Source organism: Hyla sarda, chromosome 5 (assembly GCF_029499605.1).
Source record: "Hyla sarda isolate aHylSar1 chromosome 5, aHylSar1.hap1, whole genome shotgun sequence".
NCBI lineage: Eukaryota > Metazoa > Chordata > Amphibia > Anura > Hylidae > Hyla > Hyla sarda.
The window spans coordinates 323,625,126-323,747,021 of NC_079193.1; the positions used below are offsets into that span (position 1 = coordinate 323,625,126).

Consider the following 121,896-nt stretch of genomic DNA (forward strand, 5'->3'; position numbering starts at 1 on the left):
TAGGGTCACACACAGCCCATCCCCAACGTATTTCATATGTACTGTAAATTTGCTCAACACTTCCCAGTTACCCAGCTGTTGGTTGAGCCTCAAAAATGGCTGAAAAAAGGATCAAAATGATCGATCAGAGTCCATGAAATGTAATTGATCAAAGCTTCTCTTCAAGTGCCAGTCTACAAGCTCCACCCCATTGACTCTGATCTAGCCAAACCTTTAAAGGGGTACTCCTCTGGAAAACATTAACTTTCTGGCACCAGTTGATCTAATAAGTAAACAGCTTTGTAAATTACTTTTATTTAAAAATCTTAATCTTCCAGTACTTATCAGCTGCTATATGTTGCACAGGAAGTTCTTCTATGGGGATTTACTCCTGCTCTAGACAGTTCCTAAAGTGGACAGAGGTGTCAGCAGAGAGCACTTGTAGTCAGACAGAAAGGAAATTCAAATAGAAAAGAACTTCCTGTGCTACATACAGAAGCTGAGAAGTACTGGAAGGATTAAGATTTTTTTAATAGAAGTCATTTACAAATCTGTTTAACTTTCTGGCACCAGTTGATTAAAAAAAAAAAAAAAAAAAAAAAAAAAAAAAATGATTTTTTTTTTTTTATAAAATATATATTGTGTTATAATATAAATTTTTTTTTTCTTTTTTTTCCCCCAGAGGAGTACTCCTTTAAGACTTGATAACACTAAGGCTGGGTTCACAGCAAAAACCAGTAATGGGTCCGAAACGCTGAATAATTAGCAAATCCTTCGATATGTTTTTATGTGTCCGTTTCACTCCTGGTTTTGAGTTGGGGGGGGGGGGGGGGGAATAAAAAAAATAAATAAAAACTACATTTGCGTCCAGCCTCGGTTTGACCATTTGAGAAAATTTAAAAAAACGAAGCATGTGAGAACTGGTTTTTGTGCGTAAAATGTTCCCGACTTTTCCCAATAGTAAATAGAGAGGAATCCCGCAAGTCTAAAACAACTTTTCCCACTAGTAAAGACCCAACACTCTTAGTAACTGAGGCCCAGTGTGTAGTGCTCCTCATACCAGGCATACTCCGCGTGTGACCCTGACCTCTGGTGTTGTTCTCCGCAGAGAAGAGCTTCTTTGTAGCTGAGGAGTACAATGTGGAATGCCATAGTCACTTGGCAGGAGGGTTAACCCTCTCATGTATGCTGTTGTCTGAACAAAGTAAAACATCTGGGGGTGGACGGTCTCAAGCTGTTGCAAAACTACAACTCCCAGCATGCCCGGACAGCCTTTGGCTGTCCGGGCATGCTAGGAGTCGTAGTTTTGCAACAGCTGGAGTCACGCTGATGGAAAGTATTCCTTTCTAACGTATATATCATGTTTATATTGTGTTGCGTTTTTTTTAATTTTTTTTTTTTATATATAATTTTATATTATAATTATATGTATATATTAGGGATCGACCGATTATAGGTATGGCCGATAATCACGATTTTGGGCATTATCGGTATCGGCAATTACCTTGCCGATAAGCCGATAATGCCCCGCGGCCGCCAACCCGCCGCACCGCACCCCCGACCCACCACACCGCGTCGCACCCCCCACCGTGATGCTGGGCGGTATACCGGTATGGATTTTTGCCCATACCGCTATACTGGTCGGGCCCCTCCCCCACCCTCCGAGTCAATAAAAAAATTAAACTTACCCGTAATGGGGGTGGTCCTGGCCATCCATTCTTCCTTCCTGTAGTGTCTGGGGGCGTTCTGGGTAAAGAGTGAACCGGTCCGGGCTGTCCTTCTCCGGCGGCCGGCCTAGTACGCTGCATAGTCGCCGCTACGCCGTGACATCAGATGCGTCGCTGCGCACGGGCGTCACTGCGCAGCAGCGTCTATGCAGCGTACTAGGCCGGAGCCTGCCCGGAGTGGAGAAGATAACCGCCGGAGAAGGACAGCCCGGACTGGTTCACTCTTCACCCGGAACACTACAGGAAGGAAGGATGGATGGCCCGGACCACCCTGAGAGGAAGGGGGAGAGAAGCGGATGGCGGCGGCGGCCTATGGCTCCGCAAAAGCCAGTGCAGATCATTGATTTAAAGCGCCCGCTTTAAATCAATTTAAATCAATGATCTGCAGCGGTGTCGCAGGGGGTTAAATAGCCGATAACTTATACCGGAATATCGGTATAAGTTATCGGCTATCGGCCCTAACCTGCACCGATTATCGGTATCGGCCCTAAAATCGGTCGATCCCTAGTGTGTGTGTGTGTGTATAATATAATATTGTTTTTTATTTTTATTTTTTTATTCATTTTCATCTTAAATTTTTTTTTTTTTTTTTTTCTCTCCAGCAGCAGCCTTGACGGCAGACGATTGACTTGGCGTTTCGGCACCACAGCAATAATATTCCGCCCTGTAGTGATGCCTTTAGCGGAAGAAAACCCCCTTTCCAGAGACCCTCCTCTCATTCTTCCAGTGGTTATCGTAGGTATGTGCATAAATGTGAAATCAGACTTTAGTTGAACATAAGACAATAATAATATTCATATTACTGATGTGCAGCTTGGGCAACCATGGAATTCTGTAGAACTGCAGGAGATCCCGGTCTTGCATAGCGCCATTGTTGCAAAATGCCTGTATTATGGCCTTGCTGTGCATCCATTATAAAGCAGATGCACGTTGCTTACGTCTCTATTTAATAGCTGTGAGGCCTGAGGAAGCCATGCATGCGTGGTGAAACGCGTTGCATTAACAAAATAAATCCCTCTTAGAAGGTATACTACCTGTCTGGTGTCCTTGTCCCGGTCATCGCCGTTCAATTCCTGGATTAGAAGCCCTCTCTATCCACGACTGTTTATACCAGGAAGGCTGCAGACCTCGGCTCCATTCACGCGATCTCCATTGTTGTGTATGGGCTACACAACTATGTTGGGTGAGCAGTGATTTCTCCTTCTATCCCTTCTACCATTGAAGTGAATTTACTCCACAAGGAGCGCCTCTGCCTCTTTTCTTTTTCTACATATTTAATAGCTGTGTACATCTTCTGACAAGGTTGGAAAGCATTAATGGTAGAGAAGCTCTACAGCGCTTGGGCACCCTTGTGCTCGGTCTACTCTGCCGTTGTTTCCTTTATACCTGAATCCATGACAACAGTGCCATATATTATTTATATTTATTTATTTTTTTTTTATCAACTGGTGCGATAAAGTTAAACAGATTTGTAAAAAATGTTTTCTATTTAAAAATCTTAATGCTTCCAGTACTTAGCTGCTGTATACTACAGAGGAAGTTCTTTTCTTTCTTTATTTCCTTTCTGTCTGACCACAGTGCTCTCTGCTGACACCTCTGTCCATATCAGGAACTTTCCAGAGCAGGAGAGGTTTGCTATGGAGATTTGCGTCTGCTCTGGACAGTTCCTGACATGGACAGAGGTGTCAGCAGAGAGCATTGTGGTCAGACAGAAAGGAAATTCAAAAAAGAAAAGAACTTCCTCTGTAGTATACAGCAGCTAAGTACTGGAAGGATGATTTTTAAATAGAAGTAATTTACAAATGTGTTTCTTTCTGGCACCAGTTGACTTAAAAAAATGTTTTCCTGTGAAGTACTCCTTTCACTTGGTCCCTAGAGACTATAGCCAGTATGCCTCCCACAACAATGGCGCAGCAATATGTGAGCTATTCCATAACTGCTTTTTAACCTCTCAGCTCCATTTACTTTTATGAAATCCTTAAAGCAGGTACTGTCAATTCAGGTGACTTTTCAGGATAGCAACACTATTTCTGGCCATTATTTAACGCGTATATGGTATTTTTCAGCAGATTTCTACTCTGCAGACTTCATCTATAATTTGCAGTTCTCCCAGAGCTGATGGGTGGACCCCTCCCTCCCTCCATAGACTTGTATTGGTTGACTTGCAGACACAGGACAAAACAGAGCTGATTTTCAGACTGGAATACAGTCTTTTAAGAAGGGGGAGGAGAGGAAAGAAGCATTTTTGCCAAATACTTTATATTGCAGTGTTTCTTTATATTTGCTTGTACTATTGATCAATGCAACGTTTGTTCAAATGACCTTAACTATTTAAGATTAGCATTTTACTATACTATACTATTTACATGCAAATGCTCCAGTCCTTCTGCGAACAGTCCATGGGGGAGATTTATCAAAACCTGTCCAGAGGAAAAGTTGCTGAGTTGCCCATAGCAACCAATCAGATCGCTTCTTTCAGAGGCCCTTTAAAAATTGAAAGCAGCGATCTGATTGGTTGCTATGGGCAACTCAAGGACAGGTTTTGATAAATCCCCCCCCCCCCCATGTGTTTCACGACAGTCATTCTTCAGACACCTGCCCTACATGCTGTCTGGTGCCAACTTAGTAGTGCCCTAAGCTAGACATAACCCCAGTAGGCCATGATGAGACTCTGTGCAGCTCCTGCCTGCACCATGCACCCCACTAGTCCCCACAGGACTGCTTGGAAAATCTGTCAGCGGTTTCATCTAAACATTGAACAGCTGGTGCATTGTCAACTGGAAAATCTATACGTCCTGTACTAATGTAAATGATGCATTTTCCATTTCAGGAAATGGGCCATCTGGAATCTGCCTGTCATACATGTTGTCTGGATACAGACCGTATCTCTCTCCAGAAGCCTTGCATCCCAATCCTATCCTACACAGCAAGTTAGAGGAAGCGAGGCACCTTTCTATTCTAGAGCAGGTAGATCCGCTTATCATCATTTATACTAGATGTCTACAGGCTGTGAATATAAAGGGGTACTCCCATCTCGTGAAGTTATTCCCTATCCACAGGAGAAGGGGATACCTAGCTGATCAGTGTGGGGTACGACTGCCGGTACCCCCACCGATCCTGGGGACAGGGACAAAATAGGGTAGGGGATAAGATGCCTGATTGCTGGGGACCCCCGTGATCTTGCACGCCGCACCCCATTTAAAATCAGTCCCCGGAGCGTGTTCGCTACGGGTCTGATTACTGTCGATCACGCTTCGTGTGACGTCACGCCTCCGCCCCATCCTCAATGCAAGCCTATGGGAGGGGGCGCGACAGCTGTCTAAGCGCCGGAGTACCCCTTTAAGGCTGGGTTCACACAGCGTATTTAAAAAAAATAAAAAATTTTATATAATAAAATTAGTATCTGTTCTGTAATTTAAGCGCAGATTGTCCCACAAAATGATGGACGAAATTAGAGATTACAGCTGCAATTTCGGTGAAAATCTGCGCCAAATTTTACGCAATTTGATCTCAGCCCGACTTTGGTGGTCTCCAAACTGTGGACCTCCAGCATTGCGAAACTACAACTCCCAGCATGCCCGGACAGCCTTCGGCTGTCTGAGCATGCTGGGAGTTGCAGTTTTGCAATGGTTTGAGGTCCACAGTTTAAGGACCACTGTCATAGAGATTGAACGGAGCACTGTGGGTAACATTCATTCCAGGGAGAATTAAGTCCCTGTTCTTTAGATTGGTGGAGGTCCCAGTGGTCAGACCCCCACAGACTTTTTTTTTTTTTATTTTTTTTAAGAATTTACTTTATTATAGTAATATAGAACCATGCATTCCCTACATCCCCCCCCCCCCCCCCCCCCCAATTGCCTTCTGTACTTGTGCACGTCGTGCCTTACCCTGTGTTGTCTATTCCATTGCAGGATTTGGAATACTTGTCAGAAGGTTTGGAGGGTCGCTCGTCTAACCCTGTAGCCGTATTATTTGACACCCTCCTGCATCCGAATGCTGACTTTGGGTACAATTACCCATCTGTTCTGCAATGGAAACTGGAGCAAGAACACTACATTCCTCATGTTGTATTAGGGAAGGGGCCCCCGGGTGGTGCCTGGCATGTGAGTAAAAGTGTGTGTGTGTTATGTATTGTACCAGGGGCAGAGAGCTTGGTTAGGAGTATAATTTATTTTTAAAATGAAATGTGTTGCCTCTCTTAGGATTGGCCAACAATACTGGATTGGTGCCCTGACTGATCATCTGTATGAGGAGGCTGCGGCGCTCCGAGCACTGTGCCCCCTTCATTGTTAACCAGGCACTGCTCCATGCTCTTCGCAATGGCTGTGCTTGGTAGTAAACTTTGGTCTAATTCACTTTAATGGGATGAAGCTGTAGTGAGCTTAAAAAAAGAAAAAAAATACAAACAAACAAACATACCAGCTACTCAAAAAGTATCAAGCTGTGTCTGGTAAAGTAAAAAAAAATATTTTGTAGCCCCATGGCTACATCAGTCAATGGGCAATGGTCTAGTCTGACCCTTACGTAAGTTAAAGTGGTCCTCCAGTTTTACAATGTCTAACATGCTGATGGGGAGGGGGGGGGGGGGAACATGCCACACTCCTCTCCAGCTCCCATCTGCTCCATCCAGTCCTTCTCTCGTCTTCCTGGTTCCAAGACAAGCGACTTGCTGCATGACCTGCCGGCTCAGCCAATCACTGGAAGAAAGACGAGAGACGACCGGACTGAGCCAAACGGGAGCTGCGCTGAAGTGTTATTAAAGGGGTATTCCAGGAATTTTTTTATTTGACTATGCTACAGGGGCTGTAATGTTAGTGTAGTTCATAATATAGTGTCTGTACCTGTGTGTGACGGTTTTCTCACAATTCTTCTGTGATTTTCACTCCAATATTTATTTTTATCAGCATACAAAATTACTGTTGTCTCAGATTTTTCCCAGGTTGCAATGTGGCCGAGACCTGACTCACTAGTCAGCTGATGACAGGGAAGCCTGTCTGCTTCAATGGGTGGAGCGATCGCTTGGTGGGAGAGAGATCAATCTGTAACTAATACAACAGCTGTAGGCACCCTGATTGAAAACCACAGGTCTTTTGAATGGATGCAGCTCATTTATGTTCCAAAGGGTGTGGTGGCAGATGTGTGGGAGGGAGGAAAATGGGATTTGTAGACAAAGAAGGAAACTCAAACAGGGAATACCAGGTCACAACAAGCAAGCCACAGTGTTATGGTAATCTCACAACATAGCCATTTAGCCCCAAGACAAGCGCACATCCTTCCTAAGAATGTCCATTACTGTCTGCCATGTGCGTACTAAAATCACCTAATGGTGGATAACCCCTTTAAGGGACATCTGCAGGGATATAACTCCTATCCCATATGCACAAGATAGGGGATAAGTGTTTGGGGGGGGGGGGGGGGGGGGGGTCAGAACACTGGGGCCCCCAGTGATAACCCGTGCAGGAGGCATGTCGGCCACAGCATGACGCCGCAGCCAACATGCCTCCTCCATGTAGTTCTATGGGAGAGGCCTCCCTGCCTCTCCCATAGAGCTCTATGGGGAAGGGGTGTACGGTCTACCTCACTGAGGTTGACACTGCGCGCATTAGCCGCATTCCCCATCCCCGCAGCATATTAGATTGATTGGGCAGCCCATCAATACGAGAAGTCTCAGATACTTTTCATATTTTATGTATTCCCGAAAAAAGAAAAAATTGTTAACCGTTCTCTTCTGCTAAATACAAAGCCAAAAGAACAGTCTCCTAGTTCTGTAGAGATCAAACACACTCATGAGGTCCTAAAATGTTATTTGTCGTGATATCCTATACCATGTCTGTCTCTATGAGCATGTCCACGAGGGCCGGTATAAGAGTTATTGTAAGGACATGACGGCTGCGGCACATTGTGCAGTTATCCACTCTCTATTTCTAGATGTCTATTTCGCTCTTTTAGGATATGGAAGGATCCATTTTGACTCTCAGCCTTAATGACTGGATGGAGTTACCGGGATTAAAGTTTAAAGACTGGGCCATGGGTAAGAGAAGGTGAGTACCTGCTCCTGCATGAAATCTTGACAAATTCAAACCGCTTCACTATTACGTTGTTGTTACTTGGGGTAAAAATGTCACCTCTGATACCGTCACTCCATAATATTAAATGGCGCAGCTTACAGCCTCCTCTATTATAGATAAAATGATGATTAGTGCTCGTAGTATTTAGGAACCATTTCCTTAGGTTAGTGTTTCCCAACCAGAGTGCCCCCAGCTGTTGCAAACCTACAACTCCCAGCATGCCCGGACAGCCAACGGCTGTCCGGGCATGCTGGGAGTTGTATGTTTGCAACAGCTGGAGGCACCCTGGTTGGGAAACACTGCCTTTAGGCGTTCATATTCCATGAAATCCCTATTAGGCTGGGTTCACATTTTTTTTGCAATACAGTTCCCGTATACGTTTTCAATTAGAAAATTGTACGGAACCGTACTGAAAACCATATGCATTGATTTCTCCTTTGAAAACCGTATGCCAAACTATGCATCCGTTTTGTGTCTTGTCCATTTTTTTTTCCCCGTACCCAAAACCTTAGCCTACCACGGTTTTTGGTCCGGGTGAAAATAGTATTAAAGGGGTACTCCACTGGAAATCCTTTTTATTTTTTATTTTTTTTTTAAATCAACTGGTGTCAGAAGGTTAAACCGATTTTGTAAATTACTCCTATTAAAAAATCTTAATCCTTCCAGTACTTATCAGCGGCTGAATGCTCCAGAGGAAGTTCTTTTCTTTTTTTTGAATTTCCTTTCTGTCTGACCACAGTGCTCTCTGCTGACACCTCTGTCCATTTCAGGAACTGTCCAGAACAGGAGAGGTTTGCTATGGGGATTTTCTCCTAATCTGGACAGTTCCTGACATAGACAGAGGTGTCAGCATAGAGCACTGTGGTGAGACAGAAAGGAAATTCAAAAAGAAAAGAACTTCATGTGGAGCAAACAGCAGCTGATAAGTACTGGAAGGGCTAAGATTTTTTAATGGAAGTAATTTACAAATCTTACAAGGATGGAGAGGCTCCTGTGGGAAGGTTCACCAAATGACCTGGGCTACTCAATCTGGCACCTGTACCTAAGGTGTCTGCAAAAAGGCTACTGAATAGTAAGAAATATTGGGGCTCAAGGTCTGTAGATAATGCACACACACTTGTTTATTATTAAATGATAAATAATAAATGTCAAACTGAAAATTCGGGATCACAGTCAGAGTGATGAAATTAAAAATTGTTATAAAAGATAATCCATAAAACATATAATATAATAAGACCTCTGTAAATATAATAAATAATATGTAATATATAATGGATCAACAGCTTCTCCTGGATGACACTCTATATTTCAATTAATGTATCGTGACGCTGTCATTAAACGTCCATTAAAGTGCTGTGGCAGTCAAAGTAAATCAGTTCCTCACAATTGTTACAATTTCCTTGCAATGCAACAGTTCAAAGGATTGCAGAGTTAACAGTTTATCTAAATGTAGCGATCAAGGTAATAGCTGGATACTGTTGTTTATCAGTCCAATACCGCTGGTTATAATAGTTAGTGCTGGCAATTTGTTCTAACTATGCGCATAGTATAAAAATGGAAATCTCTCACCAGTCTGGATGCCGATAATTATACTCACCACTTTGTGATCGCTGGTAGAGTCTGTTCAGCAGCCGTCCGTGCCTGCTCTCCGGCCGGAGAGCGCACCGCTGGAGTCTCGGCCGACTCCTATTGATGCGGGGCTTCAGGATGGTGGGCAGAGTTCTCGGGGGCTGCAACGCTTACACAGGTGTATAAGTGGTGGCAGCGAGCGCTCCTGGTCTCGGACCGCGCGTTCAGAGGATGATTGACAAGTCTTAGCAGATATGGCGAGTAGTGAATTCTATTGACTGCAAATTGTAGTTAGCATATGAGTGGTCTTACAAGTCTCTTAAGGGGGGTCGCTGGACACGTTTCAGCACCCACTAGGTGCTTTCTTCAGCAGCTTAAATCATCAAGATTTAAGCTGCTGAAGAAAGCACCTAGTGGGTGCTGAAACGCCTCCAGTGACCCCCTTAAGAGACTTGTGAGACCACTCATATGCGTAACTACAATCTGCAGTCAATAGAATTCACTACTCACCATATCTAAGACTTGTCAATCATCCTCTGAATGCGCGGTCCGAGACCAGGAGCGCGCGCTGCCACCACTTAGAATTACCTGCCTATGTAAGCGTTGCAGCCCCCGAGAACTCGGCCCACCATCCTGAAGCCCCGCATCAATAGGAGTCGGCAGAGACTCCAGCGGTGCGCTCTCCGGCCGGAGAGCGGGCACGGACGGCTGCTGAACAGACTCTACCAGCGATCACAAAGTGGTGAATATAATTATCGGCATCCAGACTGGTGAGAGATTTCCATTTTTATACTATGCGCATAGTTAGAACAAATTGCCGGCACTGACTATTATAACCAGCGGTATTGGACTGATAAACAACAGTATCCAGCAATTACCTTGATCGCTACATTTAGATAAACTGTTAACTCTGCAATCCTTTGAACTGTTGCATTGCAAGGGAATTGTAACAATTGTGAGGAACTGATTTACTTTGACTGCCACAGCACTTTAATGGACGTTTAATGACAGCGTCACGATACATTAATTGAAATATAGAGTGTCATCCAGGAGAAGCTGTTGATCCATTATATATTATTTATTTATTATGTTTTATGGATTATCTTTTATAACAATTTTAAATTTTATCACTCTGACTCTGTGGATACACAAGGGCCCTGTGATCCCGGATTTTCAGTTTGACATTTATTATTTATCATTTATTAATGAACAAGTGTGTGTGCATTATCTACAGACCTTGAGCCCCAATATTTCTTACTAATTTAAAAATCTGTTTAACTTTCTGACACCAGTTGATTTAAAAGAAAATGTTTTCCAGTGGAGTACCCCTTTAAACCGTAGACTTTTTTTTATTTTTTTATACATGGGAGTACGGTTCCATCCGGTTTTTGACTTTGCACAGGTTTTTTTTTTTTATCTTGAAATGAAAATGGAATGAAAAAATTTAAAATGTATGAACGAGAAACATAAGTTTTTTTTTCTTATAAAACGGATGCAACCGGACATCATTTTTCAAACAGTTTATGGTTTTCGAAAAAAAAACACTAATACTTATCTTTTATTATACTATACTAAAATAGGGAAATCTCCCCTATTTTAGTATAGTATAATAAAAGTTAAGTATCAGTGTTTTTTTTCGGTGACCCCTACTTTTGTACACTAATAGCAATTGAGAATTCGGTGAATTTTTTTCGTTTACGGTTTTCAGCCGTATACGGGTTAAAATTTGTACACACGCATTGATACAGTTTAGTCCGGTTTTGAGGAATCCGTATTGCAATAACGTGGTGTGAACCCAGCCTTATCCCGCTTGTAATTGTTTATTGTATATTTGTTTTTTTCTGTGTAGAAACATAAAGAGTGACCGGGCGACACCAGCAGAAGTGGCTTCATATTACAAACATTATGTGAAAATTATGGGAATTCAAAGAAACTTTATAGACAACACCTACATCACTTCTGTAGTCAGACCATACCGGGATCCAGACGACTCTGTAAACCAGGATCCTGAAGAGGTTTCATGTGAAGAATCTCACATCGATAAAGAAAATGAGGCTGATCCCAAAAAGAACTGGGAGGTTCATGGTTATCGCAGGGCGGCGGACGGGTCTCATAAGCCTTTCTGTGTCTTTGCAGAAAGTCTTGTTCTTGCCACAGGAACATTTGATGCCCGAGCTCGGTTGGACGTCCTTGGAGAGAACCTTCCTTATGTTTCGCATTCGGTTGCCGAATTTGAAGAAGCGGTAGGGAAAGGTAGTCTGAGCGGAGCGGTGGATCCGGTCTTGATTGTGGGGGCTGGGCTGACTGCAGCGGATGCTGTCTTGTGTGCCCACAACAATAACATTCCAGTAATACATGCTTTTAGAAGAAGACTCAATGATCCAAGTCTCATTTTTAAACAATTGCCCAAAAAACTGTATCCAGAGTACCACAAGGTGTATCATATGATGTGCACACAAGTCTCTTCAGCTGCTTCCACCTCCTATCCCTCTTACACCAGTTATCCTGAGCACTTTGTACTCTCTTTTAAGCCAGACATGAAGTGTGTCCTTCAGAATAATGGTGGACTGAAGAAGGTTGTAAAGATATCCATGGCTTTAGTCTTGATAGGGTCTCATCCGAACCTCTTTTTCTTAAAAGAACAAGGTCGGAGTTTAGGGCACCACCAGAATCAGCCGATCACTTGTAAAGGTAATCCGGTGGAAGTTGATCCCTACACATATGAATCCTGTAAAGAACCCAGTCTGTTTGCCCTTGGACCTCTAGTTGGTGACAACTTCATAAGGTTTCTGAAAGGCGGCGCACTTGCCATTACTCGATGTCTAGGACTGAGGCAGAAGAAGAGACATGGGAATGTGGAAAGTGGCAGCGATGACGGGGTGTCCTAAAGTGCTTCGTTCAGTTTTCGGCTTCTTTTAACTCTTCCCGAATCCCCTTCCATGATCTGCAAGCCTTGCAGGTTCCATCAGTATGTGTTTTTGCACAGTGCAATGTATTTCATATCCTATGGCAAGACTGAAATAAAAGTGCTGCTTTGGTAGAAGATCCGCTCTACCGTAGAGGACTAACCAGATTGTACAATGTCCTACCTGTCTATAGCTCTTGTGCAGCTGGCTATAGTGACACCGGGGACTCTTTTTGTATGTCGGCCTCTGTTTTCATTCCTTGGTATGTTGTACATTTTTATCTGTCACAGTTCAGTGTTATTGGGCTGTAGATAAATCGCAACAGGGACGTTGGTGCTTCCCCCCCCTGTGTTGTGAATTGTCCAGAAATATTAAAGGGGTTATCTTGGATTAAAGGGGTATTCCGGCTTTACACATCTTATTCCCTATCCAAAAGGATAGCGGATAAGATGTATGATCGCAGGGGTCCCGGTGCTGGGGACCCCAACGATATCTGTGCAGCCCCCAGCATTCTGTGCTGGGCGCTGCCTCCAAGACTGAGACATGACAATCACTGCCCCCTAGTGACGTCACACCATGGCTCCTCCATTCATGTCTATGAATGGAGGTGGCATAACGTCACTAGGGGCCCTGACGTCACGTCCCCTTCTCAGAGGCACCCTAGGCACAGAATGCCGGGGCTGCACCAAGATCACGGGGGTCACCAGCGCCAGGACCCCTGCGATCATACATCTTATCCGCTATCCTTTAGGATAGGGAATAAGATGTGTAAAGCCGGAATACCCCTTTTAATAAAAAAGAGCTAATTTCTTCCAGAAGCACCACACCTGTCCTTATGTTGTATTGCAGCCAAGTTCCATTGAAGTAAATGGAGGCGATTTGTAATTCCACACACAATGGGGGAGATTTATCAAAACCTGTAGTTGCTAAGTTGCCCATAGCAACCAATCAGATCACTTCTTTCATTTTTCAGAGGTCATTTCCGAAATGAAAGAAGCAATCTGGTTGCTATGGGCAACTCAGCCGCTTTTCCTCTAGACTGGTTTTGATAACTCTTCCCCATTCTGAGGTGTGGTTCTGTTTTTGTAAGTAATAAGCTCTTTTTTTTTATTTATTTTTTCCTAAACCTTGATCACCCCCTATAACTGTTCTATAGTTGAGGAAATGTGAACTAATCCCTGTTACATTTTTACTGTTATTGACCTAGGATACATTGAATACATTAATGTGTAAAATTGGAGGGGGTGCTGAAGGGATCTTGTCAAAATGGATCTGCTAAGCGAATGGTGACACTACTGGAGTCAAGGACTGGTCCAGATACGTCTCTTCATAGAGTTTAAGTCTTGTTACACTTTGTATTCCCTTGAACATCATAAATTTACTACCTATGGACCCGATGAGTAGAATGGGGAAGAAAAGTCACATTCCTCAAAATGGACTATTTTTTTTTTTTTTTTTTAGAGTTGGGGGGGTGTTGGGGTTAGTAGTTTTTTTTTTTTTTTTATATTTATTAAAAATTAATTGACCTTACACCAACAATTAAGATTACTGTCCACACTGTCAGTGTTTTCCAACCAGAATGCCTCCAGTTGTTGCAAAACTACAACTCTCAGCATGCCCAGACAGCCTTCGGCTGTCTGGGCATGCTGGGAGTTGTAGTTTTGCAACAGCTGGAGGCACCCTGGTTGGAAAACACTAATGGAAGTACAAAGGAACCCTTAATACTTTACATATTCCTGTGTTGAATATTTTTGATGACTGTATAGAATGTGGTTAAAGGGATTCTCTATGTACAGTCCCTACTTGTCTTAAAGGGGTGCTCCGATGGGAATTATTTTTTTTCTTCAAATCAACTGGTGCCAGAAAGTTACAGATTTGTAAATTACTTTTATTAAATAAAATCTTAACCCTTCCAGTGCTTATCAGCTGCTGTATCCTCCGGAGGAAGTTGTGTAGTTCTTTCCAGTCGGACCACAGTGCTCTTTGCTGACACCTCTGTCCATGTCGGGAACTGTCCCCATAGCAAACCTTGCTCTGGGACCGTTCCTGACATGGACAGAGGTGGCAGCAGCCGAGAGCACTGTGGTCTGACTCCAAAGAACTACTCTACTTCCTCTGGAGAATACAGTAGCTGATAAGTACTGGAAGGGTTAAGACTCTTTTAATAGAAGTAACTTACATTTCTGGCACTAGTTGATTTAAAAAAAATACCCCTTTAAGAGTCTATATGAATGTTGTTCCCAGTGCCTCCTGTCCTATGACCCTAATGGATCAGCTGTAATGGGTAGGAAAACCTGGCAGTAAGTGTTTAGTTTCCCTGCAGCGCTATCCTAGGAGAGATAAAGCCTTACACTGTGTCCTTTACAGCAATGGGTTTTCTGTATATAGCTGAACAGGACTAGTCCTCCATAGTAAGAGATGCTCTATGTAACTATCTAGATGCCAAAGAGAAGACCCTTTCTATTTACTCAGAATATTCTCTTGGGATGGATGGAAATGGGATTTCTAAACTGGACAGTCCTTTTTTGGATGATTGGTGGGGAGGAACTCCTTTCCCTTTTTAGTTTACGTACTTCGTGAATGGATAAATGGGGACCCATTAAATGGTAGACCATATGGTCTAATGTTAACGCAGGTATGAATGCAATGGTTCTGCAAAACAAACGTTACTCATAATATGGTGATTCTATTTAGGGGTAATAACGGAACCCCATGGGGTGTATCGTGTGCACTGGTGTAACCTGAAGCTGTAGGGCCTCTTCCCCCCACCCACTGCAGCTATTCCTCTAACCCTGTGCCATGTCCATAATAACAGGGAATAGAATCCTCAGTGTAAGGCTGCTTTCACACTGTAAAATACGCCCGTTATAAAATCCCAGGAGATCGGCAGTTATAAAATCCCATTATAGTCTATGGGATTTTTCTAGTAGCTGTTTTAACCCATTATTAAAGGCCGTTATTGATAACGGGTTAAAACGGCGATTAGAAAATCCCATTATAGTCCATGGGATTTTTCTAACGGGCGTTTAACTGCCGATCTCCTGGGATTTTATAACGGGAGTTATTTTACAGTGTGAAAGCAGCCTTACATACAGAAATATAGAAAGAACTCCAGCTCAGGTGCAGATCAAATAAGTGTAGCTTTATTACACATCACGCCAGAAGCAACAGGTCAGAAGTGACGCGTTTCGGACATGTGCTGGCCTTAGTCATACACTCTACACAGCCTTACATACACATTCTGGAGCTCCACTGCAACAGCTGATAACTGGGCTGGGCTGGAGGTTGTGACTGCAGGCATCAATGGAAACTGACGGGTCACATTCCCTTTGAAGGCAGGCCATCAGGGTTCTGTTACATGCACGTTATTTTACATGATTTTAGTGGAGAGAAAAAAAAAAAACCTGACATGCTAAAGTCTGGTCAAATGGAATGACCGAATAGAGCTCCGAACACTGAACCCGGCCATAGCAGGTTAGGATGCACTAACAAATGGTAGCGATGTCCTCTGTTACAGTATAACTGTATCATAAAAAATGGTGGCCTATGGCATTATCAATAAATCTATTTTTACTAGCCCTTAACTTGGTCTGAAGCACTTTACCCATAGTAAGGCTGCTGGTAATGGGTAGACTAAATATTAGACTAGTCTATGGACCGGTAATGGCTATCCTTTAGTTACTTTGTAAGATGTGATGACCTGTGAAATGGTTTTGCATGTTGGAACGTAATGTTCTGTATAAGTGGTTGAAAATTTGGCTTTAGCCATATGAATTTTTTTAAATATTTTTTTTTTCTTAAGTTTTTTTGTTTTTCTTGAGATAAGTGACATTGAAGATACCTGGAGGCACTTATCTCCATCTCCCTATTGGAGAAAACTTGTTTGGCTAAGCTGCTCAGCATATCTGTGGTGGTAGGTAGTCTTAAAGAAGATCTCTGGAGAAAATTGACTTATCCCCTATCCACAGGATAGGAGATAAGAAGCTGATCGCAGGGGTCCGACTGCTGCTCCCCCCGGAACCCAGCCCTCAGCGAGAAGCACTTACTGCAGCCCACACACGCTCTATTCATTTCTATGATATTACCAGCGCACAGCTCTCGGGCATCATAGACTCCCCCCTAGAAATTAATGGAGCACGTGGCATCTACCGGTAGACATGCGCTCCTCACTGAGAACAATGGGTTCCCGTCCCAGTGATTGCAGGGGGCCGCAATTGTCAGACCCTGCACGATCAGCTACCGGCTCTGGATAGGGGATAAGTAAATTTTTGATGGAGTACTCCTTTTTAAGTGTTTTCCAAACAGTGTGTCTCCGGGCATGCTGGAAATGACAGTTTTGCATCAGATGGGGCCACAGGGTTTGGAAAACACTGGTCTAAAATGGCTAATAAACGGCATTGAAGATACCTGGAGGCACTTACCTACATGGAAAAAGCTTATTTGGCCAATCTGCTCTGCATATGAATGGCAGTAGTGGGGGTAAGTAGAGTGTAAAACAGTAGTTTCCCAAACAGCGTGTCTTCAACTGTTGCAAAACTACAACTCCCAGCGCGACCGGACAGCCGGAGGCTGGGAGTGCTGGGAGTTGTAGTTTTGCAACAGCTGAAGAAACAGTTTGGGAAAACGATGGTCTAAAAGATGGCTGTTTGGCCTACTTCTGTCTTAGTTATGGGGGCCTCTTTCCTAGGGATTCTGTTACGCCCGTTTCAGTCTGTTGTATGTAATGGGGGTTGCATAGGAATAGAAAATTGGGAGCACCTCTTATGTCTGGTAATGTAGATAATCTCCATTCAAGTGAGCTGTAATACCAGACCTAGCCTACTGGCAAGAGTGGTGCTCTTTGGGGTTGCGCGGCCGTTGGGGCAAGCTACTCCCTTTTTTCTAATCTCTGACCACCCACTTTAAAATTGCTTGTGCCTGGTTAACGTCGGAGTTGTATGTAACTTCTGTCCCTAAACAGTCAGACGTTTCTGCAGTTACTTAAGTCGCATGTCGTACTTTTTGCCCATAGGGAATAGTAAGTGGCATGTGTAGGCCTGGCCTACTGAATGTTTTACCCCGCTGCAGTGTTCGGTAGAGTGAGCCTTATGTCCTCGGAGTACAGACCTCCCATAGTTGAAGTTTGGTTTGGAACCATTCTCCTATGACTGTTTGCCGCGCCGTTGCATACTAGCACTTATAACATTCCTCTTCTGTTTGTATATGTAATGTTCAGACGGATGAACCTTTCGAAGGCCCAAAGTGTATCTGTACGTCCGTCACCACCATTATGGTTTCTCTGTGAAACATCCGTACACTACTCACACATAATGCTGTGTAAAGTTGAAAAATAAATAAATAAAATCTATTCAGATGCTGTATGTAACAATTTGCTGTGCAAAATATGGTTGTTGAAATGCAACTTTATATTATGCAATATAAAAATATATGAAAAAAACAACTCGTCTCTAGTGTCTGCTTCCTCATTACGGCAATCCTAAGAGAGCCTGTAAAACCTGCCCGTATTGGTTTTAAGGGTACTATTCACAAAGGTTGGACCCGCAGCATATTACAGCACATATAACAGTAAATAAAATAAAAATAATGCTTATGTGTTACTCACAAGGTCATGCAGATGCTTTACACTTCTATTTTATGTGTCTAGCTTCTATATTGGCTGACAAATCCCTCGCTTTTGCTGCTCAATTATTCTGACAGCCACAGCTTGGGAAGGGTTGTGTCGGAGGCAAGCACTGAGCCTGCCCTCACTCACAATGCATTCACTTCCTCCTTGAGTCTGCTGTGCTGTGCTGGGTCTCTCATCCAATCACTGCAGGCTGCTCTGTAACCCCCCTCCTCTCTGTCTTCATGCTGCAGTCTGTGTGGGTACAGAGAAGTGCTAGTGTCCACCCCCCAACCCCAAAACACCTCACCTCACTTACTGGACTTTGTCCAAGCTGAAGCATAGACTGGGACAAAGATGATACTGCAACCGGACAGGATTATGTTCTGGTGTAGCCCCTTAGCGGTCTTATTTATAAGCCATGATTTCTATAAAAAGATCAACTTTTTAAAAAATATTTTATGAAGTATATTAGAAAGGTTAAAGGGGTACTCCGCCCCTAGACATCTTATCCCCTATCCAAAGGATAGGGGATAAGATGTCATTAGATCGCCGGGGTCCCACTGCGGCGAGACCGCTCTGCACGTAATGACGGGTGATACAGAGGCCGGAGCATGGTTACGTCATGGCTCCGCCCCCCCGTGGCGTCACGGCCCGCCCCGACAATACAAGTCTATGGGAGGGGGTGTGGCGGTAGTCACGCCCCCTGCCATAGACTTGCATTAAGGGGACGGGCCGTGATGTCATGAGGGGTGGAGCCATGATGTCACGCTGCTCCGGCCCCTGTATCGCCCGTCATTACGCACAGAGCAAACTCGCTCTGTGCAGTAATGATGGCGGGGTGCCACAGTGGCGATCCCCGGGGTCCCCAGCAGCGGGACCGCGGCGATCTAACATCTTATCCCCTATTCTTTGGATAGGGGATAAGATGCCAGGGGCGGAGTACCCCTTTAACACGTACTGGTCATCACACCATATTTTCTAAACTAACTCATTATATTCCCTAACTTCTAACACCCCTCCTGCCCATTAAGAAATTACACATTGTGTGAGCTCCCGGCAGGAGAGATTGGGCATTCCCCCAGCAGGGGCAACGTCACTAAAGCCTGCAAGAGCTGTGCTCTCTATGCCCCGCACGCATTTCCAGAGTTTGGTCTTCTGCCAGGCCGGTAGGAGACCAAACTGTTTGACTTGCGGCAGGGAACAGAACAGAGTTACCTAGTGGCTGTTATTCAATCACATTAAAATCTTAATTACATAAGGAACAATATATTAAGTTTAGTTTGGTGACAGGTACTCTTTAATGTTTTGCCAATATGTACAACATATAAAAGGTTCTTCATTCAGACAGTGCTCATTTAAGAAGGATAAAAAAAATCATGAAGAAATTAACATGCTGTGCACATCTCTAATACACAGATATTCCAGTCCTCTAAATAAAAAAATAAAATAAAAATATACTGCTGAGGTGGTAAGGCAATACTGTAGAAAACAAAACCATACTTACTTAGTCCCAGTCCCCAGTCCAGCTCAGTCTTGCCCCCCGATCTGTATTCTTCCTGCCTCCAAGATGGGCGCTTTACGCAGGACCTGCCTTCTAAGCCAATATCTGGCTGCAGTGTTGTATTATCTTAGCCAGTGTATGGCTGAGCAGGCAGGTACATCTCTGTATGCTTGTCTCTAGAGATGAGCAAACTTACAGTAAATTCGATTCCTCACAAACTTCTCAGCTCGGCAGTTGATGACTTATCCTGCATCGAGCCGAGAAGTTTTTGACAAATCAAATTTACTTTGTTCGCTCATCTCTACTTGTCTTGTAAGAGAGATTGCAGGACTGGAGGAAGTCATACTGGAGCTGTCGGGGACCGAGGCTTAGTAAGTATGCCAGGGCAGGAGGGAAGTAGAAAAAAAAAGCCAATGTGTGCGTTTATATATAAATCTTAAGGCTGAAATACATATATAGCAAATGAAGAGGGAGAGCAGCACACCGGAGTAATCAAACTACAGATAGTGGGTGCAGGCAATCGCAGGGACCCCAGGTCCAATGAAGTAGATACAAGAAGGTTGACTGCAGCACACCAGTGTATGCAGCTGAAGATGTAGCTTTATTCCATAAATGCAGCGACTTCGTTTCTGTGGTCTCACCACCATTATCAGGTCATTATCAAATACACATCATCATGTGACTATTTCATTTGCATACATTATATACGGTAATAGGTAATAAGAAAACTAACAAGGTATAGAATATAAAATTGTGCATGTTAAAATATAGATGAGGGACATCATATACATGTCCAGCAGTGCCATAGTACATATAGAGTGACGCATAGTGTTAATAAGTGCAATATAAGGTTAAAATGACATTAAATATCAGACAGGGGCGTTACGACTCATAGCCAAACACATTAGTAACCAATCATGTTCAGGATGGGGCGGTGGCATAACGAACTTATCTCATAGAGAATATAAACACAAGGACCATGGAGATGTGAGTCCGCTTGCGCCAAAGTAGTGCTTCCGCATGTAAAGTACTGAGCCAATGATCTAGCAAGTATAGGATACACGTAAAGGTCATCTGACACGCTGTTGCCGCATTCCACTAGCGCGTGCGCAGCAGGAGTGGGAGCTCTGTGTGGCCATTGTGTTATAGGGCATGATATCTATGTATGTGTGTATATAATATATTTTATACATTTTTTATTTCATTATTTGGGGTAGATTTCCAACAACTTGCAGCAAAGCTGTCTGTGAAAGTCCCTAAATATGTTAAAAGTCCAGTTCTAAGCTAAAGTTACATTAATGAACAAGAATACCATATTGTTCATTAATGTAACATTAGCTAAATGTACAACTTGGCTCTATTTCTTTAATGGAACGGAGGTGCAATACCGCACAATCTGAGCACAAAATAAAAAAGCCTTGGAATCAGGACCATACTGGAAATATCCAAAGCAGTCGCCAAGCTTTATAGGACGCTGAAGAGGTGTCCTTATTACTGGCTATAGACTTTGCCAACAATATTGGTAAATTGTGGTGAGGATGGACATGACACTGCTGTGAAGTTTCTCCAGAGTAGCAAAGTAAACTGATCCTATACATCTTGCACATTTATGAATAGTTCTAAGTGACGTCTGTAACCCTGTCTCATGATAAATGTCTCTAAGGAAGCAGTGTTTCTAGGAGAAATGCCTTAATAAGGAATTTGATTTTTATTTATTTACTAGCCGAGTACCCGGTGTTGCCCGGTTTTTACTTCCTAATCCTTGTTGTGGAGGAAAATCAACAGAGGAGGAAGCTTTTGACTTCATATCCCAACCCCATATCTCATCCTCATATCTCGACCTCCTATCCCTTCCTCCTATCTCGACTTCCTAACCCGTCCTTCTAGCTCGACCTCCTATCCCGTCCTTCTAGCTCGACCTCCTATCCCGTCCTATCTCGCTCTCCTATCCCTACCTCCTATCCCGTCCTATCTCGCTCTCCTATCCCTACCTCCTATCCCGTCCTATCTCGATCTCCTATCCCTACCTCCTATCCCGTCCTCCTATCCCAATCTCCTATCCCGTCCTATCTCGATCTCCTATCCCTACCTCCTATCCCGTCCTATCTCGATCTCCTATCCCTACCTCCTATCCCGTCCTATCCCGTCCTCCTATCCCTACCTCCTATCCTGGTCCTCCTATCTCAACCTCCTATCCCCACCCGTAATTTGTGTACCAGGTATTGAAATATCTCCAGCTGTACAGATGTTATGCTAGAACATACATTTCCCATTGATTTGCATGGGACTTTAAACAAAAACCCTGACCCTCACAAATGGGGGTAGTTAAGGGTTAAATTAACTATCCTATATTTTAAGTGGACAAATAAGTAACATGTGACCAAGTATTATCGAAATATCTCAAGCCGTTTGGAAGTTATGCTGTAACATATATTTCCCATAGACTTGTATGGGACTTTAAACATAAACCCTGCCCCTGGCAAATGGGGGTGAGTAAGGGTTAAATCACCTATCCTATGTTTGTTGTTGACATATACGTAACGTGTGTGCCAAGTTTCATGTTAATATCTTTAGCCATTTGGACGTGATGCTGGAACATACACACCTTGGGGGAGGTTTATCAAAACCTGTCCAGAGGAAAATGTGCCCAGTTGCCCATAGCAACCAATCAGATTGCTTCTTTCATTTTCAACAAGGCCTCTGCAAAATGAAAGAGGCAATCTGATTGGTTGCTATGGGCAACTGGGCAATTTTTCCTCTGCACAGGTTTTAATAAATCTCCCCCATTGAGTTATATATATATATATATATATATATTAATATATATATATATTACCATGCTGAAATCATAGTACCATATGATGATCCGAATAATGTTGCAAAACTACAGCTCCCAGCATGCCCGGACAGCCAACGGCTGTCCGGGCATGCTGGGAGTTGTAGTTTTGCAACAACTGGAGGTCCGCAAGTTGGAGACCACTGCTGTAGACTGTTCTCATACCAAACATCTGCAATACAGTATAAGCTATTGAATAGGGTAAAAAGAAAATGGAGGAAAACATCAGCTCAGACTTTCAGATCTGCTTCATATCTACATCACGCTTTTGTTTTGCAATGCAAATGGGTGAAATGTAAGCAGACAGGCATACGGATGTTACAGTACATGTGGCATAACTATTGCAGCGAACAAACATCCTTCGTGCGGCTTTAACCCCTTAAGGACAACGGGTTTTTCCTTTTTCCACTTTTATTTTTTCCTCATCACCTTCTAAAAATCATAAAAACGCTTTAAATTTTTGCACCTACAGACCCATATGAGGGTTTATTTTTTGCACCACCAATTGTACTTTGTAATGAAATCAATTATTTCAGCACAAAATTTAGAGCGAACCCAGAAAAAAAATATTTGTGGGGCAAAAAAAAACCCAAAAAAACACCATTCTGTAACTTTTGGGGGCTTCCGATTCTACGCAGTACACTTTTCAGTAAAAATAACACCTTATATTTATTCTGTAGGTCCATACGGTTACAATGATACCTAACTAAAATACGGTAGGTTTTCTTTATTTTACTACTTTAAATCATAACTACATGCACCAAAATGAATATGTTTAAAATTGTCATCTTCTGACCCCTATAACTTTTTTATTTTTCGGTATACAGGATGTATGAGGGCTCATTTTTTGCGCCGCGATTTGAAGTTTTTATCGGTACCATGATTCTTTTGATTGGGATTTTTTATCACTTTTTATGCATTTTTTTTTTTTAAGTTACACAAAAAGTGACCAAAAATACGCAATTTTAGACTTTGGAATTTTTTTTACGTGTACGCCATTGACCATGCGGTTTAATTAACCTTATATTTTTAGAGTTCGGACATTTACGCATGCGACAAAACCATATGTTTATTTTTATTATGTTCATATATTTTTTATATGGAATTGGGAAAAATGGGGGGGGGGGATATTTGAACTTTTAATAAAGAAGGGGTTAATGTGTGTGTTTTAAAAACTAATTTTTTTTTTTTTTTTTTTTTTTTTTTTACACTTTTAGTCCCCTTAGGAGGAACCATTAGATTCCTCATACAGATCAATGTGGTTCCATAGAACCACATTGATCTGTGTGCTCTGCACTTGATTGATAAAGCCTGGTCCTGCCAGGCTATATCATTGTCAGAGCCGCAGCAGCACAGGATGTTAGGTAAGCCCTCCGGCTGCGATTGTGGGGTGGGGGGTGTGGGGTAGTCGTTAAGGACACTGCCAATTTTGGCGTTGAGGAAACAGCCAATTTTCATTTTCACCATAGATCTTATTTTGCCATCCACAGAACCAAACAAGGGCTTGTTTTGTGTGCAACCAAATACTTTGTAACTACGCTCTAGTTTCATTTTACCATAAAATGTACATCGCAACTGGGCATGCTGGGAGTGGTAGTTTTGCAACAGCTGGAGGCACACTGGTTGGGAAACACTAATCTAGGAGGAAGCCTTGGGTAACACAATTCTTTAACCACAGCTCCCTTTACCTAAGGCGGTGTTTCCCAACCAGGGTGCCTCCAGCTGTTGCAAAACTACAACTCCCAGCATGCCTACTGGGAGTTGTAGTTTTGCAACAGCTGGAGGCACTCTGGTTGGGAAACACTGACCTAAGGCTTCTACAGTGTCTAAGGTTAGTAATAACCAGAATGAAATAGACAAACAGTTTTTTTTCCAAATCTTTATTACAGGAACTTACAGAAAGATTGTCAAAAATGTTTCCATTTCTAGGCTTAGAATTTAGGTTTACATTTCTCTACGGAAAGAAAATGTGCCCAGTTGCCCATAGCAACCAATCAGATTGCTTCTTTCATTTTCAACAAGGCCTCTGCAAAATGAAAGAGGCAATCTGATTGGTTGCTATGGGCAACTGGGCAATTTTTCCTCTGCACAGGTTTTAATAAATCTCCCCCATTGAGTTATATATATATATATATATATATATTAATATATATATATATTACCATGCTGAAATCATAGTACCATATGATGATCCGAATAATGTTGCAAAACTACAGCTCCCAGCATGCCCGGACAGCCAACGGCTGTCCGGGCATGCTGGGAGTTGTAGTTTTGCAACAACTGGAGGTCCGCAAGTTGGAGACCACTGCTGTAGACTGTTCTCATACCAAACATCTGCAATACAGTATAAGCTATTGAATAGGGTAAAAAGAAAATGGAGGAAAACATCAGCTCAGACTTTCAGATCTGCTTCATATCTACATCACGCTTTTGTTTTGCAATGCAAATGGGTGAAATGTAAGCAGACAGGCATACGGATGTTACAGTACATGTGGCATAACTATTGCAGCGAACAAACATCCTTCGTGCGGCTTTAACCCCTTAAGGACAACGGGTTTTTCCTTTTTCCACTTTTATTTTTTCCTCATCACCTTCTAAAAATCATAAAAACGCTTTAAATTTTTGCACCTACAGACCCATATGAGGGTTTATTTTTTGCACCACCAATTGTACTTTGTAATGAAATCAATTATTTCAGCACAAAATTTAGAGCGAACCCAGAAAAAAAATATTTGTGGGGCAAAAAAAAACCCAAAAAAACACCATTCTGTAACTTTTGGGGGCTTCCGATTCTACGCAGTACACTTTTCAGTAAAAATAACACCTTATATTTATTCTGTAGGTCCATACGGTTACAATGATACCTAACTAAAATACGGTAGGTTTTCTTTATTTTACTACTTTAAATCATAACTACATGCACCAAAATGAATATGTTTAAAATTGTCATCTTCTGACCCCTATAACTTTTTTATTTTTCGGTATACAGGATGTATGAGGGCTCATTTTTTGCGCCGCGATTTGAAGTTTTTATCGGTACCATGATTCTTTTGATTGGGATTTTTTATCACTTTTTATGCATTTTTTTTTTTTAAGTTACACAAAAAGTGACCAAAAATACGCAATTTTAGACTTTGGAATTTTTTTTACGTGTACGCCATTGACCATGCGGTTTAATTAACCTTATATTTTTAGAGTTCGGACATTTACGCATGCGACAAAACCATATGTTTATTTTTATTATGTTCATATATTTTTTATATGGAATTGGGAAAAATGGGGGGGGGGGATATTTGAACTTTTAATAAAGAAGGGGTTAATGTGTGTGTTTTAAAAACTAATTTTTTTTTTTTTTTTTTTTTTTTTTTTTACACTTTTAGTCCCCTTAGGAGGAACCATTAGATTCCTCATACAGATCAATGTGGTTCCATAGAACCACATTGATCTGTGTGCTCTGCACTTGATTGATAAAGCCTGGTCCTGCCAGGCTATATCATTGTCAGAGCCGCAGCAGCACAGGATGTTAGGTAAGCCCTCCGGCTGCGATTGTGGGGTGGGGGGTGTGGGGTAGTCGTTAAGGACACTGCCAATTTTGGCGTTGAGGAAACAGCCAATTTTCATTTTCACCATAGATCTTATTTTGCCATCCACAGAACCAAACAAGGGCTTGTTTTGTGTGCAACCAAATACTTTGTAACTACGCTCTAGTTTCATTTTACCATAAAATGTACATCGCAACTGGGCATGCTGGGAGTGGTAGTTTTGCAACAGCTGGAGGCACACTGGTTGGGAAACACTAATCTAGGAGGAAGCCTTGGGTAACACAATTCTTTAACCACAGCTCCCTTTACCTAAGGCGGTGTTTCCCAACCAGGGTGCCTCCAGCTGTTGCAAAACTACAACTCCCAGCATGCCTACTGGGAGTTGTAGTTTTGCAACAGCTGGAGGCACTCTGGTTGGGAAACACTGACCTAAGGCTTCTACAGTGTCTAAGGTTAGTAATAACCAGAATGAAATAGACAAACAGTTTTTTTTCCAAATCTTTATTACAGGAACTTACAGAAAGATTGTCAAAAATGTTTCCATTTCTAGGCTTAGAATTTAGGTTTACATTTCTCTACGGAAAGAAATAATTAAAGCGGCCCTTTCATCAGGAAAACAGGGGTGTAAATAAGCCAAAGGATAGTTAGGACAAGTTGTCAGAATTCCAGGCATAGCTTTTTTATTTTAATAACCCTCTTCAATAATGAGATTAACTTTTTTTTTTTTTTTTATATGCAAATTAGGCTCAAGTGCCCAGGGGGTGTTCCCCAGCAAGTCCAACCCATGTCCTCTTTATCACCATCACATGGACCACTTCTGCCTACTTTTTGAGGATATGGGCTAGATTTACCTGGGCTCTTCATGTGTTGCGGAATGCCCATGTGCATTTTAAAGGGGTACTCCCGTGAAAACCTTTATTTATTTATTTATTTATTTTAAATCAACTGGTGCCAGAAAGTTAAACAGATTTGTAAATCACTTCTATTAAAAAATCTTAATACTTCCAGTACTTTTTAGCTGCTGAATACTAAAGAGAAATCCAAAAAAGAAATGCATTTCCTCTGATGTCATGACCACAGTGCTCTCTGCTGTCCATTTTAGGAACTGTCCAGAGCTGGAGAAAATCCCCATAGCAAAGATATGCTGCTCTGGACAGTTCCTAAAATGGACAGCAGAGGTCAGCAGAGAGCACTGTGGTCATGACATCAGAGGAAATGCATTTCTTATTTGGATTTCTCTTTAGTGTACAGCCCCTAAAAAGTACTGGAAGGATTTAGAAGTAATTTACAAATCTGTTTAACTTTCTTGCACCAGTTGATTTAAAAAAAAAGTTTTCCACGGGAGTACCCCTTTAAGAAAAAGGCTTATATCTCGACTATAAATATAATAAAGGTATGCATAAAATCCTGATAACTAGCACTATTTTGCCATGTGCTTATTTACACCTGTATTTTTCTGCTGACAGCTGCGCTTTAAAGGGTACGGTCCAAGTTAGTGTATACACAGCATATTTTGCTGCATATTTTCTGCAGCTGATTTTGCTTCCCATTGATCTTAATGGGTAGGAAAATACACAGCAGAAAAATATGCTACATGGGACTGTCCCCTAAAACAAGATATCTGAAGACCCCTACAATCCCACCCGCCGCCTTCATGCTTTGTTCATAGTGTAATCATACAGTAGTAAAAATGGAAGACTAATACTAAACTGAAGAGGCATCGACCTATACAAAGGGGCAAACTGGGCCAATAGCCACTGTATATGGATGGAAGCCTCATGGACCCATTATATACGTCTTCAGGTAAGGTGCAAGTAATCGCTTCCTATACATCCAATGACACAATTGATCCCTTCGCCGATGTACATACTAAACATTAGAATCATCCTCTTCTGCAGTCTCCTTATCGCCTTCTTTTGACATTTTTAGGGTTATACCTGTAAAAAAAAAAAAAAAAAAAAAAACAGACCAAAATTTGATTTACAATGAAAATAGACATTTTAATAAGCCAAGAAATAAAACACAGAGGACCCCTCTCTCTGGAGGAGCAGAAAAGCCTTGATTTGGTAGAACAAAATGGATATTGTTGCATTAGGGCTTGTTCATATAGGTTAAAACTGTGGAAATCTGCATAGTTTAAAGGGGTACGCCGGTGGAAAACATTTTTTTTTTTTTTTTTTATCAACTGGTGGCAGAAAGTTAAACAGATTTGCAAATTACTTCTATTAAAAAATCTTAATCCTTCCAGTACTACTTAGCTGCTGAATACTACAGAGGAAATTCTTTTCTTTTTGGAATACATAGCTCTCTGCTGACACCTCTGTCCATTTTAAGAACTGTCCAGAGTAGGAGAAAATCCCCATAGCAAACATATGCTGCTCTGGACAGTTCCTAAAATGGACAGAGATGTCAGCAGAGAGCACTGTGGTCATGATGTCAGCAGAAAGCTCTGTGTACCAAAAAACAAATAATTTCCTCTGTAGTATTCAGCAGCTAATAAGTACTGGATGTAGGGATCGACCGATTATCGGTATGGCCGATATTATCGTCCGATAATCACGATTTTGGGCATTATCGGTAATTACCATGCCGATAAGCCGATAATGCCCCGCCCCCCGCACTGCGACCGCCCCCCCCCCGACCCACCGCACCGGCGACCGCCCCCCCCCCCCCCCCCCCCCCCCTACCCACCGCACCGCGTCGCACCCCCCACCGTAGTGCTGGGCGGTATACCGGTATGGATTTTTGCCCATACCGCTATACCGGTCGGGCCCCTCCCCCACCCTCCGAGTCAATAAACAAAAAATTAAACTTACCCATAATGGGGGTGGTCCGGGCCATCCATCCTTCCTGTAGTGTCCGGTGGCATTCCGGGTGGAGGGTGAACCGATCCAGGCTGTCCTTCTCCGGGGGTCATCTTCTCCACTCCGGGCAGGCTCCGGCCTAGTACGCTGCATAGACGCCGCTACGCCGTGACGTCAGGTGCGTCGCTGCGCACGGGCGTCACTGCGCAGCAGCGTCTATGCAGCGTACTAGGCCGGAGCCTGCCCGGAGTGGAGAAGATGACCCCCGGAGAAGAAGGACAGCCCGGATCGGTATACCATCCACCCGGAATGCCACCGGACACTACAGGAAGGAAGGATGGATGGCCCGGACCACCCTGACAGGTAGGGGGAGAGAAGCAGGTGGCAGCGGCGGCCTATGGCACCGCAAAAGCCACTGCAGTACATTGATTTAAAGCGCCCGCTTTAAATCAATGTTCTGTAGCGGTGTCGAGGGGGGATAAATAGCCGATAACTTATACCGGCATATAGGTATAAGTTATCGGCTATCGGCCCTAACCTCCACCGATTATCGGTATCGGCCCTAAAAAAACGATATCGGTCGATCCCTAACTGGAAGGACTAAGATTTTTTAATAGAAATAATTTACAAATCTGTTTAACTTTCTGGCACCAGTTGATTTAAAATAAATAAATAAATAAAAAATATGTTTTCCACCGGAGTACCCCTTTAAAGGTGGAAAGGTGCTTTACCATGGATTTTTTTTCGGATTTTCCCACACGGTTCTGCTGAAATCAGTGGGAGCCTTAGTAAAAAAAACAGGCTGAAATGTCACTTGCAAATCAGAACCAAAAGCCTTACGGCTAAATCCATGATAAATCTGAGCTGGTGTTTTCTCTTTGCTCTTTGCCCGTGAACATAATCTTCGAGTATTACCATTTTCTTTATCTTAAAGGGGTTCTCCGATGCTTAGACATCTTATCCCCTATCCAAAGGATAGGGGATAAGATGCCAGATCGGGGGAGTCCCGCTGCTGGGGACCCCCGTGATCTTGCACGCGGCACCCCGTTTGTAATCAGTCCCCGGAGCGTGTTCGCTCCGGGACTGATTACCGGCGGGCGGCGTGTGACGTCACGCCTCCGCCCCTCAATGCAAGCCTACGGGAGGGGGCGTTATAGCTGTCACGCCCCCTTCCGTAGGCTTGCCATGAGGGGCGGAGCGTGACATCATATGGGGGCGGGGGCGTCACATGCCGCCCACCCTGTGGTCGCCGGTAATCAGACCCGGAGCGAACACGCTCCGGGGACTGATTACAAACGGGGTGCCGCATGCAAGATCACGGGGGTCCCCAGCGGCGTGGACTTTGGATAGGGGATAAGATGTCTAAGCACCGGAGTACCCCTTTAACGTCTCTTCCTTGTACTTAGGTTTTGTTAGAATACACTTGACAGCATTACCAAACCTCAGCCCAGAGTAAAGGAAGTGGTGACATTCTTCATATATTTAATGCAATCAGTTTGGATGGTTGCTAGACGATACATAAACGCATCACTAGAAAGGTGCAGGCTTTCCACGTACTAAGTTTTAGTGCCCCTCTTTGTTATACACATGAATACATCACAGAAAATAGGGCTTTAGAGAAGAGACTGCTAATGATTGGACAGTACAGGGGTGAAGGTGAGGAGATAAGTAAGGGAACGAAAGTTCCCTACAGTGAAGTGCTGGCAAGCGTCATTCTTGCACTCGAGTAAACACCAATAAGGGTTGCAAGGCAAGAGGAAACCACAGAGCTGCCTAAAACAAGAAAAGTAACACAAAAACAAGTTAACATGAATGCCATATGCTTATTTATAATATTGGGCCCTTTTTTTTGTTACATGATAGGTACCCTTCATAGAGCTCTATGGGCTATGCATATGTCGGGAAGGTGCCACTACGCCATACAATACAGAGCTATGCTTCTGATAAAAATAAAATGAAAAAATAATACCAGAATTGTTTTGTTGTCCGTTCCAAAAAAAAAAACAGAATAAAAAAGGTACAGAAAATGGTATTGAATATGCCAGGTTTAGTTGTTTTTTGTTAATGCAAATTTGAGGACTATTATGTACTGAACTGTAGAATAAAGTTTATTCCTTCACACTGCATTGTAACTGCGCTGCGTCCCCCCCCCCCCCCCCAAAAAAAAAACAAAAAACAAAAAAACCAAGTTGGGTTGGCAAAAAAAAACAAAAAACGCTGTGTTCTCAGGGGCTTAAGACCACTGAATTATTCACTTTAATGGTTTATTCACCGAGATTTTTTTTCAGTAAGTTGCATAAAATTGCTATAAAAATAATAAAAAATAACACGTTATTTAACACCTTAATTAAATAATAATACAGTCTGCGGTGGAGACAACATTAACTGGTGCAGGAAATAAAACGGCCTAATAGAAACCACAGTCCTCAAGGGCTAAATTTAGGAAAGTACAGGAAGAGGTTTTTTTTTTTTCCCTGTGCCTACTGTACAGCTTTATCGGTTTACAGATAGTATGACAACATAGTCTAGTACACCGTTTTTCAACCAGGGCGCCTTCAGCTGCTGCAAAACTACAACTCCCAGCATTCTGCAAAACCTTTACTAGGACCCTCTGAGCCCTACACAGTGTCCTCTCTAGGGCATCAGGGCCTGGGTGTAAATATAATTTCCCCCATTGTTCAGTCATGCTGGGAGTTGTAGTTTTGCAACAGCTGAAGGCACCCTGGTTGGGAAACACTGGTCTAGTTTTATGATCAGCCGTATAAAGGAGCCCGCAGGGGTGCAAGGTGCTGCATGACTGTCTTATTCATGAGACAACACTGATACCTTGCACTGTTGCTACTAAAAGTATGGTGACACAGCAAGGAGCAGCCGAAAGCACTGAAGAGGCTGCGGTGCTGGCACAAGGTGACCAGCGGGGGGATTCAAGAGGTGGACCCCACACCAATCTAATACTGATGAGCCATTTTTTAACACCACTTTTTTTAACCTCACAAAAAGGGTTTTTCACATCTGACAAAGTTCTCCCCTATTCACAGGATAGGGGAAAACTAGCTGATCGCAGGGGGGTCCAACCACCGTGGCCCCCCTGCAATCTCGATAATGGGGACCCCAGTCTCCCATTAGAATGTGCGCAGACCCTCTTTTTTTTTTTCTATGTTAGCTAGAAACAAGCAAACACTGTATTTGGCTGTTTCTGACAGCTTCTGTAGAGATTGAATGGAGACCCGCCGCTCCATCGGGTCCCCGTACTCAAAATCAATAACTAGCAAATCACAGGGCTCCCCCCTCCAATCATCTAGCTATCCCCTACCCTGTGGATTGGTATAACTACGGGAATACCCCTTTAAATGCCTGCAAATATTTGTTTTTGCCGTATTCTTTTTAATCCTTGGCTTCTAAAGGCGCAGAGGCTGCGGTTACACCTGGGCCCAAAAAGGTCCATCTAACCCCTATGAGAAGACTATTACTACCAATGAAGATTGATAGTTGGGGTCCCCCAGTTCCACATTTTCTACTGAGGGGCAGGAGCTTAAAGGGGTACTCCTCTGGGGGGAAAAAATACATTTGGAATCAACTGGTGACAGAATGTTAAACAGATTTGTAAATGACTTCTATTAAAAAATCTTTATCCTTCCAGTACTTTTTAGTAGCTGTATGCTACAGAGGAAGTGCTTTCTTTTTGAATTTCTTTTTTGTCTTATCCACAGTGCTCTCTGCTGACACCTGATGCCCGTATCAGGAACTGTCCAGAGCAGGAGAGACTCCCCATTGTAAACCTATGCTGCTCTGGACAGTTACTGCCACGGACAGAGGTGTCAGCAGAGAGCTCTGTGGACAAGACAAAAAAAAAAAGAAAATAATTTCCTCTGTAGCATACAGCTGCTAATAAGTACTGGAAGGGTAAAGATTTTTTTGAATACAAGTAATTTACAAATCTGTTTAACTTTCTGCCACCAGTTCATAAAAAAATTAATTATATATTATATATATATTTATATAAATAAATAATAAAAAAAAATTCCACCGGAGTACCCCTTTAATGTTGAATGTCTTAAGATTATCCAGTAACAGCAACTATTTTTAATAAAATAAATCAATCAATAAATAAATAAATATATATATATTTTTTTTTTAAATAGACATGGATCTCTCATATTGGCAAGTTCTGCAAAACCTTTACTAGGGCCCTCTGAGCCCTACACAGTATCCTCTCTAGGGCATACTGGACCCTCTTGGGCATCAGGGCCTGGGTGTAAATATAATTTCCCCCATTGTTCAGTCATGCTTGGAGTTGTAGTTTTGCAACAGCTGGAGGCACCCTGGTTGGGAAACACTTGCCCTACAGTTACAATATCGGTTCTAGCGGTTTTACTTATACCCAGGCTGTGTATACACCATTTGGGCATCGGCAGTATTTTCTAACTAGTGTGCCTCCAGCTGTTGCAAAACTACATCTCCCAGCATGCCCGGACAGCCGTTGGCTGTCCGGGCATGCTGGGAGTTGTAGTTTTGCAACAGCTGGAGGCACACTGGTTAGAAAACACTTGCCCTATAGTTACAATATTGGTTCTAGCTGTTTTACCTATACCCCCGCCATGTGTACACCATTTATAAATGACAATATGGCCCAGGACCAGGCTTTCTGTATGACCAGTCAGCAACGCTTTCCATACGATAAAATGAATGAGCATTTTCACCCTCCTCCGATCCCATTTACTTAGCTCGATTTGCTTAGACAGAGAAACGCTGCAGCCAAATTGCATCATCACGTAACCAGGAATATAATTGTAGCCGGCTGTCGTCTCCAAGCAACTCCAGCTTATCCTTCATACACGACAGGAAGGAAAAGAGCAAACAAACCTCTGAAAATAACCTGCCCGGCTCTGACAGCCTGTCCTGGGTACACACAACAATAAGAGCTTCATTACTTCTCTAATAGAACTGCCATTTACTAGGATGGGGACACGTCACCTGGGTCCGGCTTTACAGATCACGCCGGGTCCACACTGCCTTTTTCGGATTGCATTTAATGTATATGCTATGAAAAAAAAATGTCCGACATATTCCACACAGGTTGTGAGGGATGTTTAGTGTTTTCGTGAGGTGTTCATATACACTGCTCAAAAAAATAAAGGGAACACTAAGATAACACATCCTAGATCTGAATGAATGAACTAATCGTATGAAATACTTTCGTCTTTACATAGATGAATGTGCTGACAACAAAATCACACAAAAATTATCCATGGAAATCACATTTATCAACCCATGGAGGTCTGGATATGGAGTCACACTCAAAATCTAAGTGGAAAACCACACTACAGGCTGATCCAACTTAAAACAAGTCAAAATGGGGCTCAGTAGTGTGTGTGGCCTCCACGTGCCCGTATGACCTCCCTACAATGCCTGGGCATGCTCCTGATGAGGTGGCGGATTGTCTCCTGAGGGATGTCCTCCCAGACCTGGACTAAAGCATTCGCCAACTCCCTGACAGTCTGTGGTGCAACGTGGCGTTGGTGGATGGAGCGAGACGATGTCCCAGATGTGCTCATTCGGATTCAGGTCTGGGGAACGGGCGGCCAGTCCATAGCCTCAATGCCTTCCTCTTGCAGGGACTGCTGACACACTCCAGCTACATGAGGTCTAGCATTTTCTTGCATTAGGAGGAACCCAGGGCCAACCGCACCAGCATATGGTCTCACAAGGGGTCTGAGGATCTCATCTCGGTACCTAATGGCAGTCAGGCTACCTCTGGCAAGCACATGGAGGGGTGTGTGACCCCCAAAGAAATGCCACCCCAAACCATTACTGACCCACCGCCAGTCATGCTGGAGGATGTTGTGGGCAGCAGAACGTTCTCCACGGCGTCTCCAGACTCTGTCACGTCTGTCACATGTGCTCAGTGTGAACCTGCTGTCATCTGTGAAGAGCACATGGCACCAGTGGTGAATTTGCCAACCTTGGTGTTCTCTGGCAAATGCCAAAAGTCCTGCAGTGTTGGGCTGTAAGCACAACCCCTACCTGTGGACATCGGGTCCTCATACCACCCTCATGGAGTCTATTTCTGACCGTTTGTGTGAACACGTGCACATTTGTGGCCTGCTGGAGGTCATTTTGCAGGGCTCTGGCAGTGCTCCTCCTTGCACAAAGGCGGAGGTAGCGGTCCTGCTGCGGGGTTGTTGCCCTCCTAAGGCCTCCTCCACGTCTCCTGATGTACTGGCCTGTCTCCTGGTAGCGCCTCATGCTCTGGACACTACGCTAAAAGACACAGCAAACTTTCTTGCCACAGCTCGCATTGATGTGCCATCCTGGATGAGCTGCACTACCTGAGCCACTTGTGTGGGTTGTAGACTCAGTCTCATGCTATCACTAGAGTGTAAGCACTGCCAGCATTCAAAAGTGACCAAAACATCAGCCAGGAAGCATAGGAACTGAGAAGTGGTCTGTGGCCACCACCTGCAGAACCACTCCTTTATTGGGGGTGTCTTGCAAATTGCCTATAATTTCCACCTGTTGTCTGTTCCATTTGCACAACAGCATGTGAAATTGATTGTCAATCAGTGTTGCTTCCTGAGTGGACAGTGTGATTTCACAGAAGTGTCATTGACTTGGAGTTACATTGTGTTGTTTAAGTGTAAGTGATGTCATTACAAACTTGGTGAAATTGGACACCCCCGCTAAAAAAATTTTTTTTTTGCTATTTTTGGGGGATTTTTGTTTCTACACAGTTAATTTTACAGTTTTTGTTTCATAGGATATACATCTCTCTCCAAAACAAAACTGTAGCACTGCTTCGTTTTACTGCAATATGCAGCCCTGACGCTCCTGCTCTAGGGCACATTCACACGCGATACTTGCAGATTGCTGGCGGACCTATTGAAGTAAATGGTAGCGAAACTTGCAGTGGCTAGCGATCTCCAGGCCGGCAGTGGAAGCTTGGAGCTTCCATGTTCGTGACACCACGCCCCCCCCCCCATTGATGTCTATAGCAGGGGGCATGACTGTTAGTAAGTAGCCGTCACGCCTCCTCCCATAGACATGAATAGAGGGGGTTGTGACATCATGAACATGGAAACTTGCCAGTCATCCGGCACGGAGCGGAGTTCGCTCCGTGCACCAGATGACTGTGGCGCTACGCAGTGGAGATCGCGGGGGTCCCCAGCGACGAGACCCCGGCAATTAGACATCTTATCTCCTATCCTTCGGATAGGGAATAAGATGGTTTCTCGCAGAGTACCCCTTTAATAGGCAGTTTGTTTCCCAACTCGTCTTACCTATAGTCTTATATACAGTTAGAAATAAGAAAAAGATTTATGGTTCAGCTCACCACCCAATACACTGGATAACAGGACTGCGGCTGTAGTGCGGCACTGCAGGAGTATTTGGAGCGCGGACAATGCGGGCCATAACCCGTATAGAATGGATAGAACAAAAATGGTGGGGTCCAGCTCACAAAGATATCAATTAAAACATAACTTTTACTGAGTGGTATTAAAACATGATTATCATTATGGTCCCTATGAGCAAACTGAACGTGCTCTCATTTCTTGTACAGGTCTATTGGTATTATCAGTGTACTGGCCTCACATCAGTCCACATCAACAGGACTATACCCATTAGTTCCCTGAGAAACCCCGAAATGGGCGGGAAACGCGTCGGAACGGGAACATATGTAATGTTTTTATATATTATTCACAATTTTTTGCACAAGAGGTGATATGATTTGAGGTGTACACCTGTAAAACTAGTGGTGAGTTACAAGCTCCTGTTATATATATAACTATATCTAAAGGTTGTATACATAGGAATTGGCAGAGCAATTTGAATTGCTTGCTCTGTCCCAGTACCAGGAGAGAGTGCATATTACGGATGTGCGTCGGCCCGTCCATCCTGGGGGACCGACGTATTGCTCCGTACTTACCACTTATAATATCTATATAAAGCCCATTAGTCTGGATTGGCTTTAGACTAGCATGGTTATTTACAGGTGTTGTGATATTTTGGTTTATTAATATAGGTCACACAATTATATAGTCACAATTTGGATAAGTTATTAATTTTAAGCCATACCAATAAAATTTAATACTTTTAAGTACCGTATTTTTCGCCCTATAGGACGCACCGGCATATAAGACGCACCCAATTTTAAAAGGTCCAAAATCTAGAAAAAAAAAAAAGATTCTGAACCCAACAGTGATCTTCAACCTGTGGACCTCCAGATGTTGCAAAACTACAACTCCCAGCATGCCCGGACAGCCAACGGCTGTCCGGGCATGCTGGGAGTTGTAGTTTTGCAACATCTGGAGGTTCGCAGGTTGAAGACCACTGGTATAGGAGGTAATACTCACGTGTCTCCGCCGCTCCGGACCCGTCACCGCTGCCCTGGATGTCGCTCCATCGCTGTCGCCGAGTCCCCGTCGCTCCGGACGTCTTCTTCCCCGGGATCCACGCTCTCTGTCATCACGCCGCTACGCACGCCGCTCCTATTGGATGACGGGAGGGCGTGCGCGACGACGTGATGACGATGAAGGAGAGCGCCGGCCATGCAGAGGATCCCGGCACGGAGCAGACACCGAGGAGGCAGGTAAGGTCCCTCCCGGTGTCCTGTAAGCTGTTCGGGACGCCGCGATTTCACCACGGTGGTCCCGAACAGCCCGACTGAACAGCCGGGTTAGTGTCATTTTCGCTTCAGACGCGGCGGTCAGCTTTGATCGCCGCGTCTGAAGGGTTAATACAGGGCATCACCGCGATCGGTGATGTCCTGTATTAGCCGCGGGTCCCGGCCTCAGGGACCGCCGCGATAGGTGTGTATTCGCCGTATAAGACGCACCAACTTCCCCCCCCCCCCCAGATTTGGGGAAGAAAAAGTGCGTCTTATACGGCGAAAAATACGGTATATCTATTACTGGGGTCCTAAAGGGCTGTGATATAATATGGTATTAAAACATGAAAAAAAGCAACTAAAACCTAAAGGGGAATTAAAAACAAAACGTAGTTTTGTTTTTTATTCACCTTTAGGTTTTTGTTGCTTTTGTTCATGTTTTAATACCACTCAGTAAAATGTATGTATTAATTTCTATCTTCTATACCGGTGGTCTTCAACCTGCAGACCTCCAGATGTTGCAAAACTACAACTCCCAGCATGCCCGGACAGCCGTTGGCTGTCCGGGCATGCTGGGAGTTGTAGTTTTACAACATCTGGAGGTCCGCAGGTTGAAGACCACTGTTCTATACTGTGTTCTGGTCTGTGAGTCATTGCCCTGATGATTTACTATCTGTATCTGGCCTACACTGTATCCTTCTGGGTTACCATGTGCTGTACTCTACGTATATAACAAATTCTATATTGGGTTAGAATAATGATTACAGTAACAGCTGCCACAGAAAGGAAATCTCTTCGGCGGCCTGTTTTCTCCATCCTCTATTGTACATTCGTATAAATGTATTAATCATAATGACATCTACATAACAGGAAAGGACATTACAGACCCCCTGTTGCTTACAATGAAATAAGAGATTTTAAAGTAAAGCGATTTTACACACATACAAAAAAATAAAAAAAATAAAAAAATCAACAAATGTCTGATGCCAATTGCCCCATCACAAAGGAAAAATTCCTTCCCGACCCCAAAATGACATCAGAATAAATGCCTGGATCGACATTCTATCCACATGAATCTAGTATACAGAACCTCTTATGTTATACTTGAACTTGTTTATTGAGTCAGACATCACGTGGCAGAGAGTTCCATAGTCTCACTGCTCTTACAGTAAAGAATCTCTGTCTGTGATGATGGTGAAACCTTCTTTCCTGCCCCCTTGTCATGGTTACCGGCCTAGGTATAAAAAGATCACTAGAAACATCTCTGTACTGTCCCATTCATATATTAATATAAGAAAACAGATTGCAGGACGTTACTGTAACCTGAAAAGGAGACTGGGTCATGTGCGAAAAATGACGATGACACTGTTCACCATTGAGCAAGCCAGTGTTTCCCAACCAGGGTGCCTCCAGCTATTGCAAAACTACAAATCCCAGCATGCCCGGACAGCCATTGGCTGTCCGGGCATGCTGGGAGTTGTAGTTTTGCAACAGCTGGAGGCACCCCGGTTGGGAAACACTGGAGTAAGCATATGTTCTAAATGGCTGACACGTTTAAAGGGGTAATCCATTGGAAAAATGTTTTCTTTATTTTTATTTTTTTAAACAGATTTGTAAATTACTTCTATTAAAAAATCGTCATCCTTACAGCACTTATCAGCTGCTCTTATGATCCACAGGAAGTTCGTTTCTGTTTGAATTTCCTTTCTGTCTGACCACAGTGCTCTCTGCTGACACCTCTGTCCATTTTAGGAACTTTCCAGAGTAGGAGCAAATCCCCATAGCAAACCTAAAACCTATCCTGCCCTGGACAGTTCCTAAAAGGGACAGAGGTGTCAGCAGAGAACACTGTGGTCAGGCAGAAAGGAAATTCAAAAAGAAAATTACTTCCTGTGGATCATAAGTACTGGAAGGATTAAGATTTTTTAATAGAAGTAATTTACAAATCTGTTTAACTTTCTGGCACCAGTTGAAATATATATATATATATATGTTTTCCAGTGGAGTACCCCTATAAAATGAGTAAGCAGAGAAATGAATCTACATCAGTTTATGTGTTAAGCTTAAACATTTCTCCTCGGAAACTATTTGGATAATTCAGAAGGCTTTCAGGAACGAAGTAATGAGTGCAGTGTTTTTTGTCAAAACATCAAATCACCCAGGTGACTCAGCCGCCCGAACCCCCGCCCCGCCGGCTCACTACGACTCAGATTGGGTTCCTTGTGACTTCTGGCATTTCCAAAAACTAAAATCATCTTTGAAAGGGAAGAGATTTCAGACGATGAGGTTCAGTAAAGTATGACAAGACGGCTGATTCCAACAAAGGATTCTGCAGTGTTTCGGACTGTGTTTGGGAGAACTGTGTGAAATCCAAAAGGTGCCTACTTTAAAGGGGTACTCTGCTGCTCAGCGTTTGGAACAAACTGTACCGTAAGCTGGAGCCGGGAGCTCGTGAAGCTATAACCCCGCCCCCTCATGACGTCACGCCCCTTAAATACAAGCATATGGGAGGGGCATGACAGCCTTCACGCCCCCTCCCAAAGACTTGCATTGAGGGGCGGAGCTATGACGTCACAAGCACCCGGCGCCGGCTCCAGTGTTTGGAACAGTTGGTTCCAAACGCTGAGCAGCGGAGTACCCCTTTAAACAGGACTGAGGCGTCATTGTCCTATGCCCAATAATTATTGTATCTTCGTTAATAAATATCATCATTAATAAGAATATATTTTGAATGACATGGCTGGATACTTTCTGGACAAAGTCTGTGCAAGAGATGGGGGGAAATGTGCTCTGGACAAGTAGGGAGACACCTAGTGGCAGCTTTTTTTTAAACACAAAACATAGAAAACTTAATTTTTCTTTAAACAAAGTACATTAGAAAGATTATTTTATTTACCATAAGGAGAGCAACAGCAAAAAAATGTTTTATTGACAGTGCCCATTTAACGCTTTGCTGTAGTTGTAGGAAACAGTTCAGGATAAGATGTTGTGTGTGTGTGTGAGAACACAAGGAGTGGCACAATTTCCCATTATATAACTTGTCTATAGGATATGTCATCAGTTTTCCCCTCTGGAGGCTGCATCACTGATTTATTGTTGTTCCTGAGTTGGTGGAGATTAGCTGCTACAATGTCTCCAAACACTGCACACAGCACGGCTGCACATATATTGGAGTGCCCAGACATCACTGCAGAGGTGGTCAGGCTACCATGTTTTTTGTTTGCTTTTTTAACATACTCTATAAAGCAGTTTTAAAAAATATTTTAGATTACTGTAAAACTGATGGAAATTTGTAACCAATAGATAGGAAAACCCTTTAAAGTCCTGTTAAAGGAAATCTGTCATCGGTATCACCCGCACTAACCCGTCATACAGGCCTGTGGTGCAGGTGATACTGATCAAAATGATACTCACCGCATCCCGAACAGTCGCTTCACTCCGCCATAATTCATCTTTTTCGGTACATGCAAATTAGTTGCTTGTGGCATGGGCGGAGCTACGAAATCTACTCCGGGCACGGTGATGTCATCTTTGCCAGGTGGGTTGCGCCCAGCTCCTCCATAGTCCTAATCCCCCTCCCTGCTCGCTCGGCCTGTTACTGTACTGCACATGCGCCGCTTCCTGGGTACACCCGAAAGCGGCATTCAGCTGAGTTTCATTCCCGCAGCCACCTTGGGCCTGTAAGGAGCCTCCATGCGCCCTCCTCCTGTCATCTCCTGGCAAAGATGATGTCACAGTGCCCTGAGCTAGGTCCGTAGCTCAGCCCATGCCCCAAGCAACTAATTTGCATATACCAAAAAAGATGAATTACGGCGGAACAGAGACGCGGTAAGTATCATTTTGATCAGTATCACCCGCACTACAAGGTTAGTGCAGGTGATGCGGATGACAGATTTCCTCTAAATATTTTTACTTGTCAGGGTCCCCCGCAGATTACAGCCGACCACTTACAGCCTCAGTAATCTTTGGGAGGTCTTTTTTTTTTTTTTTCCTAAACAAAAAAAGTGATTTGTAAAAAAAATAAATAAAAATTAAAAAAAATTTACATAAGAGCTGCGAAAATAATTCACACAGTAATTCCCAGATCTGAAGTAATGATCATAGGAGCTGGAATTTTTACGGATTTAGTTCCAGTAAACCCAATGAAGAGCCCTATAATCGGCCCCTGCCCAAGCGCACGTCAGAAAATCAGTACAAGATGTGAAAATATGAAGATGAATATCAAACATCAAATGTTCCAGGGCGGATACTTCGTTTCCAGTAAAAGAATTTAGAGGGTCAGCCAGAAGCTGCTTGGAACTAGAGTCATTTTTATTGGAGCCAATACGATAAAGGTAACAATGCAATGTTGAGGGGGTGAGGATCAAGATTCAAGGGGGTTTACATCCCCAGGTAACAGTGGACAATGGTTTATAATCAGGGCTCGAGTCCTGAAGGAACGGCGTTCCTTTGCTTTTTCCACAGGAGGAACGCCGTCCCTGTTACACTAGTCCTGCAGGACCGACCTCTCTGTTCTTACCCTCCCTCCTCTCCTCCCTGGCCCGGACTGCTAGATGCTGGAGATGTCGGACCTGTGATGATGTCACCATCACATGTTGGGGGCGGAGCTTAGCTGTGGAGGAGAGGGAAGATCGTGGTTGAAGGACCTGTGTGATGCTGTGGAGGAGGCGGGGCTGAGTTGGAGGAGAGGTCACATGTCAATCCAGTAAAGTAATTACATGGAAGGAGGTTTGTTACAATGTGTCACCACAGTGGTAAGGAGATTACAATAGGAGTAGGTTTGTTACAGTGTGTCACCCCAGTAGTAAGGAGATTACATGAGGAGGAGGTTTGTTACTGTGTGTCACCCCAGTAGTAAGGAGATTACATGAGGAGGAGGTTTGTTACAGTGTGTCACCTCCGTAGTAGGGTGATTACATGAGGAGGCGGTTTGTTACAGTGTGTCACCCCAGTAGTAAAGAGATTATATGAGGAGGAGGTTTGTTACATTGTGTCACCTCCGTAGTAAGGTGATTACATGAGGAGGAGGTTTGTTACAGTGTGTCACTCTTATACTCCGTAGGCAGATGTATGCCTGTAGTTTTTTTACGCAAACTGGGCGGTGTATTAGAAATCTTGGGTGAGTTCCCACACTTTTTTTTTCCAGGACTTGACGCCTGTTAATAATATCAAAATCCCCTGCCACCCCAATGCCGATGCTTCCCTGATCCCCTGACAGTCTTTCCTGACAGGGCCCCAGTGATGACATAGCGTTGGATGAGGATGCATGTGTTCTGAATGAGAAGTAAGCCAACGTCAAACATCTCTGGCAACAGTTTATTCCTCCAAAATAAAAGATCAGGAAGTGGAAATCCAACATGCCTGATCCTTCTCCTTCCGTGGGGTAGTAGTCAGTCGGCGCTCCCACACACTTTTGCCGGCCCCACTAAAATTGGTGGCCTTAGCCAACATGTATCTAATGTGTATGACCAGCTTTACTTCTTTTATTACTTTATACCAGTGGTCTCCAAACTGTGGACCTCCAGCTGTTGCAAAAATACAACTCCCAGCATGCTGGGAGTTGTAGTTTTGCAACAGCTGGAGGTCCACAGTTTGGAGACCTAGGCTTTATCCAATTGTCAGCTGTTTGTAAAAGATTTCACGGAGTTTGTATTTCGCTGAAATACCACAGGGTGTGTGTGTGCGTGCAAGAGGAAAGACATTGACAGGACTCACCTGAAAAGATCGTCAGCGAGTGACTGTTCTCTGGCTTGCTGAGTTTGCTCCTGAGAAAAAAAATGTAACTTTATGTAAATTTATATTTATGCTTCGGCAACTATGATGCTTCTTTTGGGGGGGGTCCACATTTTTTTTTTTTTTCTGGTTGCAGCACTACACAGATGACACTCACACTCACATTTACTGCAAATGGACTAGTGATGTCATGTTGCCATTACTTATGAATCTATTTATAGAAGTTTTTAATTTATTTTATTTTTTATAAATATAAATGTATTTTTTCTTCTATAGCAGTATTTTCCAACCAGTGTGCCTCCAGCTGTTGCAAAACTACAACTCCCAGCATGCCCGGACAGCCTTTGGCTGTCCGGGCATGCTGGGAGTTGTAGTTTTGCAACAGCTGGAGTTGCACTGGTAGAAAAAATACTGCTATAGAAGAAAAAATACTGCTATAGAGAACAACAAGAAAGACTTCTGTTTGCCGCAATAGCGTATCTTCAAGATCAGCACATAGTCATGGCTGGTACGGCAGTATGTGAATCCAGCACTATCAGTTTAATCTTGTTTTGTTGTGCAAGCAAAGAAAACTAGATTTTACTGCTCCACTAAAGGGCCATAAATAAGCGTGCATAACAGCTAAGTATACTCTTCTGCTTTTGTATTTCCCCTTTCAGGTTCCTTACCTCCATTTCCTGGCGTAACCACTGTTCTAGCTCGGAGTTCTTCTTTCTGTCGTGAGCTATAAGATCGGAGCCTCCGATGATGTGAGGAAAGCTCCCAGCCCCGGGATATGCAATCTGTTAACACAGAGAATAATACCATATGAAGTATCAAGCGTCAGCAGTGTAACTCCAGTAATATATACGCAATCCCGGGTCCAATGTGTAAAATAGGAAGTTTGAGCCACCATTTAAAAAGGTTTTACTATGGAGACAACTTATTTTTATCAGTAGGATCCTCCTAGTAAAAAATAAATAAAAAAAAATAAAAGATAAGCATCGCTGCGAAAACCTGGCAACAGGTGTGCATTTCCCCTGAAGCGCCACCACAGGCTGAAGTAAGTATTACACAATGCTCTTTAAAAGGGGTGCTCAGGTGGAAAACGATATATTATATTTATTTTTTTCAAATCAACTGGTGTCAGAAAGTTAAACAGATTTGTAATTTACTTCTATTCAAAAAAATCCAAATCCTTCCAGTTCTTATCAGCTGCTACAGAGGAAGTTGTGTTGTTCTTTCCAGTCTGACCACAGTGCTCTCTGCTGCCACCTCTGTCCATGTCAGGAACTGTCCGAGGCAGGAGAGGTTTTCTATGGAGATTTTCTCCTACTCTGGACAGTTCCTGACATGGACAGAGGTGTCAGCAGAGAGCACTGTGGTCAGACAGAAAAGAACTATACAACTTCCTCTGTAGTCTACAGCAGCTGATAAGTATTGGAAGTAGAGATGAGCGAACTTACAGTAAATTCGATTCGTCACAAACTTCTCGGCTCGGCAGTTGATGACTTATCCTGCGTAAATTAGTTCAGCCTTCAGGTGCTCCGGTGGGCTGGAAAAGGTGGATAAATTCCTAGGAAAGAGTCTCCTATGACTGTATCCACCTTTTCCAGCCCACCGGAGCACCTGAAGGCTGAACTAATTTATGCAGGCTAAAGTCAGCAACTGCCGAGCTGAGAAGTTCGTGACGAATCGAATTTACTCTAAGTTCGCTCATCTCTCATTGGAAGGATTAAGAATTATTTTTTTTATTATTAAGTAAGTAATTTACAAATCTGTTTAACTTTCTGGAGCCAGTTGATATGAAATTTTTTTTTACACCGGAGTACTCCTTTAACCCCTTAAGGACGCAGGACGTAAATGTACGTCCTGGTGAGGTGGTACTTAACGCACCAGGACGTACATTTACGTCCTAAGCATAACCGCGGGCATCGGAGCGATGCCCGTGTCATGCGCGGCTGATCCCGGCTGCTGATCGCAGCCAGGGACCCGCCGGCAATGGCCGACGCCCGCGATCTCGCGGGCGTCCGCCATTAACCCCTCAGGTGCCGGGATCAATACAGATCCCGGCATCTGCGGCAGTGCGCGATTTGAATGAATGATCGGATCGCCCGCAGCGCTGCTGCGGGGATCCGATCATTCATAACGCCGCACGGAGGTCCCCTCACCTTCCTCCTTCCGGCTCCCGGCGTCTTCTGCTCTGGTCTGAGATCGAGCAAACCAGAGCAGAAGATGACCGATAATACTGATCTGTTCTATGTCCTATACATAGAACAGATCAGTATTAGCAATCATGGTATTGCTATGAATAGTCCCCTATGGGGACTATTCAAGTGTAAAAAAAAAATGTTAAAAAATGTAAAAGTAAAAGTAAAAGTAAAAGTAAAAAAAAAAAAGTGAAAAATCCCCTCCCCCAATAAAAAAGTAAAACGTCCGTTTTTTCCTATTTTACCCCCAAAAAGCGTAAAAAATTTTTTGATAGACATATTTGGTATCGCCGCGTGTGTAAATGTCAGAACTATTAAAATAAAATGTTAATGATCCCGTACGGTTAACGGCGTGAACGAAAAAAAAAAGTTCAAAATTCCTACTTTTTTAATACATTTTATTAAATAAAAAATTATAAAAAATGTATTAAAAGTTTTTTATATGCAAATGTGGTATCAAAAAAAAGTACAGATCATGGCGCAAAAAATGAGCCCCCATACCGCCTCTTATACGGAAAAATAAAAAAGTTAAGGGTTCATCGAAATAAATTGATTATAAACGTACTAATTTGGTTAAAAAGTTTGTGATTTTTTTTAAGCGCAACAATAATATAAAAGTATGTAATAATGGGTATCATTTTAATCGTATTGACCCTCAGAATAAAGAACACACGTCATTTTTACCATAAATTGTACGGCGTGAAAACAAAACCTTCCAAAATTAGCAAAATTGCGTTTTTCGTTTTAATTTCCCCACAAAAATAGTGTTTTTTGGTTGCGCCATACATTTTATGATATAATGAGTTATGTCATTACAAAGGAGAACTGGTCGCGCAAAAAACAAGCCCTCATACTAGTCTGTGGATGAAAATATAAAAGAGTTATGATTTTTAGAAGGCGAGGAGGAAAAAATGAAAACGTAAAAATTAAATTGTCTGAGTCTTTAAGGCCAAAATGGGCTCAGTCCTTAAGGGGTTAAAAGGAAAACTGTCAGATATCTTCTCCCGCACTATCCACAGTACTGGTTGATAGTGTTGGAGATTCTGATTAAAACGAGCCCTACCTTACCCAGATCCGCCCGGCTGTTCGCCTGCAATTGTAGTTTTATTCTATGTGTATATCTTGCTGTAACTGGCATGGGCGGGGCTTCTGCAGCTAACTGGCACTGATGTCAGCGCTGCTTATGAATATTCATCTCCCCTCCCTTCAGTTAGGAGCAGCGAAGAGAGGGAGAACTGGAGGGAGGGGGGATGAATATTCATAAGCGGCGCTGACTTCAGTGCCAGTTAGCTGCAGAAGCCCCGCCTGTGCCAGTTACAGCAAGATATACACATAGAATAAAACTACAATTGCGGGCGAACGGCCGGGCGCATCCGGGCAAGGTAGGGCTCGTTGGAATCAGCGTCTCCCGCACTATCCACCAGTGCCTGTGGATAGTGCGGGAGAAAATATCTGACAGTTTTCCTTTAAGGCCATGTTCACATGACGGAATATCCGCAGAAATATGCCGCTCAGAGTCCCATTGATTTCTGCAAATTCCGCTTGAAAATGCATTGCTGTTTATGAAGACGGCACATTTCCGAGCGGTTCTAGCGCCGACGGAATAGGCAAATGTGCAGAATGTCTCCCCCTGTTTTCAGGTGGACAATCTGCACATTCAGTACTGTAATATACTTTTAGAAGTCGCCAGGGTGCACTAAGTAAATAAAAAAAAGGTATTGCAGCCGGCAAGTACTGGCCATGATAAAATATTGCTGGACCATCCCATTTGAATAAATAAAGCTACTTGTGTAATGCACAGACATGTCAGGTCCTCTAAGGAGAAAGGGATAGGCAGAGATGCTCTTTGTAGCTGCCTTCCACTTAGAGTATCCCACATGGGCAGATTATAGCTGCATTTTTTGCATCTGGATTACAGTCACAAGTCCCGTCCTGTCCATGGGTCTAATGATCAGAACCAACAAGCCAAGGCTTGTGGCCATAATATGCTCACGTGTGGGGAGTCTTAGGGTCTATTCACACGGAGGAATTCTGCCTCAAATGGAAGCCCAATACACTTCTATGGGATTCTGAACTCCCGTTGACACTTCGGAATTTCCGCAAGCGGAAATTCCGAAGTGTCAACGGGAGAGCAGAATCCCATAGAAGTGTATTGGGCTTCCATTTGAGGCAGAATTCCTCCGTGTGAACAGACCCTCAGACTAAAAGCTGAGGGTCCTGGATGAAGCTCTTAATGCCTCAAAATTCCTAATAAGGTATATGGTTTTTCTTACTGCCAAGAACAACAGAACTATTCTCTCTGCATTTGACCCCTTTATATAACAATGCATTCATTATATGTTCCCATAGTTGTGCGCTAATTTGCCAATTACAGCGATCACCCCTGAGATCACCAAACCAGGTCAGCGATAAAGTATCAGTACAGCGTTGCATGTTATTACCTTTCTGAATTTCTTGAAATTAGCCACATTTTCTCGATGAGCGTTGCTCGTGGTCTGACTATTTCTTGCTGGTCGGCTGACAACTAAACTTCGGAACTCCGACACCAAGAGTTTACTTGGGACCTCATCATCATTTTCTTGTTTTAGTCGGAAAGGCACCTAAAGCAATAAAAAAAAAAAAAAAAAAGAAAAAAAAGTTGAATATAATGCAGAGAAGCAATAAATCATTCTCAAGTGTGTAAAGGTGTATGCAGGGTGCCTAATGTACTATGGAAGGACATATAAAGCAGACCTGTCCGCAGGCTAGATCGGGCTAGTCATCAGGATACCGAGCATACTTTTTTTTTTTTTTTTGTTCCTCTGCACGGAAGGAGCCTAAGTATGTCCAGTCCATGTCTCCTTTATCACCGTCCTCAACTCCATTGTTTTCATAATAGCAAAAATGCTTACATTGTGCTGGAAAGGACTAGAGACGATAAAAGTATGCCTGGAAACCTGATGACTAGCCCTACCTAGCCACTGTTTTCTTGCCAACAGGTCCTCTTTAAACATTCAAGGTGAACTATCAAAATAAGATGTGTGTGTGATTCAGTAGTAATGGTATATCTGACCCTTTATGTCACCTGTATAATGCAGAAGGTACCAGATTCCCCCTCTGGAGCTCAGCACCAGTAAGACCCAGAAACTTCCTAGTAAATTGTTCTCAAAAGCACTGTACCCTGTTCCCTACCCATTCACTCAGAAGCCCTGTACCCTGTTCCCTACCCATTCACTCAGAAGCACTGTACCCTGTTCCCTACCCATTCACTCAGAAGCACTGTACCCTGTTCCCTACCCACCCACTCAGAAGCACTGTACCCTATTCCCTACCCACCCACTCAGAAGCACTATACCCTGTTCCCTACCCACCCACTCAGAAGCACTGTACCCTGTTCCCTACCCATTTACACAAGCACTGTACCCTGTTCTCTACCTATTCAGAAGCACTGTACCCTGTTCCCTACCCATTTACTCAGAAGCACTGTACCCTGTTCTCTACCCATTCAGAAGCACTGTACCCTGTTCCCTACCCATTTACTCAGAAGCACTGTACCCTGTTCCCTACCCATTTACTCAGAAGCACTGTACCCTGTTCCCTACCCATTCAGAAGCACAGTACCCTGTTCCCTACCCATTTACTCAGAAGCACTGTACCCTGTTCTCTACCCATTCAGAAGCACTGTACCCTGTTCCCTACCCATTTACTCAGAAGCACTGTACCCTGTTCCCTACCCATTTACTCAGAAGCACTGTACCCTGTTCTCTACCCATTCAGAAGCACAGTACCCTGTTCCCTACCCATTCACTCAGAAGTACTGTACCCTGTTCTCTATCCATTCAGAAGCACTGTACCCTGTTCCTTACCCATTCACTCAGAAGCACTGTATCCTGTTCCCTACCCATTCACTCAGAAGCACTGTACCTTGTCCCCCAGCTCTGGGTCTGCTTCTAATGGACTAGTAGAGAGTTCTGAGCCAGGCCAGTGAGGATGCATGTAGTCTGGTTAAAACTCAATTTATATATTTTGGCTGTCGTTTCTCTATATTTACAACGGTTTTCCCTGCTGAAATATGGCTGCAATTTTGTGTCAAGACTTCTGCTCTAAGTCCAGGGCCAACTAACTGTGTTTCTGATGATCTGAACTGACAGCTTTAAGTAACCGGCATTACACTTACAACTTCGTTTCGGCTAAAAAAGCAATTTCTTCCTTCACATTCTTCCTTAAAGAAAAACGGTCATCTGTTCACCCACACTAAACCTAATACACTGGGTTATAGTGTGGGTGACCAGGAGACCGATGAGGGGTTAATGGGTAAATACATTCCGGTACTCCAGAGATCTGTCCCTTCGAAGATCTTCTTCCATCTTCAGTGAATTGCTCGCTGGAGGCGGGCCCGCCAGCTCAATTTGAATATTCATTGCCGAGAGTCATTTGAGCGCTGCGCCGACTGAGCGGTCAAATAACACGCGATTATGAATATACAAACTGAGCTGGCGGGCCCGCTTCCAGCGCGCAATTCACTGAAGATGGAAGAAGATCTTCAGAGGGACATAATTCTGGAGTACAGGAATGTATTTACCATTAACCCCTCATCGGTCTCCTGTTCACTCACACTATGACCCAGTGTATTGGGTTTAGTGTGGGTGAACATATGACAGTTTTCCTTTAAATTACCTAACACATTACTTATAGGATTTATGTTGGCTGAGCCTGACAATTTTGGCTGGATCAGCTAACCAGCTAACCTGTATGGGGGAAAATACCTAACCTATCCATTTATAATCGGAGATAACTGCTGGTTTGGGGACCCCCATACATAAATCTATACAATCAATTATAACGGGTTCTCACTGAGAAGAAAAGGAACAGTTTACTTTTGTATCTTCATGCTGGGATATAGGTTCCTGTTTGATTTTCGTCTCGGTCTTTATTGTCGGGTCAGCCAGGGCTTCCACCTACAGAAAAAAATTAAGAAATAAAGAGTCCATTCGGCGGCAATATGAACCAGATTCCTGAAATACTTGTCTGACACAGGCTTATACATGTATGGAATTATCAATAAGGGGAGATGGAAAATCCACAATATTAACTGAGAATAATTAATCCTCTGAAGCCACGGCACAAATATTACAGGAATGTAAAGCCGGCACAAGTTTTATTCTCTATTCATGCAGAGCCAATGAAAATGGGCGCAGTCATGAAAAGCATGCACAATTTGGTATGTGACGGCGGAGCCAAAAATGTGACAGAAATTATGTACCTAAAGACAGACCTTGTGATATATTTACCCCTTCAGAGGCCACAGAGTCTTTTTGATTTAGGCCATATTATTCTGATTCCCGAAATAGTCTCACCCTTCCATTTATCATACATACACACACATTATATAAATATATATATAGCTTAATACCTGGCGTTGCCCGTTTTTTCCTTTCTAATCCTTGTTGGGGAGGAAGCTTTTGACTTCATATCCCGTCTTCATATATTGTTGTCATATCCCAACCCCATATCCTGTTCTCATATCTCGACCTCCTATCCCGTCCTCCTATCTGGACCTCCTATCCTGGTCCTCCTACCCCGACCCCCTATCCAGACCCGTAATATGTGACCAGGTATTGAAATATCTCCAGCTGTACAGAAGTTATGTGGGAACATACATTTCCCATTGATTTGCATGGGACTTTTAACAAAAACCCCAACACTCACAAATGGGGGTAGTTAAGGGTTAAATTAACTATCCTATATTTTAAGTGGACATATAAGTAACATGTGACCATGTATTATGGAAATATCTCCAGCCGTTTGGAAGTTATGCAGTAATATATTTTCCACTGACTTGTATGGGACTTTAAACAAAAACCCCGCCCCTGGCAAATGGGGGTGAGTAAGGGTTAAATCACCTATCCTATGTTTGTTGCTGACATATAAGTAACATGTGGCCAAGTTTCATGTTAATATCTTTAGCCGTTTGGACGTTTTTGTGGAACACACACACACACGTTGAGTTTTATATATATATATATATATATATATATATATATATATATATATATACACCGTATTTATCGGGGTATACCACGCACCGGCCTATAACACGCACCCTCATTTTACCAAGGATATTTGGGTAAAAAAAGTTTTTTACCCAAATATCCATGGTAAAATGAGGGTGCGTGTGTGCGCGTGTATACCCCGATATACCCCAAGGAAAGGCAGGGGGAGAGAGGCCGTCGCTGCCCGCTTCTCTCCCCCTGCCTTTCCTGGGGTCTAGAGCGCTGCTGTCGGCCCTTTCCACCCCCTGGTTATCGGCACCGCTGCCCGTTCTGTCCCCCTGACTATCGGTGCCGGCGCCGATAGCCAGGGGGAGAGAAGCGGCGCCGACAGCCAGGGGGAGAGAAGGGGCAGCGGCACCCATTGCCGGCGCCACTGCCCCGTTGCCTCCCCCCATCCCCGGTGGCATAATTACCTGAGTCAGGTCCGCGCTGCTGCAGGCCTCCGTCGTGCGTCCCCAACGTCGTTGCTATGCGCGGCGCACTGACGTCATGCGCCGCGCCGTTCAGCGCATAGCAACGACGCCGGGGACGCACGACGGAGGCCTGCAGCAGCGCGGACCCGACTCAGATAATTATGCCACCGGGGATGGGGGGAGGCAACGGGGCAGCGGCGCCGGCAATGGGTGCCGCTGCCCCTTCTCTCCCCCTGGCTGTCGGCGCCGGCACCGATAGTCAGGGGGACAGAACTGGCAGCGGCGCCAATAACCAGGGGGTGAGAAGGGCCAACAGCAGCGCTCTAGACCCCAGGAAAGGCAGGGGGAGAGAAGCGGGCAGCGACGGCCTCTCTCCCCCTGCCTTTCCTGGGGGTGTATCGGCGTATAACACGCACACAGACTTTAGGCTAAAAATTTTAGCCTAAAAAGTGCGTGTTATACGCTGATAAATACGGTATTTATATATATATATATATATATATATATATATATATATATATATATATATATATATACATACACACACACATATATATATATATACACATATCCGACTCAAATCAGAATTCAGTTTAGAGTAATTCAGTCACCTATTTATCTCCCCACTGTTTTTGGATCCCTTGGAGATATTGGCAGGATTCCTTCAAGTATGTCTTTTGATATATACATCTGAGAGAGGCCTCTGCAAAGAAATACAGTGGCATCCACTACCCATAGTGCCCTAATGAATATGAAAAAAATAATAATAATAATTTCCATTACAAGATCTGAAAGTCGCAATAAGTTCGGACCTGAAACGCCAAAAGGATTTTAAGCATCAACTACAACCAGTGACCATTATACACTGCTCAAAAAAATAAAGGGAACACTTAAACAACACAATGTAACTCCAAGTCAATGACACTTCTGTGAAATCACACTGTCCACTCAGGAAGCAACACTGATTGACAATCAATTTCTCCTGCTGTTGTACAAATGGAACAGACAACAGGTGGAAATTATAGTCAATTAGCAAGACACCCCCAATAAAGGAGTGGTTCTGCAGCTGGTGACCACAGACCACTTCTCAGTTCCTATGATTCCTGGCTGATGTTTTGGTCACTTTTGAATGTTGGCGGTGATTTCACTCTAGTGGTAGCACGAGACGGAGTCTACAACCCACACAAATGGCTCAGGTAGTGCAGCTCATCCAGGATGGCACATCAATGCAAGCTGTGGAAAGAAGGTTTGCTGTGTCTGTAAGCGTAGTGTCTAGGGCATGGAGGCGCTACCAGGAGACAGGGCAGTACATCAGGAGACGTGGAGGAGGCCGTAGGACGGCAACAACCCAGCAGCAGGACCGCTACCTCTGCCTTTGTTCTGGAGGAGCACTGCCAAATGACCTCCAGCAGGCCACAAATGCGCATGTGTCCACTCAGTCAGAAACAGACTCCATGATAGTGGTATGAGGGCCCGACGTCCAGAGGTGGGCGTTGTGCTTACAGCCCAACACAGTACAGGACATTTGGCATTTGCCAGAGAACACCAAGATTGGCAAATTCGCCAATGGTGCCCTGTGCTCTTCACAGATGAAAGCAGGTTCACACTGAACACATGTGACAGAGTCTGGAGATGCCGTGGAGAACGTTCTGCTTCCTGCAACATCCTCCAGCATGACCAGTTTGGCGGTGGGTCAGTAATGGTGTGAGGTGGCATTTCTTTGGGGGCCGCACAGCCCTCCATATGCTTGCCAGAGGTAGCCTGACTGCCATTAGGTACCGAGATGAGATCCTCAGACCCCCCTTGTGAGACCATATACTGGTGCGGTTGGCCCTGGGTTCCTCCTAATGAAAGACAATGCTAGACCTCATATGGCTGGAGTGTGTCCGCAGTTCCTGCAAGAGGAAGGTATTGATGCTATGGACTGGCCGCCCGTTCCCCAGATCTGAATCCAATTGAGCACATCTGGGACATCATGTCTCGCTCCATCCACCAACGCCACACGTTGCACCACAGACTGTCCAGGAGTTGGCGGATGCTTTAGTCCAGGTCTGGGAGGACATCCCTCAGGAGACCATCCGCCACCTCATCAGGAGCATGCCCAGGCATTGTAGGGAGGTCATACGGGCACGTGGAGGCCACACACACTACTGAGTCTCATTTTGACTTGTTTTAAGGACATTACATTCAAGCTGGATCAGCCTGTAGTGTGGTTTCGACTTTGATTTTGAGTGTGACTCCATATCCAGACCTCCATGGGTTGATAAATTTGATTTCCATTGATAATTTTTGTGTGATTTGGTTGTCAGCACATTCAACTATGTAAAGACGAAAGTATTTCATACGATTAGTTCATTCATTCAGATCTAGGATGTGTTACCTTAGTGCTCCCTTTATTTTTTTGAGCAGTGTATAACTATACAAGTACAACAAGTGCCATGACCTTGCCCCACAATAACAGGCAGCACACACAACTGGATGCCAATGTGCTGATGTGAGAATCGCTGCCCTCCCACATTCTCGCCCTGGTGAGGGGCTGTGTACCTTTGGAGACCAATTCTTTTTAGTAGGGAACAACTTTAATCATTGTATTTTTGTGCATGTGTGTGTGACTGATAAAATGTGACATCTAACAAAGGCCGAACACCACAGTAAGCACAGCAGGCCTGTGTGAATGCTTTTGGCATCACTGCCACTGATATTACAGATCAATTTACACCGCACAAATAATTTTCCATTAATATCAATACTGATATAGACAGCAGCAGAAAAAAAGCCTCCAGAGCTGTGAATACACATTTTCTCTCAAACTAAAACAAACGTGCACGATTCTCAACTAGTATGTAAAAAAAAAATAAAAAGATGTTAATCTGCAATAAAAGAGAAAGACATGGACCATGGATTCTATGTTGTGCTGATGAATTGGACTGTGCACACTGGGCGCTCCATGCTAAATATATAACTATATAGAATGCTCGCTACTAATTATAAATATAGAATGCTCTCTGCTAATATATATTACAGTTAAAGCGTACCTGTCAAAAAAAAGTGATATGTTCCTCAGTACCTAATCCTGAGCATATAATTTTTATGTGTCTAGGACCTATATATCCAGAGAAAAGAGCATTTATCTGCTGCTGAGTTACTTTTTCATCTTGCTGGCTGGAGGGGGCGTGTCATTCTGTCTCCCTCACAGTGATGACTCATCTGCTCTGAGTCTAGGGAGCAGCCTGGGCAGTCACTCCCCTGTAACCCTTTCCTTTCTGGGTGTGTGTATGTACATTCCTATACATAGATGGGTATTTGCAGAGCATTGCACCCTTGTCAGTAGCTGCAGAGCATTACACCCCAGTGTCTGTAGAAGACCCTAGGGTGCAATGCTCTGCACATACCCCTCCCCCCATGTGTGTATATGTAAATTATTAAACAGGTGGGGGTATGAGCAGGCTGCAGAGCATTGCACCCTAGGGTCTGTGGAAGACACTAGGGTGCAATGCTCTGCAGTACACTTAGCCACATGTGCAGAAGCCCTGGCAGGGAGGATTGCTGAGATGCAGACAATTAGAGACCCAGCGGGGGCCGGGGCCGCAGCAAGAGCAGTACAAGTACAGTCACGATCCTCCAAGGCAGGCTACCCGGGCTCTAAAAATGGCAAGGGGGGGGGGGGGGGTGATGGCAGGGTGAGGGAGACAAAGGAAGAGCACATTCCCAATGCAGCCCTCTAGTACAGAGCTCTATGCTGCAGCAGCACAAGGGACAGACAGCACAGAGCTTGGCTGCAGACTTCTCTGTGCCCAATAGCATGCAAGGTAATGCCTCGCTCACCGTTCTGCAGGGGCTGAATTACTATGAAACCAACCTTGGTGCGAGTCCCGGAGACAGCGGGGAAGGGGGTTTAGACAAAAACTTCAGTAGGGCCTGCGAGTGTTTTCCGCACTGACTGTGTGTGTGCACTCTCTGTGCTCGTTCACAGGCAGTGCGTGCCCGTGTATACACTCTACTCGATACTGCTGGGATTGCCTATTCTGGATACTGGCACGCTAGTCTGTCTGGCTAAAAGAAAGGTGACCCCTAGTGGTGCCTATTTTGAGCTTCAATTTCGGGTGAAAAAAAATAAAAATTTTTAACAGTTGCATATTGTGAAATGGCATATTATAAATGAGTCCTGCAATATATCAAAAGTTTTCAACAATGACAGTGCCTCTTTAAAACTAGTTTTTAGTTAGAACTAGTTTTCCCTAGTGAAAACTAGTTTTGACTAAATGCCTTTGTAAAAACTAGTATTGACTGCTTTTCCCCAGTGAAAACTAGTTTTGACAGAACATCTTTGTGAAAACTACAATTGATTGCTTTTTCCTAGTTAAAACCACTTTTACTGAATGCTTTTGTTAAAACACCAGATTTTAGGGCTCTAGGGCTGCAACGATTATTTGATAAAATCAATAAAATTCAATAACTGGATTCGTTGTTGACGAATCCCGGTATCAAATAATCAGCCGGTCGTCGGCGTTCATAAGGCTGCTGCGGGTGGTCAGGCGCTAGGCCGCACCGCCACATCCTCTGTACGTTAAGTCCCTGTTCCTTCCTTCGCTGACCCACTGCTCACCAATCACACGTGCTCCTGCTCTGCTCTCCTCCCCTCCCCCTCCGCCCGTGGACGCACTACATTGTGCCTTCATTTTATGGAGCCTCAGCCTGCCCTGGAGGACCTCACCCTGCTGCATTGCATATTGACACACATGTGGGGTATCTGCAGAGCATTGCACCCTAGTGTCATCTACAAACACTAGGGTGCAATGCTCTGCACATACCGCTATACACATAGGGGTATATGCAGAGCATTGCACCCCTGTGTCTGTAGTACAGATACTAGGATGCAATGCTCTGCACATACTACCATGGGCATAGCAGTGTGTATGTAGTACACACACACGCACGCACACTGCTATACACATGGGGGGGGTGTGCAGAGCATTTGCACCCCGGTATTTATAGTACTACCGAGTCTGTACTATAGACATGGGTCGGGTGCAATGCTCTGCAGTCTGCACATACCCCCATGTGTATAGGAGTGCTATATAAAAAGTGTAAATTAGTGTAAAGTAAAAAAAAAAGTAAATAAACCGCTCCTCCAATAAAAATTAGTCCCCCCTTTTCCTATTGCTATACAAAAAAAGTAAAAAAATGTAAATAAAAAAAATAAAAAAGTTTTTACATATTTGATACTGCCGCATGGCTAACTGTCTGAACTATGAAAATGTTAGTGAATCATTTATATTTTTTATTTTAATAGTTCAGACAGCTACCCATGCGGCAATATTAAAATTACGCTTGTTGCTGTACAGGATCATTTATAATAATCCTGTACAGTAACCGGAGTAAAGATAAAAAATTAAAGTTTGACACATTACATGCTAGAAACTTTTAATATGGCAATTGTACATAATTTTTCAAGTAGAATCAGCTAAACCGTGGGCAGCAATCGTGGTGGCAATCGTGGTGGGGGGGGGGGGGGGGGGCACTGGTCCCAAGGCAAGATGTCTGGCTATCAACTTACCAGGCGCAGTGCTACATGTTCAGCGGCAGCCTGTATCTGCATGACGTACATGTACGTCACAGGTCGGGAAAACCTTCCATGAAAGGCCAAAAATGCTGAGTGTCTGGCAGTGTTTCCCAAGCAGATGTTTAAAAACTACAATTCCTAGCATGCCCGGACAGCCTTTGGCTTATCTGAGAATGCTGGGAGTTGTCGTTTTGCAACCGCTGAAGGCACCCAGCTTGGGAAACACTGATATATGCTCACTCACTCAGCAGCTGACATTTGGGCCACTTGTCTTTTTATTTGGGGAACAGGCCCCGAATGTTTTAATCTAGTGACGCCCTGGCTGTCAGCATATTACAGTCAAAGTCACATATCTTGTAAAGTCCTGCACTGCCCGTAACTATGTAACATCCCACATCCGATCAGCTGTTTTCCCTTTGTGCTGAAATTTGCCACCACAGGAAAAAAAAAAAAAAAAAACAGTAGCAAAGTAGAAATATTTACAGACAAATATAATGGTGTCCCTTGAAGTAAAGCTCCATAAAAGTTTGTGAACTCCTGGTCTTGTGCTGTGATCCTCAGAGGCTCCTAGCACTGATGCTGTAAATTCATGCACGCTCGCTCCTGGCAGCTGCACGCTCCCCCAGGCAAAGTAACAGGCTGGGAGCGAGCACAGCAGAACGCTAGTCCCATCCGCAGCTTTGTCCATCAGCCATCTCTTGTCCATGACTCGTGGACAAGCTGCTGCGGGACTCGTCAGTGTCCTAGGAGGTATGATGGCATGATTTTCAAAGACCGTTTTCTTTAATAAAAAGTGAATTTTAGAAAAACTATTGTTTTGCCAAGATGTACAGCATATCAAAATTTTTCTTTTGGTGCTTAGCGGAGGGGTACACGAGTATGCAAGGGCGACGTGGTCGGCCGGCACCAGCGTGCTTAGCGAAGGGGGTACATGGTTATGTGGAGGAAGCGTGGTCAACCCGAATGAGTCAGGCCATGTCGCACAACCAATAAGAATCTTTCTCAAGCACCACGTGTGAGCTAGATAAACTTTCACCTCTGTGGAAACGGTTTGAACTGAATCATTTTGTTAATAACTAGTTTTCTCTACCTTAAACCAGTTTCAATTGGCATTCAGTTTTTAATTAGCAGTAAATTCTAGTTTGTACGAAGGCGTTCAGTAAATACTCCAGTTTGTCAGAAGGCGTTTAGTAAAAACTGGTGTTCCAACAAAGGAGTTTAGTCAAATCTGGTATTAAACTTGGAAAACACAGTCAATTCTAGTTTTCACAAAGCGTTCAGTCAAAACTAGTTTTCGCTGGGGAAAAGCAGTCAATACTAGTTTTTACAAAGGCATTTAGTCAAACCTAGTTTTCACTAGGAAAAACTAGTTTTAAAGGGGTACTTCGGTGAAAACCTTTTTTCTTTTAAATCAACTGGTGGCAGAAAGTTAAACATGTAAATTATTGTACTTGTAAATTACTTCTATTAAAAAATGTTAATCCTTCCAGTACTTATTAGCTGCTGAATGCTACAGAGGAAATTCCTTTCTTTTTGGAACACTGATGACATCACGAGCACAGTGCTCTCTGCTGACATCTCTGTCCATTTTAGCAACCATGCAAAGCAGATGTATGCTAAGGGCAGCATGGTGGCTCAGTGGTTAGCACTGCTGCCTTGCAGTGCTGGGGACTTGGGTTCAAATCCCACTAAGGACAACAATAAATAAAGCGTTATTATTATTATAATAACGTCAGCAGAGAGAACTGTGGTCGTGATGTCATCAGAGAGCATTCCAAAAAGAAAATAATTTCCTCTGTAGTATTCAGCAGCTAATAAGTACAGGAAGGATTAAGATTTTTTAATAGAAGTAATTTACAAATATGTTTAACTTTCTGCCACCAATTGATTTAAAAGAAAAAAGGTTTTCACCGGAGTACCCCTTTAACTAAAAACTAGTTTTATTTGTATATAACAATATAGAATGCTCTCTGCATTATACATAACCATATATTTGATGGAGGGAGCATTCTATATTGTTGTATATGAAGCAAAGCGTATTCTATAACAATAAAGAATGTTCCCTGTTTCATATATAACAATATAGAATGCTTCCTGCTATATATATGTTAACTATTTAAAATGCTCTCTGCTTCATATATAACAATATACAATGCTTCCTTGCTTCATATATAACAATATACAATGCTTCCTTGCTTCATATATAACAATAGGGCTGCAACGATTAATCGATGTAATCGATTAAAATCGATAACGGGATTCGTTGTCGACGAATTCAGTTATCGAATAATCGCCTGATTCGTTGTCTGCCGTCAGTGAATGAATGAAGCCGACATGTCCCACATATAGGCTACATTCATTTGTTTATTCACCGCCACCCGACATGTCCCCGCCGCTGCCCTGCTCCTAGTGCAATCAGCGCAGCACCGGGACGTGCTGGTCATCTCCGTCGGGTACAGAGATGAGCAGCAGAAAATAGGCATGTCCCGGCAGGGCGCTAGGAGCAAGGCAGGGACATGTGGGGCGGCAGCAGGGCCCCCCTTTAGACCGCAGCCCCCACCCTTGTAGACAGCTCACCTACAGCTGTCCTCTGTCGGGGCTGCCGTTCCGCTGCAGAGTTCTAGCGTCCGCATCATGTAGTCCTATGGAGGAGCATGTGACATACACGTCACTCCACTCCTCCCCTGCGCCCAGCATAACGTTACTGCTCCTACATAGGACTACATGTTACGGACGCTAGAACTGTGCAGCGGAATGGCAGCCCCGACAGAGGACAGCTGCAGGTGAGCTGTCTACAAGGGTGGGGGCTGCGGTCTAAAGGGGGGCCCTGCTCTCTAAAGGGGGGCCACGGTCTAAAGGGGGGCCCTGGTGTCTACAAGGGTGGGGGCTGCTCTCTAAAGTGGGGCCCTGCTGTCTAAAGGGGGGGGGGGGCGGCCCTGCTTTCTAAGGGGGGGGCCCTGCTGTCTAAAGGAGGGGGGGGGGGCTGCTGTCTAAAGGGGGGGGCCTGCTGTCTAAAGGGGTCTGTAAAAGCAATGGACTGCAGTCTGCACATACACATGTGTATAGGAGTACTATATAAAAAAAAAAAAAAGTAAAAAAAAAAAAAAATGCAAATATACTGCTCCCCAATAAAAAAGTAGCCTCCCCCCCTTTCCTATTGCTATACAAAAAAAGGAAAAACATTTATTTTACATATTTGATACTACCGCATGGCTAACTGTCTGAACTATTAAAATATTAGTGAATCATTAACATTTTTTTAAATAATTCAGACAGTTACCATGCGGCAGTATCAAATTTACGCTGGTTTCTGTACAGGATCATTAATAATGACAGCAACCGGCGTAAAAGTAAAAAAAAAAAAAAAAAGAAAATCCAAAATTGCTGCTGTTTGATCACATCACATGCTAGAAACTTTTAACATGGCCATTGTACATAGTTTTTCAAGTAGAATCAGCTGAACCCCTTTTTTTGGCATTTTGACATTTTTTCCGATTAACCGATAAAATAATGGACAACTAATCGATTATTAAAATAATCGTTAGTTGCCGCCCTATATAACAATATAAAATGCTCCCCGCTATATATATATATTTTTTTTTTTTAATTAATTATATAGAATGCTCTCTGCTTCATATATAACAATATAGAATGCTCCCTGCTATATATATTAACTAACTAAAATGATCTCTGCTTCATATATAACAATATAGAATGTGCCCTGCTTTATGTATAAATACACTGTTAAAAAAATAAAGGGAACACTTAAAAAACGCAATGTAACTCCAAGTCAATCACACTTCTGTGAAATCACACTGTCCACTCAGGAAGCAACACTGATTGACAATCAATTTCACATGCTGTTGTTCAAATGAAACAGACAACAAGTGGAAATTATAGGCAGTGGTTCTGCAGGTGGTGACCACAGACCACTTCTCAGTTCCTATGCTTCCTGGCTGATGCTTTGGTCACTTTTGAATGCTGGCGGTGCTTTCACTCTAGTGGTAGCATGAGACTGAGTGTACAACCCACACAAGTGACTCAGGTAGTGCAGCTCATCCAGGATGGCACATTAGAGCTGGGCGGTATGACCAAAAATGTGTATCACGGTATTTTTGTAAGTTCCACTGTGGCGGTTCCACTGTATTTAACGGAATTTTCCACCCCCCCCCCCCCCAATCATGCAACTTGTGGGCGCTGCTTCTCCCTCCCAGTTTATTAGTGCTGCGCTGCAGTGCCAGACATGTCCCCCTGCTTAAGCCAGAAGAGGATTGGGAGAATGTCATACGGTCAGATGAAACCAAAGTTGAACTTTTTGGTAAAAACTTAGCTCGTCGTGTTTGGAGGAGAAAAAATGCTGAGTTGCATCCAAAGAACACCATACCTTCTGTGAAGCATGTTGGGTGGAAAAATCATGTTTTTGGGCTGTTTTTGAGCAAAGGGACCAGGACGACTGTAAAGGAAAGAATGAAAGAGGCCATGTATCATGAGATTTCGAGTGAAAACCTCCTTCCATCAGCAAAGGCATTGAAGATGAAACGTGGCTGGGTCTTTCAGCATGACAATGATCCCAAACACACCGCCCAGGCAATGAAGGAGTGGCTTCTTAAGAAGCATTTGAGGTCCTGGATTGGCCTAGCCAGTCTCCAGATCTCAACCGCATAGAAAACCTTTGTAGGGAGTTGAAAGTCCATGTTGCTCAGCGACAGCCCCAAAACATCACTGCTCTAGAGGAGATATGCATCTCCGTGAATGGTCCAAAATACCAGCAACAGTGTGTGAAAACCTTGTGAAGACTTATAGAAAACGTTTGACCTCAGTCATTGCCATCAAGAAGTATATAACAAAAGTATTGAGACCAGTGGCGTACCATGGGGGGGGGGGGGGGGGGGCGGCCCGCCCCAGGTGACACTCTCAAGGGAGGTGCCAGGGGCGGATTGACCCGCCGCCGCAGCTGCTGAGGTCCAGGACACTTGTCCCAGATCCCCAGCAGACAGCGCTACATTCTCCTGTATGCGCGATACACGCACATACAGGAGAAGGCGTCCCCTCTGTGTGAGGCGCATCTTCAGCTTACACAGAGGAGACGTGACCTCCGCCCCCACGCAGCACGCAGTACAGCCGCCGATGACGTCACTCATCCGGCGCCTGTACGGTGAAGGGGAGAAGATGCGGGCCCCTGCTGAGGAGATCGCTGCGTGGGATATCAGGTGAGCATCCTTTTTTTATTTTATTTTTTTAACCCTGCCTATATATAGGGAAGGGGGGGGGGGTGCTCTGCATATACCTATAAAGGGGGGGGGGGGAGAGGGGAGGTGCTCTGCATATACCTATAGGGAAGGGGAAGAGAGGGGGGTGCTCTGCATATATCTATAGGGAAGGGGGGGAGAGGGGGGGTGCTCTGCATATACCTATAGAAAAGGGGGGGTGCTCTGCATATACCTATAGGGAAGGGGGGGGGAGGGGGGTGCTCTGCATATACCTATGGGGAAGGGAGGAAGAGGGGGGGTGCTCTGCATATACCTATAGGGAAGGGAGGGAGAGGGGGGTCCTCTGCATATACCAATAGGGAAGGGAGGGAGAGGGGGGGTGCTCTGCATATACCTATGGGAAAGGGAGGGAGAGGGGGGGGGTGTAGCTCTGCATATACCTATGGGGAAGGGGGGGTTTAGCTCTGCATATACCTATGGGAAAGAGGGTGGGATGTAGCTCTGCATATACCTATGGGAAAGAGGGGGGGTGTAGCTCTGCATATACCTATGGGAAAGACGGGGGGTGTAGCTCTGCATATACCTATGGGAAAGAGGGGGGGTGTAGCTCTGCATATACCTATAGGGAAGGGGGGGGTCTCTCCACATATACATATGGGAAAGAGGGGGGGGGGTAGCTCTGCATATACCTATGGGAAAGAGGGTGGGTGTAGCTCTGCATATACCTATGGGAAAGGGGGGGGGAGTGTAACTCTGCATATACCTATGCGAAAGAGGGGGGGGGTAGTTCTGCATAAACCTATGGGAAAGAGGGGGTGGGGGTTTAGCTCTGCATATACCTATGGGAAAGAGGGGGGTTGTAACTCTGCATATACCTATGGGAAAGAGGGGGGGTGTAACTCTGCATATACCTATGGGAAAGATCTGGCTACCTACCTACCTGCCCTTTTACTGTGCAGGACACCAAGGAGGGCATTATTACAGTTTGTGGGTCTATAGATGGAAAGATTGTGTAGAGGAGGGCACTGAATATATGCAGAGTCTGACATGTTTTTCCTGCAGATGTTAAGAGATCCACATGGCGGTCTTATCCGGACAGAGAAGAAAAGGAAAGAGGACGCCGCTGATCAGAAAAGACGTAATTGTGAGTCCCAAAATGTAACTGTAATCACTTATATGGTATACACATCTTGTGTACAGCTGATATCTACCGCCATATGGTCCTTTATATAATCACTTATATTGTATACAGATTCTTTATAATATACTGGTCTGTATATAGTGGTTTTATTAAGTACAGTATGGCGGTATTATCCAGTTATTGTGTGGTGGTATATATTTACTCCTTGTATACCAGTATTATTGGTCATGGACATTTACCTATGTTAAAGTGTTTCTTACATATATAAATTTTTATTTATTGTGCGTGGCAGAATATTTACGAGCTGCAGAGCCTAGCAGGGGCCCCGAGTGTTGTCAGTCCGCCCCTGGGGGGAGGGAGGGGGTGTAATTAAGGGGGGTGCGTGTGTGTGTGTGTGTGTGGTGGGTGCCAAACAAAGGGTCCGCCCCGGGTGCTAAATGCTCTAGGTACGCCCCTGATTGAGACAAACTTTTGTTATTGACCAAATACTTCAATTTTCCACCATAATTTGCAAATACATTCATTAAAAATCAGACAATGTGATTTTATAGACATTTTTTTTCTCATTATGTCTCTCATAGTTGTGGTATACCTATGATGAAATTTACAGGACACTCATCTTTTTAAGTGGGACAACTTGCACAATTGGTGGCTGACTAAATACTTTTTTGCCCCACTGTAACAATATAGAACGCTCCCTGCTTCATATATAACAATATTTAATGCTTTCTGTTTCTTACAAAACAATATAGAATGCTCCCTGCTATTATATATATATATATATATATATATATATATATATATATATATAAATAAATAAATAAATAAATAAATGAATGAAAAAGTAGATTTTTAGACTTACCGTAAAATCTCTTTCTCAGAGCTTCTATTAGGGGACACAGGACCATTGGTATATGCTGCTTGCCCCTAGGAGGCTGATACTAGGCAAAAAATAAAAGAAGGTCAGCTTCTTCCAGTAGGATATACCCTCCTCCTGGCTCTGAGCAACTCTGTTTAGTCCCAAAGCAGAAGGAGAACTGACCATGAAACTAAAAGTCCGAACAAAAACACAGACAAAAGAAGAGGACCGACCTAGGGCTGGGTGGTATGGCCAAATATGTGTATCACGGTATTTTTTGTAACTTATGGCGGTTCCACGGTATATAATGGTATTCCCCCCCCCCCCAAAAAAAAAATGTATTATTAGCCCAGCGCTGCACTGTCCCCATCAGGGTACTACTCACGTCACCTGCAAGTGCTGCTCTCCTCGTCCTCCTGTTTATTGCGGCCGCTCCCTATACTGTACGGTATCCCTATGAAGTATCTCGATGCCCAGGCTGCAAAAGGTAAACCAAATAAATCTAACACATGTTCCGACGTCGGCCTTACGCTGGGGACGGGAACGTCGGCCAGCCGCCAGCCTTTCACCGGCCGCAGCGATGTTCCGCCTCGTCCGGTGATAGGCTGAGCCCACTGTCATGTAAGAAGCCGGCTTCTTACATGACAGTGGGCTCAGCCTATCACCGGCCGAGGCGGAACATTGCTGCGGCCGGTGATAGGTTGACGGCTCTCCGACATTCCATTCCCTGAGAAGCAAGTCCGGACCGACAGGGAAGGGGAGTTAAACATTTTTTTTTTTTTTTTTATAGCTTTTGCAGCCCGGGCATAGGGATACAGTATAGAGCAGTGGCTTGCAATCTGCGGACCTCCAGATGTTGCAAAACTACAACTCCCAGTTGGCTGTCCAGGCATGCTGGGAGTTGTAGTTTTGCAACATCTGGAGGTTGAAGACCACTGGTATAGAGTGTCAGCGCCGGCGGCCGCAACAAACAGAAGGACCAGGAGGGCAGCGCTTGCGGGTGACATGTGAGTAGTAGCGCTGGGCTGATAATTAATTGGGGGGGTGGGGTGGGCATAACAGCGCTCGCGGGTCACATAGGATTAGTTCCCTGATGGGGACAGCGCAGTGCTGGGCTGATAACTCATTCATTCCCGAGGGGGAGGGGCCTAACCGTTATTGCTGTATAGGTTAAAATTCATATCGCGCAGCACAAAAATTTCGGAATTTGGTATGAACCGGTATACCACCCAGCCCTAGACCGACCACAAAAAAACACCCCTGCACCACAGCGGCAGAAACTGTCTGGCCACAAACAAACCAATAGGCGGGTGCTGTGTCCCCCAATAGAAGCTCCGAGAAAGAGAGATTTTACGGTAAGTCTAAAAATCTACTTTTCTCGAGCACTTCATTGGGAAACACAGGACCATGGGACATCCTAAAGCAGTCTCTAAGGAGGGAAGACCAACATCCCAGCCAGAAAAGAACTCAGGCAGACAGCAGAACTCTGCCGCCTGCAAAACCCTGCGGCCCAGGCCTGCATCGGAGGACACAAAAGGTATGAACACAGTAAAACTTGGCAAAAGTATGCAGAGATGACCAAGTTGCCACCTTGCAAATCTGCAGAACTGAGCCCCCATGGCTGACCCCCAGGAGGCCCCCACTGCGCAGGTGGAGTGAGCCATCACTTAAAAAGGGGGGTACCTGACCCTTGCAATGATATGCCTCCGAAATGGCAGAGCATATCCACCGGGAGACAGTGGCCTTGGAAGCCGGGAGCCCCTTGTGCCGCCCATCAGGAAGCACAAACAGAGTCACACCGCCGGAAGGAGGAAGTGACCGACAAATAGGTAGGAACCAAGTCCAGCTTGTGAAGCTGGCGCTCCCGGGGATGAGAAAGGGGCGGGCAGAAAGAAGGCAACACAATCTGCTCGTTCAAGTGAAATGAAGTCACAACCTTGCGCTGAAAAGAGGGTACCGGCCGAAGCACCACCTTGTCTTGGTGAAGCAACAGAAAAGTGGAACGGCAAGAGAGGGCAGCCAATTCCGACACACGGGGAATGGACATGACTGCGACAAGGAAGGCCACCTTCTAGGAAAGGAAGCAAAGGGAAACCTGGCCAAGAGGCTCAAAAACGGAGCGCCCTGCTGAGCATCCAAAATTAGGTTGAGGTCCCAAGGTGCAGTGGGGGACCAGAACAGAGGGACTTTGTAAGCCACACGGTGCAAAAAAGTGCGCACACAAAGGTCGGACACAAGAGGGCGTTGGAAGAGGAAAGAAAGTGCCAAAACCTGCCCCTTGATGGAACTGAGGGAAAGGCACGTTCTCCAGTCCCGATTGCAAAAAGGACAAGACATTTGGCAAAAAACAAATTAAAATTAAATAAAAAGGGAGGTGGAAGAGAAAGAGAACGAGCCTCACACCTGCGGAAATAGGCCCCCCAGGTACGGTGGTAAATCCTGGCGGACGGAAGCTTCCGAGCATGAAGCATGGTCCGGATCACACGGCTAGAGAATCCCCAAGCTCTCAAAACTGCGGTTTCAACCGCCATGCCATCAAACGAAGCGGAAGTAAATTGGAGTAAATTGCAGAGGGGTCTGCCACAAGACTGACTACGTCCGTGTACCACACGAGACTAGGTCAATCCAGGGCAACCAGAATCACAGAGACGCCCTCCGCCTTGGGCTTCTGGACGACCCTGGGAAGAAGTGGAAGTGGAGGAAAGAGGTAGGGGAGAGCGAAGGGGGTCCAAGGAACCACAAGAGAGTCTACCGTCAGTGCCAGGGGATCCAGTGATCTGGAAACGAAGCGAGGGACTTTCCTGTTCCGGCATGACGCAAAGAGATCCACACCTGGAGTTCCCGGTGACAGATTTGAGTGAAGACCTCCGGGTGAAGGGTTCATTCGCCCGGGTCAGCAGTGGAGCAACTCAGAAAGTCCACTTCCCAATTGTCGGTTCCGGGAATGTGAACCGCTGATATGGCTGGAACATGAAGTTCCGCCCATGAGAGGATCTTTGACACCTTCTTCATGGCCGCTGAGCTGTGGGTACCACCCTGGCAATTGATGTATGCCACGGCAGTGGCGCTGTCCATCTGCACCCGTAACAGAAGACCCGAAGCAGGCGACTCCAGTGAAGAAGGCACAGGAAGATCGCACGGAGACCGGGGGCCAACGGCCTGGACAGTTTTGTCCTGGAAGACACCTCCGCAGCCAAGGAGACTTGCGTCCGTGGTCAAGACATGCCAATGGAGAGGCAGGAAGAAGCAACCCTCCCGGAGGAGAGTGAAGCCACCAAAGGAAGGAGTGGCAAACTCTGAGCTGAAGTCTGTGCTTGTGGTGGAGAGACAAGGGGGATTTGTCCCATTGAGAGAGGATGGCCCTCTGAAGAGGACGGTACCGAAATTGGGTGAAGGGGACTGCCTACATGGAAGCTGCCCTGGCATGGACGGGAATCAGACCCGGCTGCCGAAGAAAGCAAAGAGTAAGGTGAATCGCCACCGTGTCAAAGCGGATCCCGAGAAAGAGATTGGAACGGAGACAGGTTGGATTTCGTGCAGTTGATGATCCAACCAAAACTGGAGAGGGTAGGTCGTCCACATAGGGGAGAACCGAGACACCCCAAGAGTGGAGGAGAGCCACCACTGCCGCCAGCATCTTGGTGAAGACTTGGGGTGCGGTTGCCAGTCCGAAGGGCAGGGCGACAAACTGAAAATGACTGAAAACAGCGAACCTTAGAAACCGCTGGTGGGCTGGAAAGATAGGGATGTGCAAGTAGGCGTCCCTTATGTTCACGGAAGAGATGAACTCCCCTGGATCCATGGAGGCAACTACTGACCGCAGGGATTCCATCCGGAAATGCCATAGCCGCACATGACGGTTTAGAAACTTGGGTCGGACAGTGCCGCCCTTCTTGAGAACTACGAAGAGATTGGAGTAGAACCCCGAAAACCCTTCCTGAGGAGGGACCGGCATGGTCACTCCCTGGGAAAGGAGGGTGCGAAGGGCCACCTGAAACTCTGCAGCGAGAGATCGAGGGGGGGGGGGGGGGGCCTGAAAAAACGATCCAGGGGAATAGAAGACAATTCTATTTGATAGCCCTGGGACACGACCTCTCAAAGCCAAGCATCCTGAACGTGCACCAGCCAAACGTCCCGAAAGGGGGACAGGCGACCGCCCACCCAAGGAGAAGACTCAAATGGGGGCACACCCTCAGGCAGTGAGAGCCTTGCGAGTCCCGGATTTGGAAGAGGGGCAGTTGGAACGGGGCCCCAATTTCCAGGAGGGGTGAGCCTTGAAAGATGGCGCCCTCCTATCCTGTGAGGCCGCCGGTTGGTCCGGGCGGCCGAGAACAGAAAGGGGCGAAAGGACGAAGTTTTCCGCTGCGAGTCCGAATGGCGCGGGTGATTTTGGCGCAAGAGGGAACTCTTGCCCCCGGTAGCCTCAGAGATTTAGGCGTTTGCCAAAGAGACGAGACCCCAGAAAAGGAAGCTCCGTAAGGGAACGCTTAGATGCCGCATCGGCATTCCAAGCCTTAAGCCACATGGAGCGCCGAAGAGTCAATAGATTGGCAAAGGCAGCGCAGCTAGCCGACTCCAAGGAAGCCGAGCAGAGGTAGTCCCCTGCATTAGTAATTTGCCAAGCTAGATCTGCCAAATTGCCTGGGGAGGCACCTGCTAAAATCCCCTGGCGCAATTGACAAGTAAAGGCAAAAGCTGTCGACAGAGCCTGAATTTTCAATGCGCTTATCTGAGGGGTCTTTAAAAGGAGGCTGCATCAGCCAGCGGCAAGGTAGTGATTTAGACAGCCGCAATACAGGAGGGTCCACTGTAGAAGGCGAAGATCACATTATAACTAGGTCCTGAGAAAAGGGAAAGTGAGCACAGAGCTTCTTCGTCTGGTGTAGGATATGAACAGACACTAGTAAGTCAGAAAGCCAGACAGACCAGGAGTGATCTCACCCAGGATCCTGTGTCCAGTCTTGAACGGTACAGCTGGAGCAGACAGCAGCACGAGATGTCTGGCAGAGAGGTTGAGCTGAGCGCAGGCTGAAAGAGAAGTGTGTCCAGCCAGGTCCACGCTGGTTTAGGAGCAGAGAAGGAGGGGCCAACTGACCTCTGCAGCGTTCGCAACCTCCGGAGTGGCCAGAGCCCTGACCCCCAGGGTGCGCGCTTTACCACCATAGGTAAAGGAGAAAGGGGGAGGAGAAATGCAACCCCTTGCAGCACGCGCTGACAAGAGATAGGCCGGGGGCAGGAGCTCACAGGACCCCAGGCGCCGAAAGGGGGGGGGGGCGGCCCCATGTCTAGGCCCAAACGGCGGGCTCAATTAATGCAGCGCCCCTGGCCTGGACAAAAAAAAACCTGTGCGCAAAGTAGCGGGGCCGCAGCGCAGCAAGCACTAAGCCACACGGAGGGCGGATTTACCGGCAGGCACAAGCTGCGCACTAAAGTGCGCCTCACCACCTGCGGCTCGGATGAAGGGTATCCAGCCGCGCAGAAAACGAAGGTGGAGCGTGTGCTACAGAGGGCAGGCGAGTCGCACGGCAGATGCGAGTAGTACCGCTAACGGCCTGTGAGAGTGCCGCCAGGATTAACCCCTAATCTCCCAGGAAGACCCTCCTGGCACCACAGGGGGAAAAAAAAACACCCTGGGAGGAAGAAATTTGGCCATTGGGGGGGGGGGGGAATGGAGGGAGTGATGGAGCCTAGGAAGTCTTCGACCAGCTAAGGGCCACCTGCCAGCAGGCAAACAGGGGCAAATGGGGGATCCGGACCCAGGGTACACCACCAGGAACTGGTTGCTGACGAGGAGGGGTTAACGGCCCATCCTGCAGTGTACCATGCCCATAGCTCGCAGGTGGGGGATCAGGCAGCGTCATGCTCCTGTGGGGAAAAAAACTAAAGAAATAAGACCAGGTCTGGAGAACTCTAGACCTGTGTCTGCCTCCTGCTGAAACTAAGCTAAAAGTGAGTTGCTCAGAGCCAGGAGGCGGGTATATCATGCCAGGAGGAGCCGACATTTTTTTTTTGCCTAGTGTCAGCCTCCTAGCGGCAAGCAGCATATACCCATGGTCCTGTGTTCCCCCATTATGCGCTCGAGAAAGAATATTGCAGAAAAACCCAACCAACCACTGTACTTCTAACACACACTCCTATCATTAGAGCATATTACAGCACTGATTTGCACCACTGAAAGACGCTCATTGTGAGCTGCACAAAGCACTGACTGGCTGAGGCTCACTCAATGTTTTGTCCACACAAGAGCTGAAGCCATACACAGGGGATAACTGTTGGCACAGTGCTTGTTTTGCTCACAGCTATTTCTCCTGACTCTACCAGAAACATGCATGCTTTGCTTGGCCACGGTGTGTGTTTTCACCAGGAAGGAGGGCTACCAGAAAACTCTGGCAGCAGCTTTTCTCCCACAAGAAGAAAAAAAAAAAGGATTAGGCATGTTAAAGGGGTATTCCCATCTCAAAAAGCTATCCACAAGGGATGAAGTTTGGTGAAAAGTTAAACAGCAGGGATATCCAACGATCATTAGAACGGAGGTGAAATGTTGCCAGAATGAATAAAGTGCACTGAGCATGCGCAGTCAGCACTCCTTTTTTTTTCTATGGGGCTTATGAACATTGCAAGCTCCTTGAGTTCGGCAATGCTTTTCCCCATGGAAAATGAAGAGAGCATACAGCCTGCTTTGTTCAACCCTGGGGACAATTTTTTCCCCATTTATCTCCACTAATCTGCTTGTTATGCCCTAACCTGTGGATAGAGGATAACTTTTTGAGATGGAAACTCCTTTAAAATCCAACATGCCTAGTTCCTGCATAACCCCACACCTTAAAGAAGAGCTGGAAAGACCCATTGCACAAAAAATCATAGGCCAATCTCGCTAAAATGAGTTCAATACTGCCAAATTTCCTCTGCCTATAACCAGCTTTAGGGTGTTAACATAATGAACACCCCCATTAATTTATTTACCATGCTTCTTTCTATTGTTTCCAGGGATTCTTCATCAAAGTCTTCCCCAAAGTCATCATTGGCTTCCACTCGAGGCCTTTTCACCTGGTTGACATCGCTTTTCGTGTTGCCACACTCTTCCTCATCTTCTATGTCAGATTCCTCCACCACATTCTCAGGCTCCTTCCTCTTCTTCACAAAGGATTCTTTTGGCTGACTGGTTGTCGATGTTCCCACCTTACTCTGACCATATGAGTTGCCAGGTCTGTCACCAGATGAAGCGAGTGGCTCTTTATAAGTATCTAGAAGATTCCGGGAGGCTAAATCTGCACTTTTCTGTTTAGAAGGCACAATTTCCTTTGCTGGTTGTGAAAACTGAGAAGTCACTTTTTCTATTCTACACAATTTCGAGGTGGAGGTATCACCTTCGTCTTCTTCTCGGTCTCTTTAAAAGAACAAAGAAATCCAATAATACAAATGATAGGCTGCATCACATTTTCTTTCAAGTGTAAGTAAAAATCTGGAAAATTCCTTTTTCTAGCCAATATGCCACGAATGTATAAACATTGACTTACACTTTCATTATGACTAATAGATAGCAGATATATGGCATAAAGAAGCCAAGGAAAGATGGAAAAATCTCCAAAAGGCATCAAATTACAGATTAGACATTCATATTATATGTCACCAAAAGTTAGATTTTATTTCCATCATTTACACTTTCAAAATAACAGAAAACAAAAAATGGTGTCTGCAAAAGTTTGGGCACCCTGCAGAATTTATAGCATGCACTGTCCTTTTTGCAAAGCTGAGACCTGCCAGTGTCATGGCTTGTTCTCAATCATCATCTGTGAAGACCAGGTGATGTCAATCTCAAAGGTTTTAAATGCCCAGACTCATCTGACATTGCCCCAACAATCAGCACCATGGGTTCTTCTAAGCAGTTGTCTAGAAATCTGAAACTGAAAGTAGTTGACACTCACAAAGCTGGAGAAGGCTATAAGAAGATAGCAAAATGTTTTCAGATGTCAATATCCTCTGTTCGGAATGTAATTAAGAAATGGCAGTCATCAGGAACAGTGGAAGTTAAAGCAAGATCTGGAAGACCAAGAAAAATATCAGACAGAACAGCTCGCAGGATTGTGAGAAAAACAATTCAAAACCCACGTTTGACTGCACAATCCCTCCAGAAAGATCTTCCAGACACTGGAGTTGTGGTACACTATTCCACTATAAAGAGATACTTGTACAAATATGGTCTTCATGGAAGAGTCATCAGAAGAAAACCTCTTCTACGTCCTCACCACAAAAATCAGCATTTGAACTTTGCAAATGAACATATAGACAGGCCTGATGCATTTTGGAAACAAGTTCTGTGGACCGATGCGGTTAAAATTGAACTTTTTGGCCGGAATGAGCAAAGGTACGATTGGAGAAGAATGGGAACAAAATTTAATGAAAAGAACCTCTGTCCAACTGATAAGCATGGGGGTGGATCAATCATGCTTTGGGGTTGTATTGCAGCCAGTGGCAAAGGGAACATCTCACGAGTGCAAGGAAAAATGGATTCAATAAAATCTCAGCAAATTTTGGATGCTAACTTGATGCCATCTGTGAAAAAGATGAAGATAAAGAGAGGATGGCTTCTACAAATGGATAATGATCCTAAACACACCTCAAAATCCACGGGGGATTACATCAAGAGGCATAAACTGAAGGTTTTGTCATGGCTTTCACAATCTCCTGACCTCAACATAATTGAAAATCTATGGATAGACCTTAAAAGAGCAGTGTGTGGCCCAGAAATCTCAAAGAACTGGAAGACTTTTGTAAGGAAGAATGGGCAAAGATACCTCAAACAAAAACTGAAAGACTCTTGGCTGGCTACAAAAAGCGTTTACAAGCTGTGATACGTGCCAAAGGGGGCAGGACAAGTTAACACTCTGCAGGGTGCCCAAACTGTTGCAGACACAATTTTTTTGTTTTCTGTTATTTTGAAAGTGTAAATGATGGAAATAAAATCAAATTTTTGTTGACATATTATTAGAATGTCTAATCTGTAATCTGATGCCTTTTGGAGATTTTTCCCATCTTTTCTTGGCTTCTTTATGCACATTAATACAAATTTTTACCTGGGGTGCCCTAACTTTTGATCCCCACTGTATATCTCTGTGCTGTGCAACTAATCTGTTGCTCCTCCTCATCAAAGGAGTATGTCCCTAACAGTATGACATGGTAGGGCACCATTTGGAGGGCGACATGTGTAGGAACGTCCTCCCCTAAATAGCTACAACCAGTTGTTACTTTATTCATATAGTTCTAGGGAAAATAACTAAGGAAAGGCATAACACAAAGATCTAAGAAAAGATGCTATTGAATTGTCATTTCATGGGTCCTTCTTTAACCCCACCAGGACCCTCACATCCTGGGACTTAAAACAAGGGTGTACCTGTACGCCCTGGTCCTTTTAACAGGGTTTAAACTGTTCTCACGAGAGTAGAATGGGTTAAACACGGTGGGTTCCAGTTGCTACGGGCAGCCAGGATCCACGACTAATGCCAAGCACCGCCGATTGGGTCGATGCCCGGCATTAACCCTTTAGACACCACGATCAAAGTTGATTGCGGCGTCTAAAGTGTGGGGGTTAATGGTGCCGGTAGCTCAGTGGAGCTGATCGGGACATCCGTGGCGACATCACGGGTCCCAATCAGGTGAGTGAACGCCGGGAGGGTCCTCACCTGCCTCCATGCTGTCCATTCTGTCGTCTGCTGCCCCTAGCCTGCTATGCAGGCTAGAGCAGCAGAGCGCCGATGACACTGATCAATGCTATGCTATGGAATAGCATTGATCAGTGTATGCAATCAGAAAATTACATGTTATAGCCCCTTATGGGGGGCTAAAAAAAAAAAAAGTGTCAAAATAAAAGTTAAAAGTGAATTAAACCCTTCCCTATTAAAAGTTTAAATCACCCATCTTTTTCCATTTTTTTAAAATAATGTAATAAAAAAATAAAAATAATCATATGTGGTACTGCCGCGTGCGTAAATGGCCGAACTATTAAAATATAAGGTTAGCTAAATTGCATGGTCAATGGCGTACATCGACCGATTCTAGAGGAATTCCTACAATTGTTGCCACGTAAACAAATAAAGGGGTTTTTTTTGTGTACAAATCCCTACAAATTATAGTATATCATGAGGAACCAGTTAGATTTAAAGCTTCATATATGACCTCCTGCACAAAATGTATAACCCAACACTATGGAGTTCTTTATTGAAATTAAATTAGCATTTTTATTATATCCATTTAAAAACAAGATAAAACATGAAAACCATAATGGAAGAAACTCCCGCAGGGGTGAACTGGAACAAAAGGGCCTCACTACCTGCTATCACATGTAAACATGGTACAATATGTGCAAATCAAGGGTAAGGAATGCATTACATACAAAGTAAATAGACAATAGCCTCCAATTGTATATAAGTGCAAGCATAAGGTACAAACCCAACAGTCGAGGATTACAAAAAGTGTGAAGAAGTGGAGCAGGAGTGATGCCACCCCAACGTACGTTTCGGTACTGTCCTTCGTCCCCCACACTTTACAATAAAATACTGAAAGACATTATAATGTGCACAGAGCTTTTCAACATTGATCAAGACATATAAACATCATACAAGGAGGAAAGGGGCTGTAACTAGGAGTAATCTAGCTAAATTAAACTTCTAAGGACAGATTTTTGTCCTAGTGAGTCAAACCTTTTAACCACCAATATCACCTACCGTTTCTTGGACATGGGCTGGAAATAGTTCTGTATTCTATTTGAGGACTCCATTCTCTGTGAGACTTTCTGTTTATGCGAGGCAGGACTTTCTGCCTGTGATGGTGGCCGAGGCCTTTCTTGGGGGGAATCCTGAAAAAGTGCAGTTCTGCAATCATTCCTGGCACCAGCTTCCACATCCTGATCCTTTGCGGGGTCAGTTTTACTGCTTCTTCGGTTATTTTTGGGTGTCTCTCTAACTTCACGAACCCCACTGACATCCATCCTAAACCATGAGATTAAAAGCAGTCAATAGCCTTATTCTATACACTTAGCTTGTAGGATTTCATAGATTTTTCCCATGTAAGTCTTTCCATGATTACCATCACCTACCACTTATCTGTGTGGGGTTGAGGCTCTGTGTCTGCCACATAAGCTGTGGTGTTGAATGTAGCTGGAGGCAACACAGTCTCATCTACAGCCATGCTGGAAGACTGGGTAGATCCCATAATATTTTGTCTGCCATTCTTTTCTAAAAAGATAAATATATAAAAATCCCTTAAAATACAATTCAAAGTGAACGATAAAAAAAGACTAACCTTGATGCTAGTACATACTGGTCCCTGGCATAAGGGTTTTTGGTGGCCAAATATTCAAAGGAATCAAGTCTGTCCTTTTATTACGATTCTTTTTTTAAATAACTATTTATATATATTCTATATTTATATATAGATCTATATATATTCTATATGAATGGGAACCCTTCAGACTAAAAATGAAGTCCTATCTGTGGGCAGAATGTAAAAGAAGCTGAGAAGATTCATATACAGTGTTGTGAGAAAAAATTCTATATAACTTGTGATTGTGTCACCTAATCACTGGTCATTCTGGGCTACTACTTTATTGAATGTCAGTCCCTCCCGTTCAAGCTAACAGACATATTCATCAATCATGACGTACGACCTACACCAATTGCCATATACTTGGCTACGTCAGTCATTCCCATAGACCAGTGTTTTTCAAACAGTGTGCTTGCAGCGGTTGCAAAACTACAACTTCCAGCATGCCCGGACATCGAACAGCTGTTAACTTTTTTGCTTTCCATTATTTTATTTGGAAAATGGGAGGGCGATTTAAAATGTTATTAGGCACACAACAGGGTAAGTGACCTCCAGCAGTCATCTTAACTTATCAGAACCTCGCAATTTCACTGCGGATATCCCGATCAGCCCAAAGCGTACATTTATGTTTTTTGTCCTTAAAGGAGATATATCATGCCCAAAAACGTATTCCCTATTCGCAGGATAGGGGATAAGTTTTAGATCGTGTGGGGGTTCGACCGCTGGGACTTCCTGCGATCTCCGTAACACAAAGTGGCCCTATGAATGGAAGACTGACTTAACACACAAATAAAAATAAAAATTCCTTGTTTTCCCATCCACTAACACATAAAACGTAACTTTTATTATAGCCTTTCTAGATTAAAAACCTCAAGCCACTGGTATCATCAGTGTGTCAACGATTTACTAAATTGTACAAAGTGCTACTCAGTGTCTCAATGTAAACATTATTCGTGTTTGATAGTGTGGCTGCAGTCCACCTCTATCACTGGACACATAAGACCTAGTAGGTGATATCTAAAATCTTACACATTACTCCCCCGACGTTTCACCACAGAACAGTGGCTTTATCAAGGGCAAATGACCTGTGATCTCCTGCACAAGGCCCACTGCTCTTCCTACGAAGGAGGGGAAGGGGGGAAGACACCCACATAAAATGAAGGCTGACACACCCCCTCCATATATCTCTATGGGAGATAAGTTTGGCTATTTTCGGCTCTCCCATAGAGTAGTATGGAGGGGGCGTGTCAGCCACCGCTTTGTGCAGGGGTTGTGGCGCTCCATTCCCGGGAAGAGCCGTGGCCCCATACAGGAGATCGTGGGGGGTTCCAGCGATCTAACCCTTCTCCCTGTGATCTATAACGTATCCCCTATCTGCAGTGGTTCCAACAGCTGGAGGCACCCTGGTCAGGAATCACTGTCTTAAGGGTATAAAAGGAATCTCTGAGCACAAGAGGAAGGGTAGAAGTTAAAATGTAACTAAAGTTCCAGTCTTGCAGGTCTGAAAAATAAAAACTGGGAAAAACATGCTCTGGCAGTATCTTAGGTATCACTACTGCAAGTGTCCAGGAGGCAGATCCTTTATGCTGCACAAAGCTCTCCATGCTGACCACTTTACAGTCAGTAGGTTTGAGCAAACAAAACTGCTGACAGGTTCCCTTTAAACTCTTTCCCACTTTCTATGTATAACAAAGGCCTATTGTATTACACTTCTGGTAGTTCTCCCTTAAGCTCAGATGGCCTATTCCTTACAAAACCTTGACAGTTCAGGTTATTTTTTTTCTGCAGAAAGTAAATGAAGTGCGGCCGTACCAGCCTGGTTCCTATTTGCAGAGTCTTGTAGAGGATTGCAATATATTTCTGTTGACACGTAGATAACAGCTAAACCAATTTCAGCTTCGGGAATAGTTCTCAGGCCCTTTCTGTAAAGAAAGATTTGTGTTTTAGTATATCTTGTAACACAATACAACAATAGCTGCTGTATGCACTTATGTGATACCAAAGATCAGATTATGTGGTAAATAGTGATGAAAATCTGAATTACAAGCGGGTACAAAAAAAAGGGTAACAAATGGTGACAACTGGCGATAGTAATGCAAGAACTAACAACACTGGGAACACAGGAAACCTACAGGTGATTTGTTGCTCTGACCAGTCCTATCTATGGGCAGCACAGTATACAGTGGAGGACATCAGGCTTGGGGATATATTGTTTTCTATAATTTGATTCAGTATTGATCAAAGTCATTTAGCTGTTGTCAGCATTGAAAAGATCAGACCTAAAAATACTTAAAGGGGTATTCCAGGAAAAAACTTTTTTTATTTTTATTTATTTTTTATATATATCAACTGGCTTCAGAAAGTTAAACAGATTTGTAAATTCCTTATATTCAAAGATCTTAATCCTTCCAATAATTATCAGTTGCTGAAGTTGAGTTGTTTTCTGTCTGGCAACAGTGCTCTCTGCTGACATCTCTGCTTGTCTCGGGAACTGCACTGAGTAGAAGAGGTTTTCTATGGGGATTTGCTTCTAAACTGGGCGCTTCCAGAGACACGTGTCATCAGAGAGCACTTAGACAGAAAAGAACTAAACTTCAGCAGTTCATAAGTACTGAAAGGATTAAGATTTTTTTAATAGAAGTAATTTACAGATCTGTTTAACTTTCTGGAGCCAGTTGATATATAAAAAAAAAAGTTTTTTTCCTGGATAACCCCTTTAACACTAAATATCAACAGTGTCAGCCCCTCTATACTTTTCACAGATAGAGGAGCATAAGATACCTGGCATTTCCTCTTCTGTGGTTCTGCTGTCATGATCTTGTTAAATTTTATAATCCTCCCAGTTCACTGCCCCCATCATGATAACCCACCCCCTGCCTTTATTTTTATTATTTGTTAGTTTTCTACCTTGATATTGCTCTGTATTTTCTGCTCAGTCTCAATCAGATTCACAGACTGGAAAGGGGTGTTCCCCAACAGGAGTGACATCATCTGAAGCCATACAGGGGAGAACTTCCTCCCTCACTCTGCTACACACAGCCCAGAGCAGTTCAGTGTGAGATGAGCTTTGATTGGCTAAAGCTGCACAGCACTCCAGATTGCATTTCCAAATTTTGGACTTCTGCCAGGCCAGCAGGAGTGTGCGCATGAGTTGTGGGGAAATGTCCTCTGGACAAGTAGAGAGACACCTAGTGGCAGCTTTTTTTAAACACAAATAAAACATAGAAAACTTAATTTTTTATTTTTTTTAAACAAAGTATATTAGAAAGATTTTTCATTTACCATAAGGAGTGCAATAGCTACATTTTAAGTTTTAGTTTTAATGATAGTGCCCATTTAAAGGAATGGAGCCAAGTTGTAATACCACAAACAACCCGAGGACAGGTGTGCTGCTGTTTTTGGAAGAAATTAGCAATACCCAATTTTATTCTACAAACATTTACTATGTACACACACTAAGTGACTGTAAAAATGTATTTAAAAAAAGAAAGCAGTAATGTTTAACCTCTGCAGCACATCCACTGTAGAAGTGATCCAGGTCGGGAAGTCCTGGGACTCTGATGACTGTGACTCTGTTCCCCCTGCATCGATCACACAAACATTAGGATTTTCTAGCAGGGACTTGTCATCCAGTTCTCCTGTCAAAAGTTTTGTCTTGCCCCCTCCTAAGTGAACTGCTGCACCTAATTTCTTGTGCTGTAAAGGTGAAAAGAAAACACAGCTTAAGTCATAACTACAATAAATAATAAAAACTATATACCTGATTTAAAGTGCACTGAATGTTATATCTTCTTCCCATCACAACGATTACACTGTTCTACAGGTAAAAAGTTGTGAGAATGAAAACAGCTGTTCCGACTAATTTTGGGGTGCTAAAAACGAAAATTAACATTGAAAAAATGAATATTGCTCTAGTTTCCATGATACAGTGGTCCCTCAAGTTACAATATTAATTGGTTCCAGGACGGCCATTGTATGTTGAAACCATTGTATGTTGAGACCAGAACTCTATGGAAACCTGGTAATTGGTTCTAAAGGCACCAAAATGTCATCCAAAAATAGGAAAAAGTGAGGATTAAAGAAAAATAAGTAGAAAACTTATATATATATATATATATATAATATATATATATATTATATATTATATATATATATATATATATATATATATATATATATATATATATATATATATATATATATATATAGCAAATCCTTACATATAAAAGTAAGACAGATCTGCTGGGAGCTGTAATCACTGTCTATGTCAGTGTTTCCCAAGCAGGTAGCCTCCAGCTGTTGCAAAACTACAACTACCAGCATGCCAGGACAGCCAAAGGCTGTCCGGGCATGCTGGGAGTTTTAGTTTTCCAACAGCTGGGGGCACCCTGCTTGGGAAACACTGGTCTATGTAGAGGAAAGGAGCTTCTTCGGGGTCCTGTACAGTAAACACAATGTCCTAAAAAAGTAACATGGAGTCGCCCTCACCTGGTGTCCAAAGGAGCAGGTAACCCTGGCACAGGTAAAGAGTACAGAACATTTACAACCTCCCTGTACTGTAGGGGACACTACCAGACACCATTCAGTGCATACACTTCAGTAATACAGGGGTTTTACCAGTGAATGCCCATTCTGATTGGCCGGTTCTTCCAGCTATTGACACATTTCGCAGATCTGGACTGTCCGTAGCATTGTATGTTGAGTCTGGTTTCAACTTACGATGATCGAGAAAAAAAATCGAGTGTATGTTGAAACTATTGTATGTCGAGACCATTGTAAGTTGTGGGAACACTGTATAAGCAACAAACTAATGAAGTAAGGTTTATAAAATGCCTGATGCAACTTACACCATAGATTACATACACAGAATTGCTCTACTATTCACAGATATATTATTTCTAGTTATTTGTATTCTTTTCAGTGTTGCCGCAATTGCTTTATTTGCTACATTGATATTTTCATCCTTAATTATGTTTGCTTATACTTCTAACTCATGTTGACAGGGGTTACTTCAGTGCTTGCAATCATATTTTACATTTCACTCATGTTGCTAGGGGTTATTGCAGCACTTGCAATCGCATTGTTGCCCTCATCATCTTTTTGCATGTTGATAATTTTTGCACATTTGCTGTATAGTTTTTGCTTCACTTTCTTTGGACACATTGTTGGTGGCTACTTGTAGTCTTTATAATGCTATCAAAATTGTCTCATATACACTTTGGCATTTTTACTCTTGACACTGGTTATGTTTGGCAACACATCTGAGTTATGTTGCTAGGGGTCACCATAGCGCTTGATACATACCATGCTGCGCATCCCTATTAGTCTTTTCCATATGTGAGCCGGAATTGCCCGGATATGTCGGCACATGCTGGAAATTCCAGCCCGAGGTCTTGCGGGCTTAACCATATGCAATCATTCATTCATTCCCATTACCAGCACATATAAACCATGTTTTAACAGATCTCTACAGCCATGATTAAGAGCTCTTTTGCAGCTTGAAACGCGTCGGCGTACTGTTTTTAGGGGCTTGTCTCCCCCCCCCCCCCCTTTTGGTTTGTGTTTGATTTTGACTATTTTAACACGAGCTAGTAAAAGCTACGTTTTACTTTTTTCCTAACCCTGTGAGCTGGATCCCTGTTCATATGGTTCTCATAGATTACATAGTCAGTATTGGTGACCAATAGAAAATCACCTAGCGTACCACAATGATGCAATATTAGCCAATATTACATCACCAAATTCTATAAAAGTCATATACTACGGTTTTATGTCCGGGTGAAAAACCGGCTACAACCCGTATATGTTTTTTTAAAATGGTGGTCAGTGGGAGCCGTACCGAACCGTATGTGCGTACGGTTCCATCTGGTTTGCACAATACGGTTTTGCAGTTTGCACATGCTCAGTGCACACCGAAAGTTCTTTCCACAAATAGAACAAGAAGAACTTTAATTAAGGACAAACATAAAACTGTATCAGTTTTTTTTTTATTTCTTTCAAAAAACGTATTAAACCGTATGCAACCGGACATCCGTTTTCAAACCATATACAGTTTAAAACCGGTCAGAGGTTGTATATGGTTCGGTCCGGTTTTGAGACATAGGTTTTTTTGTAAAAAAAAAAAGTGATACGGGAACAGTACTGCAAAAACGAGATGTGAATGCAGCCTAACATGGCTTTCTAACATCTGTGGATTCTTTGTCCTTTGTTGTACTCCAGCTATACGCCATGTCTGTCACACTGTAGATTGTATAGTTTGTTGATGTTATTCTGTTAATAGCGCACAGGAAATGCTTCTGTATATTTAGGGTCAGGAAGCACACGGCGGAAATACCTAGGCCTCACATACAGTAGATACCTGCTTTGCAGTTAAAAAAAGGAAGGTCTTGTCTTTAAAGACTGTTCTTCGATTTGCGTTTTCTGAAAGATCCAGGGACTCAGACTGCAGGGACGGCTCGTCGATGATAGGAAAGAAACTGGAAAAATGTAACAAATATGATAAGATAAAAATAACAGGGGAGATTCATCAAGACCTGTGCTGGGGAAACGTTGACCAGTTGCCCATAGCAACCAGATCGCTTCTTTTATTTTTCAGAGGCCTTTTCAAAGATGAAAGAAGCGATCTGATTAGTTGCTATGGGTAACTGGTCAAGTTTTCCACAGCACAGGTCTTGATGAATCCCCCCCAACAATTTATAAAATATACATAGTACAAAAAAAAAAAAAACTGACATGGGCTACATGCAGCTTGGCAACTAATTTATTTTGACTGCTCCTAAATGCATCTACAATGACAAAAGAGGAAACTTTCCAAACAGTCTTCATTAAAAGGAATTTCTCAGCTTTATTAAACAGACATCTTATCCCCTATCCAAAAGGGACCCCCGCGATCCCGGCTGCGGCAGCCCAGACATCCGGTGCACGGAGGGAACTTCATTCCGTGCCGAATGACTGGCAATGCGGGGCGGAGGCTCGTGATGTCACGGCCACACCCTCAATGCAAGTCTATGGGAGGGGGAGTCACGCCCCCTACCATAGATTTGCATTGAGAGGGCGTGGCCATGACATCACGAGCAGGGCACGGCCGTGACGTCATGAGTCTCCGGCGCTGCACCCGACGCTCTAAACGAACATCTGGTGCAGAAGGGAGATCGTGAGATCAGACATCTTATCCTTTGGATAGGGGACAAGATGTGTAGTGGCGGAGTACCCCTTTAAGGTATAAAAGCAATCTGTACCTTTTCTGGAACTGATAGTAGGTGCCAATTTTATAAAATCTCGTTTTTTGTCAGCCAAGTGTCAAGGAGGCGGGGCCAAGCTGCTCAAGTGTTACAGCCTGGCACTGCTGCTTGCTTGCCTTCAGCTCCCAGCCTCTCCTTAATTGATGAATAGGTGATAAGGGCAAGTGAGGAGTTGAGAGAGATGGTAGCACTTGAGCAGCTCAACTCCACCTCCTTGACACTTCGCTGAGAAAAAGTAGATATTATAAGTTTGGTCACCATTTGCTTTACCTCTTTACAGCTATCCTGTGTTATTTGCTGTTCTTAGCAGCTAAAAGAGCAGACAGATTCCCTTTATAATTTTTCTACAGTTTTGTGTCTACCTGTAGACCTATGTGTCTCCGTGGAAACAGACTACAAACAAACCCTGTGTGGACTGATCCCGCAGTCATGCTCCCTTCTATCCCATAATTTCTGCTAAAATACCAATTGTGTGTTAGGAAGAACTAGAGGAAAAATGGAAGGGAGCTCAGGGGAGGACATACAGTCATGGTCATAAATGTTGGTACCCCTGAAATTTTTCTAGAAAATGAAGTATTTCTCACAGAAAAGGATTGCAGTAACACGTTTTGCTATACACATGTTTATTCCCTTTGTGTGTATTGGAACTAAACCAAAAAAGGAGGAAAAAAAGCAAATTGGACATAATGTCACCAAACTCCAAAAATGGTCTGGACAAAATTATTAGCACCCTTTCAAAATTGTGGAAAAATAAGATTGTTTCAAGCATGTGATGCTTCTTTAAACTCACCTGGGGCAAGTAACAGGTGTGAGCAATATAAAAATCACACCTGAAAGCAGATAAAAAGGAGAGAAGTTCACTTAGTCTTTGCATTGTGTGTCTGTGTGCCACACTAAGCATCGGCAACAGAAAGAGGAGAAGAGAACTGTCTGAGGACTTGGGAACCAAAATTGTGGAAAAATATCAATAATCTCAAGGTTACAAGTCCATCTCCAGAGATCTAGATTTGTCTTTGTCCACAGTGCACAACATTATCAAGAAGTTTGCAACCCATGGCACTGTAGATAATCTCCCTGGGCGTGGACAAGACTACACTTTGCCAAAATCCTTCTGGGAAAACATCTTGTGGACAGATGAGACCAAGATAGAGCTTTTTGGTAAAGCACATAATTCTACTGTTTACCGAAACAGAATGAGGCCTACAAAGAAAAGAACACAATACCTACAGTGATATATGGTGGAGGTCAATGATGTTTTGGGGTTGTTTTGCTGCCTCTGGCACTGGGTGCCTTGAATGTGTGCAAGGCATCATGAAATCTGAGGATTACCAATGGATTTTGGGTCGCACTGTACATCCCAGTGTAAGAAAGCTGGGTTTGTGTCCGAGATCTTGGTTCTTCCAGCAGGACTTTAGTTCCAATACAAACAAAGGGAATGAACATGTGTATAGCAAAACATGTGTTGCTGCAATCCTTTTCTGTGAGAAATACTTCATTTTCTTAAAAAAATTCAGGGGTGCCAACATTTATGGCCATGACTGTACATGGTCTTCTATAAAAGGACATGACAAGTCCTCTGTACACCACAATAAAGTCACTTTTATGACCCTAGCACAAAATTCAAATTTTTTTATGACAACCTTGATGGTAATAGTTCACAATAATATCTGCAGCTGCCAACATCTGTAGAGCAAGGTGCATGCGCCCCGAGAGCCCCTGTGGAGATACCTTTGAGTTGCAGGCAGTGGTTTCTTCAGCTGGATGGCTTTTCTGATCTCACTGAAGTATTCTGGTTTTACGATAGCTCTGCAACAGATCAATGCACATAATGTCTAGAAGACAAGAAGGGGGAAAAGAAAATCAGAACTTTATTGAACAACAACAAAATGGAGCAGATTTACTATTCCAAATGCTCCACAATGGTGTCTCAATTTGTGCCAAAATAATAGTACATATGCCTTGCACCACATCCATTATGAGGGAGATTTATCAAAACTTGTGCAGATGAAAAGTTAAAGGGGTACTCCGCTGCCTAGTGCTTATTTCCACAACTTTTTCCCACTTACTTGCTGACTTCACATAACCCCGCTGTACTGTATGCGCCTTATCCATTCGCGCTGGCGTTCCATGAGTTGGCATTCTGTCTGGCTCACGTTGTTGTTTATTTCCGGTTGTTCAAAACTACCATTCCCCTAATACTTTGCGGCCTGATGATGCGCTTAGGTGCCACCTCTTTTTCCTTGTTCTTCTGCCCATCCATTTTTGTGTTCACACCTATGTGTAAGCCCCTTTTTTTGTTTGTTCCGCCCATAGGCGTCCTAGCTTCAGTCCCTTGTTGATTGTTTCCACGCCCATTATGTTCCGTTGCTCGGGAGCGAAATGTGCGCAGGCGCATCCCTACACTGCCAGCGTAGTGCTAACGTAGCATACGTTAGTAGCGTAGCCATGCGCAGTTCTCCTTCCAGTTCCGGCCTTACGTTCCTAGCGTACACCTGCGCATGCCCAGTTGGCCTTACAGCTCAGGGCTATGCTACTAACGTAAGCCCTTATCTGGAAGGACTACTGTGCATGCGCTGGGCTACGCTACTGACGTAAGCTGTAAGCGTAGTGCTGAGAACGGGATTCACAAAACGGCCAGACATGCGCAATACGTGCCGAAGACGACTCCAAAAATATACACGGCGCATGCGCCAGGCGCAAAGGAGGATTGGACCAGGCTAGGACGCTCACACAAGGGGCGGAAAAAAAAGAGAAATATGTCAGCCACACACAATTGCAAAGAATGAATATTCAACAAGTGGGCCGGCTTGACTACCGACACGGGAGGAGGGAAATGCTGACGTCAATGCCGACACTGCAGGGCGGGCTGGCAACCAAATGGCCACAAACGTTGTCAGCAGTCACGGAGCTGCAAAAAACTACACTACTTCCTGCACATAGAAACAGTAAGTATAACGGAAAGAATATGTATTATTGACACAGCAAGCATATTAGAGAGTTAAACAACTTGACACAATGGGCAAATGTATTGATAAGGTCACAGCAGCGGAGTCCCCCTTTAACATTTAAGGTCGCTTTTCAAAAATAAAAGATGCGATCTGATTGGATGCTATGGGCAACTTTCCTGTGTACAGGTTTTGATAAATCTCCCCCTATCTGTTTAAACATTTTTTTAAAAAAGGGTTGTACCTTAGAGGTAAAGGGTGTGGCTTAGTTCAAATGGGTGTGGCTAGAAACACAACACTGCGCCAAAAACTGCAGCATTTTAGCACAAAATATTGGCATAAAGTAAACCAACCAATAAGCTGTATAAAGTTAGAAAACAGCATCTAAAAATGCATCAGGTCTATCAAACAGCCGGAGCTACTGTGATAAACATGGCTCCTCTTGTGTTAGACTGGATAAGTCAATCTGCTCCAATGTGCACTACATGCGATTTGGAGAGAGACCTTTCTGAGAAGTAACAAAAGACCAACAACGTGACAACTACAACACTGTCCATGACACACAAAATGTCCAGTACAACTACCAGAAAGAGGACCAGTCTGCTCTCATGAACGTGTACCTGTCATGTGCAAAAAATGTGTTTAATGTAGATAATAACATTATGGCCCTCATTTACTATTCTAAACCAGACTTGTTTTGTCGGGTTTTTTTGGCGCATCTTTGTCTGCGACATGTCGCAGACATCGTGCGCCAGTCTGCGACACTTTTTCCCGACGGACCCGATGTGGATTCTCCCAAACCCGAAAAAGGGGCGTAACCCGACATTTCTGAGCTTTCCCACGTATTGATAAAGGTTTCCGACCCGAATTTGTTGAATTGTTGTGGATTTTTTCCCGACAACTCAGAGGAGTTGGAAACCAAAACCAACAAAACCCACATGCGGCAAACAGGATGGGACATAATAATAAATACCAGGGGAAAAAAGCAGTCGGGTAAGAAAGCAAGATAGACTTACAACCCGATTTCCTAAGTAAATGAGGGCATATATGTATATTTGTAATATACATTGGTTAAAAAAAATATGTATATTTTTGGGTGAAAAATTCAGTCTTGTTCCGGCAGCTATTGTCTGTGTGTCTCTGTGCACAGACAAGATACGGGAAATGTTGGCGGGACAAGGAGGGCATTTTTTCACCCCAAATTTTTTTTAACCAATGTGTATTACACAAATTTACATATAATGTTATTATCTACATTATATAAAAAGTGTTTGCAAATGACAGGTACACTTTAAGGGAAAACTGTCAGCCTGTTCACCCACACTAAACCCAATACACTGTGTGGGTGAACAGGAGACAGATGGGGGGGGGGAGGGTCACTACGTCCTATAGGCCTGGAGATATGTCCCCCAGAAGATTCTCTACTATATTCCATGAATTGCACGCTGGAGGCGGACCCCACGACTCAATTTACATATGCATGTTCTGTGACTCCACCTCCCTAGGACGTGGAGTCACAGAACATGCATATGTAAATTGAGCTGGTGAGGCCCCGCCTCCAGCGTGCAATTCATGGAATATAGTAGAGGATCTTCTGGGGGACATATCTCCAGGCCTACGGGACATATTTTAGTAAGTGACCCCTCATCGGACTCCTGTTCACCCACACTATAATCCAGTGAATTGGTATTCATTTGTGTGGGTGAACAGGATCACAGTTTTCAAGTAAATATCTTTATGGACCGTATCAGTCCATGTTCTGCAGTAGATGCTATGGTTAGTCAGTCCATGTTCTGCAGTAGATGCTATGATTAGTCAGTCCATGTTCTGCAGTAGATGCTATGGTTAGTCAGTCCATGTTCTGCAGTAGATGCTATGATTAGTCAGTCCATGTTCTGCAGTAGATGCTATGATTAGTCAGTCCATGTTCTGCAGTAGATGCTATGATTAGTCAGTCCATGTTCTGCAGTAGATGCTATGGTTAGTCAGTCCATGTTCTGCAGTAGATGCTATGGTTAGTCAGTCCATGTTCTGCAGTAGATGCTATGATTAGTCAGTCCATGTTCTGCAGTAGATGCTATGGTTAGTCAGTCCATGTTCTGCAGTAGATGCTATGATTAGTCAGTCCATGTTCTGCAGTAGATGCTATGGTTAGTCAGTCCATGTTCTGCAGTAGATGCTATGATTAGTCAGTCCATGTTCTGCAGTAGATGCTATGATTAGTCAGTCCATGTTCTGCAGTAGATGCTATGGTTAGTCAGTCCATGTTCTGCAGTAGATGCTATGATTAGTCAGTCCATGTTCTGCAGTAGATGCTATGGTTAGTCAGTCCATGTTCTGCAGTAGATGCTATGATTAGTCAGTCCATGTTCTGCAGTAGATGCTATGATTAGTCAGTCCATATTCTGCAGTAGATGCTATGGTTAGTCAGTCCATGTTCTGCAGTAGATGCTATGGTTAGTCAGTCCATGTTCTGCAGTAGATGCTATGATTAGTCAGTCCATGTTCTGCAGTAGATGCTATGGTTAGTCAGTCCATGTTCTGGAGTAGATGCTATGATTAGTCAGTCCATGTTCTGCAGTAGATGCTATGGTTAGTCAGTCCATGTTCTGCAGTAGATGCTATGGTTAGTCAGTCCATGTTCTGCAGTAGATGCTATGATTAGTCAGTCCATGTTCTGCAGTAGATGCTATGGTTAGTCAGTCCATGTTCTGCAGTAGATGCTATGATTAGTCAGTCCATGTTCTGCAGTAGATGCTATGGTTAGTCAGTCCATGTTCTGGAGTAGATGCTATGGTTAGTCAGTCCATGTTCTGCAGTAGATGCTGAGGTTAGTCAGTCCATGTTCTGCAGTAGATGCTATGGTTAGTCAGTCCATGTTCTGGAGTAGATGCTATGATTAGTCAGTCCATGTTCTGCAGTAGATGCTATGGTTAGTCAGTCCATGTTCTGCAGTAGATGCTATGGTTAGTCAGTCCATGTTCTGCAGTAGATGCTATGGTTAGTCAGTCCATGTTCTGAGGTAAATGCTATGGTTAGTCAGTCCATGTTCTGCAGTAGATGCTATGATTAGTCAGTCCATGTTCTGCAGTAGATGCTATGATTAGTCAGTCCATGTTCTGCAGTAGATGCTATGATTAGTCAGTCCATGTTCTGCAGTAGATGCTGAGGTTAGTCAGTCCATGTTCTGCAGTAGATGCTATGATTAGTCAGTCCATGTTCTGCAGTAGATGCTGAGGTTAGTCAGTCCATGTTCTGCAGTAGATGCTATGGTTAGTCAGTCCATGTTCTGGAGTAGATGCTATGATTAGTCAGTCCATGTTCTGCAGTAGATGCTATGGTTAGTCAGTCCATGTTCTGCAGTAGATGCTATGGTTAGTCAGTCCATGTTCTGCAGTAGATGCTATGGTTAGTCAGTCCATGTTCTGAGGTAAATGCTATGGTTAGTCAGTCCATGTTCTGCAGTAGATGCTATGATTAGTCAGTCCATGTTCTGCAGTAGATGCTATGATTAGTCAGTCCATGTTCTGCAGTAGATGCTATGATTAGTCAGTCCATGTTCTGCAGTAGATGCTATGGTTAGTCAGTCCATGTTCTGCAGTAGATGCTGAGGTTAGTCAGTCCATGTTCTGCAGTAGATGCTGAGGTTAGTCAGTCCATGTTCTGCAGTAGATGCTATGGTTAGTCAGTCCATGTTCTGCAGTAGATGCTATGATTAGTCAGTCCATGTTCTGCAGTAGATGCTATGATTAGTCAGTCCATGTTCTGCAGTAGATGCTATGGTTAGTCAGTCCATGTTCTGCAGTAGATGCTGAGGTTAGTCAGTCCATGTTCTGCAGTAGATGCTATGATTAGTCAGTCCATGTTCTGCAGTAGATGCTATGGTTAGTCAGTCCATGTTCTGCAGTAGATGCTATGGTTAGTCAGTCCATGTTCTGCAGTAGATGCTATGGTTAGTCAGTCTATGTTCTGCAGTAGATGCTATGATTAGTCAGTCCATGTTCTGCAGTAGATGCTATGGTTAGTCAGTCCATGTTCTGCAGTAGATGCTATGATTAGTCAGTCCATGTTCTGCAGTAGATGCTATGATTAGTCAGTCCATGTTCTGCAGTAGATGCTATGATTAGTCAGTCCATGTTCTGCAGTAGATGCTATGGTTAGTCAGTCCATGTTCTGGAGTAGATGCTGAGGTTAGTCAGTCCATGTTCTGCAGTAGATGCTATGGTTAGTCAGTCCATGTTCTGCAGTAGATGCTATGGTTAGTCAGTCCATGTTCTGCAGTAAATGCTGAGGTTAGTCAGTCCATGTTCTGCAGTAGATGCTATGGTTAGTCAGTCCATGTTCTGCAGTAGATGCTATGATTAGTCAGTCCATGTTCTGCAGTAGATGCTGAGGTTAGTCAGTCCATGTTCTGCAGTAGATGCTATGGTTAGTCAGTCCATGTTCTGGAGTAGATGCTATGGTTAGTCAGTCCATGTTCTGCAGTAGATGCTATGGTTAGTCAGTCCATGTTCTGCAGTAGATGCTATGATTAGTCAGTCCATGTTCTGCAGTAGATGCTATGATTAGTCAGTCCATGTTCTGCAGTAGATGCTATGGTTAGTCAGTCCATGTTCTGCAGTAGATGCTATGATTAGTCAGTCCATGTTCTGCAGTAGATGCTATGATTAGTCAGTCCATGTTCTGCAGTAGATGCTGAGGTTAGTCAGTCCATGTTCTGCAGTAGATGCTGAGGTTAGTCAGTCCATGTTCTGCAGTAGATGCTATGGTTAGTCAGTCCATGTTCTGGAGTAGATGCTATGATTAGTCAGTCCATGTTCTGCAGTAGATGCTATGGTTAGTCAGTCCATGTTCTGCAGTAGATGCAATGATTAGTCAGTCCATGTTCTGCAGTAGATGCTATGGTTAGTCAGTCCATGTTCTGCAGTAGATGCTGAGGTTAGTCAGTCCATGTTCTGCAGTAGATGCTATGGTTAGTCAGTCCATGTTCTGGAGTAGATGCTATGATTAGTCAGTCCATGTTCTGCAGTAGATGCTATGGTTAGTCAGTCCATGTTCTGCAGTAGATGCTATGGTTAGTCAGTCCATGTTCTGCAGTAGATGCTATGATTAGTCAGTCCATGTTCTGCAGTAGATGCTATGGTTAGTCAGTCCATGTTCTGCAGTAGATGCTGAGGTTAGTCAGTCCATGTTCTGCAGTAGATGCTATGATTAGTCAGTCCATGTTCTGCAGTAGATGCTATGGTTAAACAGTCCATGTTCTGCAGTAGATGCTATGGTTAGTCAGTCCATGTTCTGCAGTAGATGCAATGATTAGTCAGTCCATGTTCTGCAGTAGATGCTATGATTAGTCAGTCCATGTTCTGCAGTAGATGCTATGGTTAGTCAGTCCATGTTCTGCAGTAGATGCTATGGTTAGTCAGTCCATGTTCTGCAGTAGATGCTATGGTTAGTCAGTCCATGTTCTGCAGTAGATGCTATGGTTAGTCAGTGCATGTTCTGAGGTAAATGCTATGGTTAGTCAGTCCATGTTCTGCAGTAGATGCTATGATTAGTCAGTCCATGTTCTGCAGTAGATGCTATGGTTAGTCAGTCCATGTTCTGCAGTAGATGCTGAGGTTAGTCAGTCCATGTTCTGCAGTAGATGCTATGATTAGTCAGTCCATGTTCTGGAGTAGATGCTATGATTAGTCAGTCCATGTTCTGCAGTAGATGCTATGGTTAGTCAGTCCATGTTCTGCAGTAGATGCTATGGTTAGTCAGTCCATGTTCTGCAGTAGATGCTATGATTAGTCAGTCCATGTTCTGCAGTAGATGCTATGATTAGTCAGTCCATGTTCTGCAGTAGATGCTATGGTTAGTCAGTCCATGTTCTGCAGTAGATGCTATGGTTAGTCAGTCCATGTTCTGGAGTAGATGCTATGGTTAGTCAGTCCATGTTCTGCAGTAGATGCTATGGTTAGTCAGTCCATGTTCTGCAGTAGATGCTATGATTAGTCAGTCCATGTTCTGCAGTAGATGCTATGATTAGTCAGTCCATGTTCTGCAGTAGATGCTATGGTTAGTCAGTCCATGTTCTGCAGTAGATGCTGAGGTTAGTCAGTCCATGTTCTGCAGTAGATGCTGAGGTTAGTCAGTCCATGTTCTGCAGTAGATGCTGAGGTTAGTCAGTCCATGTTCTGAGGTAAATGCTATGGTTAGTCAGTCCATGTTCTGCAGTAGATGCTGAGGTTAGTCAGTCCATGTTCTGCAGTAGATGCTATGGTTAGTCAGTCCATGTTCTGCAGTAGATGCTATGATTAGTCAGTCCATGTTCTGAGGTAAATGCTATGGTTAGTCAGTCCATGTTCTGCAGTAGATGCTATGATTAGTCAGTCCATGTTCTGCAGTAGATGCTATGGTTAGTCAGTCCATGTTCTGCAGTAGATGCTATGGTTAGTCAGTCCATGTTCTGCAGTAGATGCTGAGGTTAGTCAGTCCATGTTCTGCAGTAGATGCTGAGGTTAGTCAGTCCATGTTCTGAGGTAAATGCTATGGTTAGTCAGTCCATGTTCTGCAGTAGATGCTATGATTAGTCAGTCCATGTTCTGCAGTAGATGCTATGGTTAGTCAGTCCATGTTCTGCAGTAGATGCTATGATTAGTCAGTCCATGTTCTGCAGTAGATGCTATGATTAGTCAGTCCATGTTCTGCAGTAGATGCTATGGTTAGTCAGTCCATGTTCTGCAGTAGATGCGATGGTTAGTCAGTCCATGTTCTGCAGTAAATGCTGAGGTTAGTCAGTCCATGTTCTGAAGTAAATGCTATGGTTAGTCAGTCCATGTTCTGAGGTAAATGCTATGGTTAGTCAGTCCATGTTCTGCAGTAGATGCTATGATTAGTCAGTCCATGTTCTGAGGTAAATGCTATGGTTAGTCAGTCCATGTTCTACAGTAGATGCTATGATTAGTCAGTCCATGTTCTGCAGTAGATGCTGAGGTTAGTCAGTCCATGTTCTACAGTAGATGCTATGATTAGTCAGTCCATGTTCTGCAGTAGATGCTGAGGTTAGTCAGTCCATGTTCTGCAGTAGATGCTATGATTAGTCAGTCCATGTTCTGCAGTAGATGCTATGGTTAGTCAGTCCATGTTCTGCAGTAGATGCTATGGTTAGTCAGTCCATGTTCTGGAGTAGATGCTATGATTAGTCAGTCCATGTTCTGCAGTAGATGCTATGGTTAGTCAGTCCATGTTCTGCAGTAGATGCAATGATTAGTCAGTCCATGTTCTGCAGTAGATGCTATGGTTAGTCAGTCCATGTTCTGGAGTAGATGCTATGATTAGTCAGTCCATGTTCTGCAGTAGATGCTATGGTTAGTCAGTCCATGTTCTGCAGTAGATGCTATGGTTAGTCAGTCCATGTTCTGCAGTAGATGCTATGATTAGTCAGTCCATGTTCTGCAGTAGATGCTGAGGTTAGTCAGTCCATGTTCTGCAGTAGATGCTATGATTAGTCAGTCCATGTTCTGCAGTAGATGCTATGGTTAAACAGTCCATGTTCTGCAGTAGATGCTATGGTTAGTCAGTCCATGTTCTGCAGTAGATGCTATGATTAGTCAGTCCATGTTCTGCAGTAGATGCTATGGTTAGTCAGTCCATGTTCTGCAGTAGATGCTGAGGTTAGTCAGTCCATGTTCTGCAGTAGATGCTGAGGTTAGTCAGTCCATGTTCTGCAGTAGATGCTATGGTTAGTCAGTCCATGTTCTGCAGTAGATGCTGAGGTTAGTCAGTCCATGTTCTGCAGTAGATGCTATGGTTAGTCAGTCCATGTTCTGCAGTAGATGCTATGATTAGTCAGTCCATGTTCTGCAGTAGATGCTATGGTTAGTCAGTCCATGTTCTGCAGTAGATGCTATGGTTAGTCAGTCCATGTTCTGCAGTAGATGCTGAGGTTAGTCAGTCCATGTTCTGCAGTAGATGCTATGGTTAGTCAGTCCATGTTCTGCAGTAGATGCTATGATTAGTCAGTCCATGTTCTGAGGTAAATGCTATGGTTAGTCAGTCCATGTTCTGCAGTAGATGCTATGATTAGTCAGTCCATGTTCTGCAGTAGATGCTATGGTTCGTCAGTCCATGTTCTGCAGTAGATGCTGAGGTTAGTCAGTCCATGTTCTGCAGTAGATGCTATGATTAGTCAGTCCATGTTCTGCAGTAAATGCTATGGTTAGTTAGTCCATGTTCTGCAGTAGATGCTATGATTAGTCAGTCCATGTTCTGAGGTAAATGCTATGGTTAGTCAGTCCATGTACTGCAGTAGATGCTATGATTAGTCAGTCCATGTTCTGCAGTAGATGCTATGGTTAGTCAGTCCATGTTCTGCAGTAGATGCTGAGGTTAGTCAGTCCATGTTCTGCAGTAGATGCTATGGTTAGTCAGTCCATGTTCTGCAGTAGATGCTATGGTTAGTCAGTCCATGTTCTGCAGTAGATGCTATGATTAGTCAGTCCATGTTCTGCAGTAGATGCTATGGTTAGTCAGTCCATGTTCTGCAGTAGATGCTATGATTAGTCAGTCCATGTTCTGCAGTAAATGCTATGGTTAGTCAGTCCATGTTCTGCAGTAGATGCTATGATTAGTCAGTCCATGTTCTGAGGTAAATGCTATGGTTAGTCAGTCCATGTTCTGCAGTAGATGCTATGATTAGTCAGTCCATGTTCTGCAGTAGATGCTATGATTAGTCAGTCCATGTTCTGCAGTAGATGCTATGGTTAGTCAGTCCATGTTCTGCAGTAGATGCTATGGTTAGTCAGTCCATGTTCTGCAGTAGATGCTATGGTTAGTCAGTCCATGTTCTGCAGTAAATGCTGAGGTTAGTCAGTCCATGTTCTGCAGTAGATGCTATGGTTAGTCAGTCCATGTTCTGCAGTAGATGCTGAGGTTAGTCAGTCAATGTTCTGCAGTAGATGCTATGGTTAGTCAGTCTATGTTCTGCAGTAGATGCTATGATTAGTCAGTCCATGTTCTGCAGTAGATGCTATGGTTAGTCAGTCCATGTTCTGCAGTAGATGCTATGATTAGTCAGTCCATGTTCTGCAGTAGATGCTATGGTTAGTCAGTCCATGTTCTGCAGTAGATGCTATGATTAGTCAGTCCATGTTCTGCAGTAGATTCTATCATTAGTCAGTCCATGTTCTGCAGTAGATGCTATGATTAGTCAGTCTATGTTCTGCAGTAGATGCTATGATTAGTCAGTCCATGTTCTGCAGTAGATGCTATGATTAGTCAGTCCATGTTCTGCAGTAGATGCTATGGTTAGTCAGTCCATGTTCTGCAGTAGATGCTATGGTTAGTCAGTCCATGTTCTGCAGTAGATGCTATGATTAGTCAGTCCATGTTCTGCAGTAGATGCTATGATTAGTCAGTCCATGTTCTGCAGTAGATGCTATGGTTAGTAAGTCCATGTTCTGCAGTAGATGCTGAGGTTAGTCAGTCCATGTTCTGCAGTAGATGCTATGATTAGTCAGTCCATGTTCTGCAGTAGATGCTATGGTTAAACAGTCCATGTTCTGCAGTAGATGCTATGGTTAGTCAGTCCATGTTCTGCAGTAGATGCTATGATTAGTCAGTCTATGTTCTGCAGTAGATGCTATGATTAGTCAGTCCATGTTCTGCAGTAGATGCTATGATTAGTCAGTCCATGTTCTGCAGTAGATGCTATGGTTAAACAGTCCATGTTCTGCAGTAGATGCTATGGTTAGTCAGTCCATGTTCTGCAGTAGATGCTATGATTAGTCAGTCTATGTTCTGCAGTAGATGCTATGATTAGTCAGTCCATGTTCTGCAGTAGATGCTATGATTAGTCAGTCCATGTTCTGCAGTAGATGCTATGATTAGTCAGTCCATGTTCTGCAGTAGATGCTATGATTAGTCAGTCCATGTTCTGCAGTAGATGCTATGGTTAGTCAGTCCATGTTCTGCAGTAGATGCTATGGTTAGTCAGTCCATGTTCTGCAGTAGATGCTATGGTTAGTCAGTCTATGTTCTGCAGTAGATGCTATGATTAGTCAGTCCATGTTCTGCAGTAGATGCTATGATTAGTCAGTCCATGTTCTGAGGTAAATGCTGATGTTGGGCTATCCACAGTCTAGAGCTTGAATGAAACTTATGTCATGTTAGAAGATGATCCGAGGGCTGTTTTCCTCTTAAGCATATAAGCTTTCTAAAAAATATGGTAAAAACCACAAATTCAGCGATTGTATGAATGCTCTTCTCAGATTTAGTGATGTGGGAAAAAGTGAAGGAGAACCCCCAGGCTACTGGTGTGAAATATTCGAGAATAACCCGGGAAGGGAAATGTTGGAGGAAATAGCCAATTTAAACACATAAAGGCAAGTATCCGGAAAGGAAAATACAAGTGGCTACTGCAGGTGTCCGGCATGTGTGTGAACAAATACTCCACTTCAGATTAACTCCTTAACTACATAAGAAAGTTTCCATGTCACCTAACAACAAAAAAATAATTTTAAAATGTTTTATTCGTCAGTGTCTATGTGCTGAGACCCCTAGCAGTTGCTAGTTTCAATAAGCAAGGAGAAGAGCTCAGCTAAGTGCTTCTCTCTCCTCGCTACAGGCCCATAGAGAAAAAAAGGTGGCCAATGACATAAGACTGTCTGCATATTCCACCAAAACTGGCAATATCTGCCAAGAATAACCTACTGCCTATTGTAAATCATAAAGGAGGACCTGTAGCCAAGAGATTTTTTCATTACATAGCTTAGGGTGTCTAGATCACAAATCTTTCTACTGTTTCTTGATAGATCCTATTCCTGAGACAAGTGGGTTTATAGTTTGTCTGACAATCCCGAGAATTGTCAGATGGGCATGAACCTAATTTAAATAATGGGAGTGAATCAGGTGATGCTAATTCAGAACAGTAAAATCAAATTTTTGAGGGGTTTGTCCCATGTCCTTTTAAAAAGAGAACACAGAGGACATTTCAGCTTTCTATGTATGGGGCTGCAATATAAAATATTAGGTGGTTTAGATGTTATGGCTGATGGGTGTAAACTGATGGAAAAAATAAATTACATTGGTGTAGTACACAGGTCGTACACTAGAGTTAATTGAAGGTGGTAGATGTATGCGCACTGAATTGGAAAAAAATACCATTTGTAATATGCTTAATAAGGTATGGAGATTCACGAGACGATTATTAGGGATTAAGGGGAGTATGCACTATACACTACTGTGAGGTAATGGGTATTTCCCAGAGATGTTGAAATTGAAAGAATATGTAGAATATGGGAAAAAAAATGGGGTAGTTAGAGTTAATGACTTAGTGAAAAGAAATACACTGAAAGAGTGGAGAACACTTAATAGGGAATTTAACATAGAATAAATATTTCTCATATGTACAAATTAAAAGCGCATTTGAGAAGGAGAAGAATAATGCCAGATGTATAATAAATAGACCCGAACTAATGGATTACATATTTGGGTTACGATCTGTTTCTACAAAAGTATTGGGTACAGTATACAAGGGCCTGGTTGGATCTTCTATGGAAAGGAACCCATTGAAAAGCAGGGCAAAAAGGATGCAAGATGTAGGTCAGATAGAGGGAGGAGAATGGGGAGTGCTCCCTAATATTGTACATTTGTCCCTAAATATGAATCATAAAATCTCAATGATAAAATTGATACATAGGATACCATATACACCTGGGTTCCTGCACAGAATAGGAAAAAGACTGGACTCAAAATGTCCAAAGTGCGATATGGAAGAAGCAGACTTGGTCCACATGGTGTGGGCATGCCCAAAATGACATTCTTTTTGGAGAAAAGTTTATAAAAATAACATTTGATATTAAAACTGCGGTTTTAGGGATGGGACTAAGGGGGCAGGAGAGGAATAGTGTTATTATTAAAGTCTTTGGTTTAGCCAGAATATTTATTCTTAGGAGATGGTTTGCACCGAGGGTCCAAACTGTGCTGAATGGCAGAGAGAAGTAGAACAAATGAGAAGATTTGAGCATATCTACTATAGAGGGAGAAAACTGGGCCCGTATATAGAAAAGGAATGGAAGAAATGGGAGGAGGTAGCTTAGCTGGAAGTGGGCTGGGGGAAGGGAGGGGAAGGGGAAGGGGAGGGGATTTTTAGGACTATTTGTATATTTATGTGTGTTATGTAATGATATATTCTTATTTCATAAAATAAAATAAAAATTTGGAGGAAAAAAAAAATTGGTGGTATAAGGGGTAAAAACCCCTCAGATTGTATGTATTACTTGTATTATCCTGAATATCTGCCTACAGGATACAGAGCTGCTCCTGACAGTAACAGAAGGGTTGTGTTTTTAGTCCCTTTTGGTTTCTCCTTTCACTTTCATGTTCCAAACCTTTTAGTGGCTTTACTGTATAAGGCTCGGTATTGTTCATTCATGGTGAAGCTGCCTGTAGGCACATCCCATGTAACAATAATCGGCTTTGAAAGCCATTCAGACTTGTATATTATTTTTTGCGTTGCCACAGCAAACAGTGAATATCTGCTTTATGATCAAAATGTTCTTTTTGATGGGGGGGGGAGGGAGAGATGGTCCCATAGACTTGCATTGTGACTGTCTCAGTCACGGGGTTTAGAGTCGGGAGGGAATCAATTTCATACGCACTTCCCTATCCGAGTGTTCAGGCCCCGAACTACCAAAATATGTCTCTAACATACCAAGAATTAAAGGGAACCTCCAGGGTAGTATACACAGTAAAATCTCCCTTAGCGGACACCTCCCAATAGTGGACAGTTTTAAATTCCCCGGCAGAGTCCCATAGGACAATGAATTTGCCCCCTCCGAATAGTGGACACTTCCAATAGCAGATGCAGACACACCCAAAAGGGGACAAAACCCTCCCAATAGGGGATAAAACACTCCTATTAGGGAACACAACATTCCTAATAGGGGACAGTAGGGGACAAAACACTCCCAATAGGGGACAACCAGGCTTATGTGCCAGCCCTACCTTGAACACAGGGCCATAGTCAGGGGATTGAGCCTTTTTTACCCAATAAGGACATCTCTCAATAGCGAACACTTTTTTTACTCCCCGTGAGCGTCCGCTAATGGGAGATTCTACTGTATATATAAAAAAAAATCTCCAAAGCCATCACACTACCTAGATATGTTCTCTGTAAACCACCATGCCTGATATACATGGATCCTGTGGCCCGATGTCTTCTCTGGCTGCTTGATATTCTTTCCCCTCCTTCTCTCCCCTTGACGACATCCCCCAGCAATCATTGCAGCTCTGCTCTACCAGCCCCCACCCTCCTGTTCTGAGCAGCAGAGAGAGGTTCAGTGTCTGATTGGCTGAGGCTGCACACACCTCCCAGTTCTCAGCACTACAGAGGGTATGACTCATCAGTGCAGGGTAGAAACCACGTGGTCTATGTCTCTCAGGAGGGTGGGGGCGGCTTTCAGAGATTATTTTGGACAGAGTGGATGGCTGAATGATGTCCTTCCCTCACATCATGCATGTAAGTGACAACCAAAGAGGAGAAACTGCTCTATATAGCTAATGAATGATATTTAGACAATTAAATAGGTTGATGATAGTGAATGCATGGGCGTACCCAGCGTACCCCTTTAATTAAATATGCACTGTCATTTGAACAAACTTTGCAAAGATCAATAGTACAAACAAATATAAAGACAAGCCAATACAAGTATATGGAGGGAGCTCCGGCCCAGAAGCTCTGGGAGAACTGAAGATTATAAATGAAGCATGCAGAGCTGAAATCTGCTAAAAATGGCATATTCATGTTATATAATGGACATAAATATCCTGACTAGTGCTGCCCCCTGAAAAGTCACCCCGCTTTAGGCCATTTTGCCATAAGTTTAGAAATATGCTTGGGGACACTGTCCATTTGCGTACAAGCATTATCTTTGTGGCTGTTGTTTCGGGGGTTATACTGAAATAGCTTCACATAATTTTTCTTTCTCATAACACCATCTATGTTGTGGCATACACCAGTCCTCCATGTAGTAAAGCCCCCCACAACATAATGCTGCCACAAAATCCGTACTATCCTCTCTCTGGGGGACGGGGACAAAGTTCCTCGGCACATCTCCAAGCCTTTCTACCACCCACCAGCTTTGCACGTCCACCATCCGTCCACTATCTGTTGCAAGACTACAACCGCGGCATATGTCCTCACTGTAAGGGAATGCTGTGGGAATTGTAGTCTTTGAAAGAGAGAACTGCTCAAGTTATAAGGGCCCAGCAGGTGACCCAATGCTCCCAGTCAAACTTATCAGAAAATGGAAAAAAACTCACGGTAACCAACCAATGAATATGGGGAGTGACTATATTAAAACATAGCTTTTACTAAGTATTCTTAAAATATCAGTGCTGCATCCAGTGTGGATGACTAAGTGCAATAACCGGACAAAACATGAAAATAATTATCTCAATACTCATCAAGGATTCATGGATCGATTATACTCAGAATATAGAGTCAAGAGATAATAAAATCGTATTAAATATTGTCACGCTCAATATGATTTTGCTTAATGAGGTTTCTCTAGAAAAAGGTTTCTCGACGCGTTTCTGCCGAAGTATTTCGGCGTCCTCAGGGGAAACCTTTATAGAGTGTTTTTACATGAATAAAATTCCAAACATAACACTAAGAGCCTGATATAAGTCCGATGCTTATAATGTCAAGCAATCATAGAACAAAATAGCTGTAGAGGTAGCCTCAGGACATCAGGTACCTAGAAAGAAAGAGAGAGGACACAATATAGTATATAGTGGGGGACATCCATATTCCCTTTTCAATGATTCCCCCTCAGCTTCTACTCACATGCAGGCAATGCTGCCTAGGTATACCTGAAAAAAAGCACAAAAGGAAAAAACCTATTCACTCATTGTCCTGTGAAGAGAACCAAGGAGACAGTATCTGCTCCATATGTTGGTTACTCACGGTTACGATGTCCGGGCTTCAGAAGAAGTGGTGATGTGCAAACCTGCTTAAGCAGGGAGCCGCGATCCCCGGCTTCACTGCACACACCACATGTCAGCGGCGTCTGACGTGATATCCGGTCGCCCGGACACATGCGTCAGAGAGCCGCGCCCCGTCATACGCCTCTGGTAGGCGCGGCTAGGATATTCTATGCGCATGCGCAGAATAGCGGCGATGCCGGTCGCTAAAACGGCTAAGTGTTTACATAGGCTCAGTACAAATCGGTCTCGTCAGTAGACGCAACGAGCGCAATAGAGTAAAAAGAAAGAGGTAAGTCTATGAGGTCATACAAGGAGGGGCATGTGGTCATATTACCTGTGTATGTAATAGGTTTTGTTCTCAAAATAGAAACAGCAAGTCTGGACTCTCACCAACATTGGACCAACTAAAAACATATAATGATATATAAATATATTCTTTAGAACATAGTGTACTTATCAGGTATCAGTTTTTAATTTTTCAGGGGTATAGTGTCAACAGATATACATTTATTCATTCCAAAAAAGAGGAACCCACGGTATACCTAGGCAGCATTGCCTGCATGTGAGTAGAGGCTGAGGGGGAATCATTGAAAAGGGAATATGGATGTCCCCCACTCTATACTATATTGTGTCCTCTCTCTTTCTTTCTAGGTAACTGATGTCCCGAGGCTACCTCTACAGCTATTTTGTTCTATGATTGCTTGACATTATAAGCATCGGACTTATATCAGGCTGTTAGTGTTATGTTTGGCATTTTATTCATGTAAAAACACTCTATAAAAAGTTTTCCCCTGAGGACGCCGAGATACTTCGGCAGAAACGCGTCGAGAAACCTTTTTCTAGAGAAACCTCATTAAAGCAAAATCATATTGAGTGTGACAATATTTAATACGATTTTATTATCTCTTAACTCTATATTCTGGGTATAATCGATCCATGAACCCTTCATCCGGTTTGTCCGGTTATTGCACTTAGTCAACCACACTGGATGCAGCACTGATATTTTAAGAATACTTAGTAAAAGCTATGTTTTAATATAGTCACTCCCCATATTCATTGGTTGGTTACCGTGAGTTTTTTTTCCATTTTCGGAATTGTAGTCTTGCAACAGGTAGTGGTAGATGTGCGGCGTGGGCAGGAGAAAGGCTGTGAAGTTCTCCTCTGGATGCGTTCCACAGTCTAGACTGTCAAAGCGACGGGAAGATGTGGCGAAAAGCTTTGTCCCCGTCCCACTGGGAGAGGGTAGCAGTCATGGAATGAGAGGAACTGGGCTGTAAAGCAGAAAAATGTGTCCCTGTGCAGAGGGTCACATTCCGCTACAGGGACACAGTTTTCTTCATTACACAGGCTGTAACCTGTTTTAAAGGCGGTTTTGTTTTGGCAGCTGCTTCTTCGCTAAGTGGCCTCCCAGGTCATAAAATCTTATTTTTGGGGGGTTGGTCCCATGTCCAAGCCCAACATAATGCTGCCACACAACCCGCACTACCCTCTCAGGGGGACGGGGACAAAGTTTCTCTGCACATTTTCAAGCCTTTCTCCCACCCACCAGCTCCACACATCCACCATCCGTCCGCTACCTGTTGTGAAAAAACACAATATATAGGGCACTTTTTACTGTTGATATAGATCACACAGGCTGTAACCAGGGTGCCTCCAGCTGTTTTAAAACTATAACTCCCAGCCGAAGGCTGTCTGGGCATGCTGAGGATTGTAGTTTTGCAAAAGCTGGAGGCACGCTGGTTGGAGGAAGAACGGGTCTCCTTTTTGAATGGCTGCGTGGAACCAGACTTAGGGTGCATGCACACAATGTTTTTGCAATACAGTTCCCGTATCAGGTTTTTGATGAAAAACGGATTCCTCAAAACCTGACTAAACTGTATCAAAACGTGTGTACAAATTTCAAACCATATACAGTTTAAAAAATGATGTCCGGTTGCATCCTTTTTTTAAAGAAAAAAAACGTATAAAAGTTTTACATTTTCACTCCATTTTGAATAAAGTTTCACTTGTTTGATTGAAATTCCAAGAAAAAAAAACTGTGCAAATTCAAAAACCATATAGTGCAAACCAGATAGAACCGTACGCACATACGGTTCTGCATGGTCCCCATTGACTCCCATGTAAAAAAAAAATAAAATAAAAAAAATAAAAAAAAACACGTATACGGTTTAATACAGTTTTTCACCCGGACTAAAAACATGGTAGTCTACGGTTTTGGGTACAGGAAAAAAAAAAACAAACAAAAAAAAAAAAAAAACGGACAAAACAATTTTAAATGGAGAGTCAACGCATATGGTTTTTAATACGGTTCCGTACGGTTTTGAAATTGAAAACGTATATGGGAACTGTATTGCTAAAACGTGGTGTGAACCCGGCTTTACAGAGGTCAATAACTATTTTTATGACGTCTTTTCATTTTCGACCTATCAGAAGCTTCTAAAGCCGTGACACTGTTGTCTGTCATTTTCCAAGCTATTAACTTGATGTACATAAACTTCTGTCCCACTGGAAAAGCCTGTAGCTGTCTGGGAATGCTGGGAGTTGTAGTTTCCCAACAACTGGAGGCACCCTGGTTGGGAAAAACTGGTCTAGGGTGTGATTATGAGGCATTGTAAGATTTTTAAGGGCCCAGAGAATTAATATAAACCATGCACTCCACTTTTCTCGCACAATTTCCGCACAATTCTGAACTAAATTGGGAAAGATGTCTCCTCTATGGGATTCACCTACCTTGATGGTAACTTTCACAGAGGTCATCACCAGATGTGTGCATTTCTCCGTCCAGTAATTTACAACGTGGCCCCCTAACGTCAATAGCGACTGTGTTAGAGAATTCTTTTCTGAGGCATTTAGGCACGAAGAACAAGCCACTAGGGGCTGATAAATTACCCTGGAGGGAAGGAAACAACAGGAGCGATACATCATACACATATGTTCCTGCAAAACACAATATATAATCAGCTCCAAGGCGGTATATCAATGACTGAGGGATTACACAACCTGGCTCCAGATGATGTACAGCAAAGGCCAAGGCACCGCATGTCGTGCAGTCATTTATAAGTTAAAGGGGTACTCCGGCGGAAAACTTTTTTTTTTTTTTTTTTTTTTTAAATCAACTGGTGCCAGAAAGTTAAACAGATTTGTAAAGGACTTCTACTAATCTTTATCCTTCCAGTACTTTTTAGCAGCTGTATGCTACAGAGGAAATTATTTTATTTTTTAAATTTCTTTTTTGTCTTGTCCATAGTGCTCTCTGCTGACACCTCTGTCCGTGTCAGGAACTGTCCAGAGCAGCATAGGTTTGCTATGGGGATTCTCTCCTGCTCTGGACAGTTCCTGATACGGGCATCAAGTGTCAGCAGAGAGCACTGTGGACAAGACAATAAAGAAATTCAAAAATAAAAAAAATTCCTCTGTAGCATACAGCTGCTAAAAAGTACTGGAAGGGTAAAAATGTTTTAATAGAAGTAATTTACAAATCTGTTAAACTTTCTGGCACCAGTTGATTTAAAAAAAAAAAAAAAAGGCTTGCCACCGGAGTACCCCTTTAAGATAACTCATCAATAATTTATAGTTAAAATGTTTTTAAAAAGTTGCATAAATTTACTTTTGCATTTCCATTAAATTATTTTCTACAGATTTTATCTACATGTCATTTCCATTACTATTCACGTGCACAGGAATAATGCAAACCCTGTTGGTTGTTTTATGTAAACTATACATGGTCCATTGAACTACACGCTTAACTCAAAATTTCAGGCTGGTTTCACGCACTGGTGAGTTATTTTTTTAGTTCTTTATTTTCACTATTTTAACAAGTAGAGGTTGGCCCTGATTTACTAAGAGTGGAGTGTAGGTTTCTTTGTGGGTTTTAATTCCCTACAATTTATTTCCCACGGTATTTACTAAGGTTTCCCCACATTTTCCACTTTCCCTACACTTTGCTTTTTTTACACATGCTCTGATCTGTCTGGTTTTCCTCAGCTCAAATCCACCACATTTTCTGTAAAACTGTTGGGTTTTTGTGAAAATGTTGGGAACACGCCCCTTTTCGGTGACCACACCCATTTTTCTCAACAGTCACGCCCTTTTTCAGGTTTTCTTAGCAAAATGGAGAGTTAGTCTTTTTTTTTTATTCTGGCACAGATTCTGGCGCACAACCCGACAAAACATGTCCGGTTTGCAATAGTAAATGAGGGCCATTGCGTCCAGACTGTGGGTCTAATGCAGTATTTCCCAACCAGTTTGACTCCAGTTGTTGCAAACTACAAAGTTGTAGTTTTACAACAGCTGGAGGCGCCCTGGTCGGGAAACGCTGGTCTAATGACTAAAACTAACAGGATTATCACACTCTCTGTGGGGAAAATTTATCAAAACCTGTCCACAGGATAAGTTGTCCAGTTGCCCATAGGAACCAATCAGATCTCTTCTTTAATTTTGCAGAGGCCTTGTCAAAAACATTAGATGGGATCTGATTAGTTGCTATAGGCAACTTTTCCTCTGCACAGGTTTTGATAAATCTCCCCCTATGACCCTGTTAGTTTGTATCACTAGACATGCAGAGGATTTGTAGCTAAAATTAAAAACTTTCCATTAGGGTAGGGTCACACGTGCCATATTTTGCTGAGTATTTTCCCACCCATTTAAGTCAATGAGCAGCAAAATACACAGATGATTTCACTACCCACTGATTTCAATACTTAGGAAAATACGCAGCAGCAAAATACGGCATGTGTGATCGTACCCTTAGGGTACGTTCACATGGGCAGATTACCTGTGGAATTTCCGCAGAGGATTTTGCTACCACTGACCAATGGGTCCAAAAGGAAAATCGGCAAATCTGCCTCAATTGCAGATTTTCTTCTCACTCATTGAAGTCAATGGTAGCAAAATCCGCTGCGGATTATCCACGGCAAATACGCTCTGGAAATTCTGCAGGTAATCCACCTGTGTGAATGTACCCTTTAAGCGGGTTTTCCGCTGCGTATTTGAAAGTGGGCGGGCTCTTCTCGCCTGTCCGCAGCAGATTTTCAGTGGCAGAATGTACACTGCGGAAAATCCGCCACAGAAAATCTGCTGCGGACAGCCGAGAAGAGTCCACCCACTTTCAAATACGCAGCGGAAAACCCGCAAAAAAATCTGCACGTGTGAACGTACCCTGAGGGTCAGTTCACAGGTGCGTATTTTCTGCTGCAGATCTGCTGTAGCAGATTTTGCTACTCACTGAAGTCAATGAGCAGTAAAATCTGCAGCAGCAAATCTGCATGTGTAAACACACCCTTAGGGTACACCGCTAAAGGACCGCTGTATGGTGACTTTACATGTGCCTGCTTGGAGCAGGGCAATACACCGCTACGAGCAGACACACTGCGATGTGCAAGTTGCCGCACGCATGCGCAGTATACTCTCGGCCTAGCTTATAGAACACACATCGCGCATTCACGGCGACTCGCACATCGCTTCAGTGTGTCTGCTTGTAGCAGCATATTGCCGCTCCAAGCAGGCACCTGTAAAGGCAGCATACAGCTGGGGATCCCCTCGTGTGAACGTACCCTAAAGGAGGTTTCCAGCCATCTGCACTTAGCCCCTCTATCCACAGGATAGGGGAAAAGTGCCCTCACAATTTAGAGAACATGACTCCTGAAGATTGTGTCTGAATGGAGCAACAGTGCACACTCAATACTGCTGATCCATTCACTGTCTATGGGAGTGTCGTAAAAAGCTGAGCACTTGGTGGTCCAGTATGCACCGCCTCTCCATTCAAATGTAAGACATGGGACCCAGTTGTGAAAAAGTCACACACCTCCCATGACCATGCAAGTATCCCATAATCTGTGGATACAAAATAAGTATTCCTGGTAGCAAAATCCCTTTGTTGTATGCAATGTGCGTTGAGCCTTATTCAACAATGTGGTCAACAATATGCGCAATAAAGCACAGTATTGTAATCAGTACAATGCCCAATACATAGTATACACACTTTCATTTTCATTGTCATTCCTTTTTATTTCTCCACCATTCTAAATACAAATACAATACAATTTTTCCATTTGTACATGTTTATGGGGAGAAAACACCCATAATACCTACTGTATTAATCTAGAAATGCTGCATAGATAAAGAAATAAAATATTTTTTATGTGCAGTTTCATTGATACTGGTTTGGGATTAGGGGCCTTTTAATGCAGTTCTAATACAATGCTTGTTATTCTTCAGCGCATCCATCATTATAAAAGCTTCTATAACGTTCTATTATATTTCACTGCAGTCCATTTATATGGAAATCTCCTCTTACCTGAACTTACTGTTATACACCCCAAACGTGATCTTGTCTCCAGAGTTTAAGGTTCTGGCGCTGCCAGTCTCCATCTTTTCTCCATTGATGAAGGTGCCGTATTTAGAGGACTCTTTAATCTTTAGAACAGGGATTATGTCTGGTTGACCCTGAAAGGAAAAGTCTCCGGATCATATATACTGCATGGGTATTTGTTTATATTGCTGATGCTGCCATTTAATCTCTTTTCTGGAGATGCAAGAGCTTCTTTGCTATGCAGAAATTCTATTATTTCATTGTTACCTTTTTTTTTTCCTTTTAATATTTTTATTGGTACCTGCTAAACTGAAATCTAAGAAGTATTTGTTCATTTTGGCTATGTACGTATTATGCTGAAAACATTCTCTCTATTGGTCTTTGTTACAAAATGTGCTTGCTTTTGCTCATAAAGCTTACACAGCAGTTTTATTTTCCAAACAGTGTGTCTCCAGCTGTTGTAAAACTACAACTCCCAGCATGCTGTGTAAGCTCTATTTTCACTCTTTACTTGTACACAGCCTGTATGACTCTCCTCAGTAGATTGCCTTGTATCTGCTCTCCTTTCTATCTACAGCCTGTGTGAACTGTTCTCCCTGGTTTCTCCCTCAACTCCCACTCCCCATCCCTGTCTACTATCTGAGCCTGGTATGTAACCACCTCATGCTGTCATTTTTTACACAGAAAGAGAAGATTGTGGCGCACGTGGAACGGCTTTGCCAAGTTTGGGATTGGACAAAATTACCATGCACGCCACAATCTACAATCAACAGCGCATGCGCAGGGTTCAGCAATGGAAGCCGAGCTTTAAGTCTATGAAATGGCAGCAGGTCGGAGCTTCAGAACAGAGAGGCGTTGGGGCACGATGGTACAGCAGACCCCGGGTCAGGGACACAATAAAGTCCTTTTTTATTTGGCGAATTGGATCAACAAAATGAATAAATAAGGTAAGACCAGTATACTTAATGGGGAGATTTATCAAAACCTGTGCAGTGGAAGAGTAGTGCAGTTACCCATAGCAACCAATCAGAGCTTTTCTTTAATTTTTAAAGAGGCCTGGGAAAAATAAAATAAGCGATCTGATTGGTTGCTATGGGCAACTGCGCCACTCTTCCTCTGCACAGGTTTTGATGAATCTCCTTCTATGTGAGCAATATTAGGCTGCATTCACACCACCTTATTGCTATACAGTTCCCATATACGGTTTCAAGTTAAAAACCGTACGGAAACGTATAGAAAACCATATGCATTGACTGAACATTGTAAACCGCATGTCAAACGCATCATCCAGTTTAGTCCGTTTTGCATCTTAGGCTGCATTCACATCTTGTTTTTGCAATACGGTTCCCGTATCCGGTTTCATTGAAAAAAAAACGTATCGAACCGTATTGCAAACTGTATATGTAGACATTTCATTGTAAACCGTATGACAACCGTAGCATCAGGTTGTGTACGTTTTGCATCATTTACGGGTTTATACGGTTTTTACCCGTTTACAAAACCGTAGTCTTCTACGGTCGTGTGTCCCGGTGAAAAACCGGATACAACCCGTATACGGGTATTTTTAAATGGAGTACTATGGTAACCGTATTGAACCATATGTGCGTACGGTTACATCCGGTTTGCACAATACGGTTTTTCATTTTTTGGGGGGAATTCAATAAAAAGAAGAACTTTATTTAACCCCTTAAGAACCGACCCATGTATTACATTAATGACCAGGCTCTTTTTTTTTATTTTTTATTTGACATGTATTTCTTTTAATGGTAATAACTGTAGAACGCTTTTTCTGAGCAGAGCAATTCTGAGATTGTTCTTTCGTGACATATTGTACTTGATATAACTGGTGCATTTTTGTTGACACGAAGCATTTTTTGTGAAAAACTTCAAAATATTGTGAAAAATATATTGCAAAAAAATTTCTGGCGTTTATTTTTTTTTATGGTGTACACTGGGCGGCAAAAGTGATGTTATATTTATTCTGTGGGTCAGTTGATTATGGCGATACCCATTTGATATAGCTTTCCATGTTCTTTTTCCTTTTCTGAGCAATATTATTTTTCTGCAAAAAAATGACAAAAAGGCAGTGCAGCTCAATCTACCATCTACTCCGAGGTTAACTGGTAGGTCTGAAAAACCCCAAAAGACCCAGTAATGAACAGGAGGAAATATATAATAAGAAATAATTATATAACCAGTCCTCAAAAAGTAGTGAAAAAAAGGGAAAGAAAAGGAAAGAATAAATACAGAGAGAAAAGTGATAGTGATTTAGAATTGAAAATGTACGGTGATGTGTGAGTAAAAATAAAAAAATAAAAATAAAGGTGAGTATGAAAGTTCACAATATCAAAGAAGAGTGGATAAGTGCAAAGTGATAATCAAAAAAAATTTGGGGTAATGAAAATATTAATAGTCATTAAACATCAAAAAATACCAAAAAATATGCGAATAATAAGAATGCCTGCAAAAGATGATAATTTTAAACAATCATATGCATTTATTAAAAATAATGATTAATGCCTCGGCAGGGCCCTTGCTCAGGCATGTGATCTAAATAATAAAAAAAATGCCAACTATCTCAAAATATAACAATTTAAAAATTGTCCTTTGTAGCCGAAAAAAACGTATAAAGTTGTGTGATTAGCAACAGTATTGAATATAATATCCAGCGATCGGAGAGTCTGTATAATCCAGTGATACTCCAATGGGAAACACAGTCACCTTAAACTGTAGTAAATGTTTCAATATTTCATTCAGAAGATATAATGTAATTGTTCACTGTTATCCACTTGTGTCCCACAACAGGTGTTTGTAGAATAGCAGTATTAATAGCAAGATATAGTTACAGTTGCTTATATGAAGTCAGGCACAGTACCTTACGGTTTTATTCACCGTGATGATCGGCAGCTGAATGTCTCCAGAGTTGCAGGCTCCGGGGACTGTGGGAGCCCAGTGCCCGCACGGACCGGATCAATCACTACCCTGGTATGGGTAGAGAGGTACTTCTTGTGCCGTGGTTGGGAAGATGTGATGATCCCGATTGCGTTGATGTAGAGCGCTGGGTTATATATCGTAGCCAAGCAGGAGTATCGTGCTTTGCACAGCTCAGTGGCCGGTCTGTGGAGAAATCGGCAGCGGCTGCCCGGCGTCCTCTTGGCGTGTGAATAGTGCGCTAATTCACAGAGGTCCACTAGTCCGGGTCCTACAGCGCTGTCTAGGCAGTATCGGCTGATACAGGTATAAAACAAGATTGAGATAGAGATGGCTGATAGATATGAGACAAGGCTCGACGCGTTTCACGACTTAATGTCGCATTCTTCAGTAGCCGCTTTATCCAAGGGTAGTGATTGATTCGGTCCGTGCGGGCACTGGGCTCCCACAGTCCCCGGAGCCTGCAACTCTGGAGACATTCAGCTGCCGATCATCACGGTGAATAAAACCGTAAGGTACTGTGCCTGACTTCATATAAGCAACTGTAACTATATCTTGCTATTAATACTGCTATTCTACAAACACCTGTTGTGGGACACAAGTGGATAACAGTGAACAATTACATTATATCTTCTGAATGAAATATTGAAACTTTTACTACAGTTTAAGGTGACTGTGTTTCCCATTGGAGTATCACTGGATTATACAGACTCTCCGATCGCTGGATATTATATTCAATACTGTTGCTAATCACACAACTTTATACGTTTTTTTCGGCTACAAAGGACAATTTTTAAATTGTTATATTTTGAGATAGTTGGCATTTTTTTAATTATTTTATTATTAGATCGCATGCCTGAGCAAGGGCCCTGCCCAGGCATTAATCATTATTTTTAATAAATGCATATGATTGTTTAAAATTATCATCTTTTGCAGGCATTCTTATTATTCACATATTTTTTGGTATTTTTTGATGTTTAATAACTATTAATATTTTCATTACCCCTTATTTTTTTTTATTATCACTTTGCACTTATCCACTCTTCTTTGATATTGTGAACTTTCATACTCACCTTTATTTTTATTTTTACTCACACATCACCGTACATTTTCCATTCTAAATCACTATCACTTTTCTCTCTGTATTTATTCTTTCCTTTTCTTTCCCCTTTTTTCACTACTTTTTGAGGACTGGTTATATAATTATTTCTTATTATATATTTCCTCCTGAATATTATTTTTCTGCCATTCATTTTCCAACAGCCAAAATGTTGTACCAAAATTGGCGAATTTTGCGCTTTTTTTAATGGTTTTTTTTTATGGCGTTCACCGTGCGGGATAATTTACATTATAGTTTTATAGTACACATCATTACGGACGTGGTAATACCTAATATGTATATGATTTGTGTTTTTGATCTTTTTTGGTGATAATACAGGCTTTTATTGGGAAAGGGGCATTTTTTTATTAATTTTTTTTACACTTCATACTTTTATTGAAGAACTTTTTATTACATTTTTTACACTTTTACAGGTTATACTATGCTGCAATACATTTGTACTGCAGCACAGTATAACCTGATGAGTCTGCAGACACTACAGCCTTTGGCCTCTGGCTGGATCTCACAGGCTTCCGTAGCAGGCAGACAGGAGGTCATCTGACCTCCTGCTGCCATAGCAACCAACAGCGACCCGCGATTGTATCACGGCGCCGCCGTTGGAGAACAGGGGGAGAGAGCTCCCCCTGTCAACACCATAGATGCAGTGATCAGGATTGATCACGGCATCTATGGGGTTAATGCTGCCGGCTCCGGCAATCACGGCTCCGGCAGCTGCCGATTGACAGCCGGGTCCCGTCACCGATATCCTGCGCTGCCCGTGGCAGTGCCGGAGATCGCTATAACGTATGCATACGTCCAATTGCGCGAACGTGTTGAATGATTGGACGTATGCATACGTCCTATAGCGGGAAGGGGTTAAAATGATGACAAACATAAAACCGTACCCGTTTTTTTTTTTTTTCAAGGAAAACGTATGCAAACGGACATCCGTTTTCAAACCGTATACGGTTTAAAAACGTGAGGAGGCATATATACGGTTGCACACGTTTCGGTCCGGTTTGGAGACATACGTTTTTTGTACGGAAACAGGATACGGGAACCGTATTGCAAAAACGAGATGTGAATGCAGTCTTATACGGTTTTGTTTGTTTTTTTACCCGTACCCAAAACCGTAGTCTACCACGATTTTTGGTCCGGGTGAAAAACCGTATACAGTTTTTTTTTTTTTTAAACATGGGAGTCAATGGAAACTGTACAGAACTGTATGTGCGTACGGTTCCATCCGGTTTTCACCATACGGTTTTTGACTGCACAGTTATTTTTCTTGGAATTTCAATCAAACAAGTGAAACTTTATTCAAAATGGAGTGAAAAGTTAAAAACGTATACTGTTTCTTCTTTAAAAAAAACGGATACAACTGGACATTCAAACCGTATACTGTTTTTAACCCTATACGGGTTGTAATTTGTACACACGTTTTGATACAGTTTAGTCCGGTTTTGAGGAATCCGTCTTTCATCCAAAACCTGATACGGGAACTGTATTGCAAAAACGTGGTGTGAATGCAGCCTTAGGCTGGGTTCACACCAGGTTTTTCAAATACGGTTACCGTATACGGTTTTCCACTAAAAAACGTATGGCAAAAAACGTATACAACCGTATGACTCCAAATTAAAACGTATACGTTTTTTTCCCTGTACGGTTCTATCCGTTTGCATCAGTTTTTGCCAACGGTTTTGCTATTTTGTTGGAATTAGTTTTCCAGCAATTTAATAAAGTTATTGTTATTGTTCTATTGAAATTCCAATCTGCGCATGTGTCAACTCCAAAAACGGATTAGAAAAACCGTGTGCAACCTTATTCTGAAATTCTGTGTACGGTTCTCATAGACAACAATGTTAAAAGAACCGCATACGGTTTTCCAACCGGAGTCAAAAACGTGGTCGACAGCGTTTTTGCCTACGGTTGAAAAATCGGCAAAACCGTATCCGAGGCAAAACGGATGCAACCGTACACAACATTTGGAATACGGTTTACAATGCATACGGTTTCGGATACGGTCGGATACGTTTTTTTGCGGAAAACCGTATACGGCTACCGTATTTGAAAAATGTGGCGTGAACCCAGCCTTAGACAGTGTCGGCCATTTGGTGCGACTTGGCGTGGTTCACTTTAAGGTGCATAAGAACATAGCTGTAGTGCTGTAGGCATTAGTATTATCTACATATAGACTTACCAGGCTGGAGGGTGGGTGACTGACAGAGAACGTGGCATGAGCTCTACTGATTGACTGATCATCTTCTATCAATATTGCGCAGTTCTTCCGCCCCACAATGTAGTCAGTGCCAGTGAGAAAGCGATGGATCGGTTCTGGGGACGTAAGAACAAATTATTGCTGCCGGAATTACATCAGAAAGCAACAAGGAACATGAAGGAAAACATTGTGTAACTATTTTCCTAAATCACGACATAGACCAGTCTTTCCCAACCAAAGTGCCTCCAGCTGTTGCAAAACTACAACTCCCAGCATGCCCGGACAGCCGAAGGCTGTCCGGGCATGATGGGAGTTGTAGTTTTGTAACAGCTGGAGGCACACTGGTTGGGACAGACTGATACATTGCTGAAAGTTATTTCCCTATAAAAATATCTAATAGGAGTTATCAATATGACAGACTGTAAGGGTACATTGTGGTGGGCATGTGCTGCTTAAACCATGGCCACATTGTGGTGGGCGTGTGCTTCCTAAAGGGGTACTCCACTGGGAATTTTTTTTTTTTTTTTTTTAATCAACTGGTGCCAGAAAGTTAAACAAAGTTGTTTATTGTTTCTAGAGATGAGCGAACTTACAGTAAATTCGATTCGTCACGAACTTCTCGGCTCGGCAGTTGATGACTTATCCTGCGTAAATGAGTTCAGCTTTCAAGTGCTCCCGTGGGCTGGAAAAGGTGGATACAGTCCTAGGAAAGAGTCTCCTAGGACTGTATCCACCGTTTCCAGCCCACCGGAGCACCGGAAAGCTGAACTAATTTATGCAGGAAAAGTCATCAACTGCCGAGCCGAGAAGTTCGTGACAAATCGAATTTACTGTAAGTTCGCTCATCTCTAATTATTTCTATAAAAAAAAAAAAAAAAAATATTAACCCTTCCAGTACTTAGCTGCTATAAGTTATTTTCTTTTTGAATTTCTTTTCTGTCTGACCACAGTGCTCTCTGCTGACACCTCTGTCCACTTTTAGGAACTGTCCAAAGCAGGAGAGGTTTTCTATGGGGATTTGCTTCTATTTATTTATTTATTTAGATAGCGCCTACAGATTCCGCAGCGCTTACAATTATGGGGTACAAACAAAAGACAAGTATCAGACATAAAATTACACAATAACTATTATGGACAGAGGTGTCAGCAGAGAGCAATGTGGTCAGGCAGAAAGGAAATTCAAAAAGAAAAGAACTTCCTGTGGATCATAGCAGCTGATAAATCAGTTTAACTTTCGGGCACCAGTTGATTTAAAAAAGAATGTTTTCCATTGGAGAACCCCTTTAAATCATGCTGACATTTGGTGGGTGGGGTTTTCCAATAGCTTTGTCAATTGGCTGCATAATTCTGCCAGTAATAACACAGTTTTGACCACAAAATTACTGCAGTTTTACTAGACAGGAGGAGGGTCCGGCACGGGTGACTGGAAGCCGCTGCATACCAGTCAAGTGAATGCAGCACGTGCGCTGTTCAAGGTAAGTTTTACACTCAAGGCAGCATGACACTGAGCCGAGGAGAACGCCCCCCCCCCCCCCCCCCCCAACACCCATCTGGCTATTTAGTAGGGATCGACAGATTATCGGTATGGCCGACATTATCGGCCGATAATCACAATTTTGGGCATTATCGGTATCGGCAATTACCTTGCTGATAATGCCCCGGCCCCGCACCACAACCGCCCCCCCCCCCCCTGACCCGCTGCACCGCGTCGCACCCCCCACCGCACCGCCCCCATTGCCTCCCCCATCCCCGGTTTTATAATTACCTGTTCCTGGAGCCCACGCTACTTCTTGCTCCTGCTGCGTCCTGCGTTACGCTGTGCGCAACGCACAGTGACAGTTCAGGAGGACGCCACCGGAGCCAGATGTGGAGTGGACCCCGGGAACAGGTGCGGCGCGGCGGTGGGAGCGGTGGCGGTGATAGGTCTCAGGACCCCCGGACAGGCAGGGGGAGAGAAGTGGGTGGCGGCGGCCTATGGCACCGCAAAAGCTACTGCAGTGCATTGATTTAAAGCGCCCGCTTTAAAATCAATGATCTGCAGCGGTGTCGCGGGGGGATAAATAGCCGATAACTTATACCGGAATATCAGTATAAGTTATCGGCTATCGGCCCTAACCTCCACCGATTATCGGTATCGGCCCAAAAAAACAATATCGGTCGATCCCTACTATTTAGTCATGATACATTTCTAATAAAGGAGGACAAAGGTAAAACACAGCAAACAGCTATAAGAAAAGATGCTGTAGAATTGTTATTTCATAAGAAATAGAAGAATTTACTAAAATAGACAGGTCAGGAGTGGCCACAGTGTCTTACGCATGGTGCAGAGCTGAAGCACGTACACAGTAGAATCACTGCTCCGTGCTGCACTACAGACGCCATAATAGCATTACACAAGATTATGGGTCTAGCACTGTTTACACATACAGTACCAAGAGGGATTATGTACAGAGCGGGCGCACTGAGGAATCAACTCTTGTGATTTACTAATAAAATACAGATTCTTAAACTGTACCCGTCACTGAAAAATGTAACTCCCACCATGACCAAACAGCCAAATGTGAAACATGTTAATTTTTTCGGCAAAATCCACCCTGAAATGCAGCACATTTGGTCCCAGCACCCGATACAGAGATTCCGTAGTGTGAACTGTCCTTTACAGAGCTCTGGTGTGGATACATAACTGAGGGTGATCCTGAAGTTACTATGGTTCCATATTGTGCACCGAAATTCAAAACGCAAATGAAGCTTAAAACCCCATTCACACCGCGTCGTTTTCAAGCGGAATACAGCAGAAAAATCCCACTTGGAAATTCCGTTGCAGCAGACTGCCACTGTTTTCAATGGGATACTGCTGGACCGTGCACAAGGCGGAAATTCAAAATTACGTTCTCCACAGACAGAATTGACATGTAGATTATTTCTGCGGAATCCGCTCAAAAATACAGTCATTGCCTTAATGTTGGCACCCCTGAAATTTTTCTAGTAAATGAAGTATTTGTCACAGAAAAGGATTGCAGTAACACATGTTTTGCTATACACATGTTTATTCCCTTTGTGTGTATTGGAACTAAACCAAAAAAGGGAGGAAAAAAGCAAATTGGACATAATGTCACCAAATTCCAAAAATGGGCTGGACAAAATTATTGGCCCCTTAACCTAATATTTGGTTGTACACCCTTTGGAAAAAATAACTGAAATCAGTTGCTTCCTATAACCATCAATAAGCTTCTTACACCTCTCAGCCGGAATGTTGGACCACTCTTCCTTTGCAAACTGCTCCAGGTCTCTCTTATTGGAAGGGCGCCTTTTCCCAACAGCAATTTTAAGATCTCTCCACAGGTGATCAATGGGATTTAGATCTGGACTCATTGCTGGCCACTTCAGAACTCTCCAGCGCTTTGTTGCCATCCATTTCTGGGAGCTTTTTGACTTATGTTTGGGGTCGTTGTCCTGCTGGAAGACCTAAGATCTCTGACGCAAACTCAGCTTTCTGACACTGGGCTGTACAGTGCGACCCAAAATCCGTTGGTAATCCTCAGATTTCATGATGCCTTGTACACATTCAAGGCACCCAGTGCCAGAGGCAGCAAAACAACCTCAAAACATCATTGAACCTCCACCATATTTCACTGTAGGTACGGTGTTCTTTATTTTGTAGGCCTCATTCCGTTTTTGGGAAACAGTAGAATTATGTGCTTTACCAAAAAGCTCCATCTTGGTCTCATCTGTCCACAAGATGTTTTCCCAGAAGGATTTTGGCTTACTCAAGTTCATTTTGGCAAAATGTAGTCTTGCTTTTTTATGTCTCTGTGTCAGCAGTGGGGTCCTCCTGGGTCTCCTCCATAGTGTTGCATTTGAATGTCGAAGGATAGTTTGCACTGACACTGATGGTCCCTGAGCCTGCAGGACAGCTTGAATATTTTTGGAACTTGTTTGGGGCTGCTTATCTACCATACGGACTATCCTGTGTTGACACCTCATCAATATTTCTCTTCCGTCCACGCCCAGGGAGATTAGCTACAGAGCCATGGGTTGAAACTTCTTGATAATGTTGCGCACTGTGGACAAAGGCTGTAGATCTCTGGAGATGGACTTGTAACACTGAGATTGTTGATATTTTCCCACAATTTTGGTTCTCAAGTCCTCAGACAGTTCTCTTCTCCTCTTTCCATTGTCCATGCTTAGTGTGGCACACACAGACACACAATGCAAAGACTAAGTGAACTTCTCGCCTTTTTATCTGCTTTCAAGTGTGATTTTTATATTGCCCACACCTGGTACTTGCCCCAGGTGAGTTTAAAGGAGCATCACATGCTTGAAACAATCTTATTTTTCCACAATTTTGAAAGGGTGCCAATAATTTTGTCCAGCCCATTTTTGGAGTTTGGTGTGACATTATGTCCAATATGCGTTTTTTTTCCTCCCTTTTTTGGTTTAGTTCCAATACACAGAAAGGGAATAAACATGTGTATAGCAAAACATGTGTTACTGCAATCCTTTTCTGTGAGAAATACTTCATTTTCTTGAAAGGGGTGCCAACATTTACGGCCATAACTGTATGTGTGCCGACTTGCTCTGCCTTCTTAAGGTGACCACACACAATGTAGCCAAACTATGGTGAGATTTATCAAAACCTGTGCTGAGAAAAGCTGGTCAGTTGCTCATAGCAACCAATCAGATTGCTTCTTTAATTTTAAGAACTCTGCAAAATGAAAGACACAATCTGATTGGTTGCAATGGGCAACTGCTCCACTTTTCCTCTACACAGGTTTTGATAAATCTCCCCCAATGCATTTTTTTTATTTTATTTTTTTTATGCAAAAATTGTGGCAGAAGTCTGTGTTTACGCAGCGTGAACAACCCTATGCACATGCACAGAACGTATTTTTTTTTCTTTTTTTTTTAAACATCAACAGATCTGTGCACATACAGCATTAGCCTATCAAGGCATGCTGGGATGTGTAGTTTTGGAATCCACAGCTTGGAGATCCTTGGAGTAGGTCAGTGTTACCCAAACAGTGTGCCTTCAGCTGTTGCAAAACTACAACTGCCACCAAGCTTGGACTGTCCAGGCATTCTGGGAGTTGTAGTTTTGCAACAGCTGAAGGCACACTTATATTGAAACACTAAGACTCCATTCTAATCAATAAGACAACCGACTGGACAGAAATTTAGATACATTGGAAGAGATTAATCAAAACCTGTCGAGAGGAAAAATTACTGAGTTGATCATAGTAACCATCTCCGCCATTTAACCTTTTATGTATTGTGTATAGCTGTTGCCCAGGAAACTAAAATGGAAGTGATTATTCAAAACAGTGCCACTCCTGTCCATGTCAGGTACTGCAGGTCATCCTTTGTCACGAGAAAGGAGGAGATAATTTTTGTTATTGCCGGACAATCCTCTAAGTTTACATAAAAAACACACATTAGGGCAGTGTTTCCCCAACCAGCGCACCTCCAGCTGTTGCAAAACTACAACTCTCTGCATGCCCGGACAGCCTTTGGCTGTCCGGGCATGCTGGGAGTTGTAGTTTTGCAACAGCTGGAGGCACCCTGGTTGGGAAACACTGCATTATGGTATACCCAATACGGCGGCTCAGGACGCTAATAATACAAGCATAGGTCTATAAGAAGAAATGCACAGGCTACATGCTCTCTATCTACCTGACGTACATCTACTCCAGTATCTTCCAACCAGTGTGCCCCCAACTGTTGCAAAACTACAAGTCCCAGCATGCCCAGAGAGCCAAATGCTGTGCAGGCATACTGGAAGTTGTAGTTCTGCAACAGCTGGAGTCACACCAGTTGGTAAACACTGATCTTCTCCAAGCTGTGGCCTCCAGCAAAACTACAACTACCATCATGCCCAGATGGGCTGATGCTGTCTGTGCACCCGTGGACATCTCTATACAATCACTATCTATATATAAAGCTGTATGGACATGACCTGGCTGCAGCCTTACAGGACGTCAATGACTCTATCTGATTATGGAGACACTATAAGAAGCCAGACAATCTCCTGTCACAGCCGTAGTTTCCTATATGACAGAGATAAGCGGCGCCCGCAGGCATTACCTCCCGCACTCTCCCTCTCCAGCCTCCACATTGCTCTTCTCTACACACAGTCGCACAGTCATGACGTCACGCAGGTGCCCTCTGTACTCGCGCACTGTCGCATAACCGTGGTGCACAGGCGACACCTAGTGGCCATATATATCAATTGCAGGATAATGTGTGCATGTGGATTTTGCTTTTTTAATGCTAGTCCAGGATGTGCAGTTCCTGCAGTCTTTACTTCACATTTCTAATTTATATATATATATATATATATATATATATATATAAAAAAAAAAGCCTATGGCTCTCTATAATAATGCCCCAGATTTATACCACACATTTACTTCCTTGAGAAGTTCATTGATCTCTGAGTAAAGGCACCTGCCATAGCTTGAGGACATAGAAGATGTAGTATGGGTATTGTGGCTTATAGTTGTATGCGTTCCCAGGATTTCCTGATCTTCTTAGGCTAGGTTCACACTACGGAATTTCATCTTGCAATTCCGCTTTGAAATTGCAGGCAGAAATTCCATTTACAAAAATGTATAGTATGGTGAAGGGGGTTTCATTCACACTTCGGAATTTTGAAGCAGAATTTGTGAAAGGAAAATCCACCTGAAGAATGGCGTTGCTCATTCTTCATGCGGAAATACTCACGGAACACATTGCAGTCTATTGGAGACTGCAGTGTCCGCGCGGTCCTAGCGCCGACAGATTCAGTTGGCACTGGCCGCACTCAGAATTTCCAGGTGGAAATTTTCTGCCCGGAGATTCTGCAGTGTGAACCTAGCCTTACCTTGCAACCTTGTGGGAGAGGAAAAGCAACAATGACGCTCTCGTCCTCACAACTGTCCTAATATCTAGAGCTCATGTCTCATTCTCATATCCTGAGCTCATATCCCAAACTCACATCCAGACGTCATATTCCTAGCTTGTATCTCATCCTCATTTCTTGTCCTCATAGCCCAAGCTCATATCCCATCCTCATATCCCGACCTCATATCTCCTCCTCATATCCTGAGCTGCTATGCCATCCTTATTTGCCGACCTCATATCTTGTTCTCATATTCCAAGCTCATATTCCATCCTCATATTCCATCCTCATATTCCATCCTCATATTCCATCCTCATATTCTATCCTCATATTCTATCCTCATATTCCATCCTCATATTCCATCCTCATATCCTAGCCTTATATCCTGTCCTCATATCCCATCGTTATATCCCAATCTCATATCCCATCCTCATATCTAAACCTCATATCCCAACCTCATATCTCAACCTCATATCCCATCCTCATATCTCTTCCTCATTCTCCCACCTCATACCTGGTCCTCATATCCGGTCTCCTGCACCAAGGCTGGCTTCCCATCATGATTTGAGTGTCCGCTGCTGCACAGATACAATTTCAGAAGCTCAAATCAGCTGATATCGTATCTGTGCATGGACATTTACAGGCCCATTAACTATTATGGGGCTGCGGACCCGATCATAGTCAGCTAGTGACTATGATCTGGTCATTTTCTCCGCATGTCAGTGTGGTGTCTGGGGTGTTGCAATGGTGAATGAGGGGTCTGGTGGTATTAACCCTTAGTTGTAGTGATTCCAGGGTGCGGTTTGCTTAATAGTAATATTCTTGCCGTCAACCGGCCCACAAACGGCAGGGATAATAAACGGAATGTCCACAGCAGATTGTAACCGGAAAACTTTAAAGAGGCACTGTCATTGTTAAAAACTTTTCATATATTGCAGGACTCATTATAATATGACATTTCACAATATACACCTGTAAAAAAAATTTTATTTTCACCTGAAATACAAGCTCAAAATAGCCACCACTGGGGGTCACCTGTCTTTTAGCCAGACAGACTAGTCTAGATTTTACAGCATACTGGATACCGGCCGTAAAGCATACCGATATGCAGTATAGGAGATTTCTATTGAGTGTATGCAAAACTACAGATAAATGATGTGTGGACATGCTGGGAGCTGTAGTTTTAAAACAGCTGGAGGCAACACTGCTCTAACACAGTTATTTACAAACATTGCAGCTTCAGTTGTTACTAAACTACAACTCCCAGCATGCTGAAATAGTCAAAGCTTTCTCGGACTCCTGAATGACAAAGAAGTTGATCAGACATTCAGGAGTCTGTGAAAGATGAATGACACATATAGTGACAGCTATGCTGATTAGCATCCAGCTTTACTAGGAGAAGATAAAACAGAACATGTATTCATAAAAATGCTGTACTTTTATCTAAAAAATCCTTGCACTCATTTTATAAAGATCTATTCTTATATTTATACATTTTATTCTGTTATGAATTCACCCTAATGTCTTCTGATTACTGCAGGCAAGCTCCAAGCATCTTCCTCTGTGTAACATAACACAGCATAAAACCAGAGAGGAAAGGGTTACAGAGTAGAGAGTACTGATTGGCTGACTGCACAGGCTTGCTCCTGTGAGGGAGACAGACTGACACGCCCCCTCCAGCCTGCACAATGAAAAAGTAACTCA

The 121,896-nt window shown here is 43.4% G+C and overlaps 2 protein-coding genes across 5 annotated transcripts in view; one reads left to right on the top strand and one right to left on the bottom strand.

Moving 5' to 3' along the window:
- Window positions 1-13,808, top strand: part of OSGIN2 (oxidative stress induced growth inhibitor family member 2) — a 20,250-nt gene extending 6,442 nt beyond the window's left edge. Inside the window, exons 2-6 of one of the 3 annotated variants that reach the window (XM_056518604.1) lie at window positions 2,309-2,445; window positions 4,537-4,673; window positions 5,618-5,809; window positions 7,656-7,747; window positions 11,193-13,808. In XM_056518604.1, coding sequence (XP_056374579.1) covers window positions 2,379-2,445; window positions 4,537-4,673; window positions 5,618-5,809; window positions 7,656-7,747; window positions 11,193-12,231 — 1,527 coding nt within the window. In that variant the 5' untranslated portion in view covers window positions 2,309-2,378 and the 3' untranslated portion in view covers window positions 12,232-13,808. The remainder of the gene's footprint in view (window positions 1-2,308; window positions 2,446-4,536; window positions 4,674-5,617; window positions 5,810-7,655; window positions 7,748-11,192) is intronic. The other 2 variants (XM_056518605.1, XM_056518606.1) reach the window with 2 other exon arrangements.
- Window positions 13,809-27,000: 13,192 nt separating this feature from the next.
- On the bottom strand, window positions 27,001-119,496 carry NBN (nibrin). Of its 2 annotated transcripts, none has more exons than XM_056522310.1 (16): window positions 119,397-119,496; window positions 113,298-113,431; window positions 107,056-107,204; window positions 103,491-103,650; window positions 84,571-84,674; window positions 81,960-82,077; window positions 79,107-79,297; window positions 77,414-77,523; window positions 75,375-75,513; window positions 75,004-75,267; window positions 71,246-71,669; window positions 49,921-50,001; window positions 47,506-47,664; window positions 43,544-43,657; window positions 42,858-42,907; window positions 27,001-27,670 (listed from the first exon to the last, which is right to left on the bottom strand). In XM_056522310.1, exons 1-16 carry the CDS (start codon window positions 119,425-119,427, stop codon window positions 27,637-27,639), a joined length of 2,262 nt encoding a protein of 753 aa, XP_056378285.1. In that variant the 5' UTR covers window positions 119,428-119,496; the 3' UTR covers window positions 27,001-27,636. The 2 variants fall into 2 exon arrangements, with proteins under 2 accessions (XP_056378285.1, XP_056378286.1); XM_056522311.1 differs by lacking the exon at window positions 119,397-119,496 and adding an exon at window positions 119,285-119,303.
- Between the last annotated feature and the right edge of the window lie 2,400 nt (window positions 119,497-121,896).

Bases quoted from the DNA above. Each gene is read 5' to 3' on its own strand.
- NBN (XM_056522310.1), bottom strand. From the start codon at position 119,427: ATGTGGAGGCTGGAGAGGGAGAGTGCGGGAG. The intron at 103,651-107,055 runs GTAAGAGGAGAT...CCTTCCCTCCAG, and splicing joins GTGTATAACAGTAAGTTCAG to GGTAATTTATCAGCCCCTAG. The intron at 43,658-47,505 runs GTAATAACATGC...CTGTGTTAACAG, and splicing joins ATTTCAAGAAATTCAGAAAG to ATTGCATATCCCGGGGCTGG.